Genomic DNA, 128,263 nt, shown 5'->3' with positions numbered 1-128,263 from the left:
AGCATAGTCACAGAGTCATCCTCGACCCAACTTGCCCACACTGGCCAACAAGTCCCATCTACACTAGTCCCACCTGCCTGCATTTGGCCCATATCCCTCCAAACCTGTCCTATCGATGTACCTGTGTGTTTAGGAAGGGACTGCAGATGCTGGTTTAAACCATAGATAGACACAAAAAAACTGGAGTAACTCAGTGGGTCAGACAGCATCTCTGGAGAAAAAGAATAGGATATGTAATGGTCTTGACCCACCGAGTTACTCCAGGTGTCTATCCTCTGCCAATGTAGTCTAACTGTTTCTTAAACATTGCGATAGTCCCTGCCTCCTCTGGCAGCTCGTTCCATACACCCACCACCCTTTGTGTGAAAAAGGTACCCTCAGATTTCCCCTTCACCTTAAACCCATGTCCACAGCTTTTATCTGGAGATAACCTTATCTGGTTGAGGCACCTGTCTGATGAATGGTGCATCTCCTTCACCACATCCAGTGCATCTATAACACTGAAAGATGCCACTGGATTAAATGCAAATACAAAATACAAATTGCCTTTATTGTCATTCAAACAAACAGAGGTTTGAACGAAATGTCGTTCCCTGCAATCGTAACAGTAAACACACAATTAGCACAGTTTCACACAAACATCCATCACAGTGAAGCAGACAGGGTTCCTTGACATTGATTCTATGGACAGGTACTTGGATAGGAAAGGTAAAGAGGGTTGTCAGCGGGTCGGACAGGATCTCTGGAGAAAAGGAATAGGTGACGTTTCGGGTGGAGACCCTTCTTCAGACTTGACCCCGAAACGTCACCTATTCCTTTTTTCCACAGATGCAGTCTGACCTGCTGAGCTACTCCAGCATTCTGTGTCTATCTTTGGTTTAAACCAGCATCTGTGGTTCATTGCTACACATTGAGGGATAAGTGCCTGAGGCAGGCAAATGGGATCAGCATCCATTTGATCGTCTTCACGAACAGAATGGAAGAGGTAGTTCAAAGGGTGCTTTTCCGAGTTATATGATTGTTATAACACAGATGAAAGAATGAGAGGCTCTGAATGAGTTCGTCCATTTGCAAAATAATTTCTTGATAAATTTGCCCCCCAAAACACTGACATTTTGCACCAGAAAATTGTGGAAGTTTCTTCAACCCTGGTGAGGCTTTAGAATGTGTAGGAAGAAACTGCAAATGCTGGTTTGCACAGAAGGCAGACCCAAAAAGCTGGAGTAACTCAGTGGGACAGGCAGCATCTCTGGAGAGAAGGAATGGGTGACGTTTTGGGTTGGAACCCTTCTTCAGAATTAGAATAATTTTTCAGGCTTTGGAATAATGGATATAGAAAGGGCATTGAAGGAATTAGGTTGTCTATTAGGAGTTGCCGGGAAAGACTGCAGGAAGGAACTGCAGATGCTGGTTTACACTTAAGATAGACACAAAATGCTGGAGTAACTCAACTGGTCAGGCAGCATCTCTGGAGAGAAAGAATGGGTGACGTTTCGGGTCGAGACCCTTCTTCAGACTGAGCCAAAACATCACCCGTTCCTTCTCTCTAGAGATGCTGCTCGTCCCACTGAGTTACTCCAGCATTCTGTGTCTATTCACGGAAAGAGTATTTAATTAGGACAGAGAGTGAGATAAATGATGAAGGAATAGAAGAATGGAGACATTAAAAAGCTCAAGGGGAAGTTTACTGGTTTCAGAGATGACAAACCTATTATTGCCTTCCTGATCCTCAAAGTCCCTTGGAAGATAAATCTCATAATTGAAATTGCGTTTGTGTCATCATGTTCCAGTGAATGGCGTCTGAAAAGGTGTAGGGGGTTTTCCCTCTTTATAATGAACAACATTTTATCTGTCACCGAGCAGACATTAACTGCTTGTCACCAGCTCCTGGCTCCAGTGAATATAACACTCATTTGTGGTGCAGATAGATTTGTGGAAAGGTTCAGGGAGACAGACATGCTGTGATCTAAATCTACTTGTGTGGGGCTAATGTCAAGTGAGCCATGCCGATTTGTAATATCTGATCTCATGTCATCGTCTGATATGAAGATAGACACAAAAAGCTGCAGTATCTCAGCGGGTCAGGCAGGGTCTCTGCAGAAAAGGAATAGGCAATGTTTCGGGTCGAGACCCTCCTTCAGGAGTCTGGAGTGAAGGCAAAGAGAATGGGGTTGAGAGGGAAAGATAGAAAGGTGGAGTAGAGGTAGACAGATGGCCTAATTCTCCTCCTGTGTTTTATAAACCTATGAGAATGTATAAACTTTATGGTGGAGAAGCACGGACCTCATCATCTTGGAGAGACCCCAGGTGAGACCCTGCTGAGAGATTCTCTTCCTCCACACCAAGGGCTGACCAAATATCTCTGTATTTCTTTTTTCTCTAGGATGAACATGGTAGAGAAATCCCAGCCGGCCAGGTGGCTGACCAAGAACACACCTTTGATGAACCCCTGGTGGAAGCTACAGAGGCAACTGAAGAGGTAAGGTGTTGGCCCATGAAGATCTTGCTTCGCTCTTCTCTGCCCATCTCTTCCTCAGTCCCCCAAACATTTCCTCCTCTCTCAGTTCACCCATATTTAGCTTAATTCTTTAAAGCTCAACTCTTTCTCTTTGGCCATGACCATTCCGATAATTCAGCTCATTGATAGAAGACACAGTATGATACTGATTAATTCATATGGATACTTGATGGAATAATTTTATGCAAGGGGGTGTTACAAGGCTTATGAGCTTTGACAATTGCGTTATCCATGGAAATGGAACTGAATGAATCATTTAACATTGCTAAACTCTAGTAAGAGCAAATTATTCTGTTAAAACATGATATTAGTGGTCCTAAGAAACCTAGGGTTATAGAAAATCATGTTCTAAAAATAATTTCTCAATGGGGGATAGAGGGTTAGGAGCTAGAGGTTCAGACTGACAATAACAACATTTTTTTCCTGCAGGATTTTCAAACATAATAGTAGTGAGTTTAGTTTTGTTACTGCTCGCTGAAAGTACTAAAGGCTGTATGTTACAGTGTTTAATAGAATAATCAATAGGAGTCATTCATGTTAATTTCGATAGCCCCTGTGGTGAAACTGATCACTATGAGGAGGTTACTTGAAACAGTTTTTTCCTCTAGACTGTTTGTGCCAAGACAGCTTTTTTTCTGGTTGTCAATTTCCAAAGAAATTTTAAGTGGTTCTGTAGCCGCCAATCAAAATTACACTACAACCAATTTGGTTATAGAAGTAGTATAATACAAATAGCATTCCCTGATTCATAGATCACATTACAACTAATTAATTTAGTTTTGTTTAGCTTATTATTGTCATGTGCACCGAGGTACAATGAAAAGTTTTTAGGTGTGTGCTATCCAGTCAGTGACAAGTGTAATAAAGATTGTAATATGGTTACAATCAAGCCATCCAAATTGTCCAGGTACAGGATAAAGGGAATAATGCTTAGAGAAAGATAGTCCGGTAAAGTCCGAATAAAGATATTTCTAAGGTCTCCAAAGAGGTAAATGATAGGATCACTCGTGTACATGTGACGATAATGTTTTGTTTTGTTTCATCATTCATTCATTCATTCATTCATCCATCCATTCATGCATTAATTAATTAATTAATTAATTCATTCAATCATTCAATCATCCATTCATTCATTCAATCATGCATTCATTCATTCAGATTCAGATTCAGATTCAATTTTAATTGTCATTGTCAGTGTACAGTACAGAGACAACGAAATGCATTTAGCATCTCCCTGGAAGAGCGACATAGCAAACGATTTGAATAAATAGTAATAAGTGTCCGGGGGGGGGGGGTGGTGATTGGCAGTCACCGGGGTACGTTCATTCATCCATTCATAATTTGAATTGAAGTAATGACGGGGGTGTTATCAGTAGTAACTGACTACTTTGGGATTTGCTGAACTGTTGCAACAATGTACCTGGGGTAAAGTCCAGATGTCCACCCTTGTGGTGGGCTAAGGTTCAGTCTGGTCAAGCTGCCTTGGTGCAGCTGGTGAACAGAGCTTGCTGGTGCTGCTCGGACAGCTGCTGAGGATGGTCCCAGCTCCCTTTTACGAGCAGTCCAGTCCTCTCTGCAATCCCGATCCGACCTTACTTGATAGAAGCAGGTGAACGGAGATGGTCTCAGAGCTGGACTTCCATGAGGCTGGACCTCTGCTGAGGTTCCTGGTTAATTGCCATGTTTTCTACAGCCCATTGATGGTGGGTATGGCTCCCTGACCCATGCAGTGTATCGACCTCATGTTTCGTAGCTGAATCTCACCGCCAGCTTTTGGCTGCCATTAGGTGGCACTGTGGCACAGCGGTCTAGTTGCTGCCTTACAGTGCCAGAGACCCGAGTTTGATATGTGGTGGACAGGTGCTGTCTGTGCGGAGTTTGCAGGTTCTCCCTGTAACTGCGTGGGTTTTCTCCGGGTGCTCCGGTTTCCTCCCACACCACAGAGACATGCAAGTTTGTAAGTTAATTAGCTCCAGTAAAATTAGACATTGTCTCTAGTGTGTAGGATAGTGCTAGTGTGTGGGGTGCTCTCTGGTCGGCACAGACTTGGTGGGCCGAAGGGCCTGTTTCCGCACTAATCGAAACTAGACTAAGTATAGATGACATCTCCCTGAGCGGATGAAATAAATTAAAATGAAAGCAGGTTAGAGTTTGTAAAATATGAATGTAATCTTGATTGGAACAGCACAGCTGGTAGAGTTGCTACCCACAATGCCAGAGACCCGGGTTCAATTCTGACCTTGGGTGCTGTCTCTGTGGAGTTTACACGTATTCCCCATGGGTTTCCTCCGGATGCTCCGATTTCCTCCCACATCCCAAAGAAATTAATACTTAAATTTTGGAAAAATACATCAATACCAACGCTTAAAATGTGGATTGCAAGTATGTTGGACACCGCTCATCTTGAGGAAATGCGATTCCTCCTAATGGATAAATCAGACCAATTCATAATGAGTTGATCTCCATTTGTTGTCTTTTTGGGATCATATGGTGCAACACAATTGTAAAAACTAACTGTTTCAGGACTGGACGAGGGTTGGTCAAGATTATAAACAATGATCTCCTTAAATTTTAATTTTTTTATTTTTTTTTATTTTTTTAATGACTTATTCTTTTTTTTTCTATTTTCTTTTTCTCAACTTTCTTCACTCATTCATCTTTTTTCTTTTCCTTCACACACTATATATCTCACGCCTTTCTATCCTTTACTATCTAATTTATTTTTCTTATTCTAATCTTTCTTTAATATAACCAAAAAAAAGAAGAAACTGTACATAAAATGTATTATGAAAATATATATTAGGCACTTTGGTGCCATATGATTGTACTTACTTCTAATAAAATAAAATATTAAAAAAAAAAAAAAAGAAATGTGGGTTTGCAGGTTAATTGGCCCTCGGTAAATTACCACCAGTGTTCGGGGAGCGGATCAGAAAGTGGGATGATATAGAACTAGTGTGAACGGGTGATCAATGGTCGGCATGGACTTGGTGGGCCGAAGGGCCTGTTTCCACGCTGTATCTTGACACTAAACTGAAACTGCTTTCAGAATTCTTTATCGATTATTGGAGATACATTGATAATAAACCAGGTAACATATTATCATAGGTACACAAAAATGCTGGAGAAACTCAGCGGGTACTCCAGCATTTTTGTGTACCTTTGATTTTCCAGCATCTGCAGTTCCTTCTTAAAAAATAACATATTATCATTCTGCTATTATTTTTCTATTGCATTATTTCCAAGCAAATCTTTTTGATGAATAGGATGGTGACTTTATCTTTAAGAGCAGTTTGGGCACATGTCCAAGCAAGCCTGTATCTGAAGAGCTGTAGGAAGGAACTGCAGATGCTGGTTTAAACTGCAGATGGAAACAAAATGCTGGAGTCACTCAGCTGAACAGACAGCATCTGTGGAAAATAGGGAATTGGTGACGTTTTGGGTCGAGTCTGAAGAAGGGTCTCGACCCTTAACGTCACCTATTCCTTTTCTCCAGAGATGCTGTCTGACCCACTGAGTTACTCCAGCTTTTTGTGTCTATCACAATGTACGAATGCAGGATAAAAGCTACTATATTTAGTGCTAGGTAAAGTCCGATTAAAGATATATGCCCCTGTCCCACTTAGGAAACCTGAACGGAAACCTCTGGAGACTTTGCGCCCCACTCAAGGTTTCCGTGCGGTTCCCGGAGGTTTTTGTCGGTCTCCCTACCTGCTTCCACTACCTGCAACCTCCGGCAACCACCTGCAACCTCCGGGAACCGCATGGAAACCTTGGGTGGGGCGCAAAGTCTCCAGAGGTTTCCGTTCAGGTTTCTTAAGTGGGACATGGGGCAATATGTTTGAAGGTCTCCAATGAGGTAGATGGGAGGTCGGGACCGCACTCTAGCTGATGGGAGGACATTGCAGTCGCCTGATCAGAGCTGGGACGGAACTGTCCCTGAATCTGGAAGTGTGTGTGTTTTCACACTTCTGTTCCCCTTGCTAGATGGGAGATGGGAGAAGAGGGAGTGACCGGGGTGAGACTGGCCCTTGATTAAGCTGGCGGTCTTGCCAAGGCAGTGTGACGTATGGGATTTCCACCCTTGGCTTTTATTTTAGACATTAAATGGCGTCTGAGCTCACAGACCTGTTGTGGTGCTGGGACTCAGGTTTGGTCGCTTACTAATGTGTTATTTCTTTTCCTGTTCCCTGCAGACTGGAAAATGAGCAGGTGCTGGTTGATTGGAAGATTCTGGGTGTGCCCGCCCCTTGCCCTAGACCTTCACACCAGCGTTGCCACAAAGAATCAAGGACCAGAGGGTCACCCAGTGTTGTAGCTGAAGATATAGTCGTAAAACTGCTCCAAGTCGTTGCATTTGCAGTCATGCCGTCACCCTCATCCTGTATGTCTCCACCAGCGGGCAGTGTAACAGGGGCTCTCTCTCGCTCCTCCATTGCTGGCTGCTGGGCCCTGTGGCACAATCTCCTTGTCTCTCACACACCGCGCACCTTCATCGACACACGCCCACGCCTGCTTCTCGTCACCCGGTTACACCAACGTTGCAACTCGTGATGGTGCCCTGCATGTTCTCTCCACTGGCTTCTTGCGTCGCATTTAACTGTCACGAGCACTTGGGAGATTTTATAATAAAAATCAGGATTAAAATGAATTTTAACGGGGTCAGTTTCCCATCATTGGTCCTGTGAATGTCAACTCTATCCAAGGTGGCGCAGCGGTAGAGTTGCTGCCTCACAGCGCCAGAGGCCCGGGTTCGATTCCAACCACGGGTGCTGTCGGTACGGAGTTTGCACGTTCTCCCCGTGACCGCGTGCGTTTTCTCCTGGATCACCGGTTTCCTCCCACACTCCAAAGACATACAGGTTCGCAGGTTATTTGGCTTGGTAAAATTATCCCCAGTGTGCAGAGGACAGTGTTAGGGTGCGGGGAGCGCTGGTCGGCGTGGACTCGGTGGGCCGAAGGGCCTGTTTCTGCGCTGTGTCTCTAAAGCTAAAACTAAAAACAATAAGAGGCTGTGAACTCATCTGGTAATCATAATTTTGTTTCATGAACTAGTCAGAGCAATGGGCATAGAACAGTACAGCACAGGGAGAGGCCCTTTGGCCCACTATGTCTGTGCCCAACATGATGCCAAGAACAATGTTATCTACCTGCATGTGATGCATAACCCTCTAAATCCATGTGCCTATCCAAAAGTCTCCTAAATGCCACTACCATATCTGTATCCACCAACATCTCTGGCAGTGCATTCCGGGCAGCCACCACTCTCTGAAGCCAACTATCTGTGGAATTCATTGCGGAGGCCAAGTCAATAGATATTTTTAAGGCAGTGATTGATAGATTTTTGAATAGTGTGGGTATCAGGGGTTATGGGGAGAAGGCAGGAGAATGGAATTGAGAGGGATAGATGATTGAACGGGCCGAATGGCCTAATTCTGATCCCAAAGACGGCAGGTTTGTAGGTTAATTGGCTTCTGTAAATTGTCTCAAGTGTGTAGGATGGGAAAAAAAGCAATAACAGATCTAGTAAACATAGAAACATCGAACATAGGTGCAGGAGTAGGCCATTCGGCCCTTCGAGCCTGTACCGCCATTCAATATGATCATGGCTAATCATCCAACTCAGTATCCAAGGGCCACATCTAACTCCCTCTTAAATATAGCCAATGAATTGGCCTCAACTACCTTCTATGGCAGAGAATTCCACAGATTCACCACTCTCTGTGTGAAAAATGTTTTTCTCATCTCGGTCCTAAAAGATTTTCCCCTTATCCTTAAACTGTAACCCCTTGTCCTGGACTTCCCCAACATTGGGAACAATCTTCGTGCATCTAGCCTGTCCAACCCCTTAAGAATTTTGTACGTTTCTATAAGATCCCCCCTCAATCGTCTAAATTCTAGCGAGTACAAGCCGAGTCTATCCAGTCTTTCTTCAAATGAAAGTCCTGACATCCCAGGAATCAGTCTGGTGAACCGGCCTTATTTCCCGTCTTGTGACCTACATTAAAATTTTAATATCGTAATCATAACCAGTGACAGGGCGGCACAGTGGCACAGCGGTAGAGTTGCTGCCTCACAGCGTCAGAGATCCTGCCTACGGGTGCTGTATGTATGTTTTCCCAATGAATGCGTGGGTTTTCTCCGGGTGCTCCAGTTTCCTCCCAAACTCCAAAGACGTACAAGTTAGTAGGTTAATTGGCTTCGGTAAAAATTGTAAACCATCCCTAGTGCGTGTAGGATAGTGCTAGTGTACGGGGTGATCACTAGTTTGGCGCGGACCCGTTGGGCCGAAGGGCCGGTTTCCACGCTGTGTGTTTAAAGTACTAGCGTACTAAAGAGTAAGCAGCACACCCACTCTCTTCATAGCTGCCATCTAATACACTCCTGAGTCAGATGAGTTTTTTATCCAAATGCGATTTTTATGCAAATAATCACACTATTAAACTAAATGATCTCCATTCCCAAACAATTAAGTTAGGTCATTTGACACTCCAATTATTAAACATTAACTAACGACTGCCTTGGGCTAATTTAAACAAATTATCCAAAGAAACTAAGAGAAGTTAATCGGTACTTCTGACTGCCCTGCATCCAACTAACACCAATAATACATTTCAATAATGGATAGACACACAGTGCTGGTGTAACTCAGAGGGTCAGGCAGCATCTCTGGAGAAAAAGGGCAGGTGACATCTCGGGTCGGGACCTTTCTTCGGACTGGAAGTAGAAGGGAGGGGTTGAAGAGTTGAAGGTGAGAAAAGGCCATGATTAATCAGCGCTGGGTGAGGATCTTGATCTGTTCTTGCCTCCAGCTCTTCATTCCTCCCCCCCCCCCCCTCCCCCCCTCCTCCAACCCCTTACTTTGAGTCTGAAGAAGGGTCTTGACCCGAAGCATCACCCGTCCTTTTTCACCAGAGACGCAGCCAGGCCTGTTGAGTAACTCCAGCCTTTTGTGCCCTTTGGTCTAAACCAGATCTTTGGTCTAAACCAGCATTTGTGGGTAGTTTAGAGTTACAGCACGGAAACAGGCCCTTCGGCCCACCGAGTCCGCGCCGACCAGCGATCCCCGCATGCTGACACCACGTCTTTGTAGTGTGGGAGCAAACCGAAGATCTCGGAGAAAACCCACGCAGGCCACGGGGAGGACGTACAAACTCTGTGCAGACAGCACCCGTAGTCAGGATCGAACCCGGGTCTCTGGCGCTGTGAGGCAGCAACTCTACCGCTGTGCCACCCCACAATAAATATCAATAATCTCTTCTCCGCTCCCTGCAACATGATATCATTTACAAGATACAAGATACAAGATACATTTATTTGTCACACGTACCAATTGGTACAGTGAAACGTGTGGTCACCATACAGCCATACGAATAAACAACACACGATAAGAGTCCAACATAAAACATCCCCACACAGCAGAATCGAAGCTTCCCACTGTGAGGGAAGGCACCAAAAGTTCAGTCATCTTCCACTGGTGATCTTTGATGTTCACCCGTGGTCGGGACCTCCCGAGCCATCCGCAGTCGCCGCTACGGGTGTACAGGCCCTCCCGCCGGGATGATGGAACTCTGACGTCAGAATGGGAGATCATCCTCAGTGGCTTGCAGCTCCAAATAGGCGATGAAAAAGTTAATTGATGACAGTTTCTGCACACGCACACTCACCTATTCACATGTGTTTTCACACTCATTGTAGGCAGCCCCTTGGGATTAGAGTGGACTTCCTTTCTCTCCAGATCTCTCCAGGGCGGTGGAGGCAGGTTCTCTGGATGCTTTCAAGAGGGAGCTGGAAAGGGCTCTTAAAAATAGCGGAGTCAGGGGATATGGGGAGAAGGCAGGAACGGGGTACTGATTGGGGATGATCAGCCATGATCACATTGAATGGTGGTGCTGGCTCGAAGGGCCGAATGGCCTGCTCCTGCACCTATTGTCCATTGTCTATCTGTGAAATGACCGATGAGGCCAATGTGAAATACGACAGACACTTCCACGAGGGGCAGGAGATGACTGGCAGAGTGGGTAGTTTGTATGGTCTCTCCATTAAAGATGGTGGTGGCAGCGGCAGAAGCAGGGATACAATGGTGCCGGTAAGCAGACTGCGGTCTTACCTCTGGACGCTACCAGATCCGCTGACGGAGGCGCCAGCCCCCAGGACACGAAAAATGAGGGGACGAAGGTCGATGTGCCCGGATCGGGGCGTCGATGGACTGGGCCCCTGGAGGCCCCGCAGCAGCCTGGGGCTCGACTGGATCGGGCCCCGCTCCAAGAGGCCAAGCACGTGGACCGGACACGGCCTGCGGTGACGAACACCATCAACTTTGCTTGGCCAGGCCGACTCTGCAATGCCACCAGGACTACACTACGGGCCTTTATGGCCAAGATAGGAATTTTACATTTAGAACAACCTGGACTTGAATCGTGAAAAATAGTGCCCAAACAAGGCAACTCTTGCTTACAGTCTCATTGTACTATCTTAACTGAGATTGTGCTTATATATAGTAATACTTTTATTGAATTGTACGGCAATATACAAGTGTACCTCGGTACATGTGACAATATTGAACCTTAATGGGAAAGCGAGGATACAAAAGAGGAAAACAGTGCTACTCCGGCACCTATTGTCTATTGTCTAAAACCTCCCCTGCCCGTATTCACCTGTTACTTGCCATGCATTGTCCTGCCTTTCCACTCACTCAACTTTCCTCCCCGTCCCTCCCCTCATCCCCACCCCCACACAATCTGTCTGAAATGCCACCTGATTGAAGGGGGGTGGGGGGATGGGAAAGAAAGCTGGACATGTTCTGCCAGGCGGAGGAGAGTGTTAGTGGAGGAAAATTTACCGGGTCTCAGTCCGAGGAAGAACTGGAGGCCCTGAGACCTTCCCAGTGAGGGATGGAGGTGTAACTGGACGTCCATGTTAGAAACATAGAAACATAGAAATTAGGTGCAGGAGTAGGCCATTCGGCCCTTCGAGCCTGCACCGCCATTCAATATGATCATGGCTGATCATCCAACTCAGTATCCCGTACCTGCCTTCTCTCCATACCCTCTGATCCCCTTAGCCACAAGGGCCACATCTAACTCCCTCTTAAATATAGCCAATGAACTGGCCTCGACTACCCTCTGTGGCAGAGAGTTACAGAGATTCACCACTCTCTGTGTGAAAAATGTTTTTCTCATCTCGGTCCCAAAGGATTTCCCCTTATCCTTAAGCTGTGACCCCTTGTCCTGGACTTCCCCATGTTGAAGGTTAACTTGAAATGGAAAGTTATTAATGAGTTTACCAGGGATAGTGAGGTGGCTCGGATGCAGGTGGGAAGGGGGGGGGAGGGGGGGGGGGGACAGGATGGCATCAAGGCATGTGGAGATGAGGTCAGTGAGGCAGGGGCAGGTAGAGTCGATGGGTTTGACAGGGCAGTCCTGTCTATGGATATTTGCGTTGGTGGTAAAAGCAGGACTGGGCGGCAAGGGGGCGCAGCGGTAGAGTTGCGGCCTTGCAGCGCTTGCAGCTCCGGAGACCCGTGTTCGACCCCGACTACGGGCACTGTCTGTAAGGAGTTTGCACGTTCTCCCCGTGATCGCGTGGGTTCTAGTCAAACTAGTTAGAGAACTAGGATGGGGGGAAGGATGGAGAGAGAGGGAAAGCAAGAGTTGCTTAAAGTTAGAGAAGTCAATATTGATACCGCTGGGGTGTAAACTGCCCAAGTGAAATGCGAGGTGCTGTTCCTCCAATTTGCCTCCTCCACTCTGGCAATCTGGAAGCATTTAAAGGTCAGCAAAAAATAACTAAGAGATTAATTAAGACGGGGAAAATAGACTATGAAAGGAATTTAGCGAACAACATAAAAACTAATAGTAAGAGTTTTTATAGCTATATAAAAAGAAAAAGGGTGGCTAAGGTGAACGTTGGTCCATTGGAGGGTGAGACTGGAGAGTTGTTGGTGGGGAACATGGAAATGGCAAAGGCATTAAACGAGTATTTTGTATCAGTCTTCACCATAGAAGACACAAAAAATATTCCAACGCTGGATAAACAGGGGGCGGTAGGAATGGAGGAGTTAAATACTATTAAGATCACCAAGGAGGTGGTATTAGGGAAATTAATGAGACTGAAGGAGGATAAATCCCCTGGGCCTGATGGATTACATCCAAGGGTCTTGAGGGAGATAGCGGTGGGGATTGTGGATGCATTGGTGATAATTTTCCAAAACTCCCTGGAGGCAGGAACGGTCCCAGTGGATTGGAAAATGGCCAATGTAACACCTATATTTAAAAAAGGAAGTAAACAGAAGGCGGGTAACTATAGACCGGTTAGTCTAACATCGGTGGTGGGTAAAATGTTAGAGACAATTATTAAAGAAACACTAACGGGGCACTTGGATAAACATGACTTAATCGGACAGAACCAACATGGTTTTGTGAAGGGGAAGTCCTGTTTAACGAATCTGCTCGAATTCTTTGAGGAAGTAACAACCCGGGTGGATAAAGGGGAACCGGTGGATGTGGTATACTTGGACTTCCAAAAGGCTTTTGACAAGGTGCCACATAAGAGACTATTGCTAAAAATAAAAAATTATGGGATTGGGGGTAATATATTAGCATGGGTAGAGGATTGGCTAACAAATAGGAAGCAGAGAGTGGGGATAAATGGTTCATACTCGGGATGGCAACCGGTAACTAGCGGGGTTCCGCAAGGGTCGGTGCTGGGACCCCAGTTGTTCACAATTTATATAAATGATTTGGAGGAGGGAACCAAGTGTAATATATCAAAATTTGCGGACGATACAAAAATGGGAGGAAAAGTAGGGGATGAGGAGGATAGGAAGAGTCTGCAAAAGGATATAGATAAGCTAGGTGAGTGGGCAACAACTTGGCAGATGAAATTTAATACTAATAAATGTGAAGTCATTCACTTTGGGAAAAAAAATGATAGGGCAAGTTATTTTCTAAATGAGGAGGAGCTGCGTTGTAATGCAACGCAAAGGGATCTAGGGGTATTAGTACATGAATCACTGAAAGTTAGTATGCAGGTGCAGCAAGCAATCAGGAAGGCCAATGGAGTTTTGGCCTTTATTGCTAGGGGGATTGAGTATAAAAACACGGAGGTCTTGCTGCAGCTGTACACAGTATTAGTGAGACCACATTTGGAATACTGTGTACAGTTCTGGGGTCCATACTTAAGAAAGGATGTACTAGCCCTGGAGGCAGTGCAGCGAAGGTTTACAAGATTAATTCCTGCAATGAGGGGATTGACATATGAGGAAAGGTTAAGTAGGCTGGAACTCTACTCTTTGGAGTTTAGAAGAATGAGAGGCGATCTCATTGAAACATATAAGATCGTGAGGGGCCTTGATCGGGTGGATGCACCGAGGATGTTCCCAATGATCGGGGAAACTAGAACTAGGGGACATAGTTGCAGAATAAGGGGGGGCTCTTTTAAAACTGAGATGAGGAAGAACTTCTTCACCCAGAGGGTGGTTAATTTATGGAATTCACTGCCCCAGGGAGCAGTGGAAGCAGAAACTTTAAATATATTTAAGACTAAAATAGATGGTTTTTTAGCTGCCAAGGGGATAAGGGGCTACGGGGAGAGGGCAGGGATATGGACCTAGGTATGGTTAGTATAGTAAGACCTGAGTGATCTCCTGGACAAGTGTCGATCGCCTAGATTGGGGTCGGAGAGGAATTTCCCGGATTTTTTTCCCGAATTGGACCTGGGTTTTTATCCGTTTTTTTGCCTCCCCCAGGAGATCACGAGGTTCTTGGGGTGGAGAGGGGTGATAGCGGTATAAAGGGGAGGGTAGTGTCTTGTGTTCTGTGTCTTGTGTCTACTGTTTGTGGGTAAGTGTGTCTGTTTAGTGTTCAGCCATGAGCGAATGGCGGTGCGGGCTCGATGGGCCTGGTGGTCTGCTCTCGCACCTACTTTCTATGTTTCTATGTTTCTAATGGAGGAGGCCCAGGACAGAAAGGTCAGTGTGGGAATGGGAAACGGGAAGGGGGAAGGGGATGGGGAAGACCAGCAGGGGGCGTCCAAGAGGTGGGAGAATGTTGGAGATGGGAAAAGATGGGGAAAGTTGAGGTGATTGAAGAAGACCTCATGGTGGGCCTGGAATTCCGAGGTGGGGGAGTAGGGAAACAAAGGTAAGGTCTCTGCTGAGGACAAACCATTCAACAGCATAGGTGTTACAAACTGCAGACACATTGGCGAACAGAATGACAGTAAATGACTTGGAAAGATCAGTGTGTGAATGTTCAAAGCTGAGCAGGAAGTTCATTTAAAGAAGCATTTTATTCATTTAAAGGACATTGTGTTTCTAAACGTGAGGGTTCTAGACAAACTGCAACGACAAACATTTCTTCAAGTTGGAGATGGCGGATCACGTACTGAAGGGAAGATTTTTCGCGACTTCACCTCCTTTCTTTTTCAAAACGTTTGCGCCCATATCAACAGCTGAAAAGAAAAAGGTTCATTTGATGAAGTCAATGCACTAGTTTTGCTGGCCACTACAACTACTGCACTGGGGCTGGGGCTCCAATGCAAGATGTCCTATCAACCACAGCTCCAGTCTAGGGGGTGGTCTGACGAAGGGTCTCAACCCAAAATGTCACCTAATCATTTTCTCCAGAGATGCTGCCTGGCCTGCTGAGTTACTCCAGCTCATTGTGTCCAGGCAGGGGATTTTAAATCCCAGGGTCGACATATTTGAGAACTCCCAGATTGTCTCCGTTCCTGGGGCGGGCAGGCACTCAGTCTTCATCCCGCTGGGCAGGGGGAAAGCCCACGGGAGGTGTTAGTTGCCACACACTGGGGACTCTACACAATTGGGAAGATGCAGGAAATGTAGAGTATGGAAACAGGTTCTTTGGCCCAAGTTGTCCCACATCAACTGAGATGCCCCATCAACACCAGTCCCATTTACCCACTCTTGGCCCACATCCCTCTAAACCTTTCCTAGAGTGGGGAGGGAGATGGGAGATAGGGAAACAGACACAATGTCAAGACGTTCACCAACACAAGCACCGCCACTGAGGGGGGGTGAGGTTACCTTGGTCAACGGCCTGCTCCACCGCTCCTTTTTTCGGTTTTTTCCCTCCCTTCACTGGCTTCCCTGGAAGGAGAAACCGACACTCAGCAATTTAGGCAGTTACCCCACAGCCCGACCCTCCACCCTCATCACTTACATACATGACTCTTCACTACGAGCAACCCCTTATAATCCGCACCCTTCTCCAACCCACCTTTCATTCAAAAGCAGACCAGTGGATTCCATACCCTTCACCGTGATATCTAATCAACAGCCCACCCTCCTCTATAGCACTACAATACGCCCACATCTAACACACTCTAATACAGCTCACACCCCCCCCCCTCTAACTCACTCCAATACAGCCCATACCCCCCTTCCAACTCACTCCAACACAGCCCACACCCCCTCCTCTAAACAGTTCTTCTAAACAGCCGTAGGATCTCAACCCGAAACGTCACCTATTCCTTCTCTCCAGAGATGCTGCCAGACCCGCTGAGTTTCTCCAGCTTTTTGTGTCTATCTTCGGTTTAAATCAGCACCTGCAGTTCCTTCCTACACAAGACTTAGATTCCTCTGTACTTCACTCATTTGCTGTCTTTCTGTATTTAGATGGCAGTTTGCCTTTAGATTCCTCTTGGAATGAGTCCACACACTCTTACATGAAGCAACATTTGCCAAGTTTCTGCCGGCTCACTCAACATATTAATATTCGAATGCAGAGTGCAAATATCCTCATTGCAAGATTGCCTCCTCCCTATTTCCATTCTTAACACACCCAATATATTGTTAAAATATGTGTTTTGGTTACTTAATGTATAGAGAAATAATAAATTGTTTGCATTGCCCCTTGACCAGAATACAGTGTACCTTTCAGCATAGGATTTGATTAAACAAGTTTGCAGGAATTAGCACCATATTACCATAAAAACACCCGAAGAGTTTAAACTTAAAAAGATGCAATAATCAGTAAGATTTTAATTCTTCCCAAGTTTACTGTATCAACCCATTGCTAAAAATAAAAGTTATAGAATCATAGAGTGATATACAGTGTGGAAACAGGCCCTTCGGCCCAACTCGCCCACACCGGCCAACAATGTCCCAGCAACACTAGTCCCACTTGCCTGCGCTTGGTCCATATCGCTCCAAACCTGTCCTATCCATGCACCTGTCTAACTGTTTCTTAAACGATGGGAATGTCCCAGCCTCAACTGCCTCCTCTGGCAGCTTGTTCCACACACCCACCACCCTTTGTGTGAAAAAGTTACCCCTCAGATTCCTATTAAATCTTTTCCCCTTCACTTTGAACATATGTCCTCTGGTCCTCGATTCCTTATTCTGTGGGCAAAAGACTCTGTGCATCTACCCGATCTATTCCTCTCATGATCTTATACACCTCTACAAGATCACCCCTTCTCCTCCTGCGCTCCATGGAATAGAGACCCAGCCTTTCAACCTCTCCCTATAGCTCACACCCTCTAGTCCTTGCAACATCCTAGTCAATCTTTTCTGAACCCTTTCAATTTGACAATATGTTTCCTATAACATGGTGCCCAGAACTGAACACAATATTCTAAATGTGGTCTCACCAACATTTTGTACAACTGCAACATGACCTCCCAACCTCTATACTCAATACTCTGACTGATGAAGGTCAAAGTGCCAAAAGCCTTTTTGACCACCTTATCTACCTGCGACTCCACCTTCAAGGAACCATGCACCTGTACTCCTAGATCCCTCTGCTCTACAACACTACCCAGAGGCCGACCATTCACTGTGTAGGTCCCGCCCTTGTTCGACATCCCAAAATGCAACACCTCACAATTCTCCGTATTATATTCCATCGACCATTCCTCCGCCCACCTGGCCAATCGATCCAGATCCTGCTGCAATTGTTCACAGTCAACTTCACTATCTGCAAAACCACTCACTTTTGTATCATCAGCAAACTTGCTCATCTTGCCCTGTATGTTCTCATCCGGATCATTGATGTAGATGACAAACAGTAATGGCCCCAGCACCGAACCCTGAGGCACACCGCTATTGCACCTCATTTAAACCCCTTCATGCTATGATTTCCCCAGTCTATATTGGGAAAGTTAAAATCCCCTACTACAACACCCTTATTTGACCTGCAGCTGTCTGCAATCTTCCGACACATTTGTTCTTCTAATTCCCGTTGACTATTCGGGGGTCTGTAGTGCACCCCCAACAAGGTGATCATCCCTTTCTTGTTCCTCAGCTCCACCCATAAAGCCTCACTAGACGAACCGTCCGTGATATCATCTCTGTTTAAGAAAGAACTGCAGATGCTGGAAAAATCGAAGTTAGACAAAAGTGCTGGGTGGGGAAACTCAGCGGGTGAGGCAGCATCTATGGAGCGAAGGAAATAGGTGACGTTTCGGGTCTCGACCCGAAACGTCACCTATTCCTTCGCTCCATAGATGCTGCCTCACCCGCTGAGTTTCTCCAGCACTTTTGTCTACCAGTAATATCACCTCCAATCACTGCCGTGACATCCTCGGTAACCAACAATGCAACCCCCACCTCCCCCCTCCACTTGTTCCCTCGCCCCTGTCTCTCCTGAGGCACCTGCTCTAACCTGAACGGAAACCTCAGGAGACTTTGCGCCCCACCCAAGGTTTCCGTGCGGTTGCCGGAGGTTGCAGGTGGTGGAAACAGGCAGGGAGACTGACAAAAAACCTCCGGGAACCGCACGGAAACCTTGGGTGGGCTGCAAAATCTCCAGAGGTTTCCGTTCAGGTTTCCCAAGTGGGACGGGGGCATTACTTTACATGCATTAAAGATCAGGCATAAGGGTTCTCAGGTGAGTAGATTCAAAGCACGGAACAGCCACACTCTGGTGTCTCTGCATAGTAATTACCTTGAGCATCTGTCTGTGTTTTCCCACCTGCGCCGGGCAGCATCGATTGGAGCTGGCCCATTACTGCAACACCAGGATGTCGTCGAGGAAAAACCGAACCGCCACGGAGGGAAGCGAATTAGCTGCACTGGGATTATGCGCTGGACTTTAAAGCAAACGCACGCTCCACCCAAGGTTGTCCGTGTTGTGCTTGGAGTCTGTGCGTGTGAGCTGGGAGCGGTACGGTTGCCAACTGGAGTTTGCTTGCGCAAAGAGAGGAGGATCCAAAATCGTTGACAACAGAATGAAACAAATTGTCCCCTCAGGCAGCAAAACAAAGGACTGCACATTCCGGAGGCATGAGGAACTGCAGGTGTTGGAGTCTTGAGCAGAAAGCACAAAAGTGCTGGAGGAACTCAGCAGCTCAGGGAACATTCAGACTGAAGACGTCACCCATCCTTTTATCTCCAGAGATGCCGCCTGACGCGCTGAGTTACTCCAGCACTTTGTGTCTATCTCCGGTGTAAACCAGCACCTGCAGTTCTTTGTTTCCGCCATCTGTGGAGGGAATGGGTGGGTAGCATTTTGGGTGGGGACCCTTCTTCAGACTGATTGGAATGGAGTGGGGGGAGGGGAGGGGAGGGGGCGGTGGAGTAATGCCCCTGTCCCACTTAGGAAACCTGAACGAAAACCTCTGGAGACTTTGCGCCCCACCCAAGGTTTCCGCGCGGTTCCCGGAGGTTGCAGGTGGTTGCCGGAGGTTGCAGGTAGTGGTAGCAGGTGGGGAGACTGTCAAAAACCTCCGGGAACCTCCGGGAACCGCACGGTGGGGGGCAAAGTCTCCAGCGGTTTCCGTTCAGGTTGGGGCCATTAATAAAAGGTCGCAATGAGTCCCACTTCTTGAGCTGTACCAATCTGTTCACTGTAGCTATTCCCACAGCCCTGTTGGATCAGACGTTCCAAGTTTATGGAGTCACAGGCCCTTCGGCCCAACTTGCCCATGCCGACCAAGATGCCCCATCGTCATTAGTCCCACCTGCTCAAATCCCTCTAAACCTTTCCCATCCAAATGCCTTTTAAATGTCCGCTATAGTACCTGATGCAACTACCTCCTCTGGCAGCTCATTCCATATACCCAGCAACCTCTGTGTAGGAATATTGCCCCTCAGGTTCCGATTAAATCTTTCCCTTCTCGCCTGAAATGTATGTCCTCTGGTTTTCGATTCCCCTGCTCTGGGTAAAGGACTCGGTGCATTCACCCTATCGATTCCCCTCATGATTATCCACACCTCCACAAGGTCACCCCTCATCCTCCTGCGCTCCTAGGGGTCGAGTCCTAGCCAGAACCTTCAAGTTTAAAACTGCCTGAAGAAGAAAGGTCCCAACCCGAAACGTCACTTATCCATGTTCTCCAGAGATGCTGCCTGACCCGCTGAGTTACTCCAGCACTCTGTGACAATTTGTCTCACTCCAGGTCTTTCTCCAGCCCAGCTGAGGTGTCCCTGACCCTGGCACATGGCTGGCCATTGGTAATCTAACCCATCACTACACATTTAACCAATTACTTATTCGCAGCCAGTTTAAATCTCCAGTGGCCACTTTGGTGGTTGTGGACTCAATGATGGCCACTTAGATTCATCAGTAACTTAACTCGTGTGAAAGTGAAAGATAAAGAATCAAGTGAGGCCTGGATCAAGGAACATGACGAGACTGAATGAAATTTAGTTTTGTTTTGTTTAGAGATAGAAACAGGCCATTCGGCCCACTGACTGCATGCTGACCATCGATCACCAGTTCCCACTTTCCCATCCGCTCCCTACACACTTGGGGCAATTTACCGAGGCCAATTAACCTGCAATTGCGAACGTCTTTGGGATGCGGGCGGAAGCTGGAGGAAACCCGCGCGGTCACAGGGACATCGTGCAAACTCCCCGTAGACAGCACTCTTCGTCAGGATCGAAACCCGGGCCTCTGGCGCTGTGAGGCAGCTGCCGTCCCAAATGGGAATGTAAATTGAGAGATGGAGAAGTCTGAGCAGGGAGAGTGGAGGAATCGTGTTGCCATTCTACTGTGACTGACAGGAGAAGATCAACAATAAATAATAGTCCAAGGCTGATCAATAAAGAAATCAATTTAGTTTAGAGATACAGCGCGGACACTGGCCCTTCGGCCAACCGGGTCCACACCGACCCATCACCCATACACTAGTTCTATTCTACACACAAGGGACAAATTACAGAAGCCAATTAACCTGAAAACCAGCATCTTCGTGATGTGGGCGGAAATCAGTGTACCCGGAGAAAACCCACGGGGTCACAGGGAGAAGGTACAAGCACTGTACAGGCAGCATGCATAGAAAGGTTCAAACACGGTTCTCTGGCACTGTAATAATGCCCCTGTCCCACTTAGGAAACCTGAACGGAAACCTCTGGAGACTTTGCGCTCCACCCAAGGTTTCCGCGGTTCCCGGAGGTTTTCGTCAGTCTCCCTACCTGCTTCCACTACCTGCAACCTCCGGCAACCACTTGCAACCTCCGGGAACCACATGGAAACCTTGGGTGGGGCGCAAAGTCCCCAGAGGTTTCCGTTCAGGTTTCCTAAGTGGGACAGGGGCAGAAGCAACTCTACCACTGTGTCTCTATGCTATCTTTGTCTTCTTTTTTTAATTAATTTTTCAGTATCTCACCCCTACTGACAATGCCAGCATCTATGACTCATCCCCAATTGTCTCTGCGCAGGCAGTGGTGAGTCATTGTCTTAAACCAGTCAGTCTGACTGTTACAGGCATCCCCTGGGAGGGGTTCCAAGTTCGGAAGTTCCAGGATTTAGACCCAACGATCCTGAAGAACTCACGATATTTTTCCAAGTCAGGATGTTGGAGGTGATGGTGTATGTCCATCCACCAGTCTGAAGCAGGGTGCCAACACGAAACGTCACCTATTCATGTTCTCTGGAGATGCTGCCTGACCCGCTGAGTTACTCCAGCACTTTGTGCTTTTTGCTTCGGATTCCAGTATTTCATGAGTTCATAAATTCTACGAGCAGGATTAGGCCAAGGCTACTCAGCCATTCAATCATGCCCGATCTATCTTTCCCTCTCAACCCCATTCTCCTGCCTTCGTCCCGTAACTCCCAACACCCTTAAGGCCCTGTCCCATTTGGGGATTTTTTTCGCCGACTGTCGGTGTCATATCAGTGTCGCCAAAAGATTTTGAACATTTCAAACTCCAGCGGCGACAATAAAATGTTGCGACACTTGAAAAATACCGTGCGTCATAGGTCATCACGCTGTGAATTTAAGGGGGTGACCTGATACATAGAAATATAGAAATTAGGTGCAGGAGTAGGCCATTCGGACCTTCGAGCCTGTACCGCCATTCAATATGATCATGGCTGATCATCCAACTCAGTATCCTGTACCTGCCTTCTCTCCATACCCCCTGACCCCTTTAGCCACAAGGGCCACATCTAACTCCCTCTTAAATATAGCCCATAACTGGCCTCAACTACCTTCTGTGGCAGAGAATTCCAGAGATTCACCACTCTCTATGTGAAAAATATTTTTCTCATCTCGGTCCTAAAAGATTTCCCCCTTATCCTTAAACTGTGACCCCTTGTCCTGGACTTCCCCAACATCAGGACCAATCTTCCTGCATCTAGCCTGTCCAACCCCTTAAGAATTTTGTAAGTTTCTATAAGATCCCCCCTCAATCTTCTAAATTCTAGCGAGTACAAGCCGCGTCTATCCAGTCTTTCTTCATATGAAAGTCCTGACATTCCAGGAAGCAGTCTGGTGAACCTTCTCTGCACTCCCTCTATGGCAAGAATGTCTTTTCTCAGATTAGGAGACCAAAACTGTACGCAATACTCCAGGTGTGGTCTCACCAAGACCCTGTACAACTGACAATGATGGCGGCAGTCGCCGAAGAAATCACCAAGTGAGACAGGCCCTTTACTAAATATGAATCTGAAGATCCGTGTGTCCACCTGGCACCTATGTCATGCTTGGTGGAAGAGGTTGAGACTTTGGGACGCACCTTTAGAAAAGAGATGAGGAGCAATTGCTTTAGTCAGAGGGTGGTGAATCTGCGGGATTGATTGCCGCGGACTGCTGTGGAGGCCAAATCAGCGCCCCAGAAACGAAGGAGATGACAAAAGGCGGTGAACACTACCCAGCCCATCAATAGCACTGACCTCCCCACCATCCAAGGGATCTAAAGGGGGCACTGCCTCAAAAGGGCAGCCAGCATCACCAAACACCCAGGCCATCCTGGCCACGTCCTTATTTCACTCCTGCCATTGGAAAGAAGTCTGAAAACCATAGAAACATAGAAATTAGGTACAGGAATAGGCCATTCAGCCCTTCGAGCCTGCACCGCCATTCAATATGATCATGGCTGATCATAATATGATCATGGCCTCCAGGTTCAGAAACATCTTCTTCCTAACAACCATCATGCTATTGAACATAACCAAACTGCATTGGTTGAATTAGGGACTTTGGGCTCTGTTTTGTTATTTGCAGTATATTGGGTTTTTTTAATTTATTGATTTACGTTTCCAGGTTTGTTTATTATATTGTTTACTGAGCGTTGTTTATACGAACCTGTTGGGCCTCAAGTAAGAATTTCATTGTTCTGCTTCGGTGCATACGGCAATCAAATACGCAGTGCTGACTCTGTCCCATTAAATTGCCTGTCTCCACCCTGCCCCAGCTCATCTTGTCTGAGTCATTCGAGGAATGTGGGCTTCACAGGCTGAGCCAGTAATTAATTGCCCTTAAGAAAGCTGCCTGCATTCTTCACCCGCCACAGGCCTCGAGGTGCGGACGTACCCCAGAACGATGTTAGGCGAGGAGTTGGACTCAGAAAGGATGAAGGAATAGCAATCTATGAGTCGGTTAACAAACGATCAACGTTTGACGGCACTGGGCCTGCACTCGCTGGAACTTAGAAGGATGAGGGAGGAACCTCATTGAAACTTACCGAATAGTGAAAGGCTTGGACAGAGTAGATGTTTCCACTAGTGGGAGAGTCTAGGACCAGAGGCCATAGCTTCAGAATTAAAGGACGTTCCTTTAGGAAGGGGATGTGGAGAAATGTATTTAGTTAGAGGGTGGTGGAACTGTCAAATTAATTGCCATGGAAGGCTGTGGAGGCCAAGTCAATGGATATTTTTAAAGCAGAGATACTGTAGATAGATTCTCGATTAGTGCGGGTGTCAGGGGTTACGGGGAGAAGGCAGGAGAATAGGGTTAGAAGGGAGGGAAAGATTGAATGGCGGAGTAGACTTGATGGGCCGAATGGTCTAATTCTACTCCTGTCACTTATGAAGTAATGAATATTTCCCAGTCAGGAGATTGCAGTGTGTCTGGTCAATGTGTATTTGGCCACTTAGATCGCCTGACACCAGCAGTGCCCACTTTATTGCGAGGAAAACAAATGATATTACAGTGCTCCAAATTCACACATGAGAGTTTGAGCCCCACGCACACGCACACACGCGCATTGTGGAGCTTCCAGCTTCAATTGATGCCATGGGTGTAGCCTGGCAGCATGCAAATAATACCACAATGGCCTGATTCCAACAACAACACTGGTATGATCTCATTTACCATCTATGCAAAAACTTCAGGTTTGGTGCGACTACCATGAAAATGTTCTCAAGCAGGTTTTACCTCTAGCGAACTTACATTTTGCCCAATATTTGCTAAAACAATACAACGGGATTCATTTCCCAAGCATCAGTGGAGGACTGGTGGATAGGGTGCCAGTTTACAGTTCAGTTTCCTTTACAAGCCCTTCGGCCCACCAAGCCCACACTGACTATCAATCTGCCCTTCACACCAGTTCTATGTTATTCCACATTCCCATCCACGCTCGGGGCAATTTACAGAGGGCCAATTAATCTACAACCCCGCACGCTTTGGGGATGTGGGAGGAATCCAGAGCACCAGGAGGGAACCCACGAGGTCACAGGGAGAAAGTGCGATCTCCATACAGACAGCGCCCCCAGGTCAGGATTGAACCCGGGTCCATGGCACTGTGAGGCAGCGGCTATACCAGCTGTGCTACTGTGTCACCCACATTAGTGTGTAAGCCTGTCAGGCAAGGGAATGGTGCAAGCCTATGGACCATTCTCAAATTCAGCTGCCTACAGACATCTGTGTGTATAATACCCGGATTCATGCTGGCACGTTACGACAGTACTAACCAGGTGGTCTGCAAAGGAACTTATCTCCGTGGAGATTGTGTAGGAAGGAACTGCAGATGTGGGTTTATACCAACACAATGCTGGAGTACCTCAGTAAAACTCAGGCAACATCTCTGGAGAAAAAGAATAGGTGACGTTTCGGGTTGGAAACCTTCTTCAAACTGAAAGTAGATCTTGGGAGGAGGGATGGGGAGAGAAACTGGAGGCAAGAAAAGGCCAGAATAAATCGGAGCCAGCAACAGATGACCTCAGGAAGGATGGAGCCCATAGTTGGCTGAGAAAGGTGAAGATTGCCTCTGTTGTTACCAATATGCTATACGTGCAAAATAGCAAATAATGCTGGAAAAACTCAGCATAAAGAGAAATAGTTCACAATTTATAAGTCTGAGACCCTTCGTCAGAATAGATGAGTGGGCAGCACTCTGGGGCAGCTGGTGGAGCTGCTGCCTCACAGCGCCAGAGATCCAGGCTCTACAAGTACTCCAGCACTTCTGTCCTTTTATGTAAACCAGCATCTGCAGTTCATTGTCTCTAATCTGCAACGGAACCTTTCCTATCAATCTGCATCAATAATATCACACAAGTTCTAAAATATTGTGCATAACAAGAAGGGCACTCAAAACAACTGAAGTTTGTTCTTCTATTAAGGGTGAAATAGTGTGCTCATATCAAGTTTCAAACAATAATTCTTCTGCCAAGTATTAGCACAGATTCCAGAAAACCTGAGTGGATTACAGACACAAGACGCTTGAGTAACTCATAGCTGGTCAGACAACATCAGGTGAGAGAGAGGAAGGGAGAGAGGGAAGTGGGAGGGAGGGGGAGGGGGAGGAAGAGAGGGGTTAAAAAAAAATTGGGCTGCCTGTTGGCGCAGCGGTAGAGTTGCTGCCTCACAGCGCCAGAGACCCGGGTTCGAACCTGATTACGGGTGCTTGCGAGGATTGAGTGTGTATGTTCTCCCCGTGACCACGTGGTTTTTCTCCGGGATCTCCGGTTTCCTCCCACCCTCCAAAGACGTACAGGTTTTCAGGTTAATTGGCTTAGTATAATTGTAAATTGTCCCTAGTGTGTATTTATAACGTTAGTGTGCGAGGGTTGCTGGTCAGCGCGGACTTTGTGGGCCGAAGAGCCTTTTTATGCGCTGGATCTCAAAGCGAAACTAAACGGTTAAGTCCGAAACTATAACAGCAGTTAAAAGGCACTCAGACAGATAGGAAAGGTTTTGAGGGAAATAGGCAAATAGGACTAGCTTAGATGGGGCATCTAGGATGACAAGTTGGGCCAAGTATGACTCTCCCCTCCAAATACCTCTTGTGTTTGACAGTCTGAAGTTGATAGATTTTTGACTTGTGCAAGCGATATGGCAGCCTACAAATATAAATTGCCTTGCCTCAGCATTCATAAGTGATGGGTACAGAATTAGGCCATTCAGCCCATCAAGTCTACTACACCATTCAATCACGGCTGATCTATCTTTCTCTCTTAACCTCAGTCTCCTGCCTTCTCCCCATCACCCCTGACACCCGTACTAATCAATAATCTATCTATTTCTGCTTTCAAAAATATCCATTGATGGCCTTAACAGCAATGAACTCCACAGATTCGCCGCCATCCGGCTAAAGAAATTCTTCCACATCTCCTTCCTGAAGGAACGTCCTTTAATTCTGAGGCTAGGATCTCTGGCCCTAGACTCTCCCACTAGTGGAAATATCCTGTCCACATCCACTCTGTCCAGGCCTTTCACTATTTGGTAAGTTGCAACGACATTTTCCCCTCATCCTTCCAAACATCGCCATAAACTTGGTGAAAATCTATCCTTCCGGCCAATCTTCACCTAAACCTTCCCCATTATCCCACCACAATTCGTTCCTTCCCGTCATCTTTTCATTCCTGTCATCCAAAACTCGAAGACCGCGGTCCAGGTCCAGGCCCAGGCGAACCGCAGACGTGCAATTTGTTACATTCACCGCGAGTGTCACACGCTGCATGATTCCAATCAACAAGTTGCAAATTGGAGCAACTTTTGCTTGTTTATATTCGAGGCTCCTGAAGATGTGTGAAGGCCTCCCAAAATAACCACCAATTGGCTTCGAGGCCTAGTTTCGTGGTCGAGAACAGATTCCGTGAAACCAGTAGAACTAATTCTGGAGAACAAAGCTGTTTCACCTGATCTTATATATGGGCGCACCCTCCAATGTCATTCCAGCAACGCAACATCCTCAGGCTAAACGCTGGCCATAAAAACATGTTTTTCTTTGCTTTCTCAAACTGGAAATCACCCTGTGAAGTGGAACACCATTTCATTGAAGCTTCTGAGAAAAGCATAAAGGGAGATGCAACTTTCTTTGCCTTCTCCACTCTATTTTTCGCACTTGATTAGATCCGTCTGGTTCACTGAATCTTGTAAAAGAGCTGCAGATGAAGAGATTCATATAAATGTCCCTTTTCAAAAACACCAACGTCACAAGTCCTATTGGTACATGGTAGAGTAAAACATGCAAGAGTCGAGTGTGTTTGGGTTTCGGCCCGAAACGTCGCCTATTTCCTTCGCTCCATAGATGCTGCTGCACCCGCTGAGTTTCTCCAGCAATTTTGTGTACCTTCGATCTTCCAGCATCTGCAGTTCCTTCTTGAACACAACAGAGTGTGTTTTATTTGTTGTGTGTCCCAGATAGGACAATGAAATTCTTGCTTGCTGCAGCACGACACAATATGTAAACATACAGAACGGGAGAAAAAAGTTCAGTGTGTAGAAAAAAAGCACATGCACGCATACTCAATAAATAAACAAATATGGTGTAATTATAATAATAATAAACTGCTGTAGTTCAGAGCTTATTTGTTGTAGTGTTTAATAGCCTGATGGCTGTAGGGAAGAAGCTGTTCCTGAACCTGGACGTTATAGTTTTCAGGCTCCTGTACCTTCTTCCCGATGGCAACGGTGAGATGAGTGTGTGGCCAGGGTGGTGTGGGTCTTTGATGATGTTGGCTGCCTTTTTGAGGCAGTGACTTCGATAAATCCCTTTGGCGGTGGGGAGGTCAGAGCTGGTGATGGACTGGGCAGTAAGGTCACAACGTTTTTTCCGCTCCTGGGCGTTCGAGTTGCCAAACCAGGCCACGATGCAACCATCCTGCACGCCATCCATTTTAGTTTAGAGATGGAGTGTGGAATCCTGCCCTTCGGCCCACCGAGCCCGCACCGACCAGTGATCACCCCTATACTATATCCACCCTACACTATGAGGAACATTGCGTGTGCAGTTTTGGGCCCCATATCCGAGGGAAGATGTGCTGGCGTTGTAGAGGGTCCAGAGGAGGTTTGCGAGAATGATCCCAGGTCTAACATAGGATGAGCATTTGACGGCTCTGGGTCTGTACTCGCTGGAGTTCAGAAGGATGAGAGGGTACCTCATTGAAACTTACCGAATAGTGAAAGGCCTGGATAGAGTGGATGTGGAGAGGATGTTTCCACTAGTGGGAGAGTCTATGATCAGATCCCACAGCCTCAGAATAAAAGGCAGTACCTTTAGAAAGGAGATGAGGAGGAATTTCTTTAGTCAGAGGATGGTGAATCTGTGGAAATTAATTTGCAACAGAAGGCTGTGGAGACCAAGTCAGTGGATATTTTTAAGGCAGAGATTGATAGATTGTTGATTATTACGGGTGTCAGGGGGTATGGGGAGGAGGCAGGAGTTACACTGTGATACTTAGAAAACATGCGCTGAAAAGCTTAAAACTGGCTCTCACCGTGAGTCAGATGAGAACTATTCGATGTAGCAAGATTATGTGACGGAAAAGCGTCAGGAGCTACGCACCCTTATTCATTCACAGCCTCGAGTGATCTTCCCAGACACCAACCAAGAGAGGTGAACCAGTTTGAACATGTTCAAACTCAAAAGCAAGAATTGCTTTAAAATTATACTCTTTAAAAAAAGTTAGACTTCAATGTTAATTTGCCAAATTAACCAATTGGGGTTTTGCATGTCATTCCAGCCCATGAACACATCTGATCAAAAAAGTAACTGAGTTCACCCCATTCTAAATGATAGTATCGAACGGCAGGACTGTTAATTTGCCAAATTAACCAATTGGGGTTTTGCATGTCATTCCAGCCCATGAACACATCTGATCAAAAAAAGATGCTGCCTGTCCTGTAACTGAGTTCACCCCATTCTAAATGATAGTATCGAGCGGCAGGACTGACTGTGCATTTACGTTTCCTGGCTAATAATAAATCTGACATTGTCTTCCTTTAAACTATGAAAGAGTTGGCTAAGTGTCCAGTTCAGCCACAGAATATGATCATGAATCTAAACTCCATGTCTCCTCAGTCACATCAGTGTCTCGAACCAAAAACGTCAACCTTTCCTTCTCTCCCGAGATGCTGCCTGTCCCGCTGAGTTACTCCAGCATTTTGTGTCAACCCTCCATGTCTCATGTTCCTTAGCATCGTATTTATCCCAGGAGAGAGGGCAAGCTATGGGACAACTCTTGGTACACAGTTTGCGGCAGGGTCTCGACGTGTAACGTCACCTATCCATGTTCTCCGGAGATGCTGCCCGATCTGCTGAGCCGAGTTACTCCAGCACTTTGTGTTCTTTTCTAAAACAAGAAGTGTAAGTGTTCGGCGCGGACTAGAAGGGCCGAAATGGCCTGTTTCCGTGCTGTAATTGTTATATGGTTAACTGTCGACAGCTAACACACCGTACTACTAAAGCTTTTGTTTGCATGATCACCAACCAAAACAACTGAACCATCCTATCACCGATGATAGATTGGTCCTGACCTCCCATCTACCTCATTGGAGACCCTTGCACTAACTTTAATCGGACTTTACCTTGCACTAAACGTGATTCCCTTTATCCTGCATCTGTGGCGGCATGATTGCAATCACGTATAGTCTTTAAGAAGGAACTGCAGATGCTGGATAATCGAAGGTAGACAAAAGTGCTGGAGAAACTCAGCGGGTGCAGCAGCTATCTATGGAGCGAAGGAAATAGGTAACGCTTCGGGCCCAAACCCCACTTCAGACTGAAACCCTTCTTCAGATGCTGCTGCACCCGCTGAGTTTCTCCAGCACTTTTGTCGATCATGTATAGTCTTTCTGCTGACTGGATAGCACGCAACAAAAAAGCTTTTAGCTGTTCCTTGATACATGTGACAATAAACTAAGCTAGTCACACGCTACGCGAGGACAATCAACAACACAAGAATGGGTGGAGCAGCGAGAACAATACCAGAGTGCCGAATATAGTTCGTCAGTGTGGTTGTGTTAGAGTTCAAGAGAAAAACTCCAATGTGCGCAATGATGTGGATTGGAAGATTATATCCCAGCTCTCCACTAGGGGCGATCTTATCGTGTACAAAATCATGAGAGGAACAGAGTAGGTAAACACATTCTCTTGTCTAGAAGAGGGGAAATAGAGAAACGAAGAAAATACGTTTAAAGTGAGGGGGCAAAAGATTTAATAGGAACCGGAGGGGTAACTTTTTCTTTACACTAAGGGTGGTGGATGTATGGAACTAGCTGTGGGAGGAGTTCATTGAGGCAGGAATTATTGCAACGTTTAAGAAACATTTAGACTGGTACATGGATAGGACAGGAGGGGGATAGGGGGACAAACACAGGCTGGTGGGACTAGTGTAGTTGGGACATGTTGGTCGGTGTGGGCAAGTTAGGCCGAGGAGCCTGCTTCCACGCTGTATGACTATGGGAGTATGCAGCAGGACATTTTAACAGCATTGGAGCATGTTTGTAACACGTGTGGACCTACAACCATACTGTAGCTAGGGTTGCCAACTGTCATATCCCATATCAGCCGGGACATCCCGTATATTGGGCTAAATTGGTTTGTCCCATATGGGACTGCCCTTATCCCGTATTTGATTGTTACTGCATGAGTCGAGGGGACTGTCGGGTCAGAGCGCCGTGTCCGGCCCCGCCTCACCCTGCCTGACGTAGTGCAGCCCATGGAGTGCAGCAGCAGCTCCTCGCCCGTGGCCCCGTTGGTCGGCAGCCCGACCTTCAGATTTTTGCTTACCAACGACACCACCACCCCTCCTTATGGGCAATCGTTGGTTCATGAGTTGGATGGGGTGCTGGCCTTTGTGCACGATGTCACACGTGGGCCAAAACTCCTCAGCTGGCCCGCCGGCTGGGCTTTGTGTGCAGTCCAGCACCCGGGCCAACTCATCAATCACCCAGCCACGGCCAAGTCGGTCAACGAATTGCGTCAGGAATTTGTCCCGTATTTTGACCTTTTGTCCCTTATTTGGGAGCGAGAAAGTTGGCAACCCTGACTGCATCTTACATCTTAGTCCCAGCCACAGATTAAGGACTTTCCATGGCAGAAAGTCAACATGCTGTGCGCTGCAACCGAATGCATCGTCCTGCTGATTTCACACAACTGAGCAAAATGTGTCAGCAGGCTCCACGGTACAAAGAAACTGAAATCACTTATATTTTAATGTCCCAAAATTACAGTATAGTGTGAAAAACACTAAATTCTTTGTAGCTACAAGATATGAATTGAACTTTGGGAGACAAAGCCTAATTGAGTTTTTCCCACCATACAACCCTTCAGACATCTGCGGGTATTGATTGAATTATTTCTTTAAAGCAATTACTGACATGGCTCTCACCCAATCCACTGCAGCCTCCTCAGTCTATCAGCCCACTCCGAGGACTGGTACGCTTCTGCAGGTTGTGATTCTTATCTCATTTGACATCTTCATTGTCTGATCACAGAGCCTTATTGGATTGCAGTCCTCACATCCTCAGACCTTATACAATTTAAGCCATTAAGCCCTTTCAAAACCTCCCACGGTTTTCAGTGAATACTTCCAGACAATAGTTCTGTACTGATAATTTCCCTCCGATTTTGTTCAACCCAGTTTAAATGGTTCGATCTAAACTTCCTTGTCAGTTTGTTGATATGTTTAGTCTTTTACTTGGTAACTTCATCTGTGCTTGCTTCTATATCCTATTCTGCATCCATCAGATACTGACCTCCCCACTACTGAAAGGATGGCTCAACAAGACAGACAATAATTACCCTGGCCACGATCTCATTTTGCTCCTGCCATTGGGAAGGTACATAAACCTGAAAAACCGTGACCACCTGACTCAAGAATAGACACAAAATGCTGGAGTAACTCAGCACGACAGGCTGAAGAAGGGTCTGGGTGACCCCAAACGTCACCCATTCCTTCTCTCCAGAGATGCTACCTGTCCCCCCCGAGTTACTCCAGCATTTTGTGCCTGTCGTCAAATAAACCAGCATCTGCAGTTCTTTCCTACCAACTGAAGAAAAGCTTCTTTCCATCTACCATCAGGCTCTTGGACACCACACACCAATACCCTCAACTATGAATGTCGACAGACTGTCTTTAGTTGCATTAAAAACTTCAGGGTTTTATTTGCACTGGTATTGTGGTCATTAATTATGTGTAAAGTTTACAGGCATGGAGTAAGCCATTCGGCCCTTTGAGCCAGTCATTCAATATGATCATGGCTGATCATCCAAAATCAGTACCTCATTCCTACTTTCTCCCTATAATCCTTTAATTACATTAGCCCTAAGAGCTATAATCTAAAGCCCCTGTCCCACGATGCAAGTTTACCCAAGAGCTCTCCAGAGTTTAAAAAAAAATCAAATGTGGCACTTCATCACAAGTATTTTTTTTTTAAACTCTTGGAAATTTTTCACACTGTTGAAAAAACGAGTTAACGCGTTTCCCGAGTACCTGCTGTTAGCATTACGAGCCGCTACAAGACATCCACGAGCTCCGACGTACCCGCTACGTACTTACGAGTTTGATTATTTTTTTTTAACTCGGGAGAGCTCTTGGGTAAACTCACATCGTGGGACAGGGCCTTAACTCTCTCTTGAAAGCATCCAGTCAATTGATCTCCATTGCCTTCTGTGGCAGACAATTTCAGATTCACAACTCTCTGGGTGAAAAAGATTTTCCCTCATCTCAGTCCTAAATGGCCTACCCCTTATTCTTAAACTGTGACTCCTGGATCTGGACTCCAACATCGGGACATATTTCCTGCATCGAGCCTGTCCAATTCCTTAAGAATTTTATATGTTTCTATAAGATTCCCTCATCCTTCTAAATTCCAGTGAATACAAGCCCAGTCGATCCATTCTTTAATTTCTTACACATTTGATTGTTTGTCATTCTACTTTACGCATCCATCGGAGAATTGTTTCTTTAATGACCACTTAATGCTTGGGATTTCCACGTCTTCAGTCAAGTTAGTTTTAGTATTTTGCCCCCAATTCTTTCCCAAACATCTTGAACTCAACAGCTGGCTCAAAACAAAGTTTGATGAAGACATACACAAAATGCTGGAGTAACTCAGACTGAAGAAAGGTCTCGACCCTTGACGTCACAGATTCCCTTTCTCCAGAGATGCTACCTGGCCCACTGAGTTAAAGCCCTGTCCCACTGTACGAGTTCATTCAAGAGCTCTCTTGAGTTTAAAACAAAAAAATCAAACTCGTGGAAGCACATTTAATGTACGTAACGGGTACGTCAGAGCTCGGGGACATCTCTTAGCGGCTCATAATGCTAACGGCAGGTACTCGGTAAACGCGGTAAGCTCGGGAAGGCTCGTGAAGATTTTTCATCATGTTGAAAAATGTCTACGAGAGCCCCGAGTACCGATGAGCGGCCATTACCGTAAATCTCCGGCGAGTTTGAATCAGGGCAAATTCGGGAGAACTCTTGAATGAACTCTTGAATGAACTCAATGGGACAGGGCTTTTACTTCAGCATTTTGTGTTGATCTTCGATGTAAACCAGCATCTGCAGTTCCTTCCTAAAAAGTTTGATGATGGATGTTCCCAAAATGTTTGGCATGTCAAAAATTGGAGAAAACAGTTTGGTATGTATTACTGCCAAGGTTCAGTAAAGGATGAATCCATGAAGAAGCAGAAGTGATAACTCGGGGGACACTTGAAAGGTCAAAAGTTTAATAATCTGAGAGTTCACATTCATGCAATTACAAAGAATGTAGAAAAGAACACAAGATTGCTGTTTTAAAAAAGGTTTGTCCCGGGTGCGTAAATTACATCAAGTACTTCATTGCACCCACGGGGCCCAAATGGCAAAACAAAAGACAAATCTGACATGCTTAATCCTACAGAAATATGAAAGACATTCTCAGGGTCCCTCTGCCATAGTTCCATTCTGGACATTCACCCAGGCGTCAGGGATGGGCGAAGCACACTTCAAAAACTCAGAAGAGGGCGGCAGCACCATCACCAATGTCCTGCAGTTTTCAAGCAGCACATCTTACCAAATGGATACAAGCAGCTCAGGGCAACCTGGTTTACTGTTGTAAAAAAAGTGCATTGTCTCAAATGTAACAGGCAAAGTTGTAAGATCAACTCTGCCTGTGCAATCTGCAAGAAAACATCACCAATATACAGGGCACTACAATGGACACTCCTATGTGAAGTCAGCCTGAAGGCGTAACGGCTCTGTGACTTTGCTTTCCTGTAACAAAGCTGAAGACAAAGTTTAGTCCACAGGGTTTTTTCACGAGACAGAAATCTGGTTACAGTTAAAAGTTTGTTTAAAAAAAACCAAAACAACAACTTACACATCCATTTAGACAACTCGAAAGGCAAGGTTGAGGAGATTAAAAAATAAAGACAGATGCTAATTGGCTTCCAAGCAGGCTTACAGAATTGAAGGCCCTCGCTGTTTTAATGGGCGAGGGAGTCATGACTAGCCTCCAAATTAAATGAGAACATGCAAAACGGAGTATGGCCAAGTCCTGCTTAAATTGTAAAAAACCTCATGTCCTCAGCTTTGAATGGAAATTCTAAAACAACAACCACTGACAGATTGACTGGTGATCAAACTGCTTCTATAATTGCCTGGATTATGGGTTAGGGTGTTCCTCCGCGACACAATACAGGGTGGACTCCAGGTTGTGAATGTTTTAAAAACTGCAAGCGGTTTGAATGTCACAATGGCCACCTCTCATTTGCTTTCTGCACCGTGCCCGCCTCCCTCGACCAGGATACGCGACACTGCGCCCAGGCACACACACACACGCACAGACTGCAGAGTCACTGACAGCCCACTCCCCAGAGGGCTCAAACATCAGCTGTAAAAAAGCAGCACAAAGTGGCTGCTCTGTGACACTGGTGGAAAATAAACTGAGATGGCATATTCTCCACACAGATGCAGGAACCTGCAGGTGGTTGCCGGAGGTTGCAGGAGCAGGTGGTTGCCGGAGGTTACAGGTAGTGGAAGCAGGTAGGGAGACTGACAAAAACCTCCGGGAACCTCCGGAAACCTTGGGTGGGGCACAAAGTCTCCAGAGGTTTCCGTTCAGGTTTCCCAAGTGGGACAGGGGCATAAGAAAATCAAGGCAGATAAGGAAGTTCTAACCTGGGAATCAGCTCCCTGTACATATTTGTACAACTTCCCATCTCTGCTCATGGGTCCACTTTGGCTGGATTCCTTTTCTCAAGGCAACTTTGTAATGGACTTGCTATTATTCACCTTCAATATGTGTCAGCTGTATTTTAAACAATCTGATCCTTAATCCGACAATATTACTTGGTACATTCTCCTCCTGTCAGCCAACTTGCCCGAAATGACCAATTTATGGAAACCCAAGCTGTTGGAATTGCTGCTCTTAAAATGCACATCTCCAATTGTTAGCAAGCTAATCCAAGCACCACAATGGATTGTAACCCAAACCAGCTAAAGTCAAGGGGCAACCTTTACAACAGGACCAATGCACAATTGGGATGGGGAACCCAGCCTATTCTAGTTCTTATAAACCCAGCGACACCAGCCAATTGTTGCGTCACTACCACCTAGCTAATTATAAAAATAATTCTGGCTAAATATCAGTTATTAGTATACAATTTTTAAAAACCGATCTGTGCAAATACTGCTGCACACAAGCAATATTGTTCAGCTCCTCCGTACACATTGGGTTCTGGTGCTACTGTGGAAGGTGTGCTACCAATGACTTGAAGATCTTTGCAAGAGTCGAATGCAGAAGGTGGGATGCCAAACGTGTGGTGAAATCCACCCGAGGGGGGGGGGGGGGGGATTATCTGCAGAAAGATAGCGTCTCCAGAACACAATGGGTTCACACCCTCATCGGTAAGATTTTTAGTTGCCGTAAATGAACCTGCAGAGAGATTCTGTTGGCTAGTTGGATGCCACAAAGGAAAATAACAATCCTTGTTCAGTAAATGTAACATGGCTCCCACTTGCCAGCAGTGTGAGATAGTGAAAATTTTCTGTAAGCCTTAATTACGATACCTGGGTTACATTAATTGATTATTCAAGCTATCGACTAATTCTGGCAGCTTCTATTGGAGAATTAGTGTTCCAATGGTTTAAAAGGCAAAAAGGAAAAATAAAAAGCAAGGAGACATATGCAAACGTTTGATATGTCAGGCTGGGAGAGCAGAAGCAGGGTTCGATGAGGACGGGTGGCATCCACCCTATGTGAAGGTCAGTCCAGCTTCGTTATACACTTTGAAGACTTTCTCAATGGCATTGACATAGGCAGCTGTTCTCAAATCCAGGCCCAGGTTATATTTCATCGCTGTGCGCATTATTTGCTGTGAGGAAACATAAAACAAGTTAGCAATGAATGTACATGCTCTTCTTCAATTCCCCCCCCCCCCACTCCACCACCCACTCCTGCCATTGGCACGTGCTTCCAGAACTAAGACTGGATCACCGCCCAACAGCCAGGTATTCCTCCTGCTCCTCGATCACGAGACGCGGGCCGCCCCTTGTTATTCAATCACGACAGCCAAACTGAATTCAATCCAAAAAAGGGCATGAAGTACTGGAGTAATTTAACAGGTCAGGAAGTATCCCTGATATGTGACGTGTCGGGTCAGGACTCTTCTGACTGATTGCAGGGGTTGGGAAAGGAACTGGAAGAGAGTAGGGGCAGGATAAATTCTTCAGACATAGTGTGCAAACAGGCACACAGAGTACATGCTGACCAACCACTGCCCCATACACTAGCACTACCCCACACACTTGGGAGAATTTACAATTTTTCCAAAACCAATTAACCCACAAACCCACTTGCCTTGAGTGTGGGGGGAAACCGGAGCACCCAAAGGGAACCCACACGGTCACAGGGAGAAGGTACAAACTCCATACAGACAGCACCCATAGTCATGATCAAACCTGGGTCTCTGGCGCTGTACGGCAGTAACTCCACCGTTTTGCCACCCTAATTCTAGTTGCATAGATTCCATACATGCATTAAAGAACAAGTCCCAAGGCGAGTGCAACTGCCCTTTACATCAGTTGACAATTGCATTAAGCATTTCCAGCACATTTCAGTAGGTAAAAATCAAATGGAAATTCTCCACTGGCTGCAGTGACAGCCAACAGAAGATGACAGATGTGACAGCTTGAGGTCAATAATCTTGGCCCCAGATAACAGTGCTAGTGGTCTTCAGCGCAGTGTCCCTGGCACAACCACCATCGGCTGCATCACTGACTTTCAGTCAGTCGCAAGATCAGAATTGGCAGTGACTACTGACGATGGCATTCGCACCGTTGCAAAAAAATAATATCTATTTGCCAAGGAAGCATTCAGGCTTGGACAACATCCAGCTTGGACTGAGAAGGCAACAGAAGTTAGACACAAGATGCTGGAGTAACTCAGCGGGACAGGCAGCATCTCTGGAAGGAATGGGTGACGTTTCGGGCCGACACCCTTCTTCAGACCTTACAGAAAGCAACATCTATATCACCAACATTTTGGCCAATAACCTCCACAGAGAGACTCTGTCCAACTCCCTTCAATACCCAATGACGCTAATAACACAAAATCCTCCACTGCCAATATTCTTGAGGGACACTACTGGCCCACAACAACTGCACCAGCTATATCAATGCCATGGCTAAAAATATAGGGCATAATCTGGGTACTCTGACAATTTTAGGATTCTCCAGCATCTTCCCGCCATTTGCAGGGAGGCAGATGGCAAGCTTGACGGGTGCAGCTCCAGCCTCATGCAAATCAATATAACGCAACCAAAAAGTCTTGCTTTATTGGCACTCAGTCAATTGTGATAACACAAAATACACTACAGCAGCATGTCAGCACTAAACGTTGAATTTACAACCACTACTCCAAACGACAGGGGCTGCAGGGGCGTGGGGACATCCGCATGCTTCCTTCAAGCCACACACACTATCTTGACAGTATACTGATCACATTTTACTGCCATTGCATCAAAGTCCTCATGCTCCCTCCCAGGAATACATCTCCATAAAGGCAGGTGCAAAGGTGTAATGTGCATGTATTAATAAAAGCAAGAATTTCAGGTTGCGTGCCTGGTTGTTGGATCACCTACGTCACGCTTTTATTAAACAAAAGAGGACGGGTGGTTTTGCATGTCAATAAAGTCAGGCACTACAAATTCCCCATTGTAATCCCGTACATGGTTTCTGCTTGCCAGCTCCCTCACTGACAAAAGGAAGAGATTGATAAAACTAGCAATTGGGCCTTTGAGGCAGGGGATATTTGGGTTAAGGCTCAGTTCAGAGTGTGCTGTACGAATTCTAACCTTAATCATATCACTTAACAACTGTTGAATAACCAGTGCACTACAAGGTAGAAAGTAGAAACAAAATTGATGGTCAGAAGATTTTTTTTTTTTTTTCTCAGTTAATTATCGACATTAATATATTTCCTGAATGGCATAAAATAATTGGCTGTGAATTGCAACTTCTGCAAGGTATAGTATCTTGCCACAATGCTAACACTGGCATCCAAGTCGAAACATTAAATATTTAAAACTAGTAAAAATTCAATGAGTGAGAAAATGAGCGACAGCAAATATGCAAACCGCTATAAATAGAAATGTGAATTAATAAGAACAAAACTAGTCACATTTTTGAAGCCCAGAATCAAGAATCAGAATAAAACCTTTACTAACCCATGTTAAATGTCACATTAAACAGAACTGATCCTTGTGTTATTAAGAGAGGCAAAAAATGTTTTTCCAGCTATTGTACCGGAGATGCAGGTTTATATCTTTCAAGAGAGGGTGAAAAGGTTGTTTCTTTTGAGAGCAAAGGATGAAAGGATAACCTCAAAGATTTACGAGGATGTTGCCAGGAATAGAGGGTCTGAGCTACAGTAAGAGGTTGAGCAGGATGGGTCTCTATTCCGTGGAGCGCAGGAGGATGAGGGGCGATCTTAAAGTGTATAATATCATGAGAGGAATAGATCGAGTAGATGTTGAGTCTCTTTACCAGAGTAGGTGAATCGAGGACCAGAGGGTATAGGTTTATGGTGAAGAGGAAAAAAAAATTAATAGGAATCGGAGGGGTAACTTTTTCACACAAAGGGTGGTGGGTGTATAGAACAAGCTGCCAGCGGAGGTAGTTGAGGCAGGGGCTATCCCAACGTTTAAGAAACAGTTAGATAGGTACATGGATACGACAGATTTGAAGGAATATGGGCCAAACACGGGTGGGGACTAGTGTAGCTGGGACAAGTTGGCCAGTGTATGGTCAGCATGTTTCAACGTGGTGACAGTGCGGCCATCAATATCGGAAAGCAGTCAAGAAATCAAATAGGGGATTTAGAAGAAAAACATTTCCTGATCTGCAGATGGCGCTTACTCGTACCATGTTATCTCAAGGGAATCAATCAGTTGCATTTGAAGGAAAACTAGATCAACACTAGAGGAAGGGATTAGAGGTATTAAGGGATTATGGCAATAGTGCTAAATGAGAGGTTGGGCTGACTGGTGTAATTCTGCACTGTATATTTTGAACCATTCTTTGTAATGGAGATGCCACTCTCCAATTCAAGTGACTGCAAAAGATTGCATGGTTCATTTTAAGAGGGGAGTGATCCGAGTCACTTGAGTAATATCTACCCTTCAACTTCACTCATCCTTCCCTTTGTAGTTATTTGAAATCCTGTGTGCAAAAGAGTGGTCGTATTGCCCTATGTTTTTAAGAAGTCCATGATTAACCGTGGAGCATTTTAGGATCCACAAAGCCACGATTAAACACAAAGCCAATTTTTTTTCAAAATTAAATGCCGAAATCAAGGTAGTTTGAATAATTCCAGGCTTCATCATGCACAGAACAATAATGGTAGAAGAGCCCACTGTTGTCACACAAAACTCAAACTATAAAGCATACCCACTGTCCTACAGTGATCTATACAACACCTTTCCCTTGTACATACCTTTGCTGAGCGCTCCATGGTGTATGCAAGACCAGAGTGGACAATATCCTTCTCCGAGGCACCCTAATAAAAAATAATATGCAGAACCGGTGTAAGGAAACATGTACAGTTTATGAAATAGTCAGTCAGAACAAATTAAGATATTTTTGTCTCTAGCCTTTTCCAAACCCGATGAAAAGGCTGTTGATATTTCACTTCAATGTTTCTTGCACCCAGGCCGCTTATTCACTGACATTTTATTTTTAATCAGGAGACAAAATGTTCCCGTTAAAATGTGTATTGCTGCATTCTCAGACTAGGAAGCTCGAGAGTTCACCTGCGTGTTTCAAAATTGGGAGGTAGAATAGGCCACTAAAAATCCATTTAGTTTCAAACTATGTTTTAAATCATGCAATTTGTATTTAAGCATTGCTTCCCCCCCCCCAAGACTTTAAACATTTTGGGTTTGAATTCATTTATTGCTTTTCTGCCTATTCAGGCTATTAAACTAGAACCTCCATTAAGCTCTGAATGACATACACTGTTATTGTTGTTTGTTTTTTAGCGTGTGCATATGTGTGCGTGCATGTACATATGTGCCTGCGTGTGTATGTGTAAGTATGTGTATATATACACATAACTTTTTTTCTCGTTTATTATATAGTCTACAGTGCACTATGTTTGCATATTCTGTTGTGCTGCAGCAAGTAAGAATTTCATATGAAAATAAAACACTCTCGACTCTCGGCTTTCATTTTAGTTAAGTTAGCAAATCATCAGCTCTTAATTGCATTTTAGTCTGATAAGTATTTGAATCAGTTTCAATTTTATTCACAGAAGTGGTAAAGCAAATGACTTGAATTAGTCATAGATGAACCATTATCTTTTGCTGATACTTATTCAGAACAACAGGAGGCAGTGAAGTCATTCGTCTCTGCAGATTTACAATGCTCTCTTAAAGATTGAGCAATGTTATTGAATGGAATCACAGCAATACTGTGACTCACTAAATAAGATAATACTGTTTTTAAAGGATAATTATTCCATTCCCGAGTCATTCAAAATTTACATAAGACTGACGATACAATCAATAGGAAAAGAGAATGGTGGGTATCACTCGGTGCAATGTTTATTGCCCAAGAACTTTGATAATGTTAAAGCGATCTTGACATATCATTTCCACCACTGCTTCCAGTTCAAAATTAACTGAGGAGATGGGCTTCTAAATAATATGGAAAACTATGCATAATCTATCGGTGAACCAGTTGCCCTTGGAAATATTTTCAATAAGGTAAAAATTCTGCACATTTTATCAGAAGATAAAGCAATTTACCGAATGTCGTCTTAAGTCTTTGCAGACTTTGTGTTTCCTTCGTGGGAACTCCTGCCTCGACCAGAGAAAGACTGAGGCAGAGTTCCCATAATGGGCAACACAGAAAAGCTGGCAAAGATTCAAGGCAGCAGCTCAGTCCCAAAGACAATGAGGGATGGCTAATACATGGCTTGCATTTCATGAGCAGCCAGCAGTGCCTTGGCCACCTCCTCTATCTGAAGAGGAACTATTGGGCTTCAATCAACACTCGTCTCTGGTCATGCTCAGCAGTAACTCCCTCAGCACGCACTTCTATATTAGCAAATCAGCAGAGTTATTCTATTGGCGTTCTGGTTAAACCAAAAGTTCAACACTACCTCATAACTGCAGGAACTGCCACATTTGTCTATTCACCTCTTTCCTTTCCACCATCCAGTGTCCCCATCAGTCTTTCCAGGTGAAGTACTGATTCATTTGTAGTTCTTCCAATTTTAGTGTACTGAATTCAGTACTCACAACATTACCTCAACAATGGAGAAAGCAAATTCGGAAGAGGTGACAATTTAGCAGAGAAGCTGCACTCAGTCAGGACTGACTGCGCATCCAGGTGCTTGCCATGCTGTGCCCATCCTAACCCCATCCACAATGTTATACGGGCCAGTGCAAGTCTGATGAACAATACCATCTTCTACCGGGACACACTGCAGCTGTAGCGACTCAATATCAAGTTCCTCATTTTAGATAACTCGCTCTTTCTGCATCAGGCCGTCATCTGTTTGGCTGATTTGTTTTATTCCATTCCTGTTGTCTGGTAGACATCTCCTACAGCCTCACTATTAAGATCTAAAAGCATAAAGTGCTTGGAAATGCCCCACTAATCCATATGGTCTCATCCCATCAGATATATTTCCTTTGTTCTACCCATAGGACATAGGAGCAGAATTAGGCCATTCGGCCCATTCCATCGTCCAAGCATAGCAGATCTGTTTTTCTCTCTCAACCCCATTCTCCTGCCTTCTCCATGTAACCTTTGCCGCCCATGCTGATCATTCTCCGTTGTCAATGACATCCACTTTTCCCCTGCTATTTGAAACCAACTTTTAATCCTGACAGAATAATGGTTTGCTCATGCGCCCATTGTTCTGAGGGTTTGCCCAGGGTGCGCCTGTTTCCACCTACTATGCTGTTTTCTTCCCCTTTTTCCTTCCGCCCACAATATTTAATGTGAAAAAGAATATGTGATTCTGTTACATTCTGTTTGTAGTTTGTTTGGTTGTTTGTTTGTTTGTCTTTTTGCACAAAGTCCGCGAGCATCGCCACTTTTCATTTCACTGCACATCTCGTATGTGTATGTGACTAATAACTTGATAAACTTGACTTGCATCCCAAAGACATGTAGGAGGGAACTGCAGATGCTGGTTTCACCAAAGATGGACACAAAATGCTGGAGTAACTCAGCGGGTCAGGCAGCATCTCTGGAGAAAAGGAATAGGTGACGCTTCGGGTCAAAGTCTGAAGAAGCGTCTCAACTCGAAACATCACCTATTCCTTTTCTCCAGAGATGCTAACTGACCAGCTGAGTTACTCCAGCATTTTGAGCCTATCTGAACCCCAAATACCTTGTGCTAGGTTATTTTGTCTGCAGAATATTATCCTCAGTGGGTAGCAAAAGAAGCAGGGTGGAATTGATGGTCAGTGGAAGTATAGGTTGCAGGGGAATGTGTGGTGGAATGGGATTGCTCCAAGAGCCAGCATGGACTCAATGGGCTGAATGGTCTCATTCAATGGCACAAAATATTAAAAACAAATGAAAAAAAAAATCACCTTAATTTTCAGGTGATATTTCCTGCATTGTTATAATTCATGCAAACCTCTTTAGGCATTTAACATTCCCCGACCATAATGGGGATTTTTTTTTTTAATTGCCCATACACCAATGTGCGCAGTATCTGTAGGAAAATAGGCGAACAGGAACCAAAAATCCAAACACATTATGGAATCTAAATCTTGCAACATAATGAAAAGCAGTTAGTAACCATGACAGGATTATGTTCAGAAAAGTGCGGAATCATAAGCCTGTTATTAACACACCCAATAAAAACTGACACATTTGCCTTCGATAGCAACCCAACCTGAAACACATTACTTCCACATAACTCTAAACTATTTTAGTACAGGAATAAATTGGATAAGTTAGCAATATCATGCTGCCTTCAACACACATTCTTTGCCGTGTCATTGTCACGATGGCACTTTTTGCAAACACAACTTTATGGTTCACAGCATTTCACATCTTCGATGTGACCAATTCCATCGCTCTAGCAGGTAAAACCTGCAGCATCAACAGAGAACAAATCTTTCCAGGCAGCCACACAAGTGACCGTAGATGCTGGCATTTAGAGCAAAAATAAACAAAGTGCTGGAAGAACTCAGCAGGTCAAGCAGCATGTGTGGAGGGAATGGACAGAGTTTCATGTCAGTCGGGATCTTTCCTGACCCGAAACGTCATCTTACCATTCCCTCCATAGATGCTGCCTGACCCGCTGAGCTCCTTCAGTACTGTGTCCTTTTTTTGAATGTAAATAAGACCTCGAAAGACTTGAGCAAAAGACAGAGTGCTGGAGGTCAGGCAGCATTTCTGGAGGACATGGTTAGGTGACGATTCAGGTCGTGACCATTCTTCAGGGCCTGAAGAAGGGTCGCAACCCAAAATGTCACCTATCCATGTCCTCCAGACATGCTGGCTGTCCACTGAGTAACTCCAGAACTGGGCCATTCTGCATAAACCAGAATCTGTAGTTCCTTGTTTTGTTTCTATTTTTAATTTTTATTCAGTTAGTCTACATTTGACCCGATTTGCATTTAAAATTATACTCAGGATTATGTTCCCAACTCTCAGTATGTATTTGTGGTTAAACCAGGACATTAGAGGTTTGAATTATACAACACAAACTCAGGTTCTTCAGCTTAACTCGTTCATGCCAGACAAGGAGTCTTCCAGACTTAGTCCCATTTGACAGTATTTGGTCCCCAATCATTTTTCCTATCAAACTACCTGTCCAAACGCCTTTTAAACATTATAATTGTATCCATCTCTGTTTCCTCTGGCAGCTTGCTCCATTTACCCAGTGTAAAAAGGACTTAAATTAATCAGTTTTGCTGCACATTGGATTTGGGGACATGGCTGGAGGTTTGGGTGAAGAGGGAACATGTCCCAAAGACTCACCGCTATTCTGGCTTGGAATTCCGCTGTTGGGACAACTGGTATTGTTCCACCGTGTTTGCCAAACTTCCTCTCCAAGCTTTCCTGGACAGACACTAATGGGTAAAGAAAATATCAGAGTCAAAAATCAGTTGTAAATATCTGGCATCTACCGCGTACACAGCAATTTCCTTTCATCCAAAGCAGGATGATACCAAGTGTGTCGGAAGGAACTGCAGATGCTGGTTCATACAAATTGCTGGAGTAACTCAGTAGGTCAAGCAGCAACTCTAGAGAAAAGGAACAGATGATATTTTGGGTAGGAACCCATCTTCAGACGAATACATACTGAGAATTGAGTCCAAAGTCGGGTTCCGACACCAATTTTCGCCTATTCTTTTTCTCCAAATATGCTGCCTGACCCAATGAGTTACTCCACCAGGTTGTGTGTGTCTATCTTCTAGATCAAGGGTTCCCAACCTGGGATAAAACCTGAAAAAAAGCTTCACAAAGACACCAAGCCTGAAACTGGACTTTCATAATGACCCGTCTAGAACCCGCGACATGTGTAATTATTTTCTCTGCTGGATTATAACCAAGATAATTGGAAAAAGGTTTCAAGACAGAGACTCCTCAAATATGACTCCTTCACAGCAGACATTACTACTTGCGTTCAGAAAGGATTCAAACTCGATGTCTAAAATTGAAGTCTTCAGTTTCCAACCTCCAATACTAATGAGAATGGGAATCTCAATAGGATTTAGGCTGCGAGCACCTTACCCAAATGATATGTCCACTTAGTTACTCCAGCACTGTCTTTTTTTATGCAAACCAACATCGGCTGTTCCTTGTACATCCCCACACACAACCACCGCCCCACCCACCCCCTATACCTCCAATAACCCCTCCCACACCACGCCCCACCCCTTATAGTTCTTCCTAGAAACATAGAAATTAGGTGCAGGAGTAGGCCATTTGGCCCTTCGAGCCTGCACCGCCATTCAATATGATCATGGCTGATCATCCAACTCAGTATCCCATACCTGCCTTCTCTCCATACCCCCTGATTCCCTTAGCCACAAGGGCCACATCTAACTCCCTTAAATATAGCCAATGAACTGGCCTCAACTACCCTCTGTGGCAGAGAGTTCCAGAGATTCACCACTCTGCCTCTCCTCTCCTCTGCCCAATTGAAGGCTTGCAACACCATTTTAGCAGCACAGCAAAATAAACGGCAATCCATTCTAAAAATCATGAGACCACTTTCGCTGCTCACCGCGGTAGTGACCTTCAGCGCTGTGCTCGTAAATTCACACAAGCATCACTTACTTAGCAGGTGGTAGTTGGAGTCGCGCTCATATTTGAAGGTCAGACGGCCATAGCTGACATGATTCAAATTTTTCAGCCACTCAAAGTAGGAAACAGTGACACCACCAGCATTCAAGTATAGATCCTGCAGACGGAGGGGGAAAAATGGATGCGAAGATGTGAATCGCAATACCCAGATAGCGCTGGGCCGAAGCACCAACCTCTAGTACATTTGTCTCTCAAAATCTAATTCCCAAATTCTGCATAGGGAAAGGCAGGGGACTAGTTGCTACCAACTAGACATCACTGCTCACACTGCGTCCTGCTCTCAATTCGGGAGATTAGACCAAACACACAAATTAAATTAAATAATATCAGTAGATACCTTTGAGGAAAAGTGGCATTAAAATGCAAAAGAGCCCAGTAGGAAAAAGGCAGGTACTTGTACTGTGTTGGCTTCATTCATTTATGAGTGCCACATGGAGCGGAACTGTTGGGCCTATTTCTGCTCCTGTGTCTTATGGAGAATAAGGCACATTTTTTTTTAAACAGGTCACCAATCTGCTACTGGAGCCTGTTTCACACGACAAACAAAAACTGTTTTTTCTCACTTAGTTTGTGAATTTTTCCTAAAGTTAATATCACCATTACTCAAGGGACGAGAGTGGAATTTTAATTTCAAAGGGAAGTCAACTCAAAATATCTCCATATCAAAGCCACAGAAAATCCACCCAATTGTGCTGACCAACACAAAAGTCACAGGGAGCTCACTGCAAGCAAAACAAGAAAATAACTAAAAGGTCACTCCCGACAAATCACTACAAATCAGTAGCCATTAACAAACCACGTCAGTAGCCACGAGCATGAAACAGAAAGCCAGGCCACAACTCACTGGAATAACCATGATGTTCCTTTCCATGCAGATCTTGTCAGCTTCTGGAGTCATTGGCCCATTGGCACCCTCGGCAATAATCTGGAAAGTAAATGATTGGAATTGTTACAAATGAAAAGCTATTGATTTCCTTCCTTTCCGCTGTGACCGCAGCTCATTTCTTCAAAAGTGCTGTCCCTCAAGCTCAGATCTTCAAGCTTCTTCAATTCTGTTCTCATGTGCACTCCTTGGCCCACAACACTAGCAATACTGGTCACATTATCAGGAGAGTGACAAATGTTAAGAGAAATCTAATGTCTTCCATTATCTCAATGGTCGTTACACGGCACATGCTGGAAAAGGAGTAAAGCAAGATGACAGTCAGGTAAGATAACTTCCAGTTCACCTGTTCTTGCACACAACGACTCTTAAGTCAGAGCGAAGGATAACATTTGGACAGGAAGTACACGTTTTAAAAAAAACTGGTGGTATCACAGAAGAGTGTGCGACAAATCTCCCAAGAGACAGAAGCAAAAACGATCCCAGAGATGACTGTGCGAGGAGTGTTTGATGGCTCTGGGCCTGTACACACGAGAGTTTAGAAGGATGAGCGGGTTCTCATTGAAACCGGCCAAATACTGAAAGGCCTAGATAGAGTGGATGCGGTGAGGATGTTTCCAATAGTGGGTGATCTGCAACTAGAATGCACAGCCTCAGAATAAAAGGATTTTAATTCCAGCCTTGGGCAATTCTTTATATATTTCTAATTGTTGAGGGATTTCTTCCAACTACCTAATCTCTACAATTCCCCAAATCACATTCCCTCTTCCCTCTCTTCACTGAAGACATGTAGGGGGGGCACGGTGGCGTGGCGTTAGAGCTGCTACCTCACATCGCCAAACACCCCAGTTCAATCCTGACTATGGCTGCTGTCTGTGCGGAGTTTGTACATTCTCCCTGCCACCGCGAGGGTTTTCGCCAGGGGTGCACCGGTTTCCTCCCACATCCCAAAGACGTGCGGGTTTGTAGGTTGGCTGGCTTCAAGGTATCAATTGGAACTAGTGTCTGGGTGATCGCTGGTCATCATGGACTTGGTGGGCTGAAGGGCCTGTTACCACCCCCTCTCTCTAAAACATTTCTCAAAACCTACCACCTCGACAATGCCTTTGACCATCTACTAACATAAGCTTTAGTAAAGGTTTGTTTTATAACGTTGGTTATAAATGCTGAAGAAACTCAGCGGGTGCAGCAGCATCTACGGAGCGAAGGAAATAGGCAACGTTTCGGGCCGAAACCCTTCTTCAGACTTTATAACATTCTTTGCTAGACAAGGAACTGATCTGCTTTCTGGCTTTCAAGTCATTTTCTTTCTTGATCCCCATAAGCCTCGGCCAAATGTGAAAATATGGGTCAGTCCAGGATGATGCAATCTATAAAAGTTAAATCGAATTCTGAGAACAAAGGATAGTGGAAGGCACTGCCGGTTCCAACACAGGCACTGACCTCCCCACTATCGAAGGGATCTATAAGAGGCACTGCTGCAAAAAGGCAGTCGGCATCATCAAGGACCAACATCACCTTGGCCACACTCTCATTTCACTCCTAATATCGGGAAGGTGGTAATTTTAACAGTCGTCAGCTTGAAAATTGAAAACAGCCATCGGTTATATCAACAAACCTCAATGTATCTGCTTGAATTGCATGACTTCACTTCCAAGCACAGCAAGAGTCCATTCAGTACCTCTACTGATGAGATTCTGAGTGATGCTGGATTTTAATTTACTAATGTAAACAGTAAATTTCTAAACTAAGCAAGGATGTATTAATGTTTTGGTCACCATTTGGTGAAGATGCTATTGTATCTCTAGATGCGAAGATGTAATGGGCTAATGGTGAATGAGCGTGAGAGGAGAGCTCTTCATCACGTCGTCCACAGAGCGCAGAAGATTATTGGGACACAGCTACCAGCATCTACCACACACGGTGCCTCAGGAAGGCCGTCAGCATCAATAAAGACTCCTCACACCCTTGTAATGGACTGTTCGAACTACTTCCCTCCGGCAGACGTTACAAGGTCTTCTACGCCCGAACCTCCAGACTCAGGAACAGCTTCATTCCCAGAGCTATAGCGGCTCTGAGCCGGCCCTGCTTAGTGCCCCCCGCCCCCCCTGGACTGTCTCCCTCGGATGGTCACATCTGCACTTAAGTCTGCTTGAACTGTTTTGACTATTTTACTGTTGTAATGTTCTTTTTACAAACCATGTTCTCGGGGCATCTAAATATAAATTTTATTCGTTATTTAAGTTACGACATCGGATGGAAGCTGCATACCAAATCTCGTTGCGCTTATGTGCAATGACAATAAAATATATTATTATTAATATTATTATTATTATTATGAATGGACTACAGAGCACCAATCACAGTGTTTAAGAAGGAACTGCAGATGCTGGAAAATCGAAGGTCGACAAAAGTGCTGGAGAAACTCAGCGGGTGCAGCAGCATCTATGGAGCGTAGGAAATAGGCAACGTTTTGGGCCGAAACCCTTGGGGTTTCGGCCCGAAACGTTGCCTATTTCCTTCGCTCCATAGATGCTGCTGCACCTGCTGAGTTTCTCCAGCACTTTTGTCTACCCGAGCACAAATCATATATTGCTTTAATGGGGATGGAAATAAAAAAGACATTGTCTCTTCACTGAAAGATTTCTCCTCACCTTCGCTTTAACTTTCCATGCATTGTTCTTGGTCATCTGCTTCTCACCGGCAGCAGGGATGAGAATGTGGCAGTCAGACTCCAGGATATTGCCTTCATACGGCCGAGCTTTGGGGAATCCAACAATAGTTCCATTTGCCTGTGTACACAAAACAACAAGATACCAAGCGCTCAAATCTTTCACACACTGCATGCAGCTTGGCAACATAATTTTGGCTCACAATTTTCAGTGGCATGAAAGTTAATACATTATAATTTAGTTTAGAGATACAGCGTGGAAACAGGCCCTTCAGCCCACTGAGTCTGCGCCGACCAGCGATCACCCGTACACTAGTTTTATCCTACACATTAGGGACCATTTACAGATGCCAACTAACCTACAGACCTGCATGTCTTTGGGACATGGGAGGAAACCCACGTGATCACAGGGAGAACGTGCAAACTCCGTACAGACAGCACCCAAGATTAAAGTTGGGTGTCTGCCACTGTAAAGCACCAACTCTATTGGGGCGCCACTGTGCTGCCCTTAATGAGGAAATTCCAGGAGCTCAGATGTGTAAAACTATGCAAGGAAAAACTTCAGCTGCTCCCAACTCTCATCCCATTGCAACATTTACTTCAAAACAACCACGACAGACACAAAATGCTGTAGTAACTCAGCGGGACAGGCAGCATCGCTGGAGAGAAGGAATGGGTGACGTTTCAACAGTGATAGCCCCACATCCAGCATACTGACTAGAAAACTAAGTTCTCCAGAAGTTGTTCCTAGAGCCTATATTCAAACCTTCATTTTTATTAAAATGACATTTTTGTTCAAAGGAGGTACTTACAAAAATATTCTTTACTATTTCAAGGCATTATGCTTTAATGTACAAAAACGCTAGGTGCCTTTTAAAAATAGATGCTGATAATGAGAGGAATAGATCGGGTGAACACAGAGTTTTTTTGCCCAAAGACGGGGAAATTGAAAGTCAGAGAGCATAGGTTTAAAGTGAGGGGGAATGATTTAACAATTTTACACAAAGGGTGGTGGGTGGATGGCACAAGCTGGTACATGGATAGGATAGGTTTAGAGGGATATGGACCAAATGCAGGCAGCTGGGGATAGTATAGATGGGGCATGCTGGTGTGGGCAAGTTGGTCCGTTTCTACACTGTAGGACTAATCAAGTGGCTGTCAATGAGTAAAAGTGAGAGTCTTTTGAAAATACACAAAATTGCTGGAGAAACTCAGCGGGTGCAGCAGCATCTATGGAGCGAAGGAAATAGGCGACTTTTCGGGCCGAAACCCTTCTTCAGACTGTCTTTTGAAAATGACCAGTTCTTAGGTTTCATGTGGTACACATTTCTATGCTGCATACATTTAGTATTTACAAGAAAAACACAAAATACTGGAAATCTGAACTCAAAACTGAAACTACAGGAAATACTCATGTCAGTATCTGTGACGAGAGAAATAAGTTCACATTTCAGGTCAATAAACTAAAAGATCATCAGAATGGTCACTGACCCTTTCTCTTCCTACATCACGAGTTACAAGAAAAGCACAAGATGCTGGAAATCTGAACTCAAAATCATGAGAGGAATAGATTGGGTAGATGCACAGAGTCTCTTGGCCAGAGTACCAGAGGACATAGGTTCAAGGTGAAAGGAAAAAGATTTAATAGGAATCCGAGGGATAACTTTTTCACACAAAGGGTGGTGGGTGTATGGAACGAGCTACACGAGGAGGTAGTTGAGGTTGGGACAATTCCATCGTTTAAGAGACAGTTCGACAGGTTCATGGATAGAACAGGTTAGGAAGGATATGGGTCAAGCGCAGGCAAGTGGGACTAGTGTAGCTGGGGCATTGTTAGCCGGTGTGGGCAAGTTGGGCCGAAGGGCCTTTTTCCACACTGAATCACTCTGTGACTATCTGCTGCCTGACCTGGAGAATATTTAGTGGAGTTTAATTTAATATTTACTTACCAGTTTGTAATCTTCTAGTTCCTTGGGATCAATTCCGTCATCATTCCAGATGGCACCATCCACCTCACCAACACCTATGCACTTGGCTCCATAGCGGTGAAGGTATCTCATGGAGTGCATGCCCACATTACCAAACCCCTGTGTGATACGATGGAAAACAAACTCGCTATCATCAACATTGGCAATATATGTGAACCTCTTCAAGAACATTGAATTTCAGCGCTTTTCCAAGGATGATTTTTTGGGCTCTGAAAGCCACCCATTGTTCACAAATTTTTGATTCATTGTCCAAGTGATCTTTCTTGGGAACGGTTCTATCAATTAGTATCCCAAATGGTGTAGTTAACACCTGTTCTTCTCTGTTACACGCAAAACTCAATAGACAATAGACAATAGGTGCAGGAGTAGGCCATTTGGCCCTTCGAGCCAGCACCGCCATTCAATGTGATCATGACTGATCATCCCCAATCAGTACCCCGTTCCTGCCTTCTCCCCATATCCCCCGACTCCGCAATTTTTAAGAGCCCTATCTAGCTCTCTCTTGAAAGCAAACAGAGAACCTGCCTCCACCGCCCTCCGAGGCAGATAATTCCACAGACTCGCCACTCTATGTGAGAAAAAGTGTTTCCTCGTCTCCGTTCTAAATAGCTTACTCCTTATTCTTAAACTGTGGCTTCTGGTTCTGGACTCCCCCAACATCGGGAACATGTTTCCTGCCTCTAGCGTGTCCAAGCCCTTAACAATCTTATATGTTTCAATGAGATATCCCCTCATCCTTCTAAACTCCAGAGTATACAAGACCAGCTGCTCCATTCTCTCAGCATATGATAGTCCCGCCATCCTGGGAATTAACCTTGTAAACCTACGCTGCACTCCCTCAATATAAAGAACCAGGATGGTTCATTAGCTAGTAGGAAGAAAACCAATGGTTTCTTCTTTATTACTCCAGGAGAACAATTGGATAATCCAGTAAGACTAGGACAGACGGACGGACGGGGACACACCCACCCACACACACTCACAATTTGCCAAAGTAGATTTCATTTTTACTTTGTTCATTTTTTTGCAAATTTGCACATAGAATTAAGGGAATTAATAATCTATTACCTCTCATAAATAGGCATTTTCCAGATTAGCTGGCTTTGCAGAATCTGAAACTAATTTACTGAAAGTGAAATTCACGTTTGCCATTAGTTACTACTTTATCTGAATACATATTTACATGGATACATAGAAAATAGATGCAGGAGTAGGCCATTCGGCCCTTTGAGCCATTCAATATGATCATGGCTGATCATCCACAATCAGTACCCTGTTCCTGCCTTCTCCCCATATCCCTTGATTCCGCTAGCCCTCGATTCCGCTAGCTCTATCTAACTCTTTTGAATGCATCCAGTGAGTCGGCCTCCACAGCCTTCGGAGGTGGAGAATTCCACAAATTCACAACTCTCTGGGCGAAAAAGATTTTCCTCATCTCAGTTCTAAATGGCATACCCCTTATTCTTAAACTGGTTCTGGACTCCCCCAACATCAGGAACATATTCCCTGCATCTAGCTTGTCCAATCCCTTAATCATTTGTACTGAGGCTCTAAGTGTACAATGGCAAATGTTGTATGCAATACTGCTCAGTTTGTGCAATTAATCTAGGAATTGGGGATACTTTCAGATCACAAATTTAGTTACCAAAATGATACGACGCAAACCCATGTAAGATATTGAGTGCAAAAGCCAAAACAATGAAAACAATTAAACATTTTCCCCACATGGTTCCAGGAAGTTGCCCAAAGGTCAGTGATATTGGAAGTAGCAGAACTGAAAGAGGAAAAGCTAATTCATTGTTCATGATCCACTACAAACCTGAATGACGAACGTTTTGTCTCCAAAGCCTGGGGTCATTCCAAGGACACTCATGTAGGACGCTTCATTAACGAAGTTCTCAATCCCATGGAACACACCACGTCCTGTCGCTGAAATCCGCCCATGGATGCCACCTTGGCTGATGGGTTTTCCAGTCACACAGGCATGAGCATTTATATCCTGCCACAGAAAATTGTTCACGCACACTTAAAAGAAAATCAGACAATATAGTTGATGTACACACAAAAGCCCCTCTCCATTGCAGAGTGATATTAAAATTGGTCTCTCCGCTGATGCCCTTTAACAAGACGAGTCAAATTTACATCTAAACTCCAGGAGAGCTTCCTTGTACCCATGGCCCTTCTTAGTCAGACCTTCACAGGTGTCAGACACCATCTCCAGAGATGTTGCCTGACCCGCTGAGTTACTCCAGCATTTTGTGACCATCGGGTTCTCATTTACTTAGTAATAATGCTCTTCATTAGAAATAATGCAAAACTTTAACCTGTGAAAGTAACTGTGCCTCAGTGCAGTGCAGGGCCGAGCATAGGTGTGGGCTTGTAGGCTAATTGGATTCTGTACATTGTCCTTAAATTGTGGGTGATCAATGGACGGTGGGGCCGAAGGGCCTGTTTTCCAAGCTGTATCTCTAAGCTGAACAGAACTTGTTGACTTGTTCCAACGCAATTCAACATTGCTCTCCACAGCTGTTGCCTGACACATGCTCATTCATTTTATATTTCCAACAACTGCTGTGATCCATCTCGCAGTTACAGCACCTTTTTTTTTAAAAATCCTTTCTCCTGTGCTATTTATACCTCCAGACTGATTAGCTGCCTTTCCACCAATCTGTGTCATCCATGTTCTCTTGGCTCTTCCCCCTACAAACATTCCTTGGCTCACACTGGAAGTAACCAAGGTAAATAACTGCAGTATAATTTGTAACTGTAACTGCGGTACCTGACGGTACATGTGCAGCCAAAGGGCAGAAGTGAATGCTAAGGCTACTAGATGGAATGATAATCAAGGAAATAAACAAAGTGCCGGAGCTACTCAGCAGGTTAAGCAGCATTTCTGGAGAAATAAGGAACTGCAGATGCTGGTTGATACACAAACGGGCACAAAGTGCTGGAGTAATTCAGCAGATCAGGCAGCATTCCTGGAGAACGTTGATAAGCCACATTTCCGGTCGAGGCTCTTGGTGATGTTTCAAGTCGGGTTCCTGCGGCGGGGGCTTTAAATCTCGACCGCCGGCCTGCGGCCTACACCAACCTAAAGCCGCGGTCTCCGGTGAGGAAGAGCCGATCCTGGACTCTGGACTCTGGTCCCGACCACGGGGGAAAATGGAGGAGGACTGGCCAAATTTTGTGCCTTCCACCACAGTGATGAATGCAGTGGTGGATGTTTGTGTTAAATTTATTTTTTTTTTTTAAATCAAAAACATTTTTTTTAAATTGTGTATTGTGTGTTCTTTATCATTGTACCGCTGCTGACAAATTCATTTCACTTGCACTTTATGTGCAATGTGACGAATAAAACTGTATTGTAAAACTGTATTGTATGGAGTAACTCCAGCACCGTCTTTCATTGTAAACTAGCAACTGCAGGCCCTTGTTTTTGATATTCTATTCAAGGAAGCTGCTTTCTCTTGGATGGTGTCAGCTACCTGAGCTGTTTGAGCTGCACTCATCCAACGGAGTTGGAGATTATCAAAGTGCGGGATGATGAGCAACTGCCATTTGATAGCATTCACACTATACCAATGTAACCCGTTACACTGTCTGGTTTAATTGAAGCTTAAATATCACATCATTTATTGAGACACACATTTCCCAACCCTCAACCAAGCTGCAAGATACCTTTCACTTCAATAGTTTCCAGCTTCCACTTTCAGCAACTCGGATTAAATATTATTTAGCTGATGGATAAGGGAAGTGAAATGAATGGGAAACGCCCCGTTCCAACCGTAAAGGGCAGTGATTAGAGCAGGAAATATGGGTTGGATAAATACAGATGGCAGTAGGCATACAGATTTGGCGTGGCAACGCTGAAACACATGCAACCCCAACAACAAGCACCCCATCACAGATATTTCCTCTACTCTAAAGGGCCTGTCCCATCTATGCAATTTTTTTCGGTGACTTGCCGGCACCGTCATGGTTGCAGCAGGTCGGGGAAAATTTTCAAAATGTTGAAAATCTAGTGGTGACCAGAAAAAGGTACGACTCTTTGGGCGGCTACTCACGACCATGCAGGAGTCACCCCGATGTCGCAGGGTCGTGGTCGTGAGTAGTCACCCAAAGAGTCGTACCTTTTTCTGGTAGCCGCTGGATTTTCAACATGTTGAAAATTTTCGGCGACCTGCTGCGACTATGACGGGTGCCGGCAAGTTGCCGAAAAAAAAATCGCGTACGTGGGACAGGCTCTTAACCCTCCCATTCCCCACAACTTGAAACTTATTTTCTCACTTTTCCCAATTCTGATGGAGCCATTGACTGGAAACCAACTAGGTTTTCTCTCTACAGCTGCTGCCAGAGTGTCGAGCATTTTTTACATCAGAAAAAATACAGATCCTCAAGAGTTTAGCAAGTTTCCATTCTGAATGACTTTCCAATTTGGAAGGAATGATCATTCAAGTAGAACTGTTGGCTTAAATAAGTGTTAAGGAAAATGTTAGTTTTACATAGAATACAAATTAGAAGATTAATCAAAAGATGCATCTAATACATATTTAAACATAATTTTAGCAGATTTGGGTTTTATATTAGCGTGAAGTATTAATGGATGTAGGAAAATGTAATTGCCATAAATCAGCAAATTTCTAAATGAACAGCTAAACATCCAAGAGGCCAAATTGTCGACTTCTGTTCCCACATTTTCCCAACAAGCTTTCTCCCCAACTCTGGAATGGCCTAGCTCTGAAATTGACCCTTTGTTTCGATTTCCAGTGTTTAAATATCTGTTTACTCGTGAATTTGTTCAGTACCCAAAGATTCTCAATCAAACCACAATCTTCTAAATTAATGGAATAAAGATGAGCAGATTATTTAACAGATGTCCAATTAGTGTCTCAGACCACTGACCAAGTACGGTAGTCATCTCACCCCAAACTGTACACTAATCAATGCTGACTTCACTTTCAACAGTAGGGATTTTAATCTTTTGATCCAACGACGTCACAATAAATGAAAGAGGAAATTAAGGTAGAGAATTAAATTATGTGTTATAATTGAATTTAATCAGCAGCCTGATACTGACGACAGTAATCTATTGACACCCTTTTCTACTTCTATGCTCTTTTGCTCACCTTGTGCCCTGCAATTTCTTGGCTGATGAGAGATTCAAATCCAGAATCTGGAAGTCAGAATTAACCCATTGTAAAATCCATATCCACTTTCAATAAATAACCTTGTCTTGAATAATTAAAGACTTTCTAACATTTCATCGAATGAATTGATGCAGAAGCAACAAAAAAGATCATGTCCACTCACTTCCCCTCGTCCACTCACCTGGTGTCCCATTGTCGTGGCATAGGTGTCAGCGATCCAAGACATCTCACGCTCACCTGTGCTCATGTCAGGGGCCGGCACATCAATACCAGGTCCTAAGAGGGCAAACACACACGTTTTAATCCTCAATTTTTTTTAAAAACTTTTAAACATCTCACTTTATAGAACAGGGTCGCATACTAAAAAATCAAACTGACTGCATACAACAATGGAGCCCAGTTATACATCTTCTGCTGGCTTCCCCCTCAAGCCAAGTTCTCCTTTCCATGTGAACAGCCACTGTTCTTAGGCTGTCCAGCCAATGGCCAAATTTAACCTCCGTTATACATCTGAAACATGTGGGCACTTTGCCAGGACAGCAAGATGAGTTCAACATTCTCACGGTGACATAATAAACCACACATCACATGTGGTGTCAAAACTGGCTATTAGTCATCATACAGTTGGGGAAAAACTCTGGGTTGGAGTCCGCTCATATGCAAGTGACAAATACACTCTAACTTTCCATTCTGTCCAAGAATTTAATAAACTTGTTGGTTTTGTTATGTTCCACAGATAGGATGAATACTTCCAAACAACTCGGATGTGAAAGCTTCCCCCAGTAGCACTGAATATCCTCACAAGACGATTGCAGTGATTTAAGATGACTCGCCACCAGCTAAATGCATATTTAGGATATGGGCATCGCCAGAAAACCTTTAGAAACATAGAAACATAGAAATTAGGTGCAGGAGTAGGCCATTCGGCCCTTCGAGCCTGCACCGCCATTCAATATGATCATGGCTGATCATCCAACTCAGTATCCCGTACCTGCCTTCTCTCCATACCCTCTGATCCCCTTAGCCACAAGGGCCACATCTAACTCCCTCTTAAATATAGCCAATGAACTGGCCTCGACTACCCTCTGCGGCAGAGAGTTCCAGAGATTCACCACTCTCTGTGTGAAAAAGGTTCTTCTCATCTCGGTCCTAAAGGATTTCCCCCTTATCCTTAAGCTGTGACCCCTTGTCCTGGACTTCCCCAACATCGGGAGCAATCTTCCTGCATCTAGCCTGTCCAACCCCTTAAGAATTTTGTAAGTTTCTATAAGATCCCCTCTCAATCTCCTAAATTCTAGAGAGTATAAACCAAGTCTATCCAGTCCTTCTTCATAAGACAGTCCTGACATCCCAGGAATCAGTCTGGTGAACCGTCTCTGCACTCCCTCTATGGCAATAATGTCCTTCCTCAGATTTGGAGGCCAAAACTGTACGCAATACTCCAGGTGTGGTCTCACCAATACCCTGTACAACTGCAGTAGATTGCATTCATTGCATTCCCACAACCAACTAGCACCAAGCTGGGGGCGGGCCAATTTCTTGAACCTCTGCAGTTCTCTGGTGAGGAGAGCCAGTGCAACTAGAAACGGCATTAACCGATTCAGAAGCATTGGTATTGCAATCCGCTCAGAGGAGAACTGACAGGCGATGGCAGGCGATGGCAGGCTCATACACTTACTGTCCTCAGCACTTCTTGATGGCAGAACGTCTAGACTTGGGGAGGTGCCATCAGTGCTGTTTTTGCAGGTTACCATTTTGTAGATAATACACACAGCAGCAAGTATGTTAGTGGTGCAGGGAATGAATGTCCAAGGTCCTAGAAAGGGTGCCATTATGGTGCTGGATTCCACGGACTTCAAGTATTGCTGCATCTACACTTATTCAGGCAAGAGCAAACTATACCGTCAAATATCTGACACGAATTAAGTAGGTGGGAAAATGGTTTTGGGGCTGTTGAAAGCGAATCACTCATGTTCATACGTTATAGGAGCAGAATTATGACATTCGGCCCATCAAGTCTACTCTGCCATTCAATCATGGCTAATCTATCTTTCCCTCTCAACCCCATTCTCCAGCCTTCTCCCCATAACCCCCGACACTCACGCTAATCACTAATCTAACAGTCTCTGCCTTTATAAAATCCATTGATTTGGCCTCGCAGCCTTGAATTCCACGGATTCACCACCCTCCGACTTAAGAAATTCCGAAAGCTACGTCCTTTTATTCTGAGGCTATGGCCTCTGGTCCTAGACTCTCCCATTAATGGAAACATCCTCTCCACATCCACTCTATCCAGCCTTTGACTACTAATTCACCAAAATACACCTACACACAGTCACTTTAAACATCGGACTCGGAGGATGGTTGGGGACTTGATGACAATAATGCCTTCAGGGATGGGTGATTAGACTCTCTTGGGAGATGCCATGGCTTTATTTTTTCCCTGGTTTTTGCGGTGGGATTGCTACAAGCCACTATCAGGCCATGTTCAAACGTTGTCTAGTTCTTACTGCATGCGGGCACAGGTGGCTCCACTTGCTGAGGAGCTTCATATTATACTGAAATTGTACAATGAATGAAAGTTCTCATTTCTGACCTTATAATGGAATGAAGCAGCTAAAAATGGTTATATTTAAGAAATCTCAGCAGAGAGATCACAGATACCCAGCAACCACAGCTCTTAAAATAAGTTTTGGAGAACCTTTTGGAAAGTTTGAGGGACCCACTGCAGTAAGATTCGGCACAAATATTACTGCACCTTAAAGCTTTTATCTTCTGTTTTAATCAATAGGTTTTAGATGCATTAGAGAACCAAATCTGGCCATTGCTAAATTGATATTTCAAGCACAAGACATATTTTGATGTCAGCCAAGGTTTATTTCAAATTGGTACGTGACATGTAGTGTTGGAAAGTAACCAAGGGAATGTCAGGCAGGGTATGAATCAGGCACATTTACTCTCTGGCCAAGTAACTATGGATACTGAAAACTCCAGCAGGATTCAGGTCCATGGCATGCAAAACATAAATAAATTTATTCCAGCATATTCAATTGAATGAAACTAAATAGGGGAACAAAAAAAAAAAAGAGAGATGCTTAATACACAAAAAGACAAAGTGCTGGAGTAGCTTAACAGGGCAGGCAGCAGCTCTGGAGACCACGGGTTGGTGATGTTTCAGATCACGACTCTTCAAACCGATTGTTGTGGAAGAGGGAGAGGAGAAAGCTAGAGGGGAGAGGCAGAACAAGGCATTGCAGTGGGGAAGGTTTGATAGAATGATGGTTGAAACAAAGACCAGAGATAAAAACTGAAGGTATGACCCAGGGTTGAAGATTTGTGAATTGCAAAGCTCGAGGGGGGAAAGCAGATAGAGGGGGAAGGGGGGGGGGGGAAATAGGTGGTAGTCTAGGTGGGGCACAGGAACGGAGAGAAAAAGGGTAATGCGGGGAAGAAAAGGAGGGGAATTGATAGGTTAGATACAATTGGAGAATTCAACTCGTTATGTTGGGTTGTAAGCTGTCCCAGCAGAATATGAGGTGCAGTTCCCCCACTTTGTGTGGAGCCTCACTCGGGCAATGGAGGAGCCCAGGACAGAAAGGCCCGAATGGGAAGGGGAGTTTAAATGGTTAGCAACCGGGAGATCCATTAGGCCTAGGCAGACCCAGCGCAAGTGTTCAGCGAATTGGCTGCCGAGACCGTGCTTGGTCTCGCTGATGTACAGATGGCCACATCAGGAACACTGGGTGCAGTAGATGAGGTTAGAGGCAGGGCAAGTAAACCTGTCTCACTTAGCAGGACTGCTGGAGTCTCTGGATGGAGGCAAGCAAAGAGATAGAGGGACAGATGTCACATCTCCTGCGTTGTGGAGAGTTGGGTCTCTGCGGAAGGCAAAAAGGGGTGGGGACGGGAAGATATGACCGGTGGTGGGATCGCGTTGGAGGGGATGGAACTGTCAAAGAATAATGTGTTGGATGCGAAGGCTGGTGGGGTGAAAGGAGAGGAGCAAGGGAACACTATCCTTGAACCTTATGGGGGAGGGGGAGGAACCGCAGAACTACGGGATAGAGAAAAAGCGCGGAGGGATCCATCTACAACAGAAGGGGGAAATACCATGTTTACTGAAGAAAGAGAACATCTCGATGTCCTAGAATGGAAACTAATATTGGGAGCAGAAGAATTGGGAGAAGGGAATAGCGTCTTTGTAGAGCAGGGTGGGAGGAAGTGTAGTCCAGATAACCGTGGGAGTCAGTCGGTTTATAGTGGATGTAAATAGATTGCATTGGTGAGAAAAATCTTTTTTCCTTTGAACAGGAAAATAAAGACTTGATTCTGATCAATAGGTTCCCAAATAACATCCGACAACCTTAACTGTCGAAGTTTTGCATTGCCAAAGGACCAGTGGGTGAAGTCGCTGTGAAATGAGGCACAGGGTATTCCTTGGTAAAATGTTTCCTCTACACTGCCGACAAGATTGTTTTAGGCCAGCATCCCAAATTTTACTGCAATCCCGCAATAGGACGTACATGGTAAATGGTAGGGAATTGAAGAACGCAGGTGAACAGAGGGATCTGGGAATAACTGTGCACAGTTCCCTGAAAGTGGAATCTCATGTAGATAGGGTGGTAAAGAAAGCTTTTGGTGTGCTGGCCTTTATAAATCAGAGCATTGAGTATAGAAGTTGGGATGTAATGTTAAAATTGTACAAGGCATTGGCGATGCCAATTCTGGAGTATGGGGTACAATTTTGGTCGCCTAATTATAGGAAGGATGTCAACAAAATAGAGAGAGTACAGAGGAGATTTACTAGAATGTTGCCTGGGTTTCAACAACTAAGTTACAGAGAAAGGTTGAACAAGTTAGGGCTATATTCTTTGGAGCGCAGAAGGTTAAGGGGGGGGGGACTTGATAGAGGTCTTTAAAATGATGAGAGGGATAGACAGAGTTGACGTGGATAAGCTTTTCCCACTGAGAGGAGGGAAGATGCAAACAAGGGGACATGACTTGAGAATTAAGAGACAGAAGTTTAGGGGTAACATGAGGGGGATCTTCTTTACTCAGAGAGTGGTGGCTGTGTGGAATGAGCTTTCAGTGAAGGTGGTGGAGGCAGGTTCGTTTTTATCATTTAAAAATAAATTGGATAGTTATATGGACGAGAAAGGAGTGGAGGGTTATGGTCTGAGCGCAGGTATATGGGACTAGGGGAGAATATGTATTCGGCACGGACTAGAAGGGTCGAGATGGCCTGTTTCCGTGCTGTAATTGTTATATGGTTATATGGTTAATCCTGTTATTAATTTCAGCTACAGCAAGAACAAAACTGTTGGAATTAGTCAGACTGCAGAGTTACAGGGAAGCAAAGAAATTGAGCTGCAAGTGAATACCAGGTTAGGGTTCGGCTGGCTCTGACAGTGTGCTAAGTGCCACTGGAATTAATTACATTCCAAGCAAATCCAGCAGGTACTGACATGTGGGCTGTGACAAAGCAAAGGGGATAAAAAATAATGTAAATTGGTTTGTTCTATTTTCAGTCCAGGCCTTCCCAACAATTTGTTTAAGAAGGAACTGCAGATGCTGGAAAATCGAAGGTATACAAAAATGCTAGAGAAACTCAGCGGGTGCAGCAGCATCTATGGAGCGAAGGAGATAGGCAACGTTTCGTCCAGAAACGTTGCCTATCTCCTTCGCTCCATAGATGCTGCTGCACCCGCTGAGTTTCTCCAGCATTTTTGTGTACCTTCCCAACAATTTGATGGCAGGCTTCTAACATGTCTGTAATCTGCACTTACCTCGGCAAGGAGGAAGATTACAAAATTGGAGGAAACAGCACCAAGTAGCTGCGTGATAACGGAAGCGTTTCAAAATGAGGGAGAGATTATTGAGTGTTTAGGACAAACCAGTAATCTTGCTGTGACAACTGTTCTATTTCTAGATTTTATTGCTGTCTTGGTTTACCAACAGGACGGCCACAATTCACACTTCTTCACACTTGCTTCGAAAACGTCCTCCCTGACAAGTCCACCTCCATCCCAATTCTTTCACACGGGTTCATTGAGAATGGATAGTCACGACATCACGTGCGATTTGATCCAAACTTCCAAGTCTGCATTCACTCGATGCAGTCACCTAAATGCCATCTCCAAAGAAGAAGTTGCAAACTCTCTGTAGCCCAGTGTAAAAATACTTTATCTTATTAGACTTAGCTGATCCAATGGTCTCTTTATTGAATGCTCCATTGAATCTCTATTTATCCAATGTGCAATGAGACCCAGCTCTCATTACCGAACCAAAATGTCCACTCCTACATTAGTGGAGCCTTTTGACCCCTATACACTTTCAAAAAGTAATTGTTGCTGCAGTGAAACAGACCAACCACCTCTTCAGGTGATTTAGCATCACTCCAGAAATTCTGTGGCTTGTGGCAAAAGTCATTGTTGGAGAACATGGATAAATTGGGCTCAAGATAGGAATATCCCAAAACTAATACAAGGTTCAGCTATATTTAGGACCTTTAGAGCCTTTAGGTTCCCTCTCTCGGTCTTGCTCTCCACTCCCATTCAGAGGCCAGGCTCCAAAATCCTCAACATGCATCACCACTCTCCCCCACCCCCCCCCCACCCTCCCAAAACAGGGACACTGATCCTTTCAGCCGATCCACCATTTCAGAGGTCAATCCTTTCAGCTGCTCCTTGAACGCTAACTTAATTCCTCCCCTCCTCTCCCCCCCCCAAATCAAATCAGTCCCCGATTCTTCTACATACCAGCTTCCTTTGCCCAACACCACTTTCCTCTCCTCCCTCAACAAGCTCTCGGATGACTACAGATCCCTATCCTCCCACGGAATTCTTCTTCACCCAACCCAAAGTCCTGATCATCATAATCTAGCCTTGCTTTAACCGCCGAAGTTGGCATTTGGTATATTTTTCCTCTCAAATTCACGCAATTCCCATCGACTGCCTGGCCCCTTCATCTCTTGTTCCATGGTCAAGATCCATCACAAAACCAATGGGCAGAAAATGAAGTGAAATGGATACTAAACCATCTCGCATTTGTTCTAGTGCTGCTGAATGTACCCTAGAGGGAATGGGGTCGTTTATAGCTAGTTGCCTTATATTGGAACAGTCGGTAAAATTCACAGAATGTATTGGGGCAAGTTCAGAAGAATTATTCACAAACTTACCAATAAATCCTTTCTTTGCCAGCTCAATAGTAAACCTCCTTGTGATTTTTTCTAATTCTGTATCCTGCAACAGTGTAGAAAGTTGGTCAGTCATGGACCGTGTAAATGGCAAACAAACTGGAATCAGACTTGTTTATAGGACCAATTTTATGATTCAATCGTATCTGAACCATTTTTGACAAGATATATTGGACAAAGCATAAAGGCCCCGTCCCACTTTCCCCGAGTTACTCATGAATTCTCCCGAGTTTTCCCCTCGATTCAAACTCGGAGAATTACGGTAATAGCCAGCCGTAGGTACTCGGAGCTATTTTGTTTCACTCGTGGATATTTTTCAACCTGCTGAAAAAGGGTCCTGACTTACCTGATGCCCTGAGTACCTACGACCGGCATTATGAGCTGCTACAAAATATCTACGGACTCCTACAAACCCGCTACGGACATTCCCAGAGTTTGAATCAAGGGGAAAAAGCGGGAGAATTCATGAGTAACTCGGGAAAGTGGAACAGGGGCTTTACTCTTTATCTAATTAACTAATTCAAAACTTAATTTTAGAAGTAGCAAGTTATTGCAACTGAGATACAAGCATCCAAAAGTACTTTTTACTGAATTAATTGTTCGTCACCTTAAACTGATCAAATATACGGACAAATTAGAACGATACAAAATATTATACAGTGGTGTGGTAAAGTAAAGAACATCTATTGTTTGAAGACATCAGAACACAAGTGAAATACTAAAGAATATAAATAGACAATTATATTATAAAATTAACTAAAAAGGATAAAGCTTAGATGAAAATAACGCAGTTTGTTTAACTTTATAATTTTCAAAAACAAAACCCGACATGGTTCCACTTTCTGCCTTCAATTTTGTTGTGTTCTTTTAAAGCCGATGTACCACTTGGTTGGGGGCAAATATTAAAAACATTCAAAAGGGAGTCGGATTTTACTGGGCTCCATACTGAACATGGCATTGAGATATTACATTTTGCCCAACTTCAATTATAGATATTGAAGGCAAGACACAGAGAAGACCAAGGATAATGGTTAGTCTAGCCAGAGGATAGGCAGTCAAGTCTTGGGAATATATGAATTATCGTTAGACGCGGGTGAGTGGAGTCTAGGGGAAATCGAGAACTAGAAGACACAGGTTTAAGGCAAAAGGTGAAAGATTTAATAGGAACCTGAAGGGCAACTTTTTCACTCAGAGGATGGTTAGTATATGGAATGAGCTGCTGGAGCACGGAGTTGAGGCACATTTAAGATACTTGTGGGACAGGCAGCATCTCTGGAGAGAAGGAATGGGTGACGTTTCCGGTTGAGACCCTTCTCGAGAGCCTCGCTGAGTTACTCCAGCACTATGAGTCTATCTTTGCATCTAGCCAGCATCTGCAGTTTCTTCCTACACATTTAAGATACTTGGTACATAGATAGGAAAGGTTTAGAGGGATATGGGCCAACTGGGACCAGCTCAGATGGGGCATCTTAATCGGCATGGTGGAGTTGGGCTTAAGGGCCCATTTCTGTGCTCTAGATCACTAATGTCCGAAAATACCTGTTTATAAGTATGCAAATAGGAAATGGTACGATTTAAAGCGATGAGAGGGTGTCAGTGCATATCAACTACAACTAGATGGTGACAAGTTGTGTAGTCCACTATGCTCTCAGTAAGACAACAATCCCTTGACATTACCGGAAGTAACCCTGCCTACAAGATGACCATTGCATTTCCCAACATATAGCGGTTAGTGACTACAACAAATTTGATTGTCTGTAGAGTGTTCAGAAGTAGATGACAGAAGGAACGCAAATCTTTCATTTCTAGTATATCAATAAAGACCATGAGTCTGACAGGAGCATGAATTGAAGTCTGATATCTACAGTAAGCGATTATAATAAACGTTAGGTTACATCTGTGGAGAGAGAAAGTTACCAGTTCATGTCTAAAAAAAAAGTCAAATCTATTTCTCTCTTCATAGATGCTGCTCAATTAGCTGTACAAGTCCTTGCAACAACACCTCAGAATTTCAGCAATTTTTCTTATAACCTCCATCCGTATTGGAGATTGTGTCATATGACATGGAGATAGGTCCTTCGGCCCAACTTGCCTCAACTACCTCCTCTGGCAGCCCGTTCCAAACATCCACCACCCATTGTGTAAAAAAAGTTCCCCCCTTAGTTTCCTATTAAATCTCCCCCCCCCCCCCCCCCCCTCACCTTAAACGCATGTTGTTTGGTTCTTGCATGTCAAATAATTTTACCCCCACCCACTGGAGAGATTTAAATAGTTATTTTAAAAACAAATCTCATTCTGCCTCATAATGCAATCTCAGTTTTGAAAATGCCATAGGACATGGAACAGTACAGTACAGGAGTAGACCCTTCAGCCCATAATGTCCATGCTGAACATGATGCCAAGTTAAACCAATCTCGCCTGCTTGTATGTGATCCATATCTCGCCATCCTTGCATAACCATGTGTCTATCTAAAAGCACGTCAACACTCACTGGAATCTAACCGAATCATGAATTATTTTTATTTTGGACTATTTTACAAATAAGGAATGACCCGATTTTCAACCGACATGGGACTGGTCATGGAAGTTTAAATTGAATTTGTGCAAGGAAACAGACCAGCAAATACTTACCGAGTACACCTTTGGGTTAATCTTTACTCCAGCTTTAGCACCACCAAAGGGTACATCTAGAGCATGGGTAAAACAAGAGAGAACAAATGAGATATCAGATGATAAGAGAGTTTTGAACAGAAGCACATGGTAATAGAATCAAACCAAAGGTACAATTCACCAAATCTCTTCTCCCCTCAAAATATGAAATATAAAAATTCAAAACCAGACAGAGGTTACGTCCATTCAGGGATTACACTAGTCAAACTTCCACAATTCACTCCAGAATCAGAAAATATAGTGCGTGGGTCTCAAAAGGAAGCACGAAGTCCAGTGTTTTGAGAGGCACCTTTAATTATGTTCCTCCCGGTTGTAGGGAAGACCAAACTAGAGAAAGATGGCACCCAAACCCCTGCCTTTAAACCCTCTGGCTAAGGGCCGCGTCCGGACTGAACCACTCACATGCCAAGGGGTTCGACAGTATGATGGCACGACCCTTGGGAACCACCACAAAATAATTAATAGTTTTCATTAACGTTTATACATTGGTGCTGTATATCATAAGCCTTCCACTGCATAAACTTAGCTTCAAGTGCTTACAATTGAATAAAGGAGAAGAGATAGGCCACTTTGATAATACACAGAGAAGAATCTTTGCAATCCGAACCAATTCATCATGCAATTAGTTGGTGGGGATGATCAAAGGGGACAATGTACAACTTCCAATCTGCATCTTCCAAGTTGATTAATTAGAAAATGAATTTCGAGTATCGGCAAAACATTTTTCTGAGCTTATTTAAAAGATAATTCCAGAGGTCATTTTTTTCGAAGAGATTAAAATAAAATTGGGTGGCACAATGACTGGGGTTTAACCATTCAATATATCGGAAGTCACTTTGAGAGATTCAGTACACAGGTCACAGCACTTACCGACCACTGCACATTTGTACGTCATCAGAGAGGCGAGAGCTTTGACTTCATCCACACTGACATCCAAGCTGTAACGGATCCCTGTAATCAGACACAAACTTAAGTTTTCCACAGTAAAATAACTGAGTTTTTCCAGCATTTTCTATTTTTATTCTGGATTACTAACATCTGCAGTTTTGGTTTCAATATTCATTTACTAACTAAAGATGTTTCAGCCTAGGACGATGAATTGGGACTTTCTTGGGACGGACAAGCATCCCGTGACCACAAACATCTTTTGTTATGCAAGGGACAAGTTCAACAAGAAAGCAATTTCCCCTTGAAATCCTCCACCTTCAGTTTATCAGAATGTATCGACACTACACAGTCAAATGTTGCATTGATGTTAAAAACAATGATGACATTGCAATCATAAAATTCACCCTTTTAGTCCAACTTTGGACCAAGACTAGAGTGAAATCTGGAGCAGAAGCATCCAGAGAAAATGCAAAGCAAGTACAGGTGCACAACCTTTTATCCGAAAGCCTTGGGACCAGACACTTGTCGGATTTCAGACATTTACGGATTTCGGAATGTAAGATTTTTAGCGTAGATTAGGAAGATAGCGCGGGCGGCTTGAAAAGTCTGGAGCGGCTGCCTCCTCTCCGGAGACCGGGGAATCATTGTAAATCATTGCATAAATGTTAGTCAGTTAGTTTGGAGGGATTTTATGTGGTGGGGGGGGGGGGGGGGTGGGGGTGGGGGGTAAAGGGTGGGGGAAACTTTGATTCTTAGTCCCCTACCTGGTCGGCGACTCCCAACATCGCGGAGCTGGGGGCTCCGTCCGGCCGCGGGCGGCGCCGGTTGGAGCTCCGACCCCGGCAACTCTACCCCTGGCTGCGAGGCGCTCCAAATCCAGCGCCGCCCGCGGCCGGACGCCCGCAGCCCCAGCTCCGCGAATGTTGGGAGTCGGCAGCCACAGCGCTCCGGAGCTTACCACACGGCGACCCGGTAAGGCATTGCCCGCTTCCCGCTGGTATCCCAGCACTGCGACGCCGCCGACTCCCAACATTCGCGGAGCTGGGGCTGCGGGCATCCGGCCGCGGGCGGCGGTGGATGTGGAGCGCCTCGCAGCCAGGGGTAGAGTTGCCGGGGTCGGAGCTACAACCGGCGCCGCCCGCGGCCGGACGCCCACAGCCCCAGCGGCCACAGCGCTGCGGAGCTTACTGCACGGCGACCCGGTAAGGCATTGACCGCTCCCCGCCTCTCCAACCAGGTAGGGGACTAAGAATTAAAGTTTACCCCTTCACCCCCACTTCACAAAAAAGCCCTCCAAACTAACTGACTAACATTTAAGCAGTGATTTACAGATGTTTAAGTGTCTCCCCGGGCTCCGGGGAGGAGGCAGCCGCTACAGTAGTACAGACCTGGGTTGACCGTGGGTCGTTTCGGGTCAAGTTTGGCGCCAAACGCGAGCTTTGGTGTGCAGACGACATCCTGGAAAAATGGCCGGTTTACAGAGTTTTTCGGTTTCCGGAACACCGGATAAAAGGTTGTGCACCTGTACCAGTTTGATACTTTGATACCGAGAGCAAAGCAGGGATAAATTCTTGCAATTTGTTAATGATTGTAAATAGATTGAATGGGTGATCATTAGCCAGACTGGATTTGTCGTGCTCTGTGGATAGGATATATCAAGCATTTTTCCACATTATCAAGTAGATGGCAGTGTTGTAACTATAGAGGAACAGCTTGATATGTGGTGGAGCAAGTTTTCAGAGTTTCAGGTGGGACTGTGTCCAAAACAGAGGAAGATCACCTATTCAGCATTTCTGAAAATGGCTGCACATAGTGTTGGAGCAGCCCATAAATTGCTGAAGCACTAACTAAGGCGATTTGGATAAACAGTGTCAAGTTCATGACTGCAGGGCTGCACATGTCGAACCCTGACATGGCGAATACTGTGAACCATCTCCTCCATTAGCTATAATTGTCTACTGCCATGCACAACGCCACATGGCGGGAATGCAGAGATGTGATCCGATCCAGTAGATCTGCAAATCCTACTGCTTTTCCTTAAGGGCCTGTCCCATTTTTTGGGCTTCAACAGGCGACTGCCACAAAATTTCCAACATGTCGGAATAGTGGCGACAATTTTTGCTGTCATAGGTTGCCGAAAGCTGTCGCCAGGTGTCGTAGGTGAATTCCATTAAAACTAGTCCCTGGCAGTCGCCCAAGTGGGACAGGCCCTTTACTGTTAGCCAAACACCACCTTTGAAGTTTGGAAGTTAGCATTTGCATATTGCCTTACATTTTCCTGCAGTCAAGAACTAGTCACGGTTTATCCCAATTGCTTAAGTTAATGGTGACACAGTGGCACAGCTTATGGAGTTGCTGCCTCTCAGCACCAGAGATCCATGCTTGATCGTGTCCTCGGGTGCTGTCTGTGTGGAGTTTGTACGTTCTCCCTGTGACCGTGTAGGTCTCCTCCTGGTGCTCCTGCTACCTCCCCTATGCCAGCAACGTGCGAGTCTGTAGGGTTGTCGCAAATTGTCCCTAATGTGTCGCGAGTGGTTTCAAAAGTGGGATAATATAGAACGAGTTTGAACAGCTGATCGATGGTCAGTGTCAACTCAATGGGCTGAAGGGTCTGTATCCATTTTTAAAATTTCAAAATATACTTTATTCGAGAAATAAATATACAATACAAGATTCTTACAAAACTCCATCGACATTCTCGGCGGCTATACATGCATTCAATACTGTTTACACAAATTACACAATTTTACCCCCCACCCTTGCCACTCATGTGGCTCACTGGCATGGAACCCCTTCCCTTATTTTGAGGGGCGTCACCACCACACCCTGCCCCCCATGTCCAGCAATGGAAGGACCCTAGACTGTCGTTCCCCCCCACCACAGAGCCTTGGAGTTGATGCACCGAGCTTCAGTGCATCCCTCAGCACATACTCCTGCAGTCTGCAGCGGGCCAGTTGGCAACATTCCCCAACGGGCATCTCGCTCTGCTGGGAGGTCAACAAAGCTCGGGCAGACTGAAGTGTGTCTTCGATCAAGCATTGATGACCTTCCAGCAGCACTCGATGCCAGTCTCTGAATGCGTCACTGGGAACTGACCGTAAATCAGAGTCCTCTGTAACGGAGCCGTTCGGAATAAATGGTAACAGGGACCGTTGCAAATCTCTCCAGACTCCCTTTGTAAATCCACACTCTGCAAAGAAGTGGGCGACCGTCTCCTCTCCATAGCAGCCGCCCGAGGGCAGAGTGCGCAGGTAGTGAGGTTCTGACAGTGCAGGAAGGATCTGACTGGGAGGGCTCCCCTCACCGCCAGCCAAGCCAGGTCTTGGTGCTTGTTGGTGTGTTCTGGCGAGGATGCATTTCGCCAGACAAGCTGGACAGTCTGTTTTGGGAACCACGCCACAGGATCCATTTCCCTGCAGTGCTTGCAGGACGTTCTGTGCTGACCATTGCCTGATGGACTTGTGGTCAAAGGTGTTGGTCCGGAAGACCCTTTACACAAACAACAGATGGTGCGACAATGTCCAGCTGACTGGCACATTGCGTGGCATCTGCACCAGGCACATCCTTCGCAACACCGGGGACAGGTAGAACATCAGCAGGTAGTGACACGTGGTGCCCATGTGTCTCCAAATACTAAATAAGTACTGGTCCTTCAGTACTTTCTGGGCTGCTTCAACTCCACTGCCTTACCTCCCTTCACCACCCACCATACTGAATTTCAGATCCAAGTCAGTGGCAAACAGCAGATACTGCCGAGTCCAACAGAGGGCACTTGCACAATACACACCTATTATTCGGATAGCCAGAGTTCAATGAATAATCTTTCCCTATGGAAATTAATGCCTTTATAGTCAAATCCCCACTGGTCATTTACATTTTCCAAAGAATGATCTTTATGAACTTTCCCTACAGCTATGTTAGCTACTGTTAAACAAGAGATAAGCCTCAGGCTTTGTCCTCCGTGTGCACCCGTGTTTGTTTTTGTAGCTGCAAGAGCTGTTTGCTTGTGTACACAATGAGCCTTATATCTCAAAATGAAACAGAGCATGTTTTAAAAAGCAGTCTTTGACTTAGTAACTATAACCACCCCTAGCTTCTGCCAGCAATTTATAGCACAATTAAGCACATCCTGATGTTCTCCAGTTTCAAAGGAACATGCCCCTACTTTCTACAGACTGCGAGGCTGCTCGCAGCAAACACAAGGCTGCAGCAGCCGGTCTCAGCCGCCGGAGTGAATAACAACACTGCCAGTGCTGTCAGGGTGATAGAAATGGGCAACTGCTTAACAGTGCTGCAAGCTACATTGTTAAACTTGTGTTTAAGAAGGAACTGCAGATGCTGGAGAATCGAAGGTTACACAAAAAAGCTGGAGAAACTCAGCGGGTACAGCAGCATCTATGGAGCGAAGGAAATAGGCAACGTTTCGGCCCGAAACGTTGCCTATTTCCTTCGCTCCATAGATGCTGCTGCACCCGCTGAGTTTCTCCAGCTTTTTTGTGTAACCTTGTTAAACTTGTCTTGGAAGCAGCCAGTGCCATTTCAATAAAATGCTGGGAAATGTCAGACCATTGAACTATTTTTTTTTATTTTCACAATAGCAAAAGACAAACAAGTCGGGTCTATCGAGAGAACAAGTAGCTTCAACTGGGCAGCTCGGTGGCACAGCTAGTAGAGCCACTGCCTCACAGCACCAGAGACCGAGGTTCAATCCCAAGCTCGAATGCTTTGTATGTGGAATTTGCATGCTTTCCCTGCGTCCGTGTGAGTTTCCTCCAGGTGCTCTGGCTTTCTCCCACATCCCAAAGACGTGCAGGTCCGTAGGTTAATTAATTGGCCTCTGTAAATTGTCGAGTGTGTGGGGGGGGGAGGATGAGAAAGTGAGATAACATAGTAATGTGAATGGGAGGTCGACGGTTGGCATTGACTAGGTGGGCCGAAGGGCCCGTTTCCATGCTGTTTCTCTAAACTAAACTAAAATGGTGAGAAAAAAAGCGAACCTGGATGGAAAAACAGAACACAAACCAACTACTCAGTTTGGTCAAAGGGCCAATTTCTAAGGGGTTTCAAGACGGCAGCTATGCAAACAAACAACTAGTTTTTGGTCCTCCAAAATGTCCTTCATTTTAGATTAGTCCTTCAAACGGAAAATAGCAAGCATAACCCTGATATTCAGAAAGAGTGAAAGCAAGCCAGTTAGTTCGACATGAAGATCATTTAGCAATAGATAATAGGTGCCGGCCTTACCAATGACGCCCAGATCCTGAATAACAAATAATGTTAAAAAAAATTACTTAAATTAGTTGTCTGATCGATAAGGAAGAGCACTCTCTCAGTCAGTACAATTGCCACAAGACCTCCTGCTTTTATACTTCCTTGCCACAGAAGCAACATTCCACTGGCTTGCCCTAACTGCACGATAACCGTGATTCATGTCTGAGATTACCCCAAATCCCTCCGTATCACAAAATCTGTAATCTTTCTCCGATTAAACACTTTTTCTGTTCTTCCAAGTAAAGTGTTAAGGGTCTGTCCCACCAGCATGCGATTGCATGTGTCTAGCGCGACCAAACCGTTAGCGCGCGGGATTTTTGGACAGTGCAAGATTTTTGGAGCCCCACGCGATGTCGGGACCAGCCCCGCACAACTCCATACACCTCCGCCGATCGAAGTGGGACCAGCCAGTGAGGCCGTACGCCTCAAGCAATCACATTTGGGCGCGCTAGACGCATGCTATCATATGCTTGTGGGACAGGCCCTTTAACCTTATATTTCCTAACTTTGTACTCCGTCTACCACATTTCTGCCCAATTGTTTAACTTTATACATGCTTTCTCTCATCGAATCTGCATGGCCTTCTCACCGCTTGCTTTAAATCATCTTTGCCTCGTCAACAAAATCCGGCAACAACACACTTGATATCTTCAGTTATGAACACAGATTTTAAATTAGCTGTGGGCCAAGCACCAATTCCTATGGCCTCCCAATAGTTATGGCTTGCCAACCTGAAAATCCATTCATCCAAACTCTGAATTTACCAAACCTTTGTCAATGCAAATCCATTGGCCCCAAAATGCCAACAATTCTTAACTAGTGCCATAACTTGCAAAACTTTAACAAGCGCCTGAAGTGTCAGATGAACTACATCTACAGGCCATTTTACAGATGGGTCAACTACATGGTATTATTAGCACTCAATAATATATAATCTATACTGATGATCTAGAGCAATGTATTAAAGATTAAAGAATATATAAAGCAAGGAGGGGAAAGTCAAATGCATAGAGGATGGAAAAGCAAAATTACAACTTTGAAAACATACCAAAGTTGTATTTGTAAGAAAACAGAATTGCTGCAATTAAAGATTACAATAAAGTAACCATCTTTCAGTGACACTGGTAAACAGCATGTTTAAATACTTTGCCAACAAACAGTCGATGTAGTTTGCACTGTTTATCGTGCAATAGTACAAAAACAGTTTCATGCATTCCCGGAATGTCAAATTTTCACATTGCAATTTTGCTTCCTGAAAATGCTGACCAGAATTTCTGAAAAATAGCATTTACTTTTGACAAACTGTTGTTAGTTATCTTTCATTCCTATCAGACAATTTTGCATTATACTTCTATCTTTCTTTTCATAGGAAAATCAATATTACCCACCATGCTGTATTCAAGATTCTTATCTAAGATTTTCCAAGTTTTATGTAGAGCCAATTCACACACACGCACTTTCACAACCAATGTGCGAAAAACAAAAGTCCCTTCACCTGCATCCACTCACAGGTTTTCCCCCCCCCCGTCTTATAACAGCATTTTCCCCCTCTACTCTATCAGTCGGAAGAAGGGTCTGATCTGTTACATCTGTCCGTTCCCTCCACAGATTGTGTCTGACCCGCTGAGTTCCTCCAGCACTGATTTTTACTTGCTATTTTAGCGTCTCTTAATTTCTTGTCACCACAAACAAGAAACTGCTGATAACTAATCTACTTCGATAACATTATGTGATAAACTGCGGCCAAAGGAACTGGAATAAACCACGCTTTAAATAAATGTTTCTTCAAAGCACAACTGTGGGATCTTATGTTTGTAAAGTAACAAGATAAGAACACATTTAATAATAGCCCACCCGATGGACTGCTCACTCAACAGTGTAGTACAGTTCCCTCAGTACAGTTTTCAAACTGCAGCCTAGATTTGGATTTTGGAACCTCTCGTATTCAGTTTTAAAATGTTGATACAGAAATGCAATTGAATTATAAAGAGTTAATAAAAAAATTACAAAAGGAATTAGTGAATAGCTTTGGTAGACAAAAATGCTGAAGAAACTCAGCGGGTGAGGCAGCATCTATGGAGCGAAGGAAATAGGCGATGTAACGTTGCCCATTTCCTTTGTTCCATAGATGCTGCCTCACCCGCTGAGTTTCTTCAGCATTTTTGTCTACATTCAATTTTCCAGCATCTGCAGTTCCTTCTTAAACAGTGAATTGCACCCGTGTTCCACATAGATGCAGGTTAAATGTTAGCCCTGTGTTACACAAGTCTACAATTGCATTAGAGGCTGCAAAAGCATGTGACAGAGCATGTTTAGACATTTGGGTAAGGCAATGGATAAAGTCAGAATTATCTATCTGTTAGGGAGGAAAAGTGGGCTTGTATATGGCAAGACATTAATAAGTGGAAAGGATTTGGTAGTTTTTGCGCACAAAGAATTTAAGAAAGCAATCAAAAGGTAAATTGTATTGAAACCTTTGTTTCACAAGGAATAACAATAAGTATCTGGCAACAACTATAAGCCTAGGATTAAGCACAAGTGAGCAGCAATGTTCAGTTTAAGGAGGGTAGACTTGCCTTAAGAGTTCACCCACTTCACCAAATTGATTACTGGAATGAGAGGGGTGTCTGAAGGCAGTGAGTGATCTTGTTGGAATGTATTATTATAAGACATTAGAGGTTTAGAGCAGCTGCTTGCTCAGGCTGCAATATCTAGAACTAACTTGTACAAGATGTTGGTGAGGCCCCATTTTAGAGTACTGTGTTCAGTTTGGGCCATCCTGCTATTATAGAAAGATGTTACACTGGAAAGAGTCCAGAGAAGATTTACAAGGACGTTGATAGGACTTGAGGGCCTTAGATATAGGGAGCGGTTGGGCAAGCTTGGGCTTTATTTCTTGAAGTGCAGGAGGATGAGGGGTGATCTTAGAGGTCATTAAGATACTGAGTGGAAATAGATAAGGTTGATGCACAGTATCTTTTACCAAGTGTAGATGAATCGAGAACCGATAACATACATTTAATGCAAGAGAGAAAAGGAATTAGAGAGGAAACTGGGTGATATGGAACAAGCTGCCAGAGGAAGTATTTGAGGCAGGTACTCGAACAACATTTAAAAAGGCATTTGGACAGGTACAAGGATAGGAAACGTTCAGCAGGAAATGGGCCAAACGCAGGCAGATGGGACTAGTGTAGATGGGCATCTTGGTTGGCACAGACAAATGGCCCAAAGTGCCTGCTTCTGTGCTGTATAACGTACTAGGAGCAATCGTGGATGAAGGAGTCTGACATGCGAGCCAGAGATGAAGAAATGTATTTGCACGCATTTAATCTGCAGGTTCACTCCACCACAAGTGTTGTAGATGCTTAGTCCACGCGTAGTCGAGACATAGATGGATTGATCTTAGGTCATGATAGAAAAGTTCAAGAGAGGGGATTGAAGGTACACGAACAATTATATTGTTGATTAGCCACTAAATAACTTTCACCAACAGCAAACTGTAAAAAGAAAACTCTGAGCTAACATTTTAAGTATGAAGATGATATACCTAACACAACCAACTGGAGGCGGTGGAATTCACCATGTTGAAATATTTGGAGAGAGACATATATACCAGTACATAAAATTACCTTCAGTAATGAGAGTTTGCAGTTATTATGGCAACCCATTAACAACGCACATTGGAAGAAAATGTGCACATTCGTTCTTCCCACGCACAATTAAAGCATGGAATAATCTCCGCCAAACTATAGTTACCCAACCAGATGCAACTAAATTTAAAGTAGCACTTTCTTCCCAATAACCCTTTCTGGCTTAATCCCTCCCTTCACCACCTCCAGTTTAAATTCCAGTTGGAATATTTTGGAGGACCAAGAAACCAAGAACCAAGAAAAGTGCAACACACCCTGAAAACCAGTTCATAAAACCAGTTGTAAAACATAGTGCTCAATCTATGAACAGATCAAGAAGGAATGCATCCCCTTGACTCGCATGATAAGGTTGCTACAATTTACAGTGCAGATGTTATGAGGCACTTGTAGGGTTGGGCCCCATGGTACCCGATTGTATTCAGAAATGCAAAATCATTGAAATAGGCTTTTGTTTTTCAGATTTAAGAACTTAAAATTGTGCAAATATTGGAACGCCAATAGTCTTGAACAGCAAATCCCAGATATTCATTTTGAAAAAGTGGACCTTATTATTAAGTGGACCAAACATTATTTGAAAAATTAGAGTCACCACCTTGGCGACTTTCCCCCTTCCATATTCCATCTGAGCACAGCTGATTTCTGTTGCAAGTCCAGTTAGACAGCAACCAGTCTTCCCCTCATTGCTTCATGCTGGAAGTATCATCGTGTATGCCTGCCACCCTGGCTATTCCCTTTACTCTCTTCAACCTTCTGCGAGAAGATAAAGAAGCTCCAATAAATTACACTCGCAAATGTTAGATCTCTACCAGCAGCAGCTTTCACAAGGATCAAGATTTATTTTTACTATCTTCCGACACCTGTGCTGATTGCATTTTGCACTATCCATATCCCTGCATAAAGAAATGCCTGAAGGGTCTCCAACTGAAACGTCACCTATCCATGTTCTTCAGTGATGCTGCCCGACCTGCTGAGTTACTCCAGCACTGTCCTTTAGCATACTAACCAGAATCCGCAGTTACTCACTTCCACATTTTAAAAAATGCATGTCACTCAAACTCAACCAGCTTACTCACAGCATCCAAAATCTCATTCTGCTGATGTTTCTTCAAAACGCATTTTGGCAAAAGCAGCACAAAACTATATAAAATGGCAAACAAAAACAGATCACACCACAAGAGATGTGTATGGAAGACAATTGCTCTGGATGACCAAAGTTAGAATGGATGCTTTTGTGGGAGCAAGAGGATTGTAAAGGAGACAGTTTACTCCAAAGTTAAAGGTGCAATAAAGCTAACAATTCTGAAGACAGAATACTGTATATATTTTTTTTATATCCACTCTTTCCAGTGAAAAAAAATCAAAGTCTCTGTTGCCTGCCACTTTAATTCTCCATCCTGCTCTGACCTATCGGCCTCCTGTGCAGTTACGAGTCCCGACACAAGCTTGGGGGACAGCACACCTCATCTACTGCCTGGGCACGTAACAGCTTTCCCGACATTGAATTTTACAACTTCAGTTAATTAATTTCTGCCCGCATCAGCACTATGACTTTGGCACAGCTTGCCTGTCATTTATCCCGAGTCTGGGAGCAGAGGATATTCCCAGCGTGACCTGCCGGGCGTGTCGTCCCACTCTGCAGTTCCCAACTCTTACATCCTTTTGTCTATGTTCTCACTTTCTAACTGCTCCCTTTCACTGTGACCCAATGTCCTTGTTTAGTTTATCCACATAGTCAGTCAGAGACATCATTTTCCCGCACCCTCCCTGCAGTTTCACAAACTTTTGTCGCCTTCCCGGTTCTGATGAAAGGTCATCAACCTGAAACTTGAACCGTTTCTCTCCACTGACCCACAAAGTATTTCCATCACTTTGCTTTAATCTCCTTTATACACCACAACTGCCTGGTCTGCTGCTTTGTAGTATTGTCTGCTTTCACTACAGATCTCTAGTGCCTAGTGGACAGCAAGCAAAGCTTTACCATTGCACTTTAGTTTATTGTCAAGTGTACCGAGGTACCAAGTTTTGTTACAAGGTAACAAAGGCAATACATGATTACCATGATTAATGTGACAATAACAAACCAAAAACATCTGCAAAACTTGTTAATATTAATTTTGAGGTAGAACTGCCATGTTATTTAATATTGCAATGGCTGCATTTGCTACACTAATTTCCTTCTATTCAGAACACCAATTGTTTTTGCTGAGATGTACCTTTCAGCCTGCATCTTTTCCAAATGGAAAGTTGCCTTATTGAAACTTCAAGTTTGAGAACAGACAGGATGAATCGGTAGAATCGAAATTTCCCCACTTCCGCGATGCACCTAATAATTTCCTCCTGCTCACAAATATTTGATATTGCAAATCCAAGCTGACAGGTACCATCCAATTACTCTCATCACGGTTACACATGCGGCTAAATTGATAATGCAACATGGTGAATTAAAGATCCACGCCATGATCAGAATGAAAGTTACAATGGTCTGCAGAGAATATTAACTTATATACGGCAAGTTCACTATTTTCTGGCAAGAGAGCTCAATTGAAATAGGCATGGACTTCTTCCCCTTGTAATGGCCACATGGAGTCCTGTCGCAAGATCTGGGCACAATTCAAAAGTCATCATCATCGTCAATATCTTGATCTTGTAAATATATTGTACACACTTGAACAACAAGTCATCAAATCAGTAATAAAGATGCAATCTCAATTATGTTGGAGTAGATGCCAAGTTTTAACAATACAAGGATTTCATAACCCATTGCGAAACTTTCCACACTGGCACTTGGTGGAACTGCACAGGTTTTAATCAAAATTATGGAAGAGCTGGGTGGTGTAAAAATCAGTTGTTTTTTTTTAAATTAAGAGGAATTAAGAACTTTCTGCATATGTTCTCCTAACTAAGATATGCAGAACATATGAAATGCTCTGAATGTTTAAATACATTTTAAACGACATAATATGGCACAACAAGCAATTGAATCCTATCTAATTATACGCAACAACCTAGGATCAGATATTGATATTTACACTGCAGCAATTTTCTTATTCCAAATCCTGACGGTTTGGAACAGCAATCAAAGTACCAGGGACCAATATTCTGGCATTTGTCCATGTGGCTGCAAAATAATTGCAATGTTGAAAACCATAACCATAATTCTCCAGAAAAGAAGCAATTCAATCAACGTTCTTTAGACTGGTTCTTAGCACAACATGGTTTTCTGTATAACCATGACCAATTGACCAAGTATTTCTAGCATTCTGCTTTTATTTTATGCCATAAGTACTGATATACTAATGAAATTGGAGGGGATGAATCCAAGTTAATGCAGCTTGAACAGTGGCACCATGGCCCAGTGGTAGAGTTGCTGCTTCTCAGCACCAGAGAAGCTGGTTCGATCCTGACTATGGGTGCTAGCTGGAAGGAGCTTGTTTATTCATCACCCTGTGACCGCGTGGGTTTTCTCCAGATGCACCAGTTTCCTCCCACAATCTAAACACGTGCCCGTTTGAAGGTTAAATTACTTTGTAAATTGCCCCTAGTGTGTAGGATAGAATTGGTGTACTAGTTATCATTGGTCTTTGCTGACTCGGCAGGCTGTTGAGCCTACTTCCACATTATCTCTAAATAAACTTGAACACTTTGATCATGAACAATTAATTATACAACATCAAAAAAAACTTCAGATGATTAACATTTAATTAATTCTCAAAAACCTTGCAAGCTTGTTGTGCTGTTGCTGATAGCATCTGTAAAATGACCCTTTCCTGGTTAAGAAATATTCTGCCTCTTACTAAGCACAACTAAAACATGCAAACACGTCCATGTGAGGTGGGGAGGAATCATTGTTCACGGAATCATAATCCAGGAGCCACAATATTAGCCAGGAGGGTGCAGAAGCAGACGATTTGCAGATTTTGTTTCATGCACGAAGAGAAACAAAATACCTCAAAACCACTGTAGTGCTCTTGAGATGTTATCACCACAGCAATACCACAGCCAGTATACAGTTCTAAAGTGTTTTGGGGTCCTTTTACTCCAATCAAGGTGGAGGATTGAAAAACACAAACTTAGCGAAAATGAAAACGCTCTTGAACATGCAGTATTCCCCCCACTTACTTGGGTAAATGCACAAGCATCAAGCCAAAGCAGACAAACCATTGTAGTAAAGCTTATTCCACGACTCTCGACAATAAACTAGGAGATCTCATCGAAGCAAAATACTTACTTTGACAAGTTGGATGCAGGGAGGATGCTTCCCCGAGCAAAGGGGTCTAAAGCCGAGATCACAGACTCAAAAGGACTTTTAGGACTTAGTCTCTACCACTGGAGGGTTGTGGAGACTATCATTGTTCATTCAAAACAGATCTAGGTACTAAGGGAATCAGCAGGGAAAATAAAGTTTCTTGACATGACGAAAGATAGAGCAGGCTCGAGAATCCATTAAAAAAATATCTAAAAATCCATACTAAATAGGACGTCTGTGTGACAAACACATAGTTCAGTAATAATGCAGTGATGGGCGGACCTGACCCAAATACTTTGTCTGGCTGAACCACAAAGGGAAACTTAAAATTTATGCACTGGGTCTGTGCAGGAGATGAGCTTTAAACTGGTTGGACAAATTTATCAAGGAGAAAGAACTAAGTTTATTGAGATATCGAACAAATGTCTTGCATACTACTGCAGAGGTAGCTTATGACATTTTCTTTAGATGCTTCTGGTGGAACGAGAAAAGCTTTCCTTAATCTACTTCTAGCTAAAGTTCGAGACAAAACTTGGCTGCCTTGGTTGTTGCATCTCAACATTTGAAGGGCAAAAAAAAAAAAATCAGCTTTTCAACTCCCTTCAAATTTGACAAAAGTTTAAGATACCATCATTGCATGTTGACCAAGGGACTGCAAAGAAAAAAAGTTCAGAACAAACATTGTCTAGGCTGAATGTATAATGGCACAAAGCACTCACTGAAGCATTAGGTAGAACATTGCAAGATCTTAGATTTAATAATAAATTAATGGGAGGTGTTATTTTAGTCATGGATGGGGATTTTCTTCAAATATCGTCAGTAATTCCGCATAAAGCAGGCAAATTGTATGCCTGCATTACAGCATCATATTTAGAAAACATTGAATAGCAATGTTACAAAATTTTGAGATTTAAAAAATCAAGTCTGCAATTTATCCCATCAGATAAAGCATAACAATAAGTTTAATTTGACACCAAATTCACTTTCATATCTCAAGTATTAAAAAGGTTATGACCATTTTCATACTCGGAAATTAGCATCTTGTTCCCTATTGATTTTCAATGGGCATTACAAAAAAGCTGTGATCTTAGATAGTCAAAAGCACATTTCTTAAGGAAAGATTAACATTTTTAAATAGCCTAAGTGTCCAAAGATTATTCACAAATAATTCACAATATAACATGATTTTTATATCTAATTTACATTAATTTATAGGCCAAATGGAAGGAATTTAGTGTTCAATTGCTGTAAATAAATGCCCATTTAAATCGGTTTTCTAGTGGGTTCATGTGGAACGCGCAGGTTTAGAATGTTGACAGCGCGCTGGATTAGTGGCCTCAAATGCCGAGAAAAATACTGGGGGATATAAAAAGCCCAAAATGAGCTACTCGCTATAGAAAATTATAATTATAGGGTTATATACATGCCCCATTTAATGTAAAAATAAGGTACATACCTTTAATTGTTTGCTTTATAAAACCCTGGGGCTGCCAGAGCTTGCGGAATGAACGAGAGCTTTTAAATTTATTATATCTACTCTTCGAGGCCTATAAAACTAATAATAGCTTTTGGGACCGGGTCTTGCAGCGATTCTCCGTTAATGATTTACTAGGCTGAACATCTGCGATTGGAACAGCCTAGTAAAAATCGGGTTTTAAACCCGCCCCCTCCAAACAGCTCCAAAATCACACACAAGGGGAGGGGCAGATGCTCAGCCACGATTCAGGTACGTTTTGTAACATACCTACATTGAACAATTATACTTGAAAACCAATATGACAGATGAACCAAAGCGAGGTTTGCTTTGAATTTGGAAACTGGGAAGTGAAACAAGACGATTCCACAGGAATGATTTCAATGAGAATCGTGTATTCATAGTCTGTTGCAAGTGATTTTCCCCAAAGTGGCTCTCTCAACACTATTTGAATTGCCAATGGTCGCACTTGCCATCAAATAAATGACAGCACAGGCCATAAATAACAGACCTTCTTTTGAAGCTTTCTGGACAACCCATACAATAAATCTATGGACTGTGTGATAGGACTTGATGAGCTATACTTTCCTGTTCAATTTTCAATCTCTGTGTTAGTATTGAACTAAAAGCAGCTCTAATCAAGACAGTCACAACATTTTATCATCAAGACTATGCAACAAAACGGCACTGCAGCACTGCCTTACAGATCCAGGTTAGTTCGGACCATGGGTGCTATCTGTATGGAGTTTGTACGTTCTGCCCATGACCACGTGGGTTTTCCCCAGGTGTTCCGATTTGCTCCCACACTCCAAAGACGTGCAGGTTTGTATATTAATTGGCTGTGGTAAAGATTGTAAATTGTCCCCAGTGTGTAGGATAGTGTTAGTGTACAGGAACCACTGGTCAGTGTGGACTAGGTGGACTGAAGGGCCTGTTTCCATGCTGTACCTCTAAGCTAAACACAAGATTAGCAGTTCAAAAATTATCACGTGTAATTGAGGCCAAAATATTGACTAGCAATGCTGTTAGTGAGCATGCCTCTATCCCCGAGTTACCAATTATCCAAACAGATCTACTTTTTCCAGCTCAAGCAACTTCAATTGCCTAGAACATAGAACAGTACAGCAGTTATACTTCAGCCCATAATGAAGCCGAACATGATGCCTAGATCAGCCCTTATCTGCCTGCACACAATCCATATCTCTCCATCCCATGTATATTCATGCACCTATTCAAAAGCCCGCCACTATCGTATCTGCCTACAAAATCACCACTGGCAGCACATCCCAGGTGTCACCACCCTCAGTGTAAACAAATCAATAGCCTCACTCACCTTTAAACTTTGCCCCACTTACCTTAAAGCTATGCTTCAAGTATTCGATATTTCCACCCTGGGGAAAGCATCAAGTGCCTTTTTGAGTTTATATAGTTCTATCAGGTCCCCCCTCAACCTCCAGTGCTATCTGTTCATCTTAGTTTAGTGAAGGGCCTGTCCCACTTGCGCAATATTTTTGACTTGCCAGCACCCGTCGTAGTCGCAGCAGAATGTCAGGGGGGTGACGCCTGTTTGGTCATGAGTAGTCGCCCAAACAGTCGTACCTTTTTCTGGTCGCCTCTGGATTTTCAACATTGTGAGATTTATCGGCGACCTGCTGTGACTGTGACGGGTGCCGGCAAGTTAGCCGAAAATATCGCGTAAGTGGGACAGGCCCTTAATGAGTATTAACTAGCACAAGGATAGTCACTCAAAATTATTGGCATGAATCTCAAAACCCGTGCCATTCCCATGGTTAGCTAAACGTTGGTTGCTCCAGAGCTGGCAATTAAAAAAAATAAAACATTTTATATACCCTGCTCAAAAAAAAAGAGTAATACTTAAATCAAGTAAATGTATACATCATCCAAAGGCACATCACCAGCTAGAACTATATTAAATATATTTTCCATGTACATTTTTTTTTTATAAATGTTTTATTAGTAACTGTAAACTCCATAATTGTATTCCCTTCAATATAATTCCACAAATAATATAATTACGTTAGCTTTTACTTCGTTTCAAGGATGTAATAAAACCACTGCATGGAAATAATTGCAAACATGATTGCCAACAAAACCCGATCAATGCAGAGTATAACAGCTAATGAAGAATAATATGCTCATCTGTGTGCATGAAGAACCCATTAACCTAATACAAATCGAAAAGCAAAATGTTTAGCTCTGTGGAAGGAGAAACAAAGTTAAGATTTCAGAATTGATGAAAGATCAATGACCTGTAATATAAATTATTTCATCACTCCACAGACCTGACCAAGTATTTCTAGCATTCTGCTTTCATTTTATGCCATAAGTACTGATATACTAATGAAATTGGAGGGGATGAATCTAAGTTAATGCAACTTGAACAGTGGCACCGTGGCCCAGTGGTAGAGTTGCTGCTTCTCAGCATCAGAGAAGCTGGTTCGATCCTGACTATGGGTGCTAGCTGGAAGGAGCTTGTATATTCACCCTGTGACCGGGTGGGTTTTCTCCAGATGCACCAGTTTCGTCCCACATTATAAACAAGTGCCCGTTTGAAGGTTAAATTAATTTGTAAATTGCCCCTAGTGTGTAGGATATAATTGGTGTACTAGTTATCATTGGTCTTTGCTGACTCGGCGGGCTGTTGAGCCTACTTCCACATTATCTCTAAATGAACTTGAACACTTTGATCATGAACAATTAATCATACAACATCATAAAACAAAACTTCAGTTGATTAACATTTAATTAATTCTCAAAAACCTTGCAAGCTTGTTGTGCTGTTGTTGACAGCATCTGTAAAACGACCCTTTCCTGGTTAAGAAATATTCTGCCTCTTACTAAACACAACTAAAACGTGCAAACACGTCCATGTGAGGTGGGGAGGAATCATTGTTCACGGAATCATAATCGAGGAGCCACAATATTAGCCAGGAGGGTGCAGAAGCAGACGATTTGCAGATTTTGTTTCATGCATGAAGAGAAACAAAATACCTCAAAACCACAGAAATGCTCTTGAGATGTTATCACCACAGCAATTTAGCCGGTATACAGTTCTAAAGTGCTTTGGGATCCTTTTACTCAAAGTGGAGGATAGAAAATCATGAACTTAAGAGAAAATGAAAACGCTCTTGAACATGCAGTATTCCCCCCCCACTTACTCGGGTTAATGCACAAGCATCAAGCCAAAGCAGACAAACAATTGTAGTAAAGCTTACTCCAATTGGGTTCTAATTGAAAGGCTTTAGAGCAGGTAAGAGAGCATTGAATCATACTTTGCGTGGCTCAGTTTCGTAACGTGCACTTCACTCAGAGAATAATCAAGACAAGATTGTAGAGAACTTGTTTATTAAACTTCCCAAAATGACATGGAAATCAATGGAGGATAGGCAATGATGATTGGCTGGATGAAACTAATGTGGCACTGCTCCAATACCATATTTTGCTTTTAGGATTGTAGACTAGACTAACAATTACATCACGCAAGCTTCTATGCCAACTCAAACATGTGTTGCCAAATTGAGGCCACCTTCAAGCCCCGAGTGGCATTTCAACAAACATTTTACTCAAGAATCAAACAAATTTATAACCCATTTGTAAGAATTTTGCAACCCTAGTTACAAGAGTTCAACATGAATGGACCTGGATTGCATCAAACCTAAGAATTTATTAACAATGGAATGCAAGTGTCCTCTCAAACAGTGGCATGATCCCGAGCATGGGCCCATCTGCATCAAGCACTCAATAATTTAACTTTACAATATATGCAGTCAACGTTACTGCAGAACGGCACAAAATGCTGGAGAAACACAGCGGGTCAGACAGCATTTTGGAGAAAATGGTAGGTGACATTTCGGGTCAATACCCTTCTTCAGACTTGTAATAGTACATGGTGATCGAGAACAATGACTATAAATTGTACTTAGATTTGAGACACTTGATGACCAGAGCTTACTAATGGTTGGTTGACCAGAGTTTGACAACGTCAAGCAATAACCCTTCATTGGTGAGCCAGAGTGTGGCTGCCAAGACCAGCCCTAGTGGTGCACACTCACGAATGGTGGGGGCACAGGAGAGATACTCGGGCAGGTATGGTTACTGATGTCTTCCTGCCTTCTCTGGCTCTGGTAACTCGGCCCTGTTGGCTGACTTCAAATTTGATACCAGCCCTGTTTGGTCAATACATCCCAGCCTGTTACGTCCAGGAAACAAGACCCCAACCCATGCAAGAATACCATCATCTTTGAAGGCAGCTTTAATACATTCCTTGCATCACATTCTTGGACATACATGGTTCTGGTGGCTCTGAGCAAGATCTCCATTAAGGAGTTGGTGACGCATATGGGGGCTTTCATATGGATTGTGTGGCCTGTCCAGCATTACTGAATCCACACGATCATGGGCTCCATGCTAACTAGGCTGGATCTGTCCTGAATCTCCTATCGTATGATGTCCACAAATTGAGCCCCGAGGTCACACGTGGAAATACTCAAGCTGTTTGATGCGTTACCTATAGAGCATCCTCCGAGTCTCACAGCTATACAGAAGGGTTGTGAAGATAAGTTTGGTTGCCAGCTTGATATTTCTGTGGTTCATCACTCGAGAGCTCAGCAAACGACTGGCCTTGTGATTCTAGCAACTGTTGCCATGTCAAGACAGCCATCAGACGAGATGCTTCCTAGGCACTTGAAATGACTGACTGTCTTCGATTCAGGAGCTGCACAGTAGCACAGCTGTAGAGTTGCTGCCTTACAGCATCAGAGACCCGGGTTCAACCATGACTACTAATGCTGTCCGTACGGAGTTTGTACTTTCTCCTCGTGGCCTGCATCGGTTTTCTCCGGGATCTCCGCACACTCCAAAGATGTACAAGTTTGTAGGTTAATTGGCTAGGTATAATTGTAAATTGCCCCTAATGTGTGTAGGATACTGTTAATGTACAGGGATCGCTGGACAGCATGGACTAAGTGGGCCGAAAGCCCTGTTTCTGTCCAGTATCTTTAAACTAAACCAATTCAGTCCTACCAGTGCTTCGGCTAAAAGGATATACTCCAGAACCTGCAGCAAATTGGTGCAGGATCCCTGTCTTGTTGAAATATATTGACGAGTTATGCTGCTTCAGCAAACCTTGTAAGTTAAGCTTTGAATATGCCATAAAGGCACAGAGCTGACTAATTATCTATTTATTGTTATGCAGCAGGCCATTCACTATTCAAGGCCACCCCAGCTCCAAACAGAACAATTCAATTTCTCCTCATCTCCTGCATCTATGGATATCACTTTCTCTCCCACATGCCCATTAACTCCTTTCTGAATCTTCTTTGCCACTTACAAATTGTAGAGAAAACGCCTACGTTAACGGAGAGATGATAACTATTCAGATGTCGCACAATGTCATCGAAGAGATGGCAACAGCAGCATTTAATCAGCACTGGTCTGTTGCAGCAGAATAAATAAAATGAGGACGATGAGGAAAACACACTGGAACTGTGAGATACGCAACACGACATTTGCTGGAAATCTCAAACAAGAGAACGCTGGAAATACTCAGTAGATCAGCGGACATTTGTGAAGAGAGAGAAAAGAGTTGATGTTTCAGGTGCATAACTCTACATCACAACTGACCAGTTCTGACAAACAGAACTGGAAACAAATAAGAAAGGCAGATTGTCTGAAATTGTTGAATTCACCACCTGAGACCAGAGGGTTGTTGCGTGCGACTGTGTCCTTTGAGACGTTTTGGAACAGTGTAGAATACAGAAGCTAAAGGTCAGAGTGGGATGCAAAAGGGAGTGACAGGCAAAAGGGAAACTCAGGCTTTCTAACTGCTGTGTTCTGCAGTGCAGCTACGCAATTTAAGTTTGATGAATTAACATTGTGAGCACGCCCTGCTATAGGAAGGACATTATTAAGCTGGAAAGCTGGCAGAGATTTATGACGATGTGCAGGCTAGGAGTGCACAAGCCCGAGAGGTGTACAAGATCATAAGGGGGATAGATAGTCTAAATGCAGTCTTTTAGCCCGAGTAGCAGAATTAAGACCCAGGGGACATACGTTTAAGGTGAGAGGGAAATATTTAATAGGAACACGGGGAACAGTTTTTTGCACACAAAATGTAAGAGATGTGTATGGAATGAGCTGCCAGAGGAGGTAGTCGAGGCTGGTACAAAATAGCATTTAAAAGACATTTGACAGGTACACAGATAGGATTCTGGTCAGCATTGGCAAGTTGGGCCAAAGGTCCTGTTTCCATGCTGTATGGCTCTAAACTCAGTGTACTAAATTGGAAGTGTCCCTGAATTGTTCCTGCAAACAACATCCATTTCTATACCACCACAAATGTGGGCAGGTGGGATGAGTGTACCCTGGGGCATGATCAGGTGGTCAGCATTGGGACATTATTGCCATAGAGGGAGTGGGAAGGTTCACCAAAGGTCCTGGATAGACATCCAGAGTTTAGCTTGATGGCTCTAAAAACTCTTAGGGTACTAAATTGGAAGTGTCCCAAGGAATTGGATCCTGCAAACAACAGACTCCATTGAATCTATAACCACCACACAGTTAGTTGAGGCCAGTTCATTGGCTATATTTATAAGTTAGAACGAGGGGGATCACTTGATTAAAAAGGCAGACCCTGAGAGGGATGATCAGCCATGATCATATTAAATGGCGGTTTGCAGGCTCGAAGGGCCGATGAGAACAAGATACATAAACATACATAGAACAGTACAGCACAGAAACAGGCCCTTGAACCCACATGGTTCATGCCAAACATGATGGCCAAGTTAAACTAATCTCCTCTGCTATCACTTCATCCATATCCCCGAAACATGCTGTAAAGATGTTTCCTATTGTGGAAGAATCTAAATTAGGGATCATCCATTTAAGAACCAAGGCAAATTCTTCATCCATTTAAGAACCAAGGCATCTTCTGAGATAGCAAATGTTAATAATTCTCTTTTTCAAAAGGCTGGGAAAAGTAAAGTCTTTCAATATTTTAAAAAAAGATTGAAGGAGCAAAATGTTATGGCAGGGAAAGAGAAAGGCAGAGTTAATGTTAGGCGCCTTCTCCTCCACCTAATTTGTAAGTTCAGCATTCACATGGAAGGTGTGTTTGGATACTTAGATAAAGTACAAGGCAGAGATCTACACTATAAGTAGTGGCAAAACAAACAGCAATGGGAAATAGCGAAAAGACAGATACATTAATATATACTTTGTATCACTGCTCATTCCCAATGAGAGTCAACTAAAACTGGTATACGCAAGAGCCTAATGCCAACAAGAAATTTTAATCTGCAAGAATTAATTTGAGATATTAATAAGATTAAAGATGAACAAATTCCAGAAGCGATATAAAACAGAGGATGTTTGCACATGAACAGTTCCTTAACCCGCGATGCCCATGCCAAACAATATGCCAAATTAAATTGATCCCTTATGCTTGCGCGCAACTCCTCCATACCCATGTGCCTATCTAAAAGCTACTGCCACCAACCCTGATAATGTGTTCCAAGCACCCAACACCTGTACAGGAAAACTTGCCCCACACATCTCCTTTAACCTTTCTCCATCTCATTTAATAACTATGTCCACTGGTATTTGACATTTGCCCCATGGGGTTGAGGTTCTGGCCATCAACACCATCTATGCCTCTTAATTTTATACACTGTCAGGTCTCCCCTTCAACCTCCAACGATTCAGAGAAAACAATGAGTTTGACAACCTCTCGTTACATCAAATACTTCCTATCGACGCAGCATCCTGCTAAACGTCTTCTGCACCCTTTCCAAAGTCTCCACAACCTTCCTGCATTCAGCCAACAAGTCTGCACACAATAAGGCTAATAAATAGGGCCTAATCAAAGTTATAAAACTGCAACACGACTTCCTGACCCTTATATTCAATTCCCTGACAGATGAAGGCAACACATCGTCTGCCTTCTTCACCGCTATCTACTTGTCACACAGCACGGAAACAGACTCTTCGACCTAACTCTTTGACAGACCAAAATGCCCATCTACCCGCATATGGCCTATATCCCTCTAAACCTTTCCTATCTACGTACCCGTGTCCTTATACCATATACTGTGTGTAAGAAGGAACTGCAGTTGCTGAATTAAAGCAAAGATAGACACAAAAAGCTGGAGTAACTCAGCGGGACAGGCAGCATCTCTGGAGAGAAGGAATGGGTGACGTTTCTGTTTGAGACCCTTCTTCAGACTGTATACTGCGTTACCACTTTCAGGCAGTCATGCATTTGCTGACTCGGTACATCAATACTGTCAAGGATCCTGCTATTAATTGTTTACATTTGACCTCCCAATAACACACTTGCCTGGATTAAACCATCTGCCATTCCACTACCCATATCAGTAACTGCGTTATATAATGCTGTATGTATCCTTTCACAGGCCTCTTCACTGTCAACAACTCCGTCAATTTTGTGCCATCTGCAAACTTACTTATCAACCCATGTACATTTTCATTTAAACCATCTATATTTATATTACAGTATCCCAGAGGTCCCAGCACAGATCCCTGCAGGTTGCCTGGCCAGAGTAACATCTTCCCCTTTACTACTCTCTTCTATGGATAAGCCACTTCTGAATCCAAACTATCAAGTCGGTGTGTGTCACATGCGTGTTAATCTTCCAGATCACGCTACAATATGTCAATACCTTGCTATTGTTCAGACAAGATCCAGTGTCTATGTAGAAAAGATCCTACCTTCAATCACTTTTATCACCTCCTTAAATAACTTGGGTTTGTCAGACCTGCCCTAGACAAATCCTTGCTCACTGTGCACATTTATTCAATGTTCTTGCAAATGCAAGTAAATCCTATCTAAGATTTCTCTGCAATAACTACCCCATCACTTATGCGAGGCTTAATGGCCCATAATTTCCTGGGTTATCCCCATTTACCTTAAAGATCTTCAAGGCCGGGCAATCTTCTTGTTAGCCTCTCAGTAACCTGGAATAGGCTCCATCACGCTCTGAGGATTTACCCACTTTCATGCACAGATCCCCACCACCTCTCCTTCTTGATCTCAAACTGTCCTAGCATATTAGAATTCCCCATACTGACTTTACTGTCCTCCGTGTCCTTCTATATGCTTGGGTGGTCCTACCTTCTCCCTTGTTATCCTCTCATTTTTAATGTACGTATTAAAAAAAAAAATTTGGATTATTTTTAATCCGACTCGCGCCCATGACATTGTGGTCTCTTTTCGTCCTAATTGCTCACGAGGTCTTTCCTGCTTGCTTTATATTCCTTAAAAGGCCCCCCGAGATACTAATTTGAGGATAATCAAGTTACAGATAAATTGATCTTGTAATAAGGTATGGGACACCAAAATTTAGATAATTTAGGAGAGATTTCAGTGACTGAACTACTGACTGAAGGAATATCAATCCTAATACTTTTCCTTATGTGCCGACAGAAATATCAGATCAGGAAGCCTCCCTTTTCCCTGGTGTGTATTCTGCTATTTAATAAGATTATATTTAGTCCCTATCCAAGCTCCATCTGCATTATCCTCCCCCTTCCCCCTCAAAAAAACATCTGTGGTTGTTTAACAAAAATCACTCACATGTAAAATTAACTAACCCATCTGTAAATGACATTTATGGAAGAGATGTCTGTATCGGTTTTTCTGTATCGGTTCTGCTTTATTTCTTCTGAAAGCCTGGCTCTCATCTTTAAACTAATCCAAGATGCTGCAAAAGGTATAGTTTACAGTTCTACTATTTCCATGATGCTTTACAAGCTGTGATCAAAGTACAAAGATTTCATTCCAAGTCTCTCAATATCAAACTCCTGGAGCCCAAGCTTCTAGTGTAAACTCAAGCGGTCTCTCCTAAAATACAGCACCAAAAACTACTTGTAGACCTTCAATAGTTTAGTGAAAAGTGGAAACAGCCCATTTGGTGCGATCAGCCATTCACACTAGTTCTACGTTATCCCACTTTTCTATCAACTCCCCACACACCAGTGGCAACTGACCTACAAACCCACGCATCTTTGGGATGTGGAAGGAAACCAGAGCACCACACGGTCACAGATAAAAAGTGCAAACTCCACACAGACAGCACCCGAGGCCCAGATGGAATTGGGGTCTATGGCGTTGTGAGACAGCAGCTCTACCAGCTGCGCCACCCTTGTGCCACAGTGCTTTAATCCAACCAAGTAGCCCAACTCTACTCTATTATTCTCCAGTCCCCCAGATATACACTTACTCTTCGGGATGAGATGAAAGACCTTTGACCATTAGTCAAGGGACACTTGAATGAATGATTACAATTGCTCCACGTCTAACAAGCAAGGATCGTATTAGATCCAAGGAAGTGATGCACAAATTGACATTAAAATGTAGTGCACTCGAGGTTCAGCAACAATTTAGAACTCAAATAATTAGTTGAGAGAGGGAAAAAGATACGTTTTCAGGGAACCATAAAATTAGATTGTGTATGTTCTTGAAGATGTTTTTATTGCTTTTATTCTCTGTGGTTTATTTTGTGCTGCTCCAAGGTGAAGTTGATGAGAGCAATATGCTGGGGAGGGGAGGGGGGAGGGAAAGGAGGAGGAGAAGGTGAGACATAGCAAATATCTGCCATGGACAAGATGAGAGAATTCAAAGGAAGACTACATTCATTTAGCAGTGATCACTGGCTGAAAAGCCAGACATAGAACACAAAAAGGGAGGGGTGAGGTGAAGAGAAAGCAGTTTGAATAAAATTCCACTCTCTGGAGAAATAAAATGAAAGCTTCCTGTATGCAGAGAGAATGACATAAAATGGAAAGTATTTTCTTAATTGTCGATGTCAATTATTTTTACTCTTTAAAAAAAACAACCCTCCACCAACCCCCCTCCCATGCTTCGATGAACCAAAGTTCTGTTCATTCATCATGAAAATAATCTTTTTTTATATACAAATGAAATTCCTAAATAACTTTGGTCAGAATATTTACTGATGCCAAAAGACATGAAAGAGTTCAGTGAACAAATGTTTCTATCACTTGTATCTTTGTGTGCATTTTAATTTTGTTTCACTGACTCACACTAGGTCCGCATTTTAATCTTAGAATGGCAAGAAGTCTTTTTAATCGCAAGATTCATTCGAAGCCCTCAATTCCAGCATATTCTTTTGAATACATCTGAAGAAGGATCGACCCGGAACATCACCTATTCTTTTTCTCCAGACTTGCTTTCTGACCCGCTGAGTTACCCCAGCTTTTTGTGTCTTTGTCCATATTACTTTGATGAATTATGAAAACACATGATGCTTATTTAAATTATTACCATACCTAGATATTTTTGCCAAGGACTAGGAAAAGGATAACATTTCAGAGGACAAACAAAAATGCATCTTGCCTATTTACTCCTGAGCTATGCAAGGTCCCTGTACGCCAAGCCACAACTAAAATGTTTCCAGTGTTCCAATTAAAGGGTTTATGGATAGAATTTTCACAGTTGGATTACCTCCTAGTATGTCATGGGATAATCAAAATTCCACCGAATAAACATTATTAAATGTTTTAATACTTTAACTTTGGTGAAGCCACATTTGGAGCATTGTCTTCAGTTTTGGTCACCTGAACAACACATATTGGAAGGACGCTGTCAAGCTGGAAAGAGTGCAGAGAAGATTTACGAGGCTGTTGACGGCATTTTGTTGAGGGCCAGAGCTATAGGGAGAGATTAGGCAGGCTAGATGTTTAATTTATTGGAGTGCAGGAGGATGAGGCGTGCCCTTACAAAGATGTACAAGATCAGAGGGGAATAGATCGGTAGATACATGGAGTATTTTACCCAGAATAAGGGAATCAAGAACCAGAGGACATAGGTTTATGGTGAGAGGGCAAGATTTAACAGGAATCTGAAGGGCAGCTATTTCACATTGGGTGGTACGTATATAGAATGAACTGCCAGAGGAGATAGTTGAAGCAAATATAACATTCAAAAGATATTTGGACAATACATGGATAGGAAAGGTTTAGAGGGATATGGGACAAACGCTGGCAGGTGAGAGTAGTGTAGATGGGGCATCTTGGTTGACATGGGCGAGTTTGCCAAAGGGCAAAGCTAAGAGGGCAAGTTAATCAGTTTACTGAACTTTATCTTGCAATAAACATTAGTCCCTCTATCATGTATCTGTACACTGGGGATGGCTCGATTGTAAACATATATAATCTTTCCACTGACTGGTTATCCCGCAATCAAAGCTTTTTACTGGGCCTTGGTACACTAAACTATAAACTAAAGTTGGGCCATCGTGCCCGTTTCCATGCTGTATGACTCCAGGTCTCCCATTGCTCTTGTTATTTAATTGAGAAAAAAAAACAGCATTGGAAAAGATGCTTTCCAAAGGGACAAAGAGAACAGTCTGACTAACAAAGGGCATGAGGATGTGGCGTTTTAAGGATCAAATAGGAGATTTTTGTAACAATCCAAATTTATGATGAAGGTACTAAATATCCCCAGAGCATTAAGGAAAGGGAAATTGGGCAAAGCAAAGTTGATTATAAGATGGCACGAGGAGGGCTGGCCATACTTAAAATAGATGCCAGGGTTTTATTTAGAAAAACAAGAAACTTACATAGAACTTTTATAAATATGCACCGATTCAACAGCAGCAGGGGATTGCATCTCTGGGGATCTGCTGAAGGATAGATGCAGATGATGTAGAAAAGAAAGATTTACTGACATGGTCCCAGGGATGAGGGACTAGTTAAATGGTGCTAGTTGAGAAGCTGGGGGAAGTTCTCATTGGAGAGGTTGAGGAGCAAGGTGATGGAAGTATTCTGAAAGCAGCCAGTGTATAGAAAAGCAAAAAGGAAAAAGAGTTTCCATTAACAGAGGAGAAAGAGCAAAAGAACCCAAGTACACACTGGAAAAATCTTCATGCAGCACTTAGTTAAGATCAGGAATTCACTGCCCAAAAGGGGAATGGAAGCAGATCTGATTATTATTGTGTTAAGAGAATTTGGCAAGTACCGCAAAGGAAACAAAGGAACCTCCCAACCCTATTTCTTTTCTCTCCTGATAAAACCTCCTTATTTTGCTTTGATTACTATTCAAAATCTCAAGCTGCAGGCACCAACCTGCTTAACCACATCCTCACGTTTTAATGCTCCCATCTGAATCATTTTTCAACCACCCTGTATTCCTCCAGTGCAGGCTTCATCTTTTGCCCCATCTTTATTGAAGGATTATTTTTAAAATGTCTCGTCCACCTCAAAAGCAAGTACCATATGGATCTGTTACTGAGATGGAATACACTCAAGTCACCCACACATTTTTGTTCCTTTGTCCCTAGTCTACTGGATCAAACTTCCCAATATTGAATGAATAAATTTATTGACCAAGTATGTACACATACAAGGAATTTGCCTTAGTGCTCCACTCACATCACAACATACAGTTAAAAAAAATTAAGAATAAAACAAAACATTAAGAATAAAACATTATAGTTTACACATGTGAATGAAAGAAAAAAACACAGCAAAAGGAGGCTACAGACTTTTGGTTATTGAGTGGAGCTACTGCTCGTGGAAAAAAAAAGTTGTTTTTATGTCTGGCCGTGGTGGCTTTTCCCTCCCAGCTTAGTCCCAAGTCCACACTTTATTCGCAATTATTTCCTTAATTCTCTCTTTTCAAGCTCATTTTGCCCAAAAGACTTAACTGCTGTAGTCACTCAAACATTTGACACCAAACTTCCCTTCCGTGTGCCCACATTAATGGATAGTTAATAATTTAGAGAAAAGACCAAGACAAATTATGGACAGCCACAAATGACCTCCGACAGGGTGGTGCCCTAGCGGGTCCATTGTTGGCTAGCAAAGGTGTGAACTCAAGAGAGATACAATGTGGAGAGCTGCGAAACCGCTTAAACAACTGGGGGAGGAGAGGAAGAAAGAGTATAGGCAGAAGTTACTTAAAATTAGAGAATTCAACATCCATACCACTGGGTTATAAGCGACCCAAGCAGAACATAACATCCACCTACATTCTCCTCCCCTCCACCCTGGTTGTTTAACCAGTTCCTCGGCTCTCCACATTATATCCCTCAAGTTCACACCTTCCCCAACCAACAATGGGCCCACCAGGGAACCATCCTGCCCGAGGTCAAAATGTGCAAGAAAGAACTGCAGATGCTGGTTAAAATTTGAGTCAGAACTCTTCTTCAGACTGATGTCAGGGGAGGTGGTGGTGCCCCTGTAGAAGGGTCTCGACCCGAAATATTGCCCATTCCTTCTCTCCGGAGTTGCTGCCTCACCCGCTGAGTTATTCCAGCATTTTGTGTCGCCTGAAGTCAATTGTGGCTGGCACTGATTGGTCCTGGTCTTTTCTCACTTCCACCTCAGAGCGGATCAGAGCTATGATCTTTGCTCCCTTCTTCCTGTCAGAAGAAGAGTTCTGACTCAAAACATCACCCATCCATTTTTTCCCAGAGATGCTGCCTGACCTGCTGAGCTACTCCAGCACTTGTGTTTATCTTTGGTATAAACCAGCATCTGCAGTTCTTTATTACTAGTACTAAGTTTGACTGTTTCTGTACACTCCTGACTCACTTCCCTTGTTCTACCCAAGTTGCCAAAACTTTGATTTAATTCTGGACCTGTTCAGTCAAATCCCCATATAGCCTCGACTTTCGTTTACCCCTCATTTCTGCCTTACAACTTCCAAAATATCTTTACTCGTTCGGGCAGCACAGGGGTGTCTCGCAGGGCCTGAAACCCGGGTTCTATCCGGACCTCGGGAGCTGTCTGTGTGGAGTTTGCAAGTTCTTCCAGTGACCGCATGATGTTTCCCTCCGTATGCTTCGGTTTCAAACATCAGCGGGGTTTGTAGGTTAATTGAGCTCTGCAAATCGCCCCACGTGTATGGGGGTGGAGTGGATGAGAAAGTGGAATAACAGAACTGGGCGATCGATGGCTGGCGCGGACTCGGTGAACTGAACAGTCTGTTTCTATGTTGAGTCTCTAAACGAAATATCTCTAAAATAAATATTCAACCCTGGCCTCTTACACACAATCAAACGGATTTTTACAAAAAAAACTCCCACTGGCGATTGTGTCTTCAGTTTCCTGATCCTATAGTTAAAAAACCCTTCTGCCCATTCCTTAAAACCACACTGTAACTGAGCCTCTGGTCACCTGTCTTAGTAATATCATCTTATTATCAAAATTAAACCACATACGATCACTGTTCAAAGGCCCGTTGTCATATCTGGCCCATAGCTGCAAAGCAGTCTTTCCAAGAACAACATCATCGGTGCTTTTGGTGGGAAGGAGCCAGGATCACATTCCTTTGACTGTGCGTTTTATGGATAAACTGGAAAGTTATTATTATGCCGCCCTATTGGAGGTTGGGAGGGCTGCTACTTACATGACTCACAGTAACGGGAATCTGTGGTGCATAAAGCACTCGTATCCGTGTCAATGGAAACGGCAAAGGAAAAGTGCCCCTCCCTTGCAGCTGCCTTCCTAAGGGGGCAAGAGTCCTTGCAACTCGGCGTGCATTCATTCCTCTGCCTTACCTCCTTTGCAAGGCATCCGATGCTGGCTGTGCTGGGCTCGGTAGCCCTCGATCACCTCCCACTCCCCGTTGTCCCTCTTGATGGGGAAAGAGATGGATAGGACGTGGTTGCAGGGTTTGATGATCTTCAGGATGCCCCGCACCCGCTTGTGCTTCTGCTCGTCCGACTCCCGGCTCCGCAGGTCCTCCACCAACTTGTCCTCCACGATCTTCGCCCCCCGGTCGAAGAAGCCTTCCACCATGGTGAAGAAGTTGGGGTCGTCCTGCTGGTTGCACGCCGCATCCGCCGTGGCCGCGGGTGGCTCGCTGGAGTAACGCCGGCATTGGTGCAGGGCAGCCGGGCCGCCCAGGCGCTGTACACCGCCCTCGGCAACGGGCGTCAGGGAAGCGGCGGCCCCTCGGGCCAGCAGCTCGCCTAGGTAGCGGTACATGGCGGCAGAGGACGCGGGCAGGAGTCACCGTGCACCGAAAGGGGGACAGGGAGCGCAGCGTCTCTCGCCGGGGCCACGGAGAAGCTCGAGCTCGAGCTCGTTCCCGTCAGTCAGTCAGTCCCGCCCCGCCGTTTCACTGGAGCCGCCTCAACGACAAACAACCCGCAGTCCGCATGCGCCCCGTTTTAGCAGCCCAGCACCGCGCATGCGCCTCGGGCCAGGGGAGGGCGGGGCGGGGAGAACGCCGCGCCGCGTGACGTCATGACGGCATGATGATGCTGCGAAGTGGGCGCGGCCTGCAGATCTGTTAACATCAGGGAGGGCGTGGCCTCACCGTCCCACGCAACGCGTGACGTCATTGCGGCCGTGGCAGGAGAGGCGAGTGGGCGTGGCCGGCTGATCAATCCACTCACATCGGCAGCCCGAGCATCCACTCACATCGGCAGCCCGAGCACCGCGCATGCGCTTATGGCGAGGGAGGCAGGGCGGGGCTATGAGGAAGGCGGGACTTCAACTTCCCACGTGGTGCGCGAGTGGAGAGGCGAGGGTGCGAAGTGGGCGTGGTAAGCTGGTCCGGAGCCACTTCGGGCATCTCCGGTAATTTCCGTCGTACAGAGACGTTGGGTTCGCGCTTCCCGCGCCGCTCGGGGATGTTCGTTCATTTTCGTCAGCTTGCTGTTGCTGCAGGTAGGGAGGCCGCGGACTTCCGGTATTGGTGGCTCGCTGTTTATATCTGGCGAATATTTAGTCAGCAATTCTAAAAATAATGTTTGGCATGTGTGAATTTGTCAATGGCCCGGATGCGATATACTGCATACTAGAGTATGACTTAATGTCCAGAGTGAGTCAAAGTACTTGAGTAACTCAGCTGGTCAGGTTCTTCTTCTTCAAAGAACTTCAAACTGTTATTTGATTCTACTTAATGTCCACGGTGCCAAACTGTGTGGTCAATCTAGCGACTGAAATACATTTTGCCGTTTCCTCGCCATCCATACCAGTTCTTCAAAATAAAATGGTTGATTCTTAAATGTTAAGTAATTGTCTAATTCTGACCATCTGCCAGCCAATCCTCCCTCTTAGTAAGAGGAGAGATGCCATAACAGCATTGAAAAGACACTTGGACAGGTATATGGATTTAGAGGATTGCTGACAAACAGGACTTGCGAACATCTTGGACGGCATTGGCAAGTTGGGGTAAAGGAACCTCTCCTGGCATTGGAGAGGGTCCAGAGGAGTTCTATGGGAATGATCCCGGGGATGATTGGGTTAAAGTATGATGAGCATTTCACGGCACTGGGCGTGCACTCGCTGGAGTTTAGAAGGGTGAGGGGGTACATCGTTGAAGCTTATTGAATAGTGAAAAGCCTGGATAGACTGGCTATGGAGAGGATGTTTCCACTAGTGGGAGAGTCTCGGACCAGAGGCCATTGCCTCGGAATAAAAGGACGTACTTTTAGAAAGGATATGAGGAGGCATTTCTTTAGTCAGAGGGTGGAGAACCTGTGGAATTATTTGCCACAGGTAGGTGTGGAGGCCAAGTCATTGGGTATTTTTAAGGCAGAGATTGACAGATCCTTCATTAGTATGGGTGTCAGGGGTTATGGGGAGAAAAGCAGGAGAATGGGATTGAGAGGGAAAGATAGACAAGCCGTGATTGTATGGAGGAGTAGACTCGATGGACCAAATGGCCGAATTCTGCTCCAATATCTTATCAACATGATTGGATTGCAAGGAGAAGCCTGTTTCCAAGTTTACTGATATTATAACGATAGTTGGCACAGTAAATAGTATGTATGTATACATTAATATATTAATACATTAACTAATGGATTTCAATGAAGGTAAATGTGAGGTAATCCCCACTTTGAACCTATAAAAGATGGAACACTTTAAAAATAGTGAAAGGTTGGATGGAGTCAGTGAAATGTCTTGGGTCCAATGTATGCAGATCATTAAAGTGTAATAGTTGGAAATGGAAAATAACCAAAAGGGCCTTTATACCGGGAATACAAGAAAACAATGAGCTGAAAGTTATGCTACAAATATTCAATGTTCTGGTTAGACCACATCTGAAGTCTTCTTCTCCAAATCTTGGGACAGATATGTTGGTCTGGAAGGGAATGTAGAGTGCATTTGCCAGAATAAAACAAGTGCTCAGAGGTATTATATTATATAAAAATGATAAAGATATATATGTCAAGGAGCACGAGGCCTTTGAATAATTAGACGGCAAGAGGTAACAGCTGAGTTCTAGCAAAACCCAATGAGGTATCAGTGAGTAGATTATTGATGAGTAAGTGCTGCTTGATAGCTCTGTTGATCATACTTCCCATCACGTTGGTGATGATTGAGAAAAGGCTGATTGGGTGATGATTCCCAGGATTGGATTTGCCCTGCTTGTTGTGAACAGGTCCAATCCTAGATTAGTTTAGTTTATTGTCATGTGAAGGCAATTATCACCCATTCATTATTTTCTCATTATTGTTTAATTGTCGTCATGAGATATTGTAGAACAGCAAACCCATTGATAATTTCAGTGAAACAAAACCATTTTGCCTATTCACAAATCAATCTGCTTTTATTAATCAATTGAACCCATTCTATTTAAAGGGCTAGCCCTCAATTTGCACTCTTTCTCAGTTTACTCCATAGAACTCTGCAACCTCACTTCTTGCACCTCCAATAACGTTTCTACAATTGTATTCTCTGCACCTGACTCTTGCTGCTTGGTGTTGAAATTGCCCACAGATGTTGGAAGCATCGTGGGACCATGTGACCATGGTGAGATAGTCAATAGTCAATTTAATTGTCATTTGGACCCCTGGAGGTCCAAACGAAATGCCGTTTCTGCAGCCATACATTACACACAAATAGACCCCAGACACAACATAATTACATTTTACATAAACATCCATCACATAGCTGTGATGGAAGGCCAAAAAAACTTATCTCTCCACTGCACTCTCCCCCCCCCCCCCCGATGTCAGAGTCAAAGTCAAAGCCCCCGGCTGGCGATGGCGATTGTCCCGCGGCCATTAAAGCCACGCCGGGTGGTGCGAGGTCGCACACCGGGTCTTGGTGTTGGAGCCCCCGGTGTGCGCTCGCAAAGTCCCGCGGCCGTTCCAGCCGCGCGGGGCAATGGTGTTAGGCCCCGCTCCAGGAGCTCTTCAACCCCGCAACACGGGCGGGAGAATTCGCCGTTGCAGGAGCCCCGAAAAGCGGTCTCCCTCCAGGGATCCGCGGGCTCCCGGTGCCGCCGTCCGCAGACCCGCAGTAGCAGCCTCCGACTCAGCAGCGGCATCGGCAGCAGCAGCAGCAGCGGCAGCAGCAGCAGCAGCGCTCCTCCACCGCTCCACCCGCTCTGGTCTCGGCCAGCTCCGCGACGGCAACGGTGAGTTGGCACCAGAGTCCCCGGCTTCTTCCCGTTGGAGGCCGCTCCTCGTTGCGGCCCCAACGACAACGGAAACCCGACGAGAAAAGGTCGGGTCTCCAGTGCAGGGAGAGATTCAAAAGTTTCCCCCCCACCCCACCCCCATCCCCCCACACACACACCCCAACATAAAATAACAAAAACTACATAAAAACACAGACAAAAAATAATAAAACGCGGACAGGCTGCAGAGGCCGCTGCTGACCAGAGTCGCGCCGCCTACGAGATGAGGTCCATCCGTGAACTCTTACACCTTCAGATACAGAAGATAGACACAAAATGCTGGAGTAACTCAGTGGGACTGGCAGCAACTCTGGAGAGAAGGAATGGATGACGTTTTGGTTCGAGGCCCTTCTTCAGAAGAAGCAAATCCATTGATAATTTATTCGGAAGAAGGGTCTCCCATTCCATCTCTCCAAGACGTCACCCATTCCATCTCTCCAGAGATGCTGCCTGTCCCGTTGAGTTACTCCAGCACTTTGTGTCTATCTTCGGTTTAAATCCTCATCTGCAGTTCCTTCCTACACTCTTCAGACACAGGCTTGCTTGCACATGTGCCCAAACTGCACTTAAAGATAAAGTCATCATCTTATTCATCTTCCTAGCCTCCGGTTAACTCCAGGCTGATCTCTGCAACATCTTACAGTCTGCTGCGAACTGCTGTTTCAGCTCATCCAAACTCCATAACTTTTGTTCAGCCACTGGAGCGGGCAAAACTGGCTCAGTGGTTTGCTGACATTGCAAACCTTTCTGAAGTACAGGCATTTGGAAATCATCGTACTTGTGCTATGTTCAAGGACCTCCCTGGCAAGATTGCCAGAGCTGCTGGCCTTGCTCCCCTGTGTGTAATCATATCATTTACATTATAGTAATGCTGTTATCATATCATTAAGATAACAGCAATAGAATTTAGTAGAGTGCTGGACAAATATTTGAAAGGATAGAAATCTTTTCAAGGCAGTGGAAAGAGGATAGGGCAAAGAAATTCAGTTAGATTGTACTGTACTTTCAGTTTAGAGATACAGCACGGAAACAGGCCCTTCGGCCCACCGGGTCTGCAGCGACCAGCGATCCCTGCACATTAACACTATCCGAACCCCACTATCAAGTCGGGTCAAGAGAGTTTATTGTCATGTGTCCCAGATAGGACAATGAATTTCTTGCATTGCTGCAGCACAACTGGATATTGTAGTCATAAATACAGGTCAGATCAGTGTGTCCATATACCAAGAATATATATATACACACACATCAGTAAACAGATAAAGTGCAATAGGTTGTTATAGTTCATAGTTTGTTTGAAGTTGTGTTTAATAGTCTGATGGCCACGGGGAGAACGCTGTTCCTGAATCTGGATGTTGCAGATTTCAGGCTCCTGTATCTTCTACCCGATGCGGAGAGATGAGTGTATGGCCAGGATGGTGTGGGTCCTTGATGATGCTGGCAGTCTTTTTGAGGCAGCGACTGCGACAGATCCCCTCGATGGTAGGGAGGTCAGAACCGATGGTGGACTGGGCAGTGGTTACGACCTTTTGCAGCCTTTTCTGCTGCTGGACGCTCCGGTTGCTGTACCAAGCCACGATGTAACCGTTCAGCATGCTCGCTATTGTGCACCTGTAGAAGTTCGAGAGAGTCCTCCTTGACATACCAATTCTCCGTAATCTTCTCAGGAAGTGGAGCCGTTGATGGCTTTCTTTATGACTATTTCACGAGGGACAATTTCTACATTTACCAAGCCAATTAACTTACAAACCTGTATGTCTTTGGAATGTGGGAGGAGACCAAAGATCTCGGAGAAAACCCATGCTGATCACGGGCAGAACGTACAAACTCCATACAGACAGCACCTGTAATGGGGATGCAACCCGGATCTCCGGCGCTGCATTCGCTGTAAGGCAGCAACTCTATCGCTGTGCCACCGTGACTGCCCAAATCTTACCAGAGGAGCGACTGTAACAAAATTGAAAAGGCATTTGAACAGGCAGGAGAATGGGGTTAAGGGGAGAGATAGATCAGCTATGATTGAATGGCGGTGTAGACCTGATGGGACGAATGGCCGAATTCTACTCCTATTCCTTATGACAACTAACTCAAGACCGACTTTCTAAATATTTTTAGAAACTTCACCATTGGGCATGATAGACATGACTACGCAGGTGAGAGGTTGATGTGGCAGGGGTGACCTTGTAATACATCAGTGTAGTGGCCAATTGGGAGAATCTAACAACTGAAGAATGGAGGTGAATCAATCCATTTTGGTTAAAAGTTTTTTGTTTGCTTGACATTAATGCTTAATGTAAATTTGTAATGTTTAAAACTTAGAAAATTTAGATAAAACATCCAAAAACATATTTAACCATGGCATAGATTGATTTATTTAAAATAATTAGCTGTTCTGTTTCCTTGTAGCTACATTTAAAAGAGTCATTGGATTTGTGATTTAAAAACTGCTGCTTCTAAATAAGATGGTGAAAGATTTGAGTCCCGTTCCTGATTATCCCAGTAAACGGGAACTGGAAAATGGGGGTCTGTAAATAATAATAATAATATATATTTTATTGTCATTGCACATCAGTGCAACGAGATTTAGTATGCAGCTTCCAACTGATGTAAAAGAAAAAGAAAATAAATAAATAAATTGTGCAACGTGACCATCCGAGGGAGACAGTCCAGGGGGGATGGGGGGCACTCAGCAGGGCCGGTTCAGAGCCGTATAGCTCTGGGAATAAAGCTGTTTCTGAGTCTGGAGGTTCGGGCATCTGAGCATTCGTAACCCCCTGGGGTGGCTCCAGCCCAGTGACAGGACAGCAAGTGAAACCGTGTAGGAAGGAACTGCAGATGCTGGTTTTAATCGAAGATAGACACAAAATGCTGGAGTAACTCAGCGGGACAAGCAGAATCTCTGGAAAGAAGGAATGGGTGATGTTTTGGGTCGAGACCCTTCTTCAGACTATGACTTTTGGGCCTCGATCTGAAACGTCATCCATTCCTTCTCTCCAGAGATGCTGCCTGTCTCGCTGAGTTACCTCAGCATTTTGTGTCTATCAGCAAGTGAAACTAACTATTTGAGGTTTCAAATAGCACGTGACCTCGATCAGCCCAGCCTTGTCCCTGTTAAGGGTACACCTTCCTCTGAAGCAGTGGAGTGTCATGCTCGCACAATTGCACCAAAAGGCAATGTTCATGGCTTGCCTCTGGGAGCTGAGCTGCCCCTGTTGGTGCAGGCCCCATTTGGATATCAGTCCTGGGTGCTGGTCCCAGTACTTGTTAAACGTTGCCACCCACACTTCTGTATTTCCAGCACCTGTATGTTTCTCTGCCTAGTTGGCTATTGAATTATTTCCGTGCTCCTAGATTTGGGGCCATTTAATAACTTCATGCCAACTGCATAAAAAACGCATTACTGATCATTGCAAATACTTCTGCTAATCACTGCCAAGTATTATTACTTTGGCAGTCAATGCTGAGTAGACTAATGGATTTACTTCCATTATTTTCTCCGTTATAAAGATAAATATTTATCTGTTGAACCAGTTCAACCTTTTCCTGTAAATATAATTACAGGATGTACGGCGGCAGGCGCGGGCACACCGCGACGCCCTGTGTCTCCCTTTCAAGGGAGATGCTAAAATGCATTTCGTTGTCTCTGTACTGTACACTGACAATGACAATAAATTGAATCATTTCATTTCATTTTCATTTAATAGAAATGTGACTGCAGACATTCGCATGCCTGTTGCTAAATAGAATATATGCCAGACTCCAATAGGAGAAGTTCCTAAAAAAGCTGTTGACAGTTTATTAGACTTGTATGTTTGTGATCACGTTCATAACAAATTCATTTTGCTTTTTTCAGATTTAGTAGAGATTGTTGATGAGAATGTTGGAGGATGTTATCTTCTTCTTGCGTATGGCGTTCACAGCCTAAAGTTGTAGGTCAACTTGTGCTATTTGTTCTTGTTTGTGCACGTCGGGTTGATTGCATTCGTCGAAACAGGGTGGACCACGTGGAGGTTGCAGTCTCCCACCCTGGAGAATGTTATAGGGCGGATGGATCAAGGAGTGCAGAGTTCCCAGAGAATGGCGTCACAGGTAGATAGGGTGGTCAATAAAGCTTGTGACACATTGGCCTTCATCAGTCAGGGTATTAAGTATAGATGTTGCGAGGTCATGTTACAGTTGTACAAGACATTGGAGAGGCCACACTTCCAATATTGTATTCGGTTTTTGTCAGCCTGCTGTAGGAAAAATTTTGTTAAGTTGGAAAGAGTGAAGAGAAGATTTATTGGGATGTTGCCAGGATTTGAGGACCTGAGCTATTGGGAAAGATTGGGGAGGCTAGAACTTTCCTCGAGTTCTGGAGCGCACGAGGCTGTGGGCTGATCTTATGGAGGGGTATAAGATCATGAGGGTGAGTCTTTTGCCGAGAGTAGAGCAATCAAGAACTAGTGGACTTGGGTTTAAGGTGAGAGGGGATAGATTGAATAGGAACATGAGGGGCAATTATTTCACACAGAAGATGGTTGGTATATGGAACAAGCTTCTAGAGAAGGTAGTTGAGGCAGGCTCTATAACAATATTTAAAATACATTTCGACAGGTACATGGGTAGGAAAGCTCTACAGGGATATGGGTCAAACGCTGGCAGGTGCGACTCGCGTAGATGGAGTACCTTGGTTGACCTGGTTTGTCAGCATTGGCAAGTTCGGCTGAAGGGCCTGTTTCCGTGCTGTAGGAATCTGTGACTCTATTCAGTTTTAGGCTGTTTTTGCGACTTTGATTGCATTAGAAAATGCGGTACTGATTAAGTCTGTGCAAAGTGCCTTCAGTCCTTTTTCATGGTTTTGTGCATTCCTTGACTGCTTGTGTTTATTCATTGATTGAAAGCGCGTAACTAAGCTCAGGTTGACAAAATTAAAGGCCAATTTGCTTGTTGGCTGCCGTCTAATATCGAGGTACAAGACCAGAGGTGGTGCACAACAAAGGGGCAAATACTGGCTGGTCCATGACCCCACCATTAATAACACGTTACATCCACAAGAAGCCCAATGTGCTAGAAGCTCCCACATTAGTCAAGTGTATTTTATTGTCACATGTACCAAAATGGACCAACAACATTCTTACTTGCAGCAGCACTTCAAATAACTTCCAGGATTCCTTTCAGGATTCTTGGAGTTCTTCCAGGATTTGTTACTGTTAGTCCCATTCTTCACTCTACCCTGAACTTAGTTTTCCACACAGTAAAATTCCCTTGAAAGCAACTGAACTCTTAACATTGTAGGAATGAGCCATCAAATCCCTGGGATTTTTACGTTTTTACTTTCCACTTTCATTTCTTTACTAAATGTGTGTTTCCATAACACAAAGTTAATATAACGAGGGTGATGAATTAGGGAACACTGTTTGCATGGCATGGGCCAAATTGGTTACAATGCAATTTCAATCAGAAAATGGAGAACCACTTACAAATTATATTGGAAATTGTCAAACATAAAAAAAACTATTTTGGATATAACCAGTTTAGGAAAAAATGTTCTGGTAATTACTTCACAGTAATCAGGCACCATTGTCTTTTAAGATCATTGTTGCATCAAATGAACCATAGGTGATTATTGAAATTGACTAGCAATCACTAGTATTGACACATGCAACGAAGCTCTGTTGAACAACGAAACATATAGCCTTCAGTATTTTTAACTTGCATTAACGAAAGTATACATTACTATTGAAAAGACCATTATTTTTAAATCCTGTGGGAAAAATATTTTTTTTTAATTACATCTGAATCACTCTAGCCCCCAAATCTCCTATTCCCCATTAGCACGATTGCCTGTATACGGTGTGAATTTCTATAGAATGAGTTTTCTTCAGAACACAACTATCGTGTTCTAGCAGAAGTACCTGCACCGTCATTTAAATTCGTTATTCTCATTAAATTACTGGTTCCTGGCAGTTTCGAGAATGCATTATCTATTTTAAACCCTTGAGTTTAATATAAAGTAATTATTTGATATCTCTCTAGTCTTTATTCCTTTGATCATTTGCCAAGTTGGACTTTGACTGGAATGAGGAGGAGAACTTTAAGCCAGGTTAGGACGACAAGGTCCAACCTGGGAACGCAGTTGCTGATTACTACTCTTTTGAGATTAGTGCTGTGGGTGTCGTCCCACTTGGTCCTATCACTGCTTGGTGGTGTGTCATGAACAGCCTGTAACAGGCAGGAGTCTGCCCTTTGAAACCTGATCCGAATGAATGACTTGTAGGTTGCAACAACATGAATAGATGGAATGCTATCGGGGTTATGCTATCGAAGGTTATGTCAAATCAAGCAGGGTAGAATTCAAGATTTAATTCATACAGTGCACTCTCCAAACTGTCATGTGGACACATAAAATAAATACCCATATCCATGATATTAATAAACAAACACAAGGACTGTCTAAACCAGTGGTTTCCAACCTTTTTAGTTCATGGCCCCCTTGGGATCTTTTAATATTTCTGGTGTAAATGTAACTTGTCTATAGGGTAGTGTTAATGTGCGGGGAACACGAGTTGGTGCAGACTTGGTGGGCCGAAGGGCCTGTTTCTGCACTATATCACTAAACTAAATCAGCTGGTTATGCATTGGAGATGCTGTCTTAGATATTGTTTTAGTTTTTAGTTTTAGAGATGCAGCGCGGAAACAGGCCCTTCGGCCCATCGTGCCGACCAGCATTGCCCATACCCTAGCGCTATCCTACACACTAGGGACAATTTACAATTTTACTGAAGCCTATCAACGTACCAACCTGTACATTTTTGGTGTGGTGAGGAATCTGGAGCACCCATAGTAAACCCACATGTTCGCAGGGAGAACGTACAAACTCTGCACAAACAGCACCTGTAGTTAGGATTTACTTAAAGTCACATAAAAAGTGAAATCTTCATTAGTGAAGTTCATGGAACAGTGCTGTTAGGTTTACCTGCGTAATGCTGTGCTGAAACGACTATTATTAGTTTCACTGCAAGTTCCATGGGACGTGTCAACTTATAGTGCTGCAAATGTACAGCCAGTTCTTCAAGAGGACCGGCACAGTGGTGCAGCGGTAGAGTTGCTGCCTTACAATGCCAAGACCCAGGTTTGATCCTGACTGCAGGTGCTGTCTGTACAGAGTTTGTACATTCTCACTGTGACTGTGTGGGTTTTGTCTGGGTGCTCTGGTTTGCTCCCACATTCCAAAGGTTTGTAGGTTAATTGGCCTCTGTAAATTGTCCGGAGTGTAGGATAGTACTAGTGTACGGGGTGATTGTTGGTCGTCGCGGACCTATTTCTACCTCTAAAGTAAACTAATTACATAAAACATCATTCCTCAAACTGCGAAGGAATGAATAGATGATTTAGTATGCAGTGGGTTTTGGAAGGGTTCGCCCAGGGGGGTCAGACGTTTATAAGTGGTGCATTCTTTATACACGGCCCACTGAAACCCCCCCCCAGAGCCACAGCTGGATACCTGCGACATGAACTCACCTGGAAGTCTCTAAGGCCTCCAGCTTATGCAAGCCTGTCATGGAGGGAAAGGCTGCTCTACCCATGTGACTGGGCTGAAGGAAAAGAAAATGAAGTCTCATCTTCCCTGAATAGGGTGAGCTGTTTTAAATACCTGGGAGTCCACATCTCTGAGGATATGACATGGACATCACCCGCTGCAGCACCTGTGAGTAAGACAAGGCAGCGCCTTTACCACCTCGGGCAATTGAGGAAATTCAGAATGTCTCCGAGGATCCTCCAGTGCTTCTACTCAGCGGCTGTGGAAAGTATCTTGTCTGGAAATATTACAATCTGGTTTGGGAATTGCTCTGCCCAGGACAAGGCTCTGCAGAGAGTAATGCGTTCGGGAACTTCACTCGCCCCCCCTGCAGGAACTATACATCAGGAGGTGCAACTCCAGAGCCAATAAGATCATGGGAGACCCCTTCCACCCCTGCAACGGACTGTTCAAGCTGCTACGTTCAGGCAAACGCCTCCGTTGCCATGCTGTGAGAATGGAGAGGTTGAGAAGGAGTTTCTTCCCAGAGGCCACTAGGACTGTAAACTCCTATCTCACCAGGGACTAACTTTACTGGACCACTCTACTGCTTTTTTTTTTAATTGTTGTTTTTTGGGGGGTTTTTCCTTCCGCCCACAATATGTAATATGTAAAAGAATATATGATTCTGTTCCATTCTGTTTGTAGTTTGTTTGGTTGTTTGTTTGTTTGTTTTTTTGCACAAGTCCGCGAGCATCGCCACTTTTCATTTCACTGCACATCTCGTATGTGTATGTGACGAATAAACTTGACTTGACTTGAATTTGGGTGAGCAATGAGCTGCACTGTTTATGGAGCCGCTGCAGCTTGGCATGATCCTGAAGCTAGGAAGCTAAAAGTGGCCACAACACATAAGGAATGCACTGGAGCACAAGCACACCAGCTTCTGTTTCAATGGGAGTCATTGGGTTTCAGAGAGAACAAACTATGCAGTCTGAGTGTTGACCATTGGAATGGTTTTAGGAGAAATAGTATAAATCTTGTAGTTCTAGGGATAATATAAAAAAGGTCATCCATAAAACCATGAGGTTGAAAATATCACCCAAGAGGAATAGTGCTAATTGCCTTAGAATTTATGTTATTTGATAATTGTTTATGCTAGATGAAACTTAAGACAAGATGAAAATCCCGCCAAAAACTAATAGAAACATAGAAACATAGAAAGTAGGTGCGAGAGCAGACCACCAGGTCCATCGAGCCCGCACCGCCATTCGCTCATGGCTGAACACTAAACAGACACACTTACCCACAAACAGTAGACACAAGACACAGAACACAAGACACTACCCTCCCCTTTATACCGCTATCACGTCTCTCCACCCCAAGAACCTCGTGATCTCCTGGGGGAGGCAAAAAACCGGATAAAAACCCAGGTCCAATTCGGGAAAAAAATCCGGGAAATTCCTCTCCGACCCCAATCTAGGCGATCGACACTTGTCCAGGAGATCACTCAGGTCTTACTATACTAACCATACCTAATGCCCCTGTCCCACCTAGGAAACCTGAACGTAAACCTCTGGAGACTTTGCGCCCCACCCAAGGTTTCAGTGCGGTTCCCGGAGGTTGCAGGTGGTTGCTGGAGGTTGCAGGTAGTGGAAGCAGGTAGGGAGACTGACAAAAACCTCCGGGAACCGCACAGAAACCTTGGGTGGGGCGCAAAGTCTGCAGAGGTTTCCGTTCAGGTTTCCTAAGTGGGACAGGGGCATTAGGGTGAATCCATTGGAGCCAGAAACATGGAGAAAATTGTTGAATTCAGGTTAAGCATACTTATTTTGTTCCCAGAGTTGAATGAATAGGTTTCTAATTCTCTTGAGCACCATAAAACCTTTCAAGGTCCACTGAAAAGATTAGTTAATTTGAACAGGGAATAACTAAGGAATGAATATGAAGTCAAATTAAGATATGAATATAACGTTGGAGATAAACTATGTGATGAGTGTCACGGAATGATGGCTTTGGCTAAACAAAGTGCCTTGGATTTTGAAACTCGTAACAATTTAGGTAGGTTCACAGGGAAAGTCTTGGTGGGGGTAATGGAGTTAGTGGAACGGAAGGAAGGAACCAAAGGTGAATGACACAAAATTATGCCTGAACGAACAAATGGACTTGACTCCAGTCCAGTGTAAAGTAATGCATAGGATAAGGTACACAAACATGCTGGAGAAACTCAGCGGGTGCTGCAGCATCTATGGAGCGAAGGAAATAGGCAACGTTTCGGCCCGAAACGTTGCCTATTTCCTTCGCTCCATAGATGCTGCTGCACCCGCTGAGTTTCTCCAGCATTTTTGTGTCCCTTCGATTTTTCCAGCATCTGCAGTTCCCTCTTAAATGCATAGGATAACACTGGTGAATATCCTCATAAAATAAATATTGGGAAAACGGTGTAATCAACTCCTTGGTCTTGCTGACCTTAGAGTATAGAGATACAGCGAGTCCTCGCTGACCAGCGATCACCCCATGCACCAGCACTATTCCACACACTAGGGACAATTTACAATTTACAATTTACAGAACCCAATTAACCTGCAAAGTTGTATGTTTCTGGGGTGTGGGAGGAAACCAGAGCACCCAGAGAAAACCCACGCAGTCACGGGGAGAACGTTCAAACTCCGAACAGTCAGCACCTGTAGTCCAGATTGAACCCCAGTCTCTGGCGCTAGGTAACAACTCTACTGCTTTGCCACTGTGCTGCCCCCATTGATCAAGATTGTTTTCCGGTACCATTCAATCAGATTTTCAATCTCCCTCCTACATTCTGAACTGTTATTTGTCCGACAACGGTGGCATCGTTGGTGATGTAAAGATAGTGTTGTAATTGTGTCCTGCAATGGGTATGGAGAGAATAGAACAAGGAACTGAGCAAACAGTGTGACGTGTTCCTATGCTGATGGTTATCAAGGTAATGTACTCTTCAGTTCCAAAACAGTAAAACATGGTTGCAGTCAAGAACTAGTCTAAATAGTCTTCTCCACAAGAATTTGGAGACCATTTAAAACTCTAAATATAAATTTAAATTTTACTTCGGAGTCACGTGAGTGACTACGTGAAGAACCCACCCAGTGCGCAGGCGCGGCATTACGCCAGCAGCGCAACAGCGGCAGCAGCTGGAGCCAGGCTCTCCAGCGGCAGGATAAAGACAAGACCTCAGGTAAGTGAGTCTTTTGTATTACAGAGAGTCGCTAGCATGGCTACCCGCAAGCGACCAACGAAAAGGACTGCCTGCCCAACTCCACCCGAGGAAGGGTCAACATCTGGGCGGCAGCCACCAGCGGCGGAGGAGTTGTTTGAACGCTCCCGCACACCCGACGCCGAGCCGCTCCCTGGGCCGCCGACTTCGACGCCCCGCACAGGGAGAAAATCTACCCGGAAAACGGACCGGCCGGTGGCCTCCGACTTGTCGGAGGAACGGGAACACTCTCCACCGGCGAAACGGGGAGACAGCCGCTTAAGCTGCATGAGGCAGCTGCTCGAGCAGATGCTTGAGCAAGAGATGCAGGCAAGGCATCTCCAAGGAGGACGGGCTTTGGCCTCCTCCAAACAATCACCACACCCTTCTGTTCCCTCCTTGTTTGAGGTCAGTAAGGGAGGCCAGGACTGGGCTGGCCTATCACAAGGGCAGGCGGACGACTGCGCAAGCATGCCAGGCGAGCTGGAGGAAGAAGAGCTACTGGGTGTAGTCAGCAGGTATGCGGCGCCCCCGAGGACCGGAAGGATGCTAGAGCCAAAAATGGCGGCTAGTATAAACAGGCTCTCCAATAAACCGTTACAGGAGAAAGTCCTTCAAGAGGCCCTCGACACATACACGGCGCCTGAAAACTGCGAAGCGCTTCGAGTGAAGACCGTAAACGGCCAGATATGGAGCCAGCTGGGCCAGCATATCAGGACACAAGAGCTGAAGATGCAGCGTATCCTGAAGCTCCACACCGCAGCCATCACCGCCTTTGCTCGGTCCACGGAGAACGTGGAGCTCACTACACCTCAGCAGGACGTGCTAGCCCTGATGTGCAACACGCAGTTTGAATTAAACAACTTGAGGCGTGAAAACATCAGGCCTGACCTCAACCCCAAATACGCGGGGCTTTGCAAAGCTCCAGCGCCAGAGAAGGAGGCGCTGCTATTTGGGGCCGACTTGGGGAAAAGGCTCAAGGAGCTGGAAGAGGCTGCCAAACCTGTAGGCCTCATGAGGGCAGGACCAGGACCGAGCAGGGTGAAGACACCCAGTTGGCAGCATGCCTCGGCATCCACCAGCAGATACCGAACTGGTGAAAGCCTGGTGACCGCTTCCCACTACCCCCAGAGCTCTTTTTTAGAGCGGGGCCCAGAGCGGAGCCGTGGGAAGATACGCCGCCCCACCACAGCACCAACAAGGACACCCTCGGGCCAAACCCATCATCGCAGACGCCCCCAGAAATGAACATGGAGGTAGGTGGGTCTGGTTCCTGTCAACATACACAGACAAAGGGTGTTGTACTAACAGGAGGGCGTTTAAGGTTCTTCAAACATGTTTGGTGCTCTATCACTAACAACAAGTTTATACTCAACAGTATCAGTGGATACAAAATTGAATTTAAACCAGGCATAGAACCGCCGGTTCAGCACATACCCCAAAGGGTATTCCTTCCCACAGAATTAGAGAAGGTAGAAGGACAAGCTGAATTAGAAAGGCTCGTGTCCAAGGGCATCATTGAGAGGGCCAGACACGAGCCATTGGAATTTGTATCGAATATATTTATCAGAACCAAAAAAGATGGTGGATGTCGCATTATCATTGATTTGACATCACTAAATCAATCTGTTGAGTATCAACATTTCAAAATGGAGACATTTGTTACTGCCAGACAACTGATCTCCAAGGGATACTTCATGGCAAGCATAGACATTAAGGATGCTTACTATTTAGTACCCATTCATAAGGATCATTTCAGATATCTGAAATTTATCTGGATGGGGCAACTATGGCAGTATAGAGCATTACCCAATGGTTTAACGACAACTCCCAGATTATTTACTAAAATTCTTAAAGTAGCCATGAAAAAATTAAGAGAACAAAAACACTTAGTCATGGCTTATTTGGATGATGTTCTCATAATGGGGAGAACCAGGGAACTAGCTGTCGCAGCAGTCTTAGCTACTAAACAGCTCCTTGAAACATTGGGATTTGTTCTACACCCAGATAAATCAGTATTGAAGCCAACAACTAACATGGACTATCTAGGCTTCACCATCGACTCTATCCGTATGACTGTCACTCTGCCAAGGGACAAAAAGGCTGCATTAGCACAAGCATGTAACAACTTAATCACAAAAACACAACCAAAGATCCGGCATGTTGCCAGAGTCATTGGTAGTATAGTAGCAGCATTTCCAGCTGCACAATATGGCCCCTTGCATTATCAAAATTTACAGAGAGCAAGGACATATGCACTACGTCAAAATAGGGGGCATTATGATCGAACTATGGGTTTACCCGCTGAAGCCATATCAGAACTTCAGTGGTGGGTAGATAACATTTGGCACAGTTACAGTCCTATCGCCGTCACCAATCCTAACATAGTCATTACGACGGATGCCAGTGCTTTAGGCTGGGGAGCTACTAACTCTATATCCAGCACAGGTGGCAGATGGACTAATTCAGAGGCATCGCTACTACAATCACTAGGCATAAATTATTTGGAGATGCTGGCCGCCTTTTATGGGCTAAAAGCATATGCATCCAATATGAGGCACGTGCATGTCAGGTTAATGATTGACAACACGACGGTGGTGACTTACATCCAGCACATGGGTGGCATAAAATCAGTATCATGCGACAAATTGACTACTATAATCTGGCAATGGTGTGTCGAGAGACATATTTGGCTATCAGCTGCCTATTTACCAGGCAAGCTAAACACAGTGGCGGACACCAGGTCACGAAAATTCAATGATAACATCGAATGGATGTTAGACCCAAAAATATTTGCTAGAATTGTTAAGCAATATGGTACGCCAGATATAGATTTGTTTGCGTCTAGATTAAATCACCAGTTACCCATGTATGTGGCTTGGGAACCAGACCCAGAGGCAGCAGCGGTAGATGCCTTCACGCTGGATTGGGGAAATTTCTTCTTCTATGCTTTCCCTCCCTTCTGCCTCATCAGCCGGGTACTCCAGAAAATACAGGCAGACTCGGCTTCAGGTATTCTGGTTGTACCCGACTGGCCTACCCAACCATGGTTCCCAGTTTTCCACGACATGGTGGTAGAGTCACCTATGGTTTTTCACAGCCACCCACAATTATTGACGCACCCGGTATCCGGCATAAGCCATCCATGCCATCAAAATTTGAAACTCCTGGTTTGTAGGTTCTGACCAGGCCTTACCAAGGATTGGGGTTATCAGAACGAACAATCACCACCATGTCGGCGTCCCTGCGAGTCTCTACCAAGAAGCAGTACTTGACCTACATCAAGAAATGGGAGCAGTACTGCTTGGATGCAGGGACATCATACAAGACAGCCTCGATCACGGACGTGTTGGAATTCCTGGCCCACTTACACCATGACCAAAAGATGAGCTACAGTGCCGTCAATGCAGCACGGAGCGCCCTGTCCGCTTACCTCATGCCCACAGGACATCATAGCATTGGGTCCCACCCACTAGTTATAAAACTCCTCAAAGGGATTTATAATACAAAACCCCCTACACCCAGATACACCCATGTATGGGACATAAGTGTAGTTTTATCACACCTTAGAGGTTGGCCTCCGGTGGGATCCCTTAGTCTAGAGCAATCCACACTCAAGACCCTCATGCTCATGGCGCTCGTCTCTGCACAAAGGGTTCAGTCACTTCATCAACTAAGACTGGACAACATGGTAACCACCCCAGACTGCATCACATTTACCATGCCGGGGTTGGTAAAACAAAGCAGGCCAGGTATGCCCAACTCGCCGTTAATCTTCCGGGCCTATCCTCCAGAACCTAGGCTGTGTGTAGTGACCCATCTATACAACTACGTAGACACAACCCATACGCTTAGAGGGAGTGAAAAAGCCTTATGGGTCAGCCACAAAAAGCCTTTTGGACGAGTTACCAGCCAGACTATATCTAGGTGGTTGAAACAGGTCTTAAAAGCCGCGGGGATTAACACGGATGTCTTTAAATCCCATTCTATCAGGGCAGCATCCACGTCAGCGGCGGAACGGATGGAGGTTCCCATAGACCACATCCTAAGTACAGCGGGATGGTCAAGGGAATCAACGTTCCGGAAATTCTACCACAAACCGCTGATGGAGAAGGACTTGTTTGCGGACAAAATTTTAGAATCTGCAAACTTATAATTTAAGCCCAGGGGAGCTATTTTTTGTTATTGTTTAAATAAACATTTTTGTTTTTCAAAAAACTAACAAATTCGTTGGTCTTTAGATACCACTTCCTCCCTCGATAAACTTCGGCAGTGAGTGATATAGCTGTTACACGGTTTGAAATCACAGACCTTTGAAGTCTTCACGTAGTCACTCACGTGACTCCGAAGTAAAATAGTGAGATTAAACGAGTACTTACCAGTACGAAGTTTGATCTGTATTTTATGAGGAGTTACGATGAGGGATTACGTGCCCTCCGCTCCCGCCCTCATTGTATAGATCAAGCTCGAGCTGATGTCTCTTTAATCTTTACTATCTTTACTTCAATATTGTGTCTACCTGTGATTCCACACCGCTGCTTGGAAGTATGCCGCGCCTGCGCACTGGGTGGGTTCTTCACGTAATCCCTCATCGTAACTCCTCATAAAATACAGATCAAACTTCGTACTGGTAAGTACTCGTTTAATCTCACTATTAAGGTGAATAACATAATGAGGGGAATAGATAGGGTGGATGCACAGAGTCCTTTACCCAGGGTAGGGAAGTCAAGAACCAGGGGACATGGGTTTAAAGCAAGAGAGGAAAGATTTAATAAGAATCTGAAGGCCAACTTTTTCAGATAGACGGTGGTGGGTATAAAGAACAAGCTACCAGAGGAGGTAGTTGAGGCAGGTACTATAACAAAAATCTAAATACATTTGGACAGGTACTTAGATAGGAAAGGTTTAGAGAGATATGGGCCAATTATAGGTGGGACTAGAATAGATGGAGCATCTTGGTCGGCATGGGTAAGTTGGGCCGATGGGCCTGTTTCCATGCTGTGTGACTCTGACTATAACTGTAAGAGGGCCCTGACTCTCATTGATAGGAATTCTAACTATTGTTTAAAGGTGTTTTCAAATGAATGCTAATCTAATGCACCGTGGGGTGGCACAGTGGTAGAGTTGCTGCCTTGCAGCGCTAGAGATTATGGTTCGATTCTGACCACAGGTGCCGTCTGGACGGGGTTTGTACGTTCTCCCTGTGACCGCCGTAGGTTTTCTCCGTATGTTCCAGTTTCCTCTCGCACTCCAAAGACATGCAGTTTTGTAGGTTAATTGTCTTCGGTAAAATTGTAAATTGTCCATAGCGTGTGTTGGTTGGCTGTTGGTGTGGGCCAAAGGGCCTGTTTCCGCGTTGTATAACTAAACTAAATGAATAATCAGTAGAGCGTAGGAAAGAACTGCAGATGCTAGTTTAAATCAAAGGTAGAATCAAAATGCTGGAGTAACTCAGCAGACAGGCAGCATCTCCAGAGAGAAGGAATGGGTGATGTTTCGGGTCGAGACCCTTCTTCAGATAATAATCAGTAGTATCTCATCATATGGAAAAAAAAATCAACTCGAAGAACGGAAGATAAATGATCACCAATTTGTAATAACTCCACACTAATTATTCTCCTGTTTCTCAATGATATGAAGTCAGTGAAGCACGTGTACACTTGCAATGTTATATCACAGTTTATAGCAAATGTGTAACTTAGTCACGGTTTATTTCGATTCATAACCTTAGGATGCCACAACCTGTTTTACAGTCCATGATAGACTTTAGTGTTGAAATTAAAATTGAAAACGCAAAGTCAGCAGTTTCATCCGTTTGCAAAGTCAGCGGTTGCTCATTAATATGCAATACCTGCAGTTTATTGAGCACTTGACTCCTGCAGTATCTGATAATGTACCTTCACCGAGTTAAACATTGTCTAAGATTTATACAGGTTAAAAACAACATGGATTAATGCAGCACATTGCCCAGAAGGTTCAAAGAGGAGAAACAGATTGCAAATAACATAAGGGTCAAGAGAGGTAAAAAAAGATTTGTTTTTGAGGAGATTTTTGGAATTGAGAAGCTGGCATAGCGAAACAGTGACACAAATAAACGTGAGCAAACTTATTTGTTCCGCTCCCTACTGGTACAAATACAAATGAGCTGGATTAAAATGCAGGGGGTTTGATTAACAAAAATCGCTGATGCTACAAAATTGTCTACATGGAAGCAGGGTCTGGGGTGCAGGAATGTACGCTGGACTAGCTCAGTGTTCACAAAGATGGCAAAAGAAATTCAATTCAGGGAAATTGTGAGGGAATACATTTAGTTCCAATGCTAGCAAAGGAATGCATGATCTATGGTGCAATATTAAAAGGACAGAGGAAGTTTGCTATGCATGTTACAGCACACACTAGACACAAAATGCTGGAGTAACTCAGCGACATGGGCAGCATCTCTGGAGAAAAGGAATAGGTGACATTTTGGGTCGGAACCCTTCAGACTTTTTTCTCCTCCTTTGTCGGCAGGTTTTGTGAAAGTACAAAGTGGGTAAATAAAGTGATTATGGGGCAAATATGATACTTGCCTCTTTTGGCTGAGGCATGGAATAAGAGCACAAATATAATGTTAGAGCTGTATAAAACACTGATTATGACCCATTAAATGTACAATGCATAGTTCTGGTCACTATGTTATAGAATGTGGTTAAAAACAGAAGAACGAGTTCAAGTCAAGAGAGTTTATTGTCATGTACCCCAAATAGGACAATGAAATTCTATTCTGGTAGACATTTTCCCCCTGGAGTCCAAAAACGCCTTATCTGAAAATTTCATGCTTTGTTTCTCGAGTTATTAATGAAAATGTTCAAAAATCCGACTGAACTTTGAATTTAAAAACGACTGTCTTTCGCTGATGACGTTACAATGGGTCTGCATGCCTTCTTCCTCGTGCTGTGAGTGACGTCACCCCCCACCCCCCGCCCCCCTCCGTTATTCAAAAGATTCAACCGGAGATGAAGTCGGGCCCTGGACTGAAGACCAAAGATCATAGCTGAAGACTGCGGCGCCCAACTCGCGGTCCTTTGGTCGACGTTCGCCCGCCCCCTCGCTCAGGGTCCTCGTGCCGGCGCATAGTGGGGAGGTTGCTGCTGCTCTCTGCCTCTGTCGCTGCCCTCTCTCTACCTCTACCCGCGTCCTCTGCCCTCTGTCTTCTACCCTCTGTCTTCTGCCCTCTATCTCTACCCCTGCCCTCTCTACCCCCTCCCTTTCCCTCTCTAGGCGTGCCTGCGATTTGGGGGCTATGCGTAAGTGGATAGGGCGGGGGATGGGGTAAAAGGAACAAATGAATAATATTAATATAATATCAAGGGGGTAGTTTGTGTGTGATGGACGTCGCATGCCGGAGGCCGCCCCCCCCCCCCCGCAACCGCGCTTTGAGGGGACGGGACCCAACGGGTCCCACTTGATCTAGTATATCATAAAATGGAACTGCGGATGTTGATTTGTACCAATGATAGATACAAATGCTGGAGTAACTCAGCAGGTCAAACAGCATCTTCGGTGAAAATGGAACTGGTTTCAGACTGCAATTTTAGTCTGAAACCAGTTTGTAGAATGGTCCTGACCCGAAACGTCACCTTTTCATTTTTTCTATAGATGCTGCCTGCCTGCTGAGTTCCTCCAGCATTTTATGCCTTGCAAATATATATTTGGTGGTATCTTGGCAGAGTTCAAATACACTCTCTGTCTAACAACTTTAAAGCAGTGTTTTGTTTTGTTAAATGAGTCCTCTTCTGTTTTAATCAATAAACAATGTTCTTCCTTTAGGCTTGAAACAGTAATCTGTGCATCATTATTGATCTCGGGTCACACTGTATACTGCCTTGACATGACTTAACAAAGCGGCTACTAGACATGGAAACAATTCGTGCTGCCCAGCCTCCGCTCCCAGTGCTGAATACAGCACCAGGGCAAATTACTTTTGTAATGTTTTTCATCACAAATGTGGTCAAACTGGGGATTAGATTATACACTAAGCAGATTTAAACAGAAGCAATTTGTTCTGTGCAATCAAAAGTAACTGCATTTAACAAAGGGTCGATTTTGAGAATCTGGGGCTCAGCGGTAAATGTATGACTCATGCAGGCCATGTTTTCTTATTAGTGGTGAGTTAACTGATGGACTGCAAAATGAGAAAATATCATTTGTTTTATTGTTTCCAAGATGGGAAGAGCATACATCAACCAGCATTTTTGCTTTGTGTTCAATGAAAGTGTGGATGTAGGGCAAGAACAGGCAGTAATGACCTTTCGCGAAGAAAAGCATGTTGACACACTAGGTCCTGGCTTGCTGCTCTTGAAGGTTAGAATCTTGGGTGAGTCTTCGATGTGGGCGGGGGGAGGGGGGAGGAGACAGAGACACAGAGGGACAGAGAGAGAGACAGAGAGAGACAGACAGACAGAATTACTCTGAAATATAAAGGGCAAATTACTTTGCTGGGTGACAGCATAGTTGAGAGGGTTATGGGGAGAAGGCAGGAGAATGGGGTTATGAGGGAGAGGTAGATCAACCATGATTGTATGGTGGACTAGACTTGATGGGCCGATTGGCCTAAGTCTGCTCCTATTGCTTTTGAGCTTATGAAGATAGTCTGGAACAAAAATATCTGTGTTTATTGTTACTGTATCATGCGATCAATCTCTTTTATTTCCCCCTTACATGTTTGTGTTGGAATCATTCAGAGAGGGTCAATAATGTTATTCCCTGTCCACCATCCAGGGTTCAATCCTGTCCTTGGGTATTCTTTATGTGCCCATCTTCCCCCTGTGCTTGGGTTTCCACCCCATCACTAACATCTGCTGGCATATTAATTACTCCTCTAAATTACTCTTTAGAGTTGGGGGGGAAATATTTTTTAAAGGACTTGATGGGCATTTTGAGAGAAAATAATTGACTTGGAGATAAAAAGGGCAAATTGCTTTGCGAAGTGTCTGCATAGATTCAAGGGGCTCAATATACTCGTACTGTGTCACAGTGGATGAATATAATGTTAGTCGTATAATCACAGCTTGGCAAAGTAAGCACGCTGGCATTCTTTGTTAATTGAAGAGTGAAGCAAACATATAAAATCAGTTTAATTGAATTTTAAAATAAAGTTAATCTTGGTAGCGCCTCTAATGACGTGGAAGAAAATGGTAAAAAGACCCTAAATTAAACTTATTTCCTGAGCTGTGCTCTGATTCCAACTTCGGAAAGCAAATTATCCTGTGAATTGTTGCTCATTGGGAGTTCTTTAATACTTATTTTTGAGAAACGGATTTTGTCGCAAGGCCAGTATTTATTTCCCATCCTCAATCGGGTCAGGAAAATCCAAGATGGTGGTTTTACCATCCTTTGTGGCTTCCCAGCTGTGACATTGATGAAGATGTTGACTGGAAAATGCCAATTAAGGCTGTAGTTGGGCTTGGCAGGGATTCTCCTTTGGTTTTTAATTAATTTGCTGGCCTAATCCTCCTAGTAACTTGTATTACTAGGTGAAGGTTTGAAGGGCATCGGAGGGAGTAGACTTTCAAACTATGTTCTCCCGATTACTGAATGCTTTAATTCTCCCTCCCATTCCCACCCTGACCTTTCTGTCCTAGGCCTCCTCCATTGTCAGAGTGAGGCCAAACGCAAATTGGAGGATCAGCATCTCATATTTCGCTTGGACAGCTTACAACCCAGGGGTATAAATATTGATTTCTCTAACTTCAAGTAACCCCTGCATTCAATCTTTTCCACCCCTCCCCCACACAGGTCACACCAGCTTTTCGTTCTCACCTAGCAAGCAGCTAACAATGGGCTGGTTCCTTTTTCATTGTTACTTTTTTGCGTATCTTTCATTAATTTGTTCTGTATCTCTCTGTACATCATCGTCTATATCTCTCGTTTCCCTCTCCCGTGGCTTTCACTCAGAAGAAGGGTCCCGACCCAAAATGTCGCCCATTCCTTCTCTCCAGAAATGCTGCCTGTCCCGCTGAGTTACTCCAGCATTCTGTGTCTATCTGAGAGTAGTTGCTATCGGATCTGAGCTGCCAGAGGAGGTGGTAGCACAAACAACAGCAACATTTGAGAGGCATCTGGGCCGGTTATTGAATGAGCAAGGCATACAGAGATTTGGAATTAATGCAGGGAAGTGGAATTAGCATAGATGGTCATAATGGTTGGTATTGACATGGACTGAAGGAAATGTTTCTCTTCTATACAATTCTATAATCAGCTTGATCTTAAAATAAAAGTGGTTGCATAGAGGCCCACCCTATAAAAGCTCTGCACCTAGTGTCACCACACAAGCTTCATTAATCTTATAGTTCGTGGTATGGAGTACATTGATAAAAAAAGTTAAGTTTACTGGAGTGATTACTAGTGCTCTAGATCATTGATCCAGGGATACAAAGTGGAAGCGCGCCGTGGCAGCTGAGGAATTTTAAATTCAAACGATTGAATAAACCTTTTTTTTAATTTTTAATAGCTTGTCACAGTAACCATAGCCATGAAACCACTGGATTGCTGTTTATAAATCTATCTGGTTTGCAGACGCAGAGAGCAACCAGAGAAAGGTCTCCTGTCCTTCCCTGGTTGTATGTGGGTGACGCTCCAGATCGTTATGTGGTTGAGTCCTGAATTCTTCCTCAATTAGGAAGAGACAATGACAGAAACAAGAGACTTTGTCAGTGGTGTCCACATCCCATGAACTCGTCTTGTTGCATTTAACATTTTGAAGAAAGGTTTCGGCCCAAAACTTTGCCTATTTCCTTCGCTCCATAGATGCTGTCGCACCCGTTGAGTTTCTCCAGCAATTTTGTCTACCTTCGATTTTCCATCATCTGTAGTTCCTTCTTGAGCATTTTATCTACTCCACTGCGATATCTCTTCAAGGTATGCCTACTTTGAAAAAATACTCCTCCTCCCTCCAAAATGAAGAAGATTTCGGCCCTAAAAGTTGCCTATTTCCTTTGCTCCATAGATGCTGCTGTACCCGCTGAGTTTCTCCAACAATTTTGTCTACCTTGTTGCATTTAACAGTTTGAGACCACCATTTTCTCATTTGTCTCTTTTCTGGGCCTTTATCAGGCAATTTATCTGTGCCAGATGTTTTATCCTTTTTTATAATGTTCATGGAGTATAGGAGCAGAATTAGGCTATTCATTCATGGTTGATCTATCTTTCCCTCTCAACCCCATTCTCCTGCTTCCCACAACCGCTGACACCCGTATTAGTCAAGGATCGATCAATCCCTGCATTAAAAATATCCATTGACTTGGTCTCCACAGCCGTCTGTGGCAAATAATTCCACAGATTCACCACCCGTTGACAAAATAAATTCCTCCTCATCTTTCTAAAGGTACTTTTTGCTAAATTCTTTCATTTCTCTCTCTTTACATTTGACATGTTCAGTATCCAACACAGGAGGTTAAATCCTATTGTAAAACCAGTGACGAAGTCGTGCTGTAAAAGTGCGGAGCTCTGGTGAGACCTGCACTACTGAGTGTAGTTTTGACCTCTTTAAAGAAGGTTATGTTTGTTCCAGAAGGGATTTGCAAGATTGCTTCCTGGGCTGACGGGACTGAGCCTGGACTGAGTAGCATTAGTCTATATTTTCGGAAGCACTGCAGAATGAATGGTGATCTCATTTTTTAACCTGTATAATTCCTCATCGTTTTGCGAGGGTGAATGTTAAGAGACATTTTCAACTGGCAAGCATATGGAAACTGCAGGTGCTGGTTTACAAAAAAAGACACAATGTGCTGGAATAACTCAGCCGGTCATGGCGAACATGAGTGGCACAGCGGTAGAGTTGCCGCCTCACAGCGTCACGGACCTGGGTTTGATCCTGACTATGGGTGCGGAATGTGTACCTTCTCCCCATGACCATGTTGGTAATCTCCGGGTTCCTCGCACACTCCAGAGACATTAAGGCTTGTAGGTTTAATCGGCTTCTGTAAATTGTCCCTATGGTGTAGGATAGTGCTAGTGTACGGGGTGATGGACGGTTGACATGGACTCAGTGAGCCAAAGGGCCTGTTTCCACGCTGTATCTCTAAAGTTTAAAGTCTAAAGGATGGGTGGCGTTTCAGATCTGGACCCTTCTTCAGACTGATGCAAATGGGGGCATTTGTGAAACTTTGAAACTGAAACGTGGGACATGGGCAAGCCAGCTTGAGAAGGCGCTGTGCAGGGCTGCCACTGCATGGCGGTGTGAACCTTGTAGTTACGGAAACAATTGAATTTATGAATTAGACATAAAATGAGATTAGATTAGATGCTTTTATGTGACAAATCACAGTGAGATGTTTTGTTTTGCATGCCATGGCATACAAAGAGGCCCTACGTAGGGGGCGGCAACAAAGTTCCAAATCACCCCTTTTTTTTCCCTAATCACTCCCCCACGCAACAACACCACCACTTAGATCTCAGCACCCCATCATGCTGGGAAACCCCTTTGTACAAAATGGTGGTGGTGTGTGGGGGTTGAGGGGGGAGGGAGGGGAGGAGGGGATGGGGAAGATAAAACACCCGTGGTTTCAAAGGTCTGTTTATTGTCACGTGTACAGTGAAATTCGAATGACCATGGTTGAATGGCGGAGAAGACTTGATGGCTTAATTCTGCTCCTTATCACTGATGAACTCAGGGCTGCCAACTCTCATGCTTTGAGCGTGAGACTCGCGCTCTCAAGCAAAGTCTCACGCTCATCAGACATTTCTCACGCTCAGTGGTGAGAAATTTTGTGATCAACAAAAATGTCAAAACGCGGATAAACTGCATGGTCCGCGGGTGTTGGAGAGCCGGGGCTGCGGGAGGGATGGAAGCGGAACCAGCGGCGGGAACACTTGCGGGGAGCCGGGACTGGTGAGTTTGCGGTGCTGTCGAGTGTTTGCACGGCTAGCGAGTCGCTTGCTGCAGCTCTGGCCATGGAGCGCTCCGGACAGTGCAAGTGACCCGGGCCGCGGAGCCGTCGGAAGCTCCGCTGCCGCGAGGGTCTCTGTGCCGAAGGGACAGGCCGTCAAAGGGAGGTGGAGAGAGAGAGAGGGGAAGGAGGCAGTAGGGGGAGAGAGAGGGGGGGAGAGAGAGAGAGGAGGGGAAGGAGACAGAGAGAGAGTGGGGGGGGGCAGAAAGAGACAGACACGGGGAGGGAGAGAGAGAGAGAGAGATGGAGAGGGGGGAGAGAGAGAGGGGGAGAGAGAGAAAGAGATAGAGAGGAGGGGGCAAAGAGAAAGAGGAGATAGAGAGAGGGAGAGAGAGGGAGAGAGTGGAGACAGAGCAAGGGAAGAGTAATGAGGGAGGGAGAGGGGGGGGAGAGAGAGGTGAGAGGGAGGGAGAAAGGGAGGGAGAAGGAGAGAGAGGGAGGGAGAGAGAAGGGGGAGAGGGGAGAGAGAGAGGGAGGGAGAGAGAAGAAAGAGGGGGGAGAGAGTTAGGGGAAAGAGGAGAGAGGGGGAGAGTGAGGTGGGAGGGAGAGGGGGAGAGTGAGGTGGGGGGGGAGAGGGGGAGGAGAGAGAGGGGGGGCAGAGAGAGTTAGGGGAAGAGAGGGGAGAGAGAGTTGGGGGAAATAGGGAGAGAGGAGAGAGGGGAGGAGAGAGAGGGAAGGGGAGAGAGTGAGACAGGGGAGAGAGGGGAGAGAGAGAGGGGGGTTGAGAGGAAGAGGGAGAAAGAGAGCGGGAGAGGAGGGAGGGAGAGAAGGAGGAGAGGGGGATTGAGAGGCAGGGCTGCCAACACCCATGCATTGAGCGTGAGAATCACGCATTTCACCAAATTCTCACGCTGATCACAAATTTCTCTCGCTCTGTTGTGAGAAATTCTGTGATCAACGAAAATTTCAAAACTCATATCAACTGCATGGGCCGCGGGTGATGGAAGCAGAAGCAGCGGCAGGACAGATGTGGACGGGGAGCGGGGCTGGAGAGTGTTTTCCGGGCTGGCGAGTCGCTCACTGCAGCTCCGGCCATGGAGCAGCCTCAGTGCAAGAGTCCCGGGCCGTCGGAGGCGTCGAAGCGTTGTGCCGCTGCTGTGAGAGTCTTTGTGCCGAATTCGCGCAGGTGACCGGCATGGATCAGGCTGCGGCTCGGTGCATCCTGGAGGACAACCAGTGGCTGCTGGAAGTAAGTACCAAGCACTGGGTAGATACGGTGGAAGATAGTGAACTTCAAATGGGGGTAGTTTGTGAAAGCATCCTGCTTGCCTGCTAGATTTTCACTTACTGTAACTGTAGGAAAAATGTTCCTGATGTTGGGGTCGTTCAGAACCATGGGTCACAGTTTAAGAATAAAGGGGGGCCAGTTAGGACTGAGATGAGACCAACATTTTCTACACAGAGTTGTGAATCTGTGGAATTCTCTGCCACAGAAGGCAGTGCAGGCCAATTCAATGGATGTTTTCAAGAGAGATTTACATTTAGTTCTTGGGGCTAACGACATCAAGGGATATGGGGAAAAAACAGGAAAGAGGTACTGATTTTAGATGAATAGCCATGATCATATTGAATGGCAGTGCTGGCTCGAAGGGCCGATGGCCTATTCCTGCACCTATTTTCTGTGTTTCTATGCTTGAGTATATGGCAATAAAACTCGATCACTTGATTTTGAAGCATTCATGCATGGTGGAGGTATAATGTAGTCATAGAGTGACACAGTGTGAAAATAGGCCCTTCGGTGCAACTTGCCCACACCCGCCAACATGTCCCAGCTACGCCACCTGCTTTTGGTCCATACCTCCAAACCTGTCCTATCCATGTATCAGTCTAACTTTTTCTTAAATGTTGGAATGGTCCCGGCCTCAACTACCTCCTCTGGCAGCTTGTTCCATACACCAATCGCCCTTTGTGTGGATACAGTTACCCCTTAAAAAGTTACCTCTTAAAAATACTTCATACAAAAAACATTGAAATCATACTTCTACAGTGCACTAAAACATGATTTTAATACATCAAGTTTCAAAAGGTTCCTACACTGGGAGGTGGGACACCCTTCTTCCATACCCTCTCCCCACTCGGTTGCTCCACTCCCTCACCGGGTACCCCCAAGGCCAGTGATCAGTGATCCCACAGCCTCCCCCCCCTTTCAAAAATGCTCCAATCCAATTTAAAGCATATATATTGCATTCAAGTGTAAATTAAAAGACTCGCTACAGTATGCACCATATTGCACAATTTCAAGCTGAAAAATGCAAATGTTCCGTACCAATGGGAGAGGGACACCCTTCTTACCCCCCGGTCGCTATGCTCCCTCCCAACGAAACGTTGCCTATTTCCTTCGCTCCATAGATGCTGCTGCACTCGCTGAGTTTCTCCAGCATTTTTGGCCACCTAGGAACTTCTTTAATCCACATTATCTCTAAATTCACGCATCCACATTCACTTGCGTCAGTGGTAGCTTCTTTATCGCCGCCAGTACATCCTGTTCTTTACCCAACCACTACTTTAGCTCTGAAATCCTAAGGTCACACAAAGTCTGACCTGTTCCTCGTTGTGGTTGCTTGATGGCTTTCCTAAGTGCCTATTTTCTATCCTCTCTGCTATTTCAATACATGTTTCATATCTCACTATTGTCATAAAGGCTATTACATTCTGCTGCTGCCGCATAGCAGCAACTCAACATTCAATCTCCATTACTTGGGAGCAAACCTGCTGTTTAGCAGCCCCCACCTTCTTCCTGTTGCCTTTTATGGTGATGATCATCCCTTTGTTAAGAGAATCACGAGTGTTTAATTGGCATATGTCCCAGACAGAAACACACACACACACACCGCACGCACACCACACGCACACCACACGCACACCACACGCACACACACACACCTCCTCTCTCCAAGTCTATAGTAGACACAAAAGCTGGACTAACCCAGCTGGTGAAGCAGCATCTCTGGAATCAGTCTGAAGAAGGACCAGCATTTTGTCTCTACCATAGACTTGGAGCCTCACCCTGAGTTACTCCAGCATTTTGTCTACCTTCGATGTAAACCAGCATCTACAGTTCTTTCTTACACACGGCTCCAAGTCTATGTGGTCCAGAGCTTATTTGGACATTGTAGTGTCTAATTGTCTGATGTCTGTAGCAAAGTTTTTAGCCAGTAGAGCTGCCGATTTCTATTGTGGTCTCTCTTAGTCTCCTCCCTATCACAAACTTTTCCTTCGTACTCCACACCCCTCCCTTTCCCCTGATTTGCGTTCAATTTCTAACTTCCTAGTACTGGTGAAAGTCAGCGACCTGAACTGAACCACGATGACCATTGATCCCCTGTAGACTGGTTCTATGCTATCCCACTTTCACATTCTGCACATTTGGGCCAAATTACAGAAACCCGACAAACC

General features: G+C 44.5%; 2 protein-coding genes and 1 long non-coding RNA gene across 3 annotated transcripts in view; 1 reads left to right on the top strand and 2 right to left on the bottom strand.

The window, feature by feature from the left end:
- The window catches only part of sncga (synuclein, gamma a), a 16,166-nt gene extending 8,997 nt beyond the window's left edge, over nucleotides 1-7,169 (top strand). The window contains exons 5-6 of the mRNA XM_055661896.1: nucleotides 2,384-2,479; nucleotides 6,715-7,169. Of these exons, the coding sequence (XP_055517871.1) occupies nucleotides 2,384-2,479; nucleotides 6,715-6,726 (108 nt within the window). The 3' untranslated portion in view covers nucleotides 6,727-7,169. The remainder of the gene's footprint in view (nucleotides 1-2,383; nucleotides 2,480-6,714) is intronic.
- Nucleotides 7,170-14,790: 7,621 nt separating this feature from the next.
- Nucleotides 14,791-18,694, bottom strand: LOC129713037 (uncharacterized). The gene is made up of 3 exons (XR_008726175.1): nucleotides 18,430-18,694; nucleotides 15,567-15,629; nucleotides 14,791-14,971 (listed from the first exon to the last, which is right to left on the bottom strand). It is a non-coding gene; the product is annotated as an uncharacterized LOC129713037 (long non-coding RNA).
- Nucleotides 18,695-34,864: 16,170 nt separating this feature from the next.
- On the bottom strand, nucleotides 34,865-97,924 carry LOC129713036 (glutamate dehydrogenase, mitochondrial). The gene is made up of 13 exons (XM_055661895.1): nucleotides 97,349-97,924; nucleotides 67,127-67,207; nucleotides 66,218-66,273; nucleotides 63,569-63,632; nucleotides 56,573-56,667; nucleotides 53,064-53,243; nucleotides 51,206-51,343; nucleotides 49,240-49,377; nucleotides 46,547-46,627; nucleotides 45,676-45,799; nucleotides 44,371-44,462; nucleotides 39,854-39,916; nucleotides 34,865-36,233 (listed from the first exon to the last, which is right to left on the bottom strand). The coding sequence occupies exons 1-13, from the start codon at nucleotides 97,776-97,778 to the stop codon at nucleotides 36,114-36,116; spliced, it is 1,662 nt and encodes a 553-aa protein (XP_055517870.1). The 5' UTR covers nucleotides 97,779-97,924; the 3' UTR covers nucleotides 34,865-36,113.
- Between the last annotated feature and the right edge of the window lie 30,339 nt (nucleotides 97,925-128,263).

The sequence above is a fragment of the Leucoraja erinacea genome, chromosome 34, assembly GCF_028641065.1.
Source record: "Leucoraja erinacea ecotype New England chromosome 34, Leri_hhj_1, whole genome shotgun sequence".
In the NCBI taxonomy this organism is placed as follows: Eukaryota; Metazoa; Chordata; class Chondrichthyes; order Rajiformes; family Rajidae; genus Leucoraja; species Leucoraja erinaceus.
Note: the sequence above shows the minus strand (reverse complement) of the source record. Positions and strands in the feature narration are given on the sequence as shown.

Coding starts and splice junctions, on each gene's coding strand:
- LOC129713036 (XM_055661895.1), bottom strand. CDS start 97,778: ATGTACCGCTACCTAGGCGAGCTGCTGGCCCGAGGGGCCGCCGCTTCC. Junction 67,208..97,348: donor TCGGATGCCTTGCAAAGGAG/GTAAGGCAGAGG, acceptor GTCTGATTACAG/GGATCCGTTACAGCTTGGAT. Junction 49,378..51,205: donor AACTAGAAGATTACAAACTG/GTAAGTAAATAT, acceptor TTGTGTACACAG/GCAAATGGAACTATTGTTGG.